At 41.4% G+C, this 144,179-nt stretch overlaps 1 protein-coding gene, 1 long non-coding RNA gene, 1 other non-coding gene and 1 pseudogene across 4 annotated transcripts; 2 read left to right on the top strand and 2 right to left on the bottom strand.

Annotated features, from left to right (window-relative positions):
* Positions 1-7,040: 7,040 nt before the first annotated feature.
* STMN2 (stathmin 2) lies at positions 7,041-65,291 on the top strand. The gene is made up of 5 exons (NM_001034622.3): positions 7,041-7,428; positions 36,764-36,859; positions 41,464-41,636; positions 55,415-55,606; positions 63,934-65,291. Exons 1-5 carry the CDS (start codon positions 7,410-7,412, stop codon positions 63,991-63,993), a joined length of 540 nt encoding a protein of 179 aa, NP_001029794.1. The 5' UTR covers positions 7,041-7,409; the 3' UTR covers positions 63,994-65,291.
* On the bottom strand, positions 55,786-93,902 carry LOC112449518 (uncharacterized). 2 transcript variants are annotated; one of them, XR_003038079.2, is made up of 6 exons: positions 93,788-93,902; positions 92,591-92,644; positions 87,990-88,155; positions 85,958-86,012; positions 56,403-56,574; positions 55,786-55,886 (listed from the first exon to the last, which is right to left on the bottom strand). It is a non-coding gene; the product is annotated as an uncharacterized lncRNA (long non-coding RNA). The 2 variants fall into 2 exon arrangements; XR_009490503.1 differs by lacking the exon at positions 87,990-88,155.
* On the bottom strand, positions 77,159-77,608 carry LOC782666 (ATP synthase subunit g, mitochondrial; annotated as a pseudogene).
* A 10,401-nt stretch (positions 93,903-104,303) lies between the features above and the next one.
* On the top strand, positions 104,304-104,376 carry TRNAG-CCC (transfer RNA glycine (anticodon CCC)). Its single transcript has one exon. It is a non-coding gene; the product is annotated as a tRNA-Gly (tRNA).
* Positions 104,377-144,179: the final 39,803 nt, after the last annotated feature.

The following is a 144,179-nucleotide window of genomic DNA, read 5'->3' on the forward strand; positions in this document are numbered from 1 at the left end:
TACCTGTATGTATAGTGCAATGCTTATGATGAGGTTTCTATTTAAAAAGCAAAATAAAAAATAAGGCCTGTGGGATAAATGCAGTGAGTCATATTTCTCCTAGATTTCTCTTCCAGGCACTTCAATATTTTGTGTCCACGGTGTTCTCACTAGAGTATTGTAAGCTAAAATGCTGAGTGGAATCCCAAGAGGAATCAATTTCCCAGCTTCAGTGGTATCCTACTAATGTTCTCCTTGGACTCAAACTGCAAATCAGCTCACAGAAAGAAGGAAAACAGTACAGTAGCTGCTGTCAAGATAGCAAATGATTTTCAACATTATAAATTTAATGTAAAAATTCAACTTATTAAATTTATATTAAGTCCTTCTTATGATCAAAGTAAATTCATGTCCCAAAAAGTTCAATTATAAAATTATCAATAAGACTTACTAATTTCAATAAGTCACTTTGCTGCTGGGTAAATTATTCTAATTACTAACATGTATAAGTCCCATTCGGACATAAAAAGAAATCATAGGTACAAAAAAGGAGATAATAATTAACTAAGCATTCTTCTTTTTCCCTGTTTTAGCCACACTGTGCAGCATGTGGGATCCTAGTTCCCTAACCAGGGGTCAAGCCCATGCCCCCTGCACTGGAAGCACAGAGTTTTCACCACTGGACTGCCAGGCAAGTCCCAGCATTCTCCATTATTAATAACCAATCTAAGAGGAAAATAATAAGGTATGTTAATTCACCACTGCAGAATCAACTATAACTCACCAAACAATATAGATTTCATTGAATGAAAATATATTTTTTCATTATATTTTCATTCATTAAATATACATTTCCATTAATGAAAAAATATATATTTTCATTAATAAGGAACATAAACTCCCTCCATGGAATGACTTTCCCTTTAAATAAACCATATCGGTGGTTCTTTTAAAGGACATCACTACAAACAATAAATGCTGGAGAGAATGTGGAGAAAAGGGAACCCTCTGACCGTGTTGGTGGGGATGTAAGTTGGTATAGCCTCTATTGAGAATAGTTATGGAGGTCCCTTAAAAAATTAGAAATAGAGCTCCCATATGACCCAGCAATCCCCTTCCTTGGCATATATCTGGAGAAGAATATCATTTGAAAGGATACAAGTACCCCAGTGTTCATTGTGGTACTGTTTACAATAGCGAAGATACAGAAGCAACCTAAATGTCCACTGACAGATAAATGGATAAAGAAGATGTGGTACATGTGTACAATGGAACATTACTCATCCATTGAAAGGAATGGAATAATGCCATTTGCTGCAACATGGATGGATCTAGAGATGATCATAACAGTGTGTTAGAGAAAGACAAACATCATATGATACCACTCATATGCAGAATCTTTAAAAAACTGATACCAATGAAGTTATTTACAAAACAGACTCACAGACTTAGAGAACAAATTTATGGTAACCAGGGGGGAAGGATGGAGGGAGGGACAGACTGGGAGTTGGAAATGACATAAGCACACTGCGATATTTAAACAGAAAATCAACAAGGACTTACTGTATAGCACAGGGAACTTTGCTTAATATTCTGTAATAACCAAATGGGAAAAGAATTTGAAAAGGAATGTGGTGGTGGTTTAGTTGCTAAGTCGTGTCCGACTCTTGCGACCCCATGGACTGTAGCCCACCGGGATCCTCTGTCCATGGGATTTCTCAGGCAAGAATACTGGAGTGGGTTGCCATTTTCTTTTCCAGGGTATCTTCCCGACCCAGAGAATGAACCCAGGTCTCCTACATTGTAGGCAGGTTCTTTACCAACTGAGCCATCAGGGAAGCCTGAAAAAGAATAGATACATGTATACATATAATCGAATCACTTTGCCGTGCCCCTGAAACTAATAAAACATTATAAACCAACTATACTCCACTACAAAATAAAAAATAAGGGACTTTCCTTGGTGGCCCACTGGTTAAGACTCTGGGCTTTCACTATAAGGGACACAGGTTCAATTCATGGCCAGGGAACTGGATCCCACATGCTGCAACTAAGTGTTAGAATGCCTCAACTAAAGAGTCCACAAGCCATAAATAGGACCCAGTATGACCAAATAAATAAATAAAAACATTTTAAAAAAAAATAAATTTAAAAAAAAACAAAAAATAATAAAGGATGTCAAATCCTTTTCATTTTTAATTAATCTACAAGAATATGGCAAAATCATCACAATGTTAGTCAATTAACTTTTTTCATGTGTTACTATTTTAGGTACATCTCTAGATATTTTCAACTTTAACTGAATTTCCAACCACCTAAAAAAATTCTATGATTTTTTTATAAGTTTTCTTTGTGATCAACTGAATTTCAGTCAAAACAATTAATTCAATTCTCACAATATTTTTCCTATCTCACTCACTTTTAATAATTACTTTAAGATTCTTTCCCAGACAGATTATTCTTAGCATAAAATCACCTGAGTATATTAGATGACATCAGTTAAATACTCCAAAGAAACTGTTCTCTTCAGTTTGGAAAGATATCAACACCTCAGGCCTCCTTGAAGAGAGAATACACAATACACCAAAACTCACTGTAATTAAATCTCTGTTAGCACACCTTTGATTTTCACAACTTCCTCTGACTACTGCTAAAGATTTTAAAAATTGCCAAGGATCTTCTATTAACATGAGCTTTATCCCTCTATGACCTTTTGGGAGTGGGGCAGGATATGAATAAAGATACAATAGTAAACAGCTTAGTACCTGCTCCCCAGATGAGCTAAGAAAAGAAAGGTGGTTGAAAATATTGCTATGGCTTCACTGGGTTTAATCGTTTTGATTTATTTTCAACAGCTTTGAAAACTGTTGTTATTTCACAAACATTTATTGACTATCCACCCATGCTGCAGTCTGGGGTCACAAAGAGTCGGACATGACTGAGTGACCAAACTGATCTGACCATGTGAATCGTGTAGCCAAGCACTAAAAGGGATCCAAAGATACACACCACCCAGTATCTAACTTTAAAAGTTTAAATGTGTTGAAAACTAAAACATAGTAGCTATAGCTTATTAAATATCCATGGTGGTTCAGGCAGCTTACACATGGCAGCCCTTCAATTTACTCCAAATGCTGTAACATAAGAATTGTTGTCCTTATCTGCATGGCACAGATCTAGTATTTATTGTTTCCTTTGGTATCCATCCATTCCCATCAAGGGCTTCCCTGGTGGCTCAGTAGTAAAGAACCTGCCTGCCAATGCAGGAGATGCACGTTCAGTCCCTGGGTCAGGAGGATTCCCTGGAGAAGGAAATGGCAACCCACTCCAGTATTCTTGCTTGGGAAATCCCATGGACAGAGTAGCCTGGTGGGCTACAGTTCATGGGGTCACCAAAGAATTGACCATGACTCAGCAACTAACAGAGAAGGCAATGGCACCCCACTCCAGTACTCTTGCTTGTAAAATCCCATGGACAGAGGAGCCTGTTAGGCTGCAGTCCATGGGGTCCTTAAGAGTCGGACACGACTGAGCAACTTCACTTTCACTTTTCACTTTTATGCATTGGAGAAGGAAATGGCAACCCACTCCAGTGTTCTTGCCTGGAGAATCCCAGGGATGGGGGAGCCTGGTGGGCTGCCGTCTATGGGGTCGCACAGAGTTGGACACGACTGAAGCGACTTAGCAGCAGCAGCAGCAGCAACTAAACAACAAAAACATCCCCATCAAAACCATTTGCTTCAAGGAAAGCTGATTCTCATCTTCTGACATCTGGGACCCACTCAATCTCTGTAGTTAGATGAGCCAACCAATCCCCTTTTATTATCAAAGTCAGTTTGCATTTTTTTTCTATTCTTTGCAACCAAAGCATTCTAGCTGATACACAGGATAATAACAATCACCCTCCAAAATTAGTAACATTTTCTTAAAGAGGTGGCAGTTAATTGATTTTATAATTTTTATATTTTATAATTTTTAGACAATAAGGAAAAAATTAGCTGATTTCACAATATAAAAGCCTGAAATTTCATTAAATATTTGCTGAATGAATTAGCAGAACAAAAGAATGAGTAATGACTGAGCTAGTGATTATGAAATAATTTCTCTGTTCCTATTTTGCCCCTATCCTCTCAGGCTATAATGTGTTGAGTTAAAACATTGTTAAGACATTGTTATGCTAAAAGAAAATACAAAACAATAATTGATGCAACTCAGCTCTTTTAACTTAGTTTTTATTAGCCAGTTGATGATGGTCTCCTATCTTTATATTCCACAGTGCTGTGTGCTGTACAGTGCCAAGTCACTTCAGTTGTGTCCGACTCTTTTCAACCCTATGGATTATAGTCTTCCAGGCTCCTCTGTCCATAGGATTCTCTAGGCAAGAATACTGGAGTAGTTGCCATTTCCTTCTCCAGGGGATCTTCCCAACCCAGGGATCTAAAGCACGTCTCCTGCATTAGCAGGTAGATTCTTTACCACTAGTGCCACCTGGGAAGCCCATATTCTATACTAAGTCATATTAACCTACTACCTCCCCTGCTTGACATTATTTGAAAATAATGCATAACTTTAGGTTAAGTAGGTAGCTAGGTAACTAGGTAAGTAGATGCTAGGTAGCATCTGGAAAGTCAGAAATAGAAAAGATTTACACATTTGATACTTGTCCCTGTGTATACTGACCTCCATCTCACATTCCTATCCATCAGTAGGTAAAGTTCACCAGAGATTGAGAGATTAGACCGTAAAATGTGTGTTTTATTTTGTGTTATTGATAGTGATCAAAAGTGCAATAGATCTTGTTCAGCTGCCAGTGGTGGTTGTTAAAGGCATTAACACCATGACTTAGGGACCTTTTCTCCAAGGACGCTAATAATGGGTAGAGATGACACACATTCTAAGGGGAAAGGGTGTGGTGGGAAGAAGAGGAACACTTTAAAGATATTAATCACACAGACCTACTGTAATCCCTTATCTCATGACTAGTAGCTACTTCACTGAGAAGGAATTAGCTCTCACATTTAAAATGGGAGATGACTATAAAGAAGGAGAAAAAGGTTATTTATTTCCAGACACTGCCAACTTCCATATTGCTCTCTTGCTGTGTCATAGTCACAGACCTGTACAATGATAGGAAAAATAACTTCTAATCTTCCTGTTCAAGAAATGATTTTATTGATCTCAACTCTATCTTTTATTTTTCTTATGATTCAGCAGGTCAGAACTGCACGTGCTCCTGTAGCTTTCTATCATTCAGCAAGATATCCATTGAGTTAAAAATGTCTTACAATAGGAAAGGAAGATATTTATTTCAGCACCAAGGAGAGTACCCTGTTCATTTCAAATGGTGTTATGCATTCAAAACTGCATATTATTCATGAGGCTAGAAAGAAATTGAAAGGCGGTTTGACAGAAAGCTGCTAAAAACTTATCTCATAAGATAGCTTATGAGAAAAATTCTAACCATTTCTATAAAATTAAAAACTTGCCAAAGTTTTGTACATGTATCTGATTTCAACAACACACTAATCTTTTAGCTTTAAAATACAACAGGATTAGAGATTATTTGTCTATTTTTCAAATGTCAAAACCACAGACTCTGGATGGACTTAGGTTTAAGGAAGTTTCAGTGAAGTCACAGAAGAGTTAAATTAACCGTAATTAAAAACTCCATGATGCAATGAGAGATTATCATCCTAAGTGAAGTCAGTCAGAAAAACAAAGTAAAAACCATGATAGGAATCCAACGAAACTGTCTATGAAACAGAAACAAAATCAGGGACATAAAGAATAAGACTGGTGGTTGCTGATGGGGAGATGGGTGGGAGAGGGTAGGAGAGGGCGCTTTGGATTAGCAGATGCAAAATGGTGTATATAAGGTGGATAAACAACAAGGTCCTGCTATATAGCACAGGGAACTATATTCAATATGCTGTGATAAACCATAATGGAAATCATATGAAAAAGAATGTATATATATGTGTGTGTGTGTGTACATATATAACTGTATATATATATATATATATATACATATATAACTGAGTTTCTTTGTTGCACAACAGTAATAAGCCCAATATTGCAATTCAAATATACTTAAATAAATAAATAAAAAAAAAAGTCCATGAGGTCCATGTGAACAAGTCCTAAAATCTTGCTCACTGCTGTGTCCTTAGAGCTTGGTACATAGTAAATGCTCAATAAATATTCATGGGAGTCAAGTGAGAAAGAATGAATTAATGAATGGCATTCATTTAGTGAGTAGGAAGGAATTAATGAACAGCTGGCTTATAATGAAAAATCACTTTCTGCAACCGATCTCAGAGGTCCTCATACTGCGCAGCCTGAAACATGGACCCACTTTTCTCTGCCCTGTATCAACAGTGACTCTGGATCTCAGGCCAAAAATCTTGCTCCAGATCACATTTTTCAACTCCACTAAGCTTTCAGTGTAAAGGGTTGTCCTTAGAGCCCTGGAAAGGTCACTGAGGTTTCAATCGGTGTAATCCTATATCTCCAGGGCACCATAGCATCCACCCACCTGTGGCTCCTCCAATGCTCAAGTCAGCCAGTCAATCTGGGTCTGCCCTGTTACCCGTTGGACAGGAGGTTAACTCATCTTCCCAAAGTCCCCAGAGAGACGATAACTACTTGTCCCTATTCCCTAGCAACCCAGCAGCCCCTTCCTTGTGTGCCAAAAGTAGAAAGCAGCAGATCTTGCTCTGCTGAGAGATCCCCAGGAGTCCAGAGACATTTAAGTTCAGCTGTGCTAGGAGACAAATGACAATCGTGCCTTTCTGCTTTTAGTTGTCACCACAGCCAGACATGGGGTCACCCTGAGAGACTAGAATCTACCAAAGATATGGCCAAAGGTGAAAGAGAAAACACGAACAAGTAAAAACAACGTTTAAATAGACGTTTCCAACAGTCAGCAGGTTGTGAAGACTTCTCAGGCCTCTGAAACCCTTTCCTTTTTCCTACGTCTATTTGTGCAATGAAACAAGTGTGAATCAAGTCAAGCCTCCTGGCTCCTAGGTAGGTACAGCCCAGTTCTTAGCTCCTAGAAGGATTCTGGGCTAAGGCTCCACTCTACTTGGACTGTACTATCAGGCCCCCAAAACGGGGGGAGCTGCCTGGGAAGGACTGATTTCCATTTCAAACTGCATTCTGGTACTTTGTACTCCAGCACCATTGGCCGATCAATATTTAATGCTTGGAGATTCTGACTCTGCGGGAGTCATGTCAGGGGACCTTGGGAGCCAATCTGCTTGAGCTTCTGAGTGATAATTATTCATGGGCTCCTGCCTCTTGCTCTTTCTCTCGCACGGTCCCACTCTGCAGACTCAGTGCCTTATTCAGTCTTCTCTCTCGCTCTCTGCGCTGCTGTAGTCGGACCCTCCGCCTTCGCCACCGCTCAGCATCTGCACATCCCTACAATGGCTAAAACAGCAATGGGTAAGGCATCGCGCCTCGTTCTTTCTCGGCTCCACCTGAAGCCCACCTCTTACCTTTTCTCTTAGAGCTTGGTAGGCATTCGGAGATATTTTCTAGAAGAAAAGACATTATTGGTAACATAGGAATCGGGAAGGATGGAGGCAGCTCCGGGGTATGAGGGAGGGCAAAGAGGGGATCTTTGAAAATCTAAAGCTAAGGATTTTTTTTTTTTTAAGGTGGAAGCAGGTAAGTTGCCGTCCCATGGGGAGCCAATTTATTGTTTCCATATTTAAAATTAAGGCTTAGCCATGGGGGGAGGGGGTTACCTTAACTATATGCCTCAAATGGGTTTAAGGGACATTTTGGAAAGTGCTTTGTAACGTCCTTTATTTCTTCTCTAGTTAAAGATTAAGAAAGTAGGAAAATAGGGAAGAGGAAAGAGGATGGGAGAAAGGAAAAAGAAAAATGTAAAGTCAAAGTGGTCCCATCTAGGCTGTTCGGAAGATGGGTGGAGACGAGGAGAGGCGGGTGAAGAACCGGGCAAATTTTATGGTATTGTCTGGTGGCAAAAACCGCTAGTCCTGGGGCGCGGTGTGGGGAGGCAAGGGCGCGGGGCGGGGTTGCAGGGAGACCTACACTCCTTTGTTTTAGGGAGAGGGAGGGGATGGAGAAAGGAAGTCGGGAGGGCACAGAGGGCGCGGGTGGGCAGCTGCAGGGGCGGGGAAGCGCGCGGTTAGGGAGGGACAGCGGTTTCGCAGGCGCTGGGGTGGGGTTTCTTTGTGTGAAGACGACCCGTCCCGGGGTGGGGGGGCGGGTGGAAGGCACCTGCAGCGCGGGGCACACAATGCGGACTGCCCCACCCTGTGCGAGCCGCGCCGGCGCCCTCCCCCCACCGCCCCCCCACCCGGTGCAGCATCTCCCGCGTAAAGGGGGGCACGGGTGCGGAGCGCAGCGCGAAGCCTGGAGCCCGGCCCTGGGTAGACAGCGACGCCACGCCCCGCGCCTCGCGCTCCAGACTCCCAGCCTCGGCTTCCAAGTGAGACCTGACCATTACCCCCGCCTTCCCCACCCTGGCCTCATTGTTCTGTCTATAGAGAGAAGAGGAGAAAAGTGGGTTAAACATTTTTCTTTTCAAAACCACATCACCTAGGGTGATTAGACTTAAACGCGATAAATTCTTCCTTCACTCATTTGATCGGTGCGGGGAAAAGCTTTTGGAAGCTAGATATGAGTACACATAATAATTCAGATACAAAAGAGGTCAAGGTCTTTAACTGAGCCAAGTGATATAACAGTTTTGTAGGTCAAACAGTGCCAAATATCCGCAATTTTCATAGGCTCAGCCGGTATCAAGAGACAGATACCAAACGAGGTTCCGGATCCAAGGCCTCCAACCCCAACCCCTGGGTCTTGCGCCTCCAGGGCCCCTCGGCGGCCCCCGGGGACAGGCAGGGAGGGGCTGGAGCTCGGGCGGCGGCTGGAAGCACCCCTCCCCCGGAGCGGGATGCGTAGAAGGGAAAAGTGGCGAAAGAGGTTTGCTCTGGACCACTCCGCCCTGCCCCACCCTCCCAGGCGGAGCCGGGGAGACCTCCGGCTCAGATTCTTGGGCAAAGGGAAGGGGGCTGGGGAGGGGGGCCCTAGAGCGATCTGCAGTCCTAGTGCCCTCTTTTCCAGCCCCGCGGTCTAGAACAGACAGGACGCCCCTCGATGTGCCCAGACCCCGGACGTTGCTCAAATACGGGCTCGGAGCCGCTCCCAGCCCACCGAGTGGCTCTGCAGAGAGGCCGGCCCGAGCCCTGCCCGGCCACACAAAGGCGCGGCCCCACCCCTGCCGGCCGCCGGGCCGCAGAGGTGACCCCTTCCCAGGAGTGCGAGGGGCGCTTCTCTTGCCCTCCCACAGTCCTGGGAGCCTGGGATTGCTTCCCCCAGCCGAAGCACACGACTCACGCCCTGTTCAGGTGGAGACCCCTTGGGTGGTCTTGGTGCGAGAGACCCTCGCTCCTCGAGCGAGGGCTCGGCCCCACCCTTCCCAGCTGGGGCGCAGACCCGACAGCGGCTGGCCGGATGGGGGCGCACTTGGCGAGCAGGCGCGTGGATCGCAGCCAGCCCTGCAGAGCCCCGCGCCGCGCCCTGCGCGCCCCTCCCCGGAGCTGGGCGCTCGCCCCCCGCGGGTGCAACCCAGGAGACCGGTTTCTACGCAGTGTCCTGAACTACCCCAACTCCCCACAGTCGTGGTTCACCCTCAAGTCGGGAAAGTGTCTGAGAATGGGGGATGGGGGCGATCTGGCTCTGCGCTCTGCACCCCCACCGAGAGGTTTCTGCTGCAGGAGGACTTCTGCAAACTCATCACCATCATCAGTATTACTGCTGTTATTTCAAATTATTATTGTTTGATGACTCAGGTGCCATATTTGTTCAAACGGTTTGAATGATCGCATTTCAATGAGGATTAACCCTTGCTGCGCTAGCTTTTCTTCCTTCTATTCCCAACTCCCCTCTCCCAGAAAAGAATGCATTTCTTCTTTAATTATACTTTATAAAACAAGTATATGTTTGGTTGTTGTAGGGATTTTGTATGTTCATAAGTGAAGGTGCTTGCTAAGGGCAGGGCTTGTGTGCCAAAGATTGCTGGAATATTCTCCGCAGAGAATTGTTTGTGGCTGCAATATGCATATATATATATAATTGAAATATTATGATCTTAGCACTTGTATTCCATAGGCCATATCTATAAACATATCAACGTACTTTATGCACAAAATTTTAATTGTTTCTTTTTTATTTTCGAAACTCAATTTTGCACAGAAATGTGGGTCGTGAAACAGTAGCCATCGTTCCATTAATAAAAATTCCACCCCAAATATGATAAATGCAAGGGCCCTTTCTGCCATGAGTAAGCAAATCAGGAAAAGAAGTACAACCTCTGCATTATTAAAATAATGGATTTTGAAATCATTCCAGTTGCAACGCATAATCAATTAATCACCAGGGCGGATGCTTTCTCCTGATTCATTAAACAATTATTGTATTCAGCATGATTGTACTAGATGCGTATAATACTCTCTGTTATCGTCTCTAATGAAGTGGACACCGTCTAAATGGATATATAAATAACTAGAAGTCGAAAGAGGAGGATTTGGTCAAAATTTCAGGATAAGATGGAAAGAGAAATAGCAGTAGCTTATCATTTAATCTTATATGTATAGTTCATACCAGGTGAGTAAGCTGAGCCTACAGTAAGCATTACTGACCCAGTGTAGCCAAAGGCAAGTAACTGTTTTAATGATATAAATTAATACATTTGCTGGTGGTTGTCTTACCTGAAAGAAAATAATTTTTTCAGTGGTGATTAAGATTGGATGGTTTGTCATATTAAAATCTACAACTTTTAAATTAAAGTTAATTAAAATTAATCATGCCTTTGTGGTGTGACTTACAGATTTGTACTAAATTATTCTAAGGAGAAAAGGAGTGTTTTTATTGTCAGAGGAATTGTCTCTGCCCTTAATCATTAACATTTTTAGCCGAGTTGTATAGTTACATTCAAAATGCATTTGCTTACTTTCCTATTTTTTCATTATTAATGGATAGAACACGGAATAAGCATTTGACACATTGTGTCTTCCATCAAATAATTGGTTCTCAGTGGTGAAATGCTGCAAGAGGTTACATTTTCCTCAGATTCAAGAAATGTCCTCTCCCAGTGTCATAAAGCCGGTTCATGCAATGAAATAGTCTTCCTCCCTGTAATTTAGGATCAAAATAATTACTCAATTCTGTGATTATCTAGTTGTAGCTATCAAGCAGAATTTTTAAGCTAAATTTGTAAAATTAAAAATGAAATGGAAGATAAATCAATTGCATAATGAGGATTTTTGTCATTGATAAAGCCAAACCATTTTTAAGAAAATGCCTGATTTATCAATAACTCTGTTTTTTATTCCAGCCAACTATATATCCACCCCACCCCAGCCCCACTCCCACCAGCTCATTGCTCACATAGGCCACCAGCTCATTGCTCACATAGGCTGGAGGAAGCTGATCTCAGAGCCGAGGGCTACCTTTTTTGGGTGTGGTCACCCCAGGCTGCTGATATTTAACTCCAATTCACTCTAGTTTCCCCTGTGGTCTTAGACAAATACACATTATTCTGTTGTCACACAATCTGTGACCTTGTATAAAAAAAACGCAAGAAATTTTCGGAAAAAAAAAAATTTAATTAGCCAGCGACCCAGATGTTTCCAGAACCAAGGCTCTTTGCTGGTTCTTCGAACTGTGAAACCTTAGTGCCTGCATTAACTTTTCACACCACTAGAGGGCAATCATGTTCTCAAAAAAGTAGATTTGCCTTTTTAAGCAAATTTTACTTGCTTATTTAAGCCCTGTTTCAAATAAGCCCTGTTTCAAATACTTGCTATTTATTATAATAACTTCTTTTGCCTGAAGCATTCACTTGCTTATTGGATAAGTTAATGTCATGCTTAACCTAGTGAATGAAAAGGGTTTGTGCACTTTTTCAAGGAGACATGAAATGAGCCATCTTAACAATCTGAGAGTAGGTGTTCAGTTCAGGAAGTAGGTGTACCTCCTGGTTAATTCTCTGATGATTTTACTTTTCTGGTATCATTACATTGTTATTGTAATGTCATTTATATTATTTGGGGAGTGGATACATAGTAGACAGTGGTCAGTAGTAATATCAAGATTATATAGGTACAGAATGTTTCAACGTTTAAATAAATTAATTAAACAAAAACATTGTTTACTTATTCATTTATTTAAAATGTGCTCATTGTTGTGGACGCATCTGAATGCCACTCTCCACCTTCAGGGATCTTGCAAGTTAGTGGCTAAAGCAGACAGATACAATGTGATACTGAGAGGGCTCCCCCACCCCCCAATTGGCTGTTACTGTTTCCTACTTTTTCAGCTTTTTTCCATTTAAAGGATATCTCTTTTAAATTAAATCCAGTGTGATTTCAGCTCGAATATTTAAATCTAATGTTTTGTCAGCTTTCAATAATTATTGAGTATCCCCTTGTAGTAGTTTTATTAGTTTAGTAGAAAATTGATGTTAATTTTAATGAAATAAGAAGAAACAGATAAGCATAAGCCAATTTTTAGGATTATCGAAATTGGATTTTTTAAATGTTTGCATTGGTAGGGAATTCTTTTTCTCTTATATTTCATGTAACTATAATCCAACCGTAAAATATTTAATCAGTTCATATTACTATGTTCCCCAGATATAATATGCATGTGAATTACCCCCGACTTTCATTAAAATGCAAATTTTAATACTGTAGGTCTGGTTGAAGCCAGATATGCTGCATTCCTAACAAGTTCCCAGAAGATGCTGATTCTAACCACCAAATACATTGATTTAAGAAATATAAAACTGTAATATATACGTACCTTCCACAGTAAGCTCTGACATTATGTCTTAACATTTTCAAGGCTATGGCAATCTTTACAAAATATTTCACCTCCAATCTCATACACTTAGGGATTTTATTCCTCTGGGAGTTATGTGTTCTGTGCCATCCATTCTCTTTTAAATGGACTTTTAAAATATATTCGTATTGCAGGACTCAGCAGAAGACCTTCAGGAGAATGTGGAAATAAGAATTTGTGCATGTGTATGTGCCTGTGTGTGTATGAGAACAGAATGTAACCTGTGGTACAGCTGAGAAGGATCACAGTAATGCTCGTTCCTGTCATTCGCAAAACAACATGCAGAACAAAAAGTTCAATTCAGAACCTTTACTTGTGGAATGTTGTGCAAAAGTCTGTAACCCCATTTACCACATTGACTAATTCATTGCCAGTATTCCACACACTAAAGAAATTAACAAGGAGGATCTAGCAGCACTAAAATTTTCTCTCAATACATCCTGCATTTATCACTTACCAAATTATCTAAGAGCATTTCTTCCTGGATACCATATTAGCAAATTATTAATAATCTACTGAGTATGGATGGATATTTGAAAACAAATTATGTGTGTGTTATCTGCTTATGTAAACTAATAAGGGACTTCTGTTATTCAATGCAGACTTTCTAAAAAGGTGACCTAGAGGTAAAGAAATGTGCCGTCAAGGAATATCATCAAAGATATCCTATGTCAATCCTTCCATGCAGTGGGTTGCTGACCATCCAAACATTACCACATCTCTGGAAATGCTATCCTGATACTATGCATAGAAAAGATACTATGCATGAAATATCTCAAATTATAAATTTACTATTTCCCAAATAGGGCATTAAAAACATGGTCCCAAAATAGAGCTGACCAGAGACAGTACAATACACTGTTTTTCTCCGTGAAATTAGAGTAAGCCTCAAGGTTATCCATTTTTTTGTTCCTCCTGTCCATTTCAGGGTCTCTCAAAAGCTAGGAAACTTTCCATTTTTGCAACTCCTAGTACATTTCAAAAGGAAGAAGACAGCATTATTAAAGTAATACATGTTTTTGAACATTTAATCCTAGCAGTCTTGATAGCTGGATGTGTACTTCATCAGGACATAACAAAAAAATCTAAACTAGTGGTCCTTGAAGACTGAGCCAAAAAAACTTGCTGATTGGTCCTTCAATCAATAGTTTTCCTATGATGCTGGTTGTTTTCAAGAGTCATTCTTCTGGCACAGAAGTAAATTTCAGAGTGTCTATAAGAAATTCCTTTATTGATTTCATCCTTACATAGCATATATAACATGCTAGACACTAAACACTTCACACATTTCATTATCCAGGCCTCCTCAACAGTCAGTACCATTATAGATGAGGAAACTGAGGCCCAGAGAAGAGGAATGGCTTTCCCAAGGTCACATAGTTCCTCAGACCCAGAATTTGAACCCACGTGTCCTGGCTCCAGAATCTTCATCTTTAATGGGTAACCTTACATGTCAGAGGTTTTCTCAGTGGAGTTTGAGCCAGTGATACTGCCATTTTGTTTAACAGGCCCAATGGGCTCATCCTTTCTGAGCACAGATGCACCTTGAAGATGAAACACCTTCAAATTAATGACTCACTATAATAGCTAACCTGGGGCTTATTACAGTAATTGCCATGATTCAGGCTTTTGGAGAAAGAGAGCTATGAGACCTTGGGGGCTGTAATACATGGCACCACCTGGCTTGCTGAAGGCTCAGCTGAGAGCACAGCAGGGACTTCTTATGTGGACACAATGATTTTCTTTCTGGAAAAAAAAAATCTTATCAGTATCATCCCAGTTGACATATTTCAAATGGACTCTCAGCTGTCTCCATAGGCCCTAGATGTATAATTTTAATATTTTGTTTTATAAAATATATCTAGGGCTAAAAGAGATACAGCAGTGGTACCCACATTGAGTATAACCGTTAGACATTACTTGAAGATTTCTCCATCACATTGTCTCAAAAGCAGGCAGGCAGGCAAGATTGATCTGTGAGAAGGTTCTGAATCACCTGTGAAACATTTTAAATTATCTTTTAATAAAGGAATCAGGTCCTGTCATTTGTCAAGGAGACATTTGCAGTAGTAAAATCTGTGTTTATATAGCCCATTTTTATTAGTGGTGATTAAAGATAACAATTTGTGTTCATTTGTTCTTGCAAAACACTTTTATGTGAATATAAAGGTTAATTAATGCATCTCAGCAATCATTTTGCTAGTCATCTGGAAATATAGCTTCTCGAGGAATTGTACTTAAGAAAAGAAGCCACATACTCTACCATAAAACCATAACCAAAATTTTAAGGTTTTTCTCATTTGTAATTTTGTTGACCTCCAGATTAAAATATTTAATACTTTGAAAAATTATAAGATTCCAAAAATTTGTTTTTGTGACCAAACATAGATAATTATAGTTCTTGTATAGTACATTAAATGTAATGCTTTCTGGAATTGATTTTTTAAATTATAAAGTGGTGGCTATAAGAACTCTTATTTAGCAGTTATTCTTCTGGAATAATTGTACTTTAGGTGTCTGATTGTTTATCATTCATTAGCACAAGTACTTAGTATAACAATAAATCCTCAGTGATATGAATCTGTCAATCTCTTGGTTATATGTCTATATCAGTATAAAAAGAAATTGATGACATTCATCTAGACATAGTTCCACAAATACTTGTACAAGAAAATATTTTGAAGTTTAGATTTTCCTTCTACTCCCTATCTTGGAAGATTTTTTTTTCGCCCTTTTAAAAGCAACCATAATGGAGCCAGTTTTGTTCCACTGAACAAAACTGATTACAGTAAGCCTAATAACAGTCTTTCAGTTTGGGCTTTCTAGTAAATAGAAGCCTAACTCACATGATAAAGTTCAATCTATAAAATGCTGTTTCAGAACTGAGACAAGAAGACGAGAATATCATATCAAGATGTTACTTCTTAACAGTTCTAGACTCTAACGGAGAGGAGCACCAATCATGTCAAGCAATTGGAGGGAGGCTATGCAGCCTGCCTTGGAACCCTGCTTCAGAACATTCAGACTTGTCTTTACTACTCCGTGCTTCTTTTCTTTCCTAACACACTAATGTCTATTGTTACTTAAGTCTTAGCTTTATCTGAGCAGTGTCAGTTAGCATCCTTCTCACTGTAGTTGTTCAAACACATGAAATATCACGAGTCGATTCTAGCCTTTTGATGTCCCGGTTACATGATCCAAGACTCCTGTCACTTTAAAAATCATCTGTTCATTCTACTTCTGACCTACTTTTTCCTTTTAGAATTAAAAAAGAAGCACATAAACATAGGAGATTGAAAATGTTCAAAAGAAGAATTAGCATGGGACCTTGTGGTTTTCAGAAAATATTCACAAGCTCCATCCTTTTTAACTTTCAAATACTCCCTATGAAATGATCATAGTATACATGTTACTCTGTTTAAAAATGCTCAAAAAACTTACTTAAGCAAGTTTACATATGGTAAGTTTTAGAGCTAGAGCCAGAACACATTGCATTATATATGTAATAGTATATATAACATATATATGGTATATATAATATATATTTTTATTATACATATTTATATGTGTAATAAAGATATGTATATGTCTTTATTAGACCTTTATATACATATTTCTTTATTAGAACACAGGTCTAGTAAAAATACACATCTTTATTAGGCCTGTATATGACTTTATTGATATATGAAATCTACAAAACAAAATAGAAATTCATAGATAGGTGAGGGGGTGCAGGATTGGGCAAAATAGGTGAGAAACATTAAGTACAAGTTTTCAGTTATAAAAAATAAGCCACAAGGATATAATGTACAGCATAGGTAATATAGTCAATAATATTGTAATAACTTTGTGTTATACATGATGACAGATGGTAACTAAACTTATTGTGGGAATCATTTTATAATGTGTAAAAATATTGAATCAATAGGTTGTTTACCTGACATTAATATAATATTAAAGTGAATTATACTTTGATAAAAAGATGTAGATATCTAATATACATTGTATATCTTAATATTATATGATTAGGTAGAATTAGATTAGATATGATATCTATGATATATATCATAAATATTACACCTGTATTAGATATGTTATGATAATATATAATTAAGTAAGCTAATAAAGCTTAGCACTTTCTCCTGTCCAGTAATGAAATATGCACAAGTGAAGAAAGGCAGGCATTGAGTGGGTTTGCCTTCAGTCTAAAGTTATTAATGGTTAATGGCATTAATTAAAATAGATTCAAGCACCCATTCCATTCTGAAGCCTATGCAAGGTGTTGTGAAAATATAAATAATCATGGTCCGCACCCGTGGAGAATTTAGTTTTTTGAAGAAAACAGGACCCTGAACATACAAAAAAATAATAATAACCAGTAATAATAGCTTATAACTATAAATAGAAGTATCTGCCATTTTAACAATTTTACTATACCACCCTGCAGTATCATCACAAGACGGAACATGATACACTAAGACCATCGATTAGGAAGCACAGAGATGCACCCAAAGGCTGTTAAGGCAACTCTGGTAAATCAGAAGTGGATATGGGGGTTAGATGGACATAGTTTTAAGTCTTGCCCCATCTACTCACTATCTGATAATCCTTGAGTGAATTATCATCTCTATACTGCCATTTTCTCAATTATATCTCACAATATATCTCAGGGAAAAATAATACCACCGAAATTACATGGTTGTTGACAGAAAAAGGCAAATACTGTGTGGTATCACTTATATGTGGAGTCTAAAAAAAGTACAAATGATATTATTTTTGCATACATGCAAAACAGAAACAAACTCACAGACATAGAAGGCAAGTTCATGGTTACCAAAGGAGAAAGGGGAGAGCGGAGGGACAAATTAGGGGTTTGGGATGAACAGATACAGACTACTATGTATAAAATAGGTAAGCAACAAGGAATTACAGCCATTATCCTATAACCTGTAATGGAGTATAATATGAAAAAATACTAAATCCCTATACTGTACACCCGAAACTATTGCAGTGTTGGAAATCAACTATACTTTGATTTTTTAGAAAATCACATGGTTGTTGAGAGGATTAAGTAAACAATTCAATTTTAAGCATTTCATAATCCAAATCCATCACGGCCTTCCCTGGTGGCTCAGACAGTAGAGAATCTGCCTGCAATGCGAGAGACCTGGGTTCGATCCCCTAGAGAAGGGAACAGCTACCCACTCCATTATTCTTGCCTGGAGAATTCCATGGACAGGAGCCTGGCAGGCTACAGTCCATGGGGTTGCAAAGAATCGGACACGACTAAGTGACTTTCACTTCACAATCCAAATAGTAATCCCCTTCCCTGACACCTTCAATAGATGATGAAAACAGTAAACAAAAATATTAATTTAAACAACTAAATTTGTTTACTTTGTAAATTTTACATGTAATAACAAATCTACTAGAATTACTTGGAATTTAGAAAATGATCATTACTCAATAATTCCTTGTGGTAGAGGGAGAACTGATAACACTATTTAAGAAACAGCTGCCAATATCATATATCTCTAAGATAAATCCATTCCAGGAAATGCCAGAATCAAAAGTATTGAGTTGGCCAAAAAGTTCATTCAGGTTTTTCCATAAGATGTTAGAGAAAACCTGAGCAAACTTTTTGGCCAATCCAATACATTTCTTCTGAATTTATTTCTCATCTCATGTTTCCTTGTTGTATTTCATATCTCCTCCTCCCTCAAATAAATAAAACTAACCCTCTTGCCTACCTAGTAAGGCTCATCAACATAAAATATCATATTCAATAGAAATAAAAACTGATTCCAGAAGCATTAAAATGTAAAAGTCTTCACTGAATTTTCTTGGAGAGCAGTCTCTTGTTCTTAAAAAGGTTATTAACCTATCAGTTTGGGGGGAAATTATATCACATTCCACACTCAGAAACACACAGAGAGTCTCTTGTTCTTAAAATCTTATTAGCCCATCAGTTTTATCCAAATTTGACATCACTTGACTATTTCATAATCTCTCTTTCCTGTTTCTTCAATTTGCTCCCTACCTGGAACTCTCCTGCTCTCCTCCATTTTCAACACCCATCCTTCAGCTACATCTTTTCTTTCAGGAATAACTTCAGATATTTATTACCTGGACCATTTTAGCCTTCCTACTCTCCACCCATTAGTAAATAAGCACAACAGAAATAACTAAAGCCAAGCAGTAAAAACAGAATGCTCCTTAGATAACTCTGGTGGGGAAATGGATACAGAAATGTACAGTTTAGTATTGTTCTCCAAGTCATCCGTAAAAATAATACCTTTTCAATCAGTAGTGTTCCAAGTACTGATCAGTAAAACACTGTAAAATATTAATTGAATGTTACTATTTAAATAATTAAGATAAGTAAGATTAGCATTCATCTGACATCTGATGTTACCGAGACTTAAGGGAGCATAATTGACTACTGACTTAAAGGGGCATTATCACTATTTTGATTTGCCTCCAATCCATTAATTCATATAAATATATGGTACATAAACCTGAAATTATATTTATGACATAATTGCAGGCATATTAATAGAAACATGTTTATATTTACAAGTGTAGTGTAGTCCTTTTACAAATTAGATTCTGTTGATGACCAGCATCTACATATAAAAATGCTCCATATTGTTCACATTTATAGGCCATAAAATGCAGATGATAAAATATACTTTCTCATACTTTCTACTTTCTCATAAACAAGAAATAATGACAAAGGAGGAGCTTTATATGAAAGCATCAGTACAATTTAAACACTCACGAGGTCATAATATATTACACTGAGTAGAAAAGTTCAGCTGTAAAGAAAATGTAAAGAACATTCTCTCCCCTTAAAAAGTCAAACAAGGTTCCAAATGCCTAACCAAAACACAAAAGTACAGAGAAAAGACCTACATCTTTCCATTAACAAAACACTTGGTTTTAAAAAGAGCTTAGTAGTAGAACATACAAAAGAAAATGCAATTCAGTATCTAGGATGAACATTTTTTATAAGTTCAGCATTAACATTGAAGAAATATTGAATTAAGCTGCTTTGAAAGAATTGAATTCCATCTGCTGAAATTTTTCTTAAAATGAATTTTTTAAGCATACACAGTAGCAGTCTGTATTGGTTTTGAGTTTCAGGAAGCTATATTCCAACATATGCAAGAGAAGAGTCACAGAAAAATGTAACTTGGGAGAGAAGAATGAATTTTATGACCTGCTTGCAGAGCTGAAAAGAATAAACGCATACCCACTTTTGCTGCTGTGTGTGTTGGGGTTTCCCTGGTGGCTCAGGTGGTAAAGAATCTGCCTGCAATTCAAGAGGCGTGGATTCAATCCCTGGTTCATGTAGATCCCCTGAAGAAGGAAACGGCAGCACATTCCAGTATTCTTACCTGGAGAGTTCATGGACAGATGAGCCTGGCAGGCTACAATCCATAGGGTTGCAAAGAGTTGGACATGACTGAGTGACTAACGCACACACACACTTCATTGTCAGTAAAAGAATTGCAGAAAAATATATAAATTGGGAGAGAGCAATGAATTTTATGGCTTGCTTACATAGCTGAAAAGAATAAATACCTACCCATTTTTGCTGCTACTGACAACAAATAGCCAACATTTTATCACTTTGATAAATTTTAGAAGTGAATACATGGAGTGAGGACCAGTCAGCGAAGTCAAATAAGGTTTCTCAGAACTGCTTCTGAAAGAGTTTGGTCTCCTAGAAACAAAGAGTAAACAGGCTTTGCAAATAAACTTCAAATCTAGCTCTCCTTGATCTTTCTTCCTGTGAACTCTACAGGTTTACCATCTAGCAATGCACTGGGCAATTAGCCACATACTGACTTGTAGCACCTTTTTGTGGTCATCATATTCCCTGTCATTTATTGTCCCCCTACTACGCATGAACCAGTGACATGTATACTCCTCTGTCCTTTTTCCTATTTCATTGTTATGTCAACTCTTAAACAGGTTTCATTATCCCCCCTTGACAAGGAAGGAAGGAAGAAGCCACAGGAAGTTCTGTAACTTTGTCGAAGTCACACACATTGTTCAGGGCAGAGGCAGGTTTCAGGTCTCAAGCTCTCTCTATTCACTCCAACTGCCTTGCCAAGAATGGTTGTTGACTTTGTGTGTTGCTACAGACATTATCTGTCTTATATGCAACTATACCAAGGGTTTCTTTTAGGCCGGAACCACATTTCATGTACCTCATCTCCCCTCATGGCTGGCAGTAATAATACTGTTGGCTAATGTGCATTGAGTATTTAGTGTGCTGAGTGTAGTGAAACTGTGCCAAATACCTTAAGATTATTACCATCCCCATTTCACAGGTGAGCAAGGGAGGGAGGGCAAGCCACCCACAGCTAGTAGGTGCTCGGGCTAGGATTTGAAATAAATCAGTCTGACCCCAGAACCTGCATGGGCAACAGTGACTACAGCCTCCCTTGGATAGAGCAGGGGCTCCATTTGTGTTCAGTAATTTGATGAGATAAGGATGAAACTAAGTCTCAGAATTATAAGAAGAAAAATGCCACAGCATTTCACTATAGCCACACTCTGCAGGACTTCGAAAGTCAAAAAACCAAGAACAAGTTAGAGAGGATTAATCTTTATAACAATATCTTATACTAGTTAACACTTCAGTTTCACAAAACATCATTTAATTCGGTCTCTACAATGATATCGTATCCTACCCTCATTTTTTGGATTAACTCATATTTAGAAGGTTTAATAAATTTGTTAAAGTCGGATAGATCCTAAACTAGAGCGTAAGTCTTGAGTTCTTACTCATGTTTTTTCTATTATGCCAAGGTAATATTTACTCATCTTTAGTCAGTATCATGGGCTTCCCTGGTGGCTCAGCTGGTAAAGAGTCTGCCTGTAATGCAGGAGACCCAGGTTTAATCCCTGGGTTGGGAAGATTCCCTGGAGAAGGAAATGGCAACCCACTCCAGTATTCTTGCCTGGAAAATCCCATGGAGTGGATCCTGGCAGTCAGTTCTCCAGGCCAGAATACTGGAGTGGGTTGCCAGTCTCTTCTCCAGAGGATCTTCCCAACCCGAGGATCAAACCAGGGTCTCCTGCATTGCAGGCGGATTCTTTACCAGCTGAGAAAGCAGGTAAAGCCCAGAAAAGCAACAGAACCTATAAATGAATGCAGAGGAAACATTTACCTGCCTCTTTTTTTCTCCTTACATAGAGGGACGTGATTACCAGCTGTGAAGTTGACCTTATGAAAGACAGGGTGAGCTTAAATTTTGCCTGGAAACTGAGCAGTTATTGTTGTGTTACTAACTAGTACCATTTGAAACTATCGCCATAGTTCCAGCTATGGGATAAGAGCTAAGTGACAGAAGCAGGCCACTGCGAAGCACAGAAATTCCTGTCTGTAGCGCAAAAGGAAGTTAATAAATTTACTGGAGAGAATCAGTGAGCTCAGTCTGGGTCAAACATCTGGGCTCTTAACCCCCCCACTCTTCAGCTATCCTCTGTGGGGAAGCCAGCTGAGCCACAGAGAGATGGGGGGTGGGGGGTGGGGACAGGGGAACAGTGGGGTGGGGGGGCTGGTATCATTTGCAGCTGGTGACACCTCCTCCCTGCTCAGCCACCAAAAGATTAGAATTTATAGAACACTAACTGCCACATCCCTGGAGAAGGAAATGGCAACCTACTCCAGTATTCTTGCCTGGAAAGTCCCACGGACAGAGGGGCCTGGCAGGCTACAGTCCACAGAGTCGCAAAGAGTCGGACACAACTGAGCAACTGAGCGCAACTGCCTCACACAACTCTGTATGCACACGTTAAATGAGACACCTTCTCTCACCCTCAGAACCTTAAATATGGTTGGGAAGAAATGATTAACAGCAAACACAACAGTAGAGGAATAAGGGCTAAGCTTTGTGAAACAAGCTAGGAATATGACTGTGGCTTTTTTTTTTTACCTGCCATTGCAAAGCCCCTTGCAATGGAAACCATCAAGTTTGAGTCCCTTCTGTGTTTTGGAAGTCACAACCATTAGAGACATTTCTGAATTTTCACCTTAACCTAGTATTCAGATCCTCTGTCCTGCTCTATATATTATTACTTGAACACTTCTTTGAACTTGTGAATAATATCCCAAACCACAAGCACACTTTTTTATGAATGTGTTTAGGCTGAACAAATCTAGGCAAAACAGAACATAAAGGAAAACCCATATTGTGCCTGTAAGTATTATGTATTACCAAGCTGTGATTTTAAAATAATATGAGCAATTTATTATGCCAAATTCTAATTCATATTTATCTATACAGGTCAAATACTAGATACCATTTTGCCTTCAGGTTTTTAATTAGGAATGTTTATGAGCAAGTCAAAGGCCACTTGCTACATAAAATAAGATGCATGTTAGTCTGATCTCACTCAACCAGTTATAATGATATGTAATCTTTCTCATATCTTATGAATGAGTATTAAGAACTCAAAAAGAACTCCAGATGGCATTCAAAACCTTACATTTTATGCATCACCTAGTCTGCCTAATTGTGAAAATAGATAAATATTTAAAGCCAAAAATAGATCTTCCATGTAGTATGGGGTAAAGTTGTTTGCTTGAATAGTTAGACAATTTGAAATTCAAACCATAAGTAGCTTTATTAATCACATTATATATAACATTTTATGTCTATCATGTAAATATTTATTATGAAATACAAAGTTTTGGTAAGAGGAAAATTTACAAAGCAAAAATATGAAGAGAAAGTTTTCCTTTTCTTTAAAAATGTAATGGCTTAATTTGTTTAAAAGAAGGTAGATAAAGGAAACAGTGCAGAAAACACAAAAGAATGACTCAGCACATAATGAGAAAGCTAATCCATTTAAAGACAAAATTGCTAAATTTGTAGAATCATAAAATTCCAGAGCTTGGGAATACCAACTATCAATGAGAAGGAAAAAAAAAAGTCCAGAGACATTAAATAGCTTGTTCAAAGTCTTAACATAAAAATCTTAAGTTCTGAGATGCCTTCAAAATTCTGCTCTTCCTTCCAGTTCTGAGATGCTATGGCTAGTGATTCCAATTGCATTAAACAAAATGCAGACCTAATAATATTTATTTTGATGATCTTAGAGTAAGTTTTTGAGAAACAGTGCTCACCAATTCAAGTCAACCAGATTTCGTAGAAGCAGAAAAACAATGCATAACCAGAACATAATAATGTTTTGTTACTTTATTTCCTCAGTAATAATATATTTTCTCAAAGTATGAACAAACTCTCCTGATCACTCAGTTATTTTTATTTGTATCTTATAGGTTAAATGGATTGTGAAATCCACCCTTAAGAGAACATACAGTTACTTTTTAAATATTTCTGGACTTTTTGTGACATATATTGCTTATTTCAAATAAATCAAAACCCAAATTTCAGTATCTTTAGCCTTTCTGTAGCCATTTGCTTTATTACAAAAAAAAAAAAAAAAGAAGGCAAAAGGATATTTTGTCACACAAAGAACAATAACTTAACAAAACTACATTTATCTTAGTACAAGCATATAAAACTTTTGTGCCACTGAAAGTGACGATTTCTTAGAAGAGCTTTTATTTCCAGAAGAAACAAAAAGATGTGAAAGAAAATTTGGAAAACTTCTCTTGGACCAAGTTGCCTTTTATATTTTAATCTTGTGTGTAACAGTCATCACCCAAAATTGGGGAATTCAGAACCTTCTGACATTTTACTTACTTGCTTTTTATATTGCTTTTCATCCCTTGCAGAAAATTATACTTAAGTTCAAGTATATGATGGGAAGAATCTTATTTCAGAAAATGAGTCTTTACATGATAAAGCTTGAGAAAGCAGCATTTGATTTTCAAAACAGAAAGCAATTTCCATGGCATATTTAGGTTAACCTCGAAATTCCTTCCACACTGTCAGCTGCCTCGAAAATGGATGCTGAAGGTAATCCCCCAGTGAAAGCTACACCTTTAAGAGACTTCACATTCATTTCAAATGCTCTGGTACTTTCATCCATTCCCAGAGATATTCAAGAAGAGTATCACTCAATTAGTGTTTTTTAATATTGGTAGGAGTTCTAAATTTTGATAATGTCTATTTTCTGTTTTTCTTTAAATATATATTTGTTCGTTCTATTCTCTGTGACACAGAATGACTGCAGGACATATTACTTAAGTGTGACTAACAAGGTCACAAGATTTGTTTTCATTCAGGGGGAGAAATTTACCTGACTGCTCAGTTTTTGTTCCCTACTCCAGTTACCTAGGCATTTAATACACAGTTTTTGAATGGATGACTAGATTACAACTCTGAGCAACATGCTTTGAAAATCCAGCTTTTAGAGCACCAGTGAGTAAATGTTACAGTCAGACTCTAGCACTCTCCTCAGGTTTTGAGGAACAAACAACATACCGGTTCCTATATGAGGCTTTTGTGGCCTTTTCCTGAAATATTGTCTTTTAATCATTTATATACCATTCATTTCCTAAGAAAAACTTTAGAGAGACTGCTGTAAATACAGCATGTGTACTACCCAGATAGGAATTCTAGTCAATGGAAACTTATGAAGTATTATTTAACAATACCAGTAAGTTAAATACTTCTTTTATTCTCAGTTGCAGCTAGTAACTATTACAAGTAGTAAGGGTTTTTTAAGACCCATTCAGAACTAAAACAACAATATGGAACTCTTCAAATGCATAGAAACATTCCACCATTCCAAGGGAGTAGAGGTTTGCGTGAAAACTTCAAGAACTGTGCTTTCAACTTCTAGCAAATTTTCAGATCGGTAGAGGAATTAAATCAGGATATAACTAACAGGGGACTTCCCAGGTGGCTCATGGCAATCCACTCCAGTATTCTTGCCTGGAGAATCCCATGGAAAGGGGAGCCTAGCAGTCTATAGTCCATAGGGTCACAAAGAGTCAGACATGACTAAAGCGACCAAGCGCACACACACACACACGTAACTAATAGGAATTGTCCCACAAATTATTGCAGAATCCCTGCTTAGTCAGATTGTTTTCTTCTTAATGTTCTGTATAAATTAGCATATTCCATTATCTGAAGATAGGCAACCCCATCTTGTAATGACAGAGAGGACTCCCTTTGAATTCCTTGTATCTTCAGCATCTAAACCATTGATCAATTCAAGGAAAAAGTCAACTGGCCCATTAAGTGAGATAAAGTTATGTGAATCTTATAGATTTTTTTGTTTCTCACTTGTCATAAAAGTCTTGCGTTTTTTATTTCTGAAAGTTCTTGCTTGCGCTGAGAATATAATAGGAAATTCACCATATATGCAGTTTTATACTTCCTTTTTCAATCTTTGGACGGAATGATGCTAAAGCTGAAACTCCAGTACTTCGGCCACCTCATGCGAAGAGTTGACTCATTGGAAAAGACTCTGATGCTGGGAGGGATTGGGGGCAGGAGGAGAAGGGGACGACAGAGGATGAGATGGCTGGATGGCATCACTGACTCGATGGACATGAATCTGAGTGAACTCCGGGAGTTGGTGATGGACAGGGAGGCCTGGCGTGCTGCGATTCATGGGGTCGCAAAGAGTCGGACATGACTGAGCGACTGATCTGATCTTGCAATTCAGAAACATGAATCACAGTCAGACTGAATTCTAAAATCCATGGGAAGGGGAACCCAGGGCTTATTTTCTAGAGAAAGGCTACATATTACAAGAAAAAGAATAAAGAAACCAGTATCCTCCTCATTGATGACCACAACATTTTTGATTCTAGAATTTATATCATAGTCAGTCTGCATAGGAAGTATGAGTTTTGCTGAATTAAGAATGGGTACAAAGTATCTTTCTACTCTCAGTCAAAAGTTAAAAAGTAATAGGACAAGATTTAAATCAGTTGGGTGTCACATTTGGCCATTTTGGAGACACAATTCAAAAAACATCATGGCAGCCCCTGAAGGGCCCTTTCATAGTGTCTCAGATGGTATAGAATCTGCCTGTGATGCAGGAGACCCAGGTTTGATCCCTGGGTCAGGAAGATCCCCCGCTGAGGGGAATGGCAACCCGCTCCAATATTCTTGCCTGGAGAATTCCATGGACAGTGGAGCCTGGTGGGTTACAGTCCATGGGGTTGCAAACAGTCAGACACAGCTGAGCAACTAACACTTTCCACTTCAGGAGACCACAGGGAAGAAGAGAAAAAAAGGGAGAAAAAAAGCCATTGCTCTATGAGAACTTCACTCAGCCAAATGAACAAACTCTGTTCTTCCACTCTGGTTTTCTCTCATTTTAGTCCCAACCAATTTAGCTATCATCCTAGGCTTGTGACTACTGCTGGAGACTTAAGAAAAATATACCCTTTGATTCATTTTGATATTTGGCAAAACTAATACAATTATGTAAAGTTTAAAATAAAATTTAAAAAAAAATGTTACTGTATAAAAAAACAAAAACAAAAAGAAAAATATACCCTTTGATACCTAGAATTAGGCTTGGTAATAAAATCTTGACTTGCAGACAAAATAAAGTGCTTCCATTACTCCTGTGTAAACCATAGTGTAGTTTGGTCTCCATGTAAGACTACAAGAATTTCTTTCATCGCGGGGAAAGATAAAAGAACAGCACTCTGCATGATTAAATTCTCATTAAACTCAACGGATGTTTGACTTGGAAGTAAGAGTAAGGTGAAGTTCCAAGTTGATACAATTTACTGCTTTTATTACAGTTTTGACCACAGGGACTGATTCGGGTCACCCAGTTTCTTTTCCTTGTTACAACTGCTTGACCAATTATCAATGGAATTGAAATTTAAGAGTCTCATATGCTTCTGCAAAATCCAATGATGGGTTGTACAGCTTTGACCTTCTTAAATGTCCCTTGATTTGATTTGATATCTATTCCTACAGAAAAAATATGCTGCTTTGGCTGATCAAAATATTAACCTTTCAAAATCTCCGTGGCTATCATAGCTTAGGAGATCATAATTCTTATGGGGAGATGTGCATGGAATAAATACCAGCTGAATCCATATTTATACTAAGCCAATTAGCATTACATCATCATGGCAGAAATATCTAGAACATTACCTCATATCAAAGAGATCTTCTGGGATGTTAAAATAGATCATGAAAAATCTGAGATTTCTTTTTCATGTAAATGTTAAGTTCTCAATTACGTATTCATCAAGCAAAGTTTTTTTAGAGCCCAGATAGAAGCCAATATAGTATGCAAATGTTTTAAATAAAGTCATTTTCATGCATTTCATCCTTCAAGAGGAAAATCAGTGATGGGGCTCTTGAAAGTATTTCTAAATGGGATGATAGATTTGACTTTTAGAAAATAATCTGACCTGAAGCTCTAGGACCCCAAAACAATCAGACTACCAAACACAACACACACACACACACAATATGGTCAAAATCAAGTTAAAGTGAGCAGCAGGAGCTTAATTTTATGACATGAATAAAGCATCAAAAAAGAGGTTATATGTAACCAATTCTCACCTATTTGAAGACTTAGAAAATAGGAGGGCTACAGAGGACGACAGAGTTAAGAGATCGGTGGTAGAATGTGGGTTCGGTGTTCAATGATTGTGGGTATAAATCTTGAGTCTTTTTAGAACTGATTAGCCTAGGACCCTGTTTCTCCCCTTATGTCATTGAAACCGTGTCACCAGCACCCAAAGGACTACCAAGAATATCCACAACTGTCACCCCCATTGGCCAGATTCTAAAGATGCCCCTACCTGAAAATGCTAGGCCTTTTTTCCCCAAAGAAAGAGGTGCTTTTAATTTACTGTTTATATGTAACAAATTGGAAAACTTCAAATGTTGTCAATGAAATCTCTTAGAAACCAATGCAAATATACTTGCTGTGAACCCAGTGCTAGGGAACTATATCCTACCTTCCGTATATCATCTACCTTGGCCCTTTACTTTCTGCCTAGAGACCTTTCAAAAGAAGAAATTTAGATTGACTCCAAGTTGTGTATTTTAGGACTTGCAAAAAAAAAAAAACCTTTGCTGGACTAAGATGATCACAGGGAAAACATGAGAAAGGAAAGGAAGAAAGGAAGGTGCTAACAGACCCTGAGCATCCTTCACCAGAGCCCCTGAAACACAAGTCCATAGTCAGGTGGTCAGTGCCCTGGATGACTGTTCATACAGATGTTAAGAACACTGTTCTGTGGCGACACAGACAAGCAGCCCATTCAGCGATTATGAAGTATTTCCTCCCAAATGTATATAAATGATATTTCCAGAGCATTCCATAACTGTCATTCATATATTAATAGGAAGTCTAATACATATCACTTTATTTTACACTCAGCATTTGCCAAAACTGAAAAGTCAAATAAAATTTTTCTCAGAATGAGTAACCAAACGATATTTTTGTCCAAGCCAAATAACAAAGTGAGTATGAGAAGTCATATTGATGGCCACTCCCACACAAGCCAAGTGAAATACAAAACAACATTTTTTAAAAACTCATTTTTAATTATTTGGACCTTTCAAAAACAATGCGGTATATTGCCATGAATAATATACATTATTTTCTTGTTGAAACACAATATGTATAAAATTAAGATGTATTTGAAAGTTTAGGCAAAGGGTTGGAGTCTGATATGTATTTAGAAGAATGGGAAAAACAATTTTATACATATATAATATATATGTTATATGTTCCCAACCCAGGGACTGAACCCAGGTCTCCTGCACTGCAGGCAGATTCTTTACTACCTGCTTCCCTGGTGGCTCAGACAGTAAAGAATCTCCCTGCAATGCGTGAGACCCAGGTTCGATCCCTGGGTCAGGAAGATCCCCTGGAGAAGGAAATGGCAACCCATTCCAGTATTCTTGCCTGGGAAATCCCATGGACAGAAGAGTCAGCAGGCTACAGTCCATGGGGTCAGAAAGAGTCAGACATAACTGAAGCAACTTAGCATACACATTGCTATTATTCAGAGTTCATTGTAGCCACTTGGAAAAAATGGAAAAACTATGTGTTCATACACCATTAGGTTAAGTGGATATTGCTATAAAATCATTATACATCATGTGGGTTGAATTTTAAATCAATTTACTAGAGAAATACACTTACTTGAAAACATTAATAGTTAATAGCAAATGCAGCCAACAATGAAAACTATTATATGGAATTACCTACCTCTGCCCACATCCTTACAAGCATGTACACTCTGTTTGGTGTTGAGTGTAGTGAAAAGATTAATATATGCTGACTTCCAAAAACCAATGAAGGAAATGATTGTCAATTCAAAGGGTGAAATTTCAATAGTGAAATCTTAATAACATGTTTCTAATAGCCTTTGCCCTTGCTTGGGATTTGTTTTATTGGTAATAAAAAGTTTATCCAAATTATATATATTTCAGTACTTCAACCCATGGTCTGTTTTCTGCAAAGCCAGCTTATCTTACTGGACTCAGTTTTAGCAACACTTTGTCTGGAGAGCTTCCCTTGGCTACCCAGCCATGAGGCTCTCTCACTCTCTTCCCTCTACCCTTGACTCCAGATTTCTATCAATTCACCTTTCATAAAATCTCTTGCATCTTCTCTTTCCTTTTCCTCTGCATTATCATTTCCCAAAGTCACGCTGCCTTCTCTACTGAACTTTATTCAGTTGTTTCTTAACTTTATTCAGTGTGTCTCCTGGTGTCTTTCCTGAATAAAATGGCCAAATAGATCTAAGAAGAGCCTTTTATCAGGTAATTCCACTTTCAAAATGTTCAACGACTACCTATTGCTAGGATGACTTGTAACAGACAAATTTTCCAACCGTGAAAGAGGATGTCATTAATGGGCTTAAACCAGGGTGACACAGGCAAACCAGAACTTACAGAAAATCAACCCAGTGCCAACTCAGTGCTTCTCAAACTTTCTCATACAAATATTCCTAAGGGTGGGATCAAACTCTCAAGGTCAAATTTCTTTTAAATTTACACATTTAAAATTCTTAAAATACTAACATTGTAGTATATATTCATGTTTGTTTTAATATAAACATAATGTTTTAAGTCCCAACAATCCTTTTACATGAGCAAAAGTGCAAAACATCTTACCCAAAATCCTGGCATACAACTGACCTCAAAGAAGACTTACTATCACGGCACAACTTCTAACATCCCTCTGTGGCATAGTCTTTGAGAAGGCTGTGTACTGAAACACGGAGAACACCATTCACAAAGATTAAGTGAATGATACTCCCTGGAATGAGCTGAGTCATTCATCCTTAAGTGAATTCACTGTTCCACCCATAAAAGTTTTCCATATGGTCTCTTTAGAATACCATTTCCATGTCAACAATAATAAATTTGGGTTGGTCAAAAAGTCCATTTGGGAACTTGTTATGGAAAAACCCAAATAAGCTTTTTGGAACCCAATAAAATACAAGATAATCAGTTAAAGTTGAATATCAGAAAAGCATAGAATGGCTTTCGGTATGTCCCATGCAATATTTGGATTAAAGTTAACTAGATGTTGGTATTTTTATTTGCTTTACATCTGGCAACTCTAACTATAAAGTCATTCCTGACCACCCTCTCCACAAACCCAGGACTTGGAGGTTCTTCTGAATTTCTAGTACGATTCATCTGTACCTCTATTTGACACTTACCTTATTTTGCATGTGTTTCTGTCGCTTTTTAGCTTCCCTGGTGGCTCAGATGGTAAAGAATATACCTGCAGTGAAGGAGACCAGGGTTAGATCCCTGGGTTGGGAAGATCCTCTGGAAAAGGGCATGGCAACCCACTCCAGTATTCTTGCCTAGAGAATTCCATGGACAGAGGAGCCTGGTGGGCTACAGTCCATGGGGTCACAAAAAGTCAGATACAACTGAGCGACTAACATGGTTCAGTTTCACACTATCGCTTTTTACATCTGTATACTTCACTTCCCTGACTTGAAAGCTCCTTAAGAATGAGGACACATATATCATATCTCTTTGTAATTCCATAATGCCTCACAGAAACTGTTGACCATGGATAGTGACCATAAATACTTTTTAATTGAGAGACATTCAAAATCAATGAGCAAAATACCCAACAGTGATTCACAAAGCAACTGCTTTCTGTTCCATTCAGGACTATGCTGTAAATTAGTTTATAAATGAGTAAGATGCAACATTTGCCTTTAAAGAGCTTAGTTTAATAAACAAAAAGTACACATCAAAAACTAGTAATGAAGGAGTCTTGTTGTTCAGTTGCTAAGTCATCTCCGACTCTGTAACCCCATGGACTATAGCCCACCAGGTTCCTCTGTCCATGGGATTCTCCAGGCAAAGATACTGGAGTGGGTTGCCATTTCCTCCTTGACGGGATATCTCTGACCCGGGGATCAAACCCAGTGTCTTTTATGTCTCCTGCACTGGCAGGCAGGTTATTTACCACTAGCACCACCTGGAAAGCCCAGAGTTTGCTCTAATTATGTCCATTGAGTCAGAGATGCTATCTAACCATCTCATTCATTCTATACCATCCCATTCTCCTCCTGCCTCCAATCTTTCCCAGCGTCAGAGTCTTTTCCAGTGAGTTGGTTCTTTGCATCAGGTGGCCAAAGTACTGGGGCTTCAGCTTCAGCATCAGTCCTTCCAGTGAAGGAGCAGTATATAATCAAGTAGAGCAATATAATAAAGATTAGGTATTACAGCCTACTAAGAACAAGAGGAAATGACAACCCACTCCAGTGTTCTTGCCTGGAAAATCCCATGGATGGAGGAGCCTGGTAGGCTGCAGTCCATGGGGTCGCGAAGAGTCGGACACGACTGAGCGACTTCACTTTCGCTTTTCACTTTCATGTGTTGGAGAAGGAAATGGCAACGCACTCCAGTGTTCTTGCCTGGAGAATCCCAGGGACGGGGGAGCCTGGTGGGCTGCCGTCTATGGGGTCGCACAGAATCGGACACGACTGAAGTGACTTAGCAGTAGCAGCAAGAACAATAGGAGATCAATGTGGATAGCAGCCCTAAGAGAGGGAAACAGTGAGGAGCGGGGATCTGAATGGAGATTCAGATCTTGGGAAGGATGTAGATGAGAGGAGAGGATTAGAAAGGGCAGTGCCACCTAGGGGAAAGTGTGGGTAGTGCAACAAGGGAGGAAGAGACCCATCTTCACAGGCTGCCTTTGCTACCTTGCAACTCAGCCGGTAAAGAACCTGCCTGCAGTGCAGGAGACCCGGGTTCGACCCCTGGGTTGGGAAGATCCCCTGGAGAAGGAAATGGCAACCCACTCCAGTATCCTTGCCTGGAAAATCTCATGGACAGAGGAGCCTGGTGGGCTGCAGTCCATGGGGTCGCAAAGAGTCGGGCACGACTGAGCAATTAACATTTAATTACTTACTTACTTTGCTACCTGGCAACAATCAGAATTTCCTTGGGCTGTGGTTTCAACTGGCTTTAAGGGGTTGCCTAGGATTCGGAGCAACTATAGGAGTGAAAATCTACGCCATATCTACTGCTGCTGCTGCTGCTAAGTCGCGTCAGTCGTCAGTCAGGCTCCTCTGTCCCTGGGATTCTCCAGGCAAGAACACTGGAGTGGGTTGCCATTTCCTTCTCCAATGCATGAAAGTGAAAAGTGAAAGTGAAGTCGCTCAGTCATGTCTGACTCTTAGCGACCTCATGGACTGTAGCCTACGAGGCTCCTCCATCCATGGGATTTCCCAGGCAAGAGTACTGGAATGGAGTACCATTGCCTTCTCCATATCTACTGCTGGACAGAGTCAATCATGCCATGTAGAGTCACAGGCCCTGATTTTTAAAAATAACCAAGTGCACTGTCATGTGCAAAGCAGGTAGCTAGTGGGAACCTACTATCTACAGCAGGGAGCTCAGTTCGGTGCTCTGTGATGATCTAGATGGGGTGGGAGGGAGGTCCAAAAGGGCCGGGATATCTGAACAGACATAGCTGACTCACTTAAATTCACAGCAGAAACTAACAACATTGTAAAGCTACTATACCCCAGTGAAAAAGAGGGATGCTATTAAAGAAATCACACACAAGAAAGAAATCATCCACAGATATCAACTGGGGTTGTCCCTAGAGTACCTTAGAGTAGGAAAAACAGCGTTTCTATCAATCAGTTATACATTACACATGGGCGCCGAACGTGCAGGTTCCTGACAACATATACACCCATATCAAGCACAATTAGAGCAGTGAGTGACCTTACTGAAAATTAGTGAGCTGCATTTCCAAGAAACTAAGGACTGATGGTGAAGAGTATTTTCTTTTGCAGAAAATCTTTTTCTTCTACACCTTTAATCTATTACCGCTATAAGAAGGAAAGTCTTTTTTTTTTAATTGAAGTATAGTTGACTTACAATATTGTGTTAGTTTCAGCTGTACAACAAAGTGATTCCGTTATATTTTTTTCAGATTACTTTCCATTATAGGTTATTACAAGATATTGAATATTGTTTCCTGTGCCATACAGTAAAGCCTTGTTGCTTATCTATTTTATGTGTAGTAGTTTGTACCTGTTAATTCCATACTTATCATTTATCCCTGCCCCCAATTCCTCTCCATTTTGGTAACTGTAAGTTTGTTTTCTGTCTATGAGTCTGTTTCTGTTTTGGATATAGATTCATTTGTATTATTTTTTAGGTTCCACATAAAAGTGATATCATGTAATATTTGTGTTTCTCTGTTTGACTGACTTCACTTAGTTTGATATTCTCTAGGTCTATCTATGTTGCTGCAAATGGCAATATATCATTCTCTTATATATATATAATATATTATGGGAATAGTATATAATACATAAATATAGTTGATGGGAACTCGGGTTGTTTCTATGCCTTGGCTATTTGTTGCTATGAACTTTGGGGTGCGTGTATCTTTCCAATTTAGAGTTTTCATCTTTTCTGAATATATGCCCAGGAGAGGGATTGCTGGATCATATGGTAGTTCATTTCCTAGATTTTTTAAAGAAACTCCATACTGTTTTCCATAGTGGCTGCACTTATCCCCACCAACAGTGTAGGAGGGTTCCCTTTCCTATGAGACAAAATATCTTTTATTTTGCTTTTGGATTGTCCTTCCCTAATAAGGTTGATATCTTTAACATGTGTTTCTAATATGTGTTTAATTTTGCAAAGCATTTCAGATACCATATGGCATCCTCTTACTAAAAACCTTACAAGCTACAAAGCCTTGCTGTTTGGTTTTAATCTGTTCATGGAATTATACACATTGAACCACAGAATGTTCTTATGTGATATTGTGATTCACACTGAACATCCATGTGAAGATTGGCTTGAACCTTTATAAGGGACATACTTTTATTAACTAAATAGTCACATAAGACAAAGACACATGGTTTCAGCCTTCTAAAATTCCAGAGGCAATCAATAAAATCTCAGAGAATAGGTATTAGCAGAACTGTTTTGGTGCAAGGCAAATTGTGTTGCTTATTATAAGGAAATTAAATAGGGAAGGAGATTCTTTTAGACAGAGGCTCAGGATGTGTTAGGTTGCACCGTATGCAATATGGCAATATTTGACCTTTGTATGCTGTTCACAGGGCTTCCCTGGTGGCTCAGATGGTAAAGAATCTGCCTACAATGCAGGAGATCCAAGTTCGATCCCTGGTTTGGGGAGATCCCCTGGAGAAGGGAATGGCTACCCACTCCAGTATTCTTGCCTAGACAATTTTACAAGTAGCTAGAAACCTCTTGGCAATCTTAAGACCTTGATTTACTACATTTTCTCAAGACCACAACTTTGTCACTAGCCATATATGGCATCAGCCTCTGTGGTCCATTTCCTTTGAAAATTGATGGTAAGGTGGGTGGACAGTTGACTAAATGATCTCTTAGAACCTTCCCAACTTAAATTTGTGTATCTCTAAAGCATCCAGATATTGAATCTATTTTCTACTGGCTAACTGCAGATGCACCTGGCAATAATCCCCAAACAATCTTCTGTGAGTTCTCACCTTCCCAAGGTACTCCTCTCCCATGGGTTGCATAACCATCAGAAGACCCTGCCAAGAGGCACTAGCTCCCTGTGAGGTTCAATATGTTAGGACCTCACCATCTGTTTATATGTTCTCATAAGTTAGTGAACAAAGTCTCTCTATGATTCTTCTTTCATTTTCCTTAATTTATTATTCTTGAGAATTAAGAATCAACAAAGGTTAGAGAATCCCACCTCCTTATCCCCATCTGTTGTCTCAGTGATGGCCAATAGTGATAAGAGGCCCCCACGGTCACCTAGGCAGGAGGCTTCTTGAGGGGAAAAGGGAAAAATGAAATGGGAGTTGGGGGGGTGGGGTGAAGGAGGAAGGAGGTCCGAATCCCTGCAGCTGCTTGGCATCCAAACTGAGCGTGCAGAGAGGAAGGGAGATCCTTATCAGATCTCTGGTCCAGGTTTGTTTGTGGAAAGAGGGAGATAAATGAAAGTGCACTTGGGCATGAAGAGAAGGCAGCAGCACTGCTCCCTGGAGGATGTATTTGCTTAATAATTGTCCTGATGAGTTCTCTGCCTCTTCCCAAATGAATATGTGGCCATTCAGATTTAACAAAGCACACCTCCTGAAACTGACTTATATACAACAGACCTGCGCACACATGTATAGAATGAACCTATCTCTGTCCATTTTGTCTGTTTCTGTTTCCTCCATATCTTTTCTGTCTCTCCCTCCTACCTTGCTGGATCTCAATTCCTTCTACCTTCCTGTTTTTCTTTAGCTCCCTTCCCCTCACTTCTTATCTAACCTGCAGTAATTTGCCTTTTATGTCCTCTGTAATAAGAAATATGCACCCCAGAGTTCTGTTTCCATCGAATTTGTGAGAGAGAGTCCCTACCAACATTCATTCTACAGGAGGCTATAACAATCATTCAGGTGAAATGAAGCATTCAGAGGAAATTCAGGAAATGAGAGATACTAATCTTGAGCTGTTTGTTTCAGCCTACAAGGAAAAAATGAAGGAACTGTCCATGCTGTCCCTGATCTGCTCTTGCTTCTACCCGGAACCTCGCAACATCAACATCTACACTTACGATGGTGAGTTGCCTACAAAATGCCCCTGCTGGCTAGACCAGCTTAAAAAGCTTGGATGTGGTTGTTTCTCTTTCACAGCTCCTCATATAATGAAATCAATATTTTGTAGATCTTACTATTGACTTGCCGGATCTAGCTAATGGGTCTTATTGATTGCTATTTGCTGAAAACAATATGAGTTTGATGCTAATAACAGCACATTAATGTCTCTTAAGAAAGATGGCTGAGCTGTTATTAGCCATCTTATCCAGCATATCAATATCCACAATATGTTCAAAGCTTCTCTTTGCAAATAACATAATACACTAAGCTATAATTAGAGATCACCGTTTGCAAGAAAATGCTTTATAGTTAGAAAACTCAGGAAAGAAAATCAGCCACCAACAGTTTATGCTTTAATATAGTCTTTATGAGAGTTTCTCAGGTGGCGCTAGCACCAATGCAGGAGACATAAAAGACGCGGGTTTGATTCCTGGGTTGAGAAGATCCCCTGGAGAAGGACATGGCAACTCACTCCAGTATTATTGCCTGGAGTATTATTGCTCCTCTGTCCATAGGACTGGACAGAGGAGCCTTGTAGTCTATAGTCCATGGCATTGCAAAGAGTCGGACACGACAGAAACAACTTAGTACACATGGTCTTTATAAAATCCCCATATTTTCTGTATGCATCTCAACAACCTAATGTTCCAATAATAAAACTGACTTATGACTGAAGTCCAGATAAAGAGGGTAAATGATTGGCATAGCTGTGAACCTTATTTTGCAGTGAAAACCTTTTGGTTTGATTTATCCTTGTTCATTCTGCTTAGTTTGATGACCATCCTGGTTCTGCCACTATCTGCCTGACCTTGGGCAGGTAACTCAGATTCTTTGAGCCTTATTTAACTCTAGTATCTTCCTACCAGCATTTTGGTGGAGTTTAAATGGTTTAACGCAAGTTTGTGGCATTTAAATGGTTTCATGTTTAGCACAGAGCCTGTCTTCTTGTAAGCATTGAGAATGGTAGCTGTCATTATCAACAATACCATCTTCACTTGACGTGATGTATATGTGCTCAATGCACTCATGTCCCACTCTTTGCGACCCCATGGACCATAGCCCGTCAGGCTCCTCTGTCCATGGGATTTCCCAGGCAAGAGTACTGGAGTGGGCTGCCATTTCTTTCTCCAGGGGATCGTCCTGACCCAGGGATCAAACCCACGTCCCTTGCATCTCCTGCATTAGTAGACAAATTCTTTACCACTAGCACCACCTGGGAAGCCCATCTTCACTTATTTCTGTCCACTTATCTAAATGTTTGGTGCTGTTACATGTGTAGTAAAAATGAGGGATGTTTGGCTACCTGTTTGGCTCATGACAATTTTTTCTTTTCTGTGCGTGTAAGGAAATACATTATAGGTAAGGCAAAGGGATGTATGGCAGTTAACGGCTTCTATGCCTTTAAAACACTGCAGGACTCAAAGGAGTTTTTCTTCCAAACTGATTCTATCATGAATATGAATTAACTGTTTCACAAGGGAATGCCTTTCATGCACAAAAGTTTCAGTTTCCAACCAAAATTCTCATTAGCAGGCAGGCCCATGCTTACTTTGCGTAAGTCCATGCAGTCAGCAAATACACTGGACTGCTCTTCTGAGGCACTGATGTATCACCGTGTGTTGTCACTGGGGCTTCAGTGATGACTGTGGCTCAGGAAAGCCAATGACAAGCATGGCTAAGCCCTCTTCCAGGCACTCATGGCCTTGGAGAGGAGAACTACAGCATGCAGATAGCCAGCGAGTGGAGACCAGTGTGGTTAAGACAGAGGTTATACACATTTACTGGTAGGATACAGAAGATAGTGATGGTGTCTGCCTTCTTAGGGATTGGAGAGGGGGAAATGAAAATCAGAAGCTGTATATAAGCTGAGTCTTAGAAGTCAGAAAGACAGTTCACCATGGCTCATGCACTATTTCCTTAAAGAATTGGTAGAGAATTTCAAATTCCCAAAGTCTTTAACCTTGCCTTGTGTTTCTGTACTGGACAATATTTATTGTAGACAACATCACAACAAGCATTTACTGTAGACCAACATTATAATAAGAATTAATAATAATAAGAAGAATTGTTTACATTTATAAAGCCTGTGCTTTACATTTAGTATCCTTTAAAATCTTTTTGGAACTTGTTCACAATTAAATTTTTTTAACTGCTGTATTGAAGTAACATACAAAAGCCTGCACATATTTAATGTATGTAATTTGATTGATTTGGACAAGTATCCTTTATCTTTTAATTTCACCATGGTCTTGTGAGAAAGGTGCTTTTCATCTGCATCTTTTAGATGAGGAAAAGAAAATCTTCCCAGTATCACACGCCTAGTAAGAAGGGCTTACTAGTAGTAGTAGTAGTAGTAGTAGCAGTAGTAGTAGCAGTCGCTCAGTCATGTCTGACTCTTTGCGATTCCATGAACTGTAGCCTGCCAGGCTCCTCTGTCCATGGGATTCTCTAGGCAAGAGTACTGGAGAGGGTAGCCATTCCCTTCTCCAGAGGATCTTCCTGACCCAGGGATCGCTATATGGATGCAAATTCAGGCAGTTCTGATTTTGGAGTTTCTAATTCTATCCATTTAAAATCCCATCACTTTATCAAACAAGTGATTTTTGTTTGCTGCTGTTCTCTTGAAATCCTTTTCCATAAGTTTACATATTTTTTATAGAATTGTACTTAAGGTATAAGTACAAATTTGGATGCCTTCACAAAGATTTTGAATATTTTTATAATTGTGAAAAAACCCACATCATTTTTAATATACTTGTTGAACTGACTGTATGAGCACACTTCCCAGGTGGTACTTGTGGTAGAGACATGCCTGCCAATGCAGAAGATGCAGGAGATGCAGGTTCAATCCCTGGATTGCGTAGATCCCCTGGAGAAGGAAATGGCAACCTACTCCAGTATTCTTGCCTGGAGAATCCCGTGGACAGAGGAGCCTGGTGGGCTACAGTCCATGGGGTCACAAAGAGACATGATTAGCAACTGAGCATACACATATGATCTGTTAACATTCATAGATCTAAATAAGTTCAGTTCCTGTTCACCTGGCATCAGTCTAGACCACAACCTCAAAATACGCTAATCAGATTGCTAAAAGAATTTAATGGAAGCAAATAGTCACATCAAGAGAAGTGATATTTCTTCTTTGCTCTGCTCTAGTGAGAACTTGCCTGGAAACCTGGCCAGCTTGGTTACCACAATTTTCAAGGGACATTAATAAATTAGCAAGCCCTGTGAAGTTAGGGAGTGATGTAGCAGTAAGGATCTAAAAACAGTGTCATTTTGGGGCACTGCCAATGTTTTAACCTGGGGAAAAAATTGAAATGGAAGATTGTAACTATTTTAAAATACTTGAAAGATGGTGATGCACAACAGAGAGTAGCCTAAATTTGGGTGGGTTCAGAGGACAGAACAAGAAACAGGGGGCTGAAATGAGAGGGATGCAGTCTGAGGATGAAAATCAAAAACACTGTTGAGAGTTGTCTAATGAGCTTTTTAAAATCAGCATATTTCACTAAGCTGTAAGATGTGTAATTGCATTAATGTCCTAGCAGATGCTAGCTGTCACTCTATTTTATTTTATAAATTATATTTTTATGTTTTGAATCATATTATGCATTTATTTTCAGGTTTTTTTCCATTGACTTATTATGCAATTATGCAGTTGTTGAATGTAAATATTGTTCAAAAGTACAGAGTGTACAAATTAGATAACCACCACAATGCTTCTTCCCCCCCGGCTCCTGCCTACAGCCGGGGAATAATGAAGCACTCCAAGTAGCAACAAAGTACAAGCAAAGGCATTACCGTGGGACTCTGCCTTACTGTCTTCATTAGACTGTAAGCACCTTGAAGACAGGGGCTCCCATGACAGTGTCCTCCCCAGGGCTGACGTTATGCTGCTTGATGACTCAGATCAACAGCCACACTGAAGGGCAAAACAGAAACCAGTAGGAAACCCTGCACATTAGCCTTGAATGGGTTGAATATCGTGTTGGCCAAAATGTTTGTTTGGCCAACCCAGTATTTCCAACCATTCAAGGCTAATATTGAATGTAATATTGGTTGTAACCCAGCTCCTGTGATTCCCAACCATAGGATTAGGTGTGAGAACTGGAGGACTTTGCTACTTTCCTCGTTAATTAGTTTCCAACTATGTTTCCAAATGTTTCCAACTAAGGTGATTTCCCAAAAAATAAATAAACCTTAATCTGAGCTACTTGATTTTCACATGAGGCTCCTGTTTATTCAAAAGGAAAATAAAGTTTAGTTTAAAACTGAGTCAGGCTAACTTTTTTCTGGGCATGCCTACCATGATTTAACTCCCTATGGACAGTGTTGAATTTCCTAACACTGTAAGTATTTATTCAGTTAAAATAGATCCTTAAATATACTAAAGAAAGAGGTCTTATATGTTCAAAACAAGGTAGAGCAAATGATCACATGTAGCATTTTATTCATCTTCATCAGAATAACAAGGCCACTTTTAACTGCCAGAGTGCAAATTATTTAAGTAAATGCGTGCCTGTGTTCTGTATGCTTAACCTTCTCAAATATTCATCTCTCAGATATGGAAGTGAAGCAAATCAACAAGCGTGCCTCTGGCCAGGCTTTTGAGCTGATCTTAAAACCACCATCTCCCATCTCAGAAGCTCCACGAACTTTAGCTTCTCCCAAGAAGAAAGACCTGTCCCTGGAGGAGATCCAGAAAAAACTGGAGGCTGCAGAGGAAAGAAGAAAGGTAACTTATTCATAGGTTTTTTTGTTTGTTTTTTAAATTATGAAAGCATAATAACACATTTACAGGAGACTTGGGAAATAGAGGGCTTCACTGGTGGCTCAGGCAGTTAAGAATCTCCCTGCAATGCAGGAGACCCAGGTTCAATCCCTGAGTCAAGTAAATCCCCTGGAGAAGGGCATGGCTGCCCACTCCAGTATTCTTGCCTGGGAAATCCCATGGACGGAAGAGCCTGGAGGTTTATAGGCTGTCGGATCACAAAGTATTGGACACGACTGAGTGGACTAACACTTATTTAACACTGGAAAATACAGAACAAAGTTACATATAGTACTGATATCTATTACAGTTACTTTTTAAGTAGATAAATTAAGATTTTAGTTGGAGCTTCAATATCCATAGGTTTTTTAATTCTGCTCTCCCTTCTTACCTTCTCTCTCTACCCCTCTCTCCCTTCCCTGCCCCCTCCTCTTTCACACACACACACACACACACTTCTAGCAGAAGTTCCAAGAGACAATGATGCCTGAACCTGCAGCATTCTAACACATGTAGGTCTTCTAGACATAGATCCAGACTAGTTCAAGTAAAATCTGCTGCTTTGAGGGTAGTTAAAACCAAAGGTCTCAGACACTGAATTTTAATGCTTTAGTGCCCTTTCCCTATCTTGGGTCCCTTTTGATAAAAGCCTCCCTGCCTTAGCCTATCCTCACTGTCAGGAAAGCACAGCCTTAGATAAGGCGCCTCCAGGGGTTGCATGGGGCGAGGGGCCAAAGCGTTGAGTCCTCCCTCTCAGAGTCTGCATCGTGGACGGTTTTCCTCGGAACAAAAAAGCACCAGGTACCCCGCTGAGATGTTTCCTGCCCAGAAATGCTGTTCACCCCCGGGGCTTGCCCCTGTCCCCTAGGCTTCAGTGCCTGTCCTTGAAGTTAGTTCATCCAAGGTCAGTACCCTCTCTGGAATCTATGAGTATCTTCCTGTATTCATATCTAAGCCTTGATGGCATTTTTTTCTCTTTTTTCCATTGTTCTTTATTTGTATCCAAGAGCTTTTCTTACAGAACTAAATCTTTAATTTTCCACAGTCAGCTGAATAAAAAAAGCCAAGGGTATTAAAAGTGGAAGACATTCAGAAACCCCAAGGACTATGTACATAGAGACAGAAATTATGCTTGAATATGGGTGTACCAGTTTTGTGATTATGGAAGTCCATCCCATCAAGATGCTCTTGATTAATTCAAATAAAATTACTATGTTGTACTTTTCACTGACTTTATCATGGTACATTTTTAGAACCACATCACTAAAAATATGCTGCATGCATGATCTTATAACGTGACTGGAAATGGCATTTATAATAATTTTAAATTTCATTTAGATGCTTGTAAAAAGTCAGCCAATAAATTAAACACTTCTGTGTTGGATACCTACAAAGAAAATGAAGATAGCTCTTTTCCTAAAAACTGAATTCTTTAACAGGGAGTGCAGAGCAAACCCAAAAGTGTGTGTGTGTTTATGTGCTTGTATATACCTACATATACACACAATCACACAAATGCACACACTTACCTGTGCGTGTGTGCTAAGTCGCTTCAGTTGTATCCGACCCTTTGAGACTCTATGGACTGTAGTCCTCCAGGCCTTTCTGTCCATGGAGTTCTCCAGGCAGGAGTACTGGAGTGGGTTGCCATATATCATCAAATAACAAGACTTAAAGATCGTAAATCCTAGATTAAATTTTCTGAACCCAAAACTACTTTTTGTCTTAACCTTTATAGTTGGAAAGTCTTCCTATATTGTGTCAATCCTGATCACAATTTCAGTTTTTACTCGTGAAGTTCTCTTAACATCCAATGAGTATTTCTTTAAATATTATTTATCGTATTTGGCCAATTGTTGTTGTTATACAGTTGGATTTCAAAAGGAGGAAACTAAGTGATTAACCCGAAATATATATATAAGAAGTTGTTTTAGAAAAATTTATCAGACTTTTTGCTGTCCTTTATAACTTTGTTCTCATAGTAAAACTGTATTAATGTAATTACTGTCCTTCGAGTCTGTTTCCAACAGATATTAATAACTAACTACAGTAGTAGAGAACATGTTACAGTCAAGGTAATTTAAAGTTCTCCAAAGCATTGGCATCTTACACGTAATAGTTATAGGACATAGGTTGAAATATAGGGATGCTATGACTTGATTAGAATTCAAAGCCACTCACTAACCTGAATTTGAAAATTAGAGATGAAAATTCAACATCATGGTTTAAGGTGTTGCTGGCATATTTAATTAGAAGGAAAATATTAAAAGAACACAGAGATGACCAAAATTAACTGGATATTCTCATAAAATTCCCTGAGTTAACTAATTACTGATTATGGTAAAATTCATGTACCCTGAGGACAATAAATTATCAACACTTTTATGTTTGAACAATTGAATTGAACTAGAAATTGGCTGAGTGACTAAAAGACATCTACAAATGTAATCTTTCAATATTGTGACACCCAGGAAAAATGTTCTTTGGAGCCCTTTAAAAATCAGCATTCCTTCACATTTCTGCTCTTATTAAAATTTGCAAGGCAAAAAATTATTACATAGATTACATCCTGGTAGTGGAAATTAGAAGAAAATGTAACTAATTAACAGAAAGTGCCAACTTAAGAAATCATTAAGTGATTTTTTTTTTCTATTGGGTTGTGCTGACTTAATTAGCACTCATTTGAAGAACTTCTAATTCTCTTCAAAGAGCCTTTAGCAAGTGCATATATCTCAGTAACTGAGGACAAGCATATAAGCAAAACACCAACTCAAAGCAGAAGAGACTATGGGACTAAAACCAGCTTGATCCAGGAGATTGATATTTCTTTTTACATTTTTCTTTTCTTTCTGCAACTAATTGGTTTCAATATCAAGGAATTTTTGTTTCAGTCAGTCCCAAATTATTTTTCTCACAAATCAGCAACTCCAGCAGAAAGAGAGCTTCTCTTTCCTAATAGTTCTAACAAAAGTTATAGAACTGAGTCTCAGTGACCTGTCCTGGATCACATGCCCAGCCCAGTAAGATGGTACTAAATAAAGGAGGACAGAGGGAAATGGTAGTTCTGGGGTGAAAAGTGCTCTTCATATGATGTGGTCAGAAAAGGCCTCTTGGATGTAAGAACATTGGAAAGAAACCATGAAGGGAGTGAGGGAGAACATTTGTAAAAAGGCAGGAAGGTAAGGAGTAAGCCACATGACTCTTCTCTGGGGGCAGAATTTGAAGTAAAGAGAATAGTAAGTGCAAAGGTCCTGAGGTAGCAATCTGCTAGGACTGTTCTGGAAATAACACAGAGGACAGAATGGCAGGGCAGAAGGAGCAGGGGGAGATGGTAGGATTGAGGTCAGAAAGTAGCATTTTTAAAGACCGACTTCAAATGAAAAAGGAGGTCATTAGAAAGATAAAAACCAGTTCATTCCCTGTGAATCACAGCATCTTTACAGAGAAATGTCTACTTTAAAAACCTGAGTGACTAGAAAAATAGTTTCAGATAAATAGAGAAGACATGAAAGCATTCTAGAGTAAAGAATGGTTCCCAGAGATGAGAGTACAGAAAGTCTGTTTTCAGGGCAGTGGGAAGACATAGGAGTTTGAGCTAGTGGACTTGGGTAAGGAGTTGGAGAGGAGTGAGGTGAGATTGTAGAGGGCCTTGAATGCCAAGTTAGGTGTTCAAACTCCATTTTATCTGAGAAATGAGGAGTCACTGAAAGCTTTCAAAAATACACAGATGTCCAACCTAGCTAGTGACCAACAACATTTGTTTTGCCCTAGTTCTTTCCTTTTCTACAAGCTGAAAGTTTGTAAAGATTCCGCCAGCCAAACAGGACATTTAAATAGGTATTAAACAGTTCCTTTTGTCATGGTTATGATCAAAGCAATCTATCAATTCAGTTCAATCACTCAGTCAGTCATGTCCAACTCTTTGCGCCCCCATGAACTGCAGCACGCCAGGCTTCCCTGTCTATCATCAGTTCCCGGAGCTTGCTCAAACTCATGTCCATTGAGTCGGTGATGCCATCCAACCATCTCATCCTCTGTTGTCCCCTTCTCCTCCTGCCTTCAATCTATAACTACCAATTAATATTACTGAATATCATAAAATAAGCATTAACTCACTACACTGACATAATTCTACCTCAAAGTAAATATAGACACAAAGGTGAAATATGATTTTTGATATGGCCTTTAAAACAAAAAGGCTATGAGACCTCTCCCCCTCCATTGGGCTTCCTTGGTGAGTCTTCTGCACTGCAGGCAGATTCTTTACTGTCTGAGCCACCAAGGCCCCTTACCCACTCCAATAATCTTGCCTGGAGAATCCCATGGACAAAGGAGCCTGGCAAGTTATAGTCTATGGGGTCACAAAGAGTTGGACACGACTGACCTATTAACATTGGTACTCATTGGTACTCCCCCTCCATTGGTACTCTTGAAAGATTTGCTCCTGGGACCTGAGTCAAGGGACCACATCTGGGAAGCCGTGACCTAGGCTGTGCTGCTGTAGACTGCTGGATTTAGAACTGGAGGGCTGCCTCTGGGGCATTCCCTGTGGGCTCAAATTCGCTTTGTGTTCAATGCTTTGGCAGTTTCCCCACCTCCCTACTCCATCTGTTGATATGGCAGCACTGACCATCTGGTCACTACATTGAACGCTCCTCCCATCAGGTTCCTCTGAACCAGAATTAATGCTCCATTGGTGAGCTGATAGAAGAGTATTATAAAAGGAAGAAGTCCTTTTCCTGATTTTTTCTTCCTTCTTTGATTATCTCTGAGAATCAGTATTCATCTCCATCAAACCACATTACCTCATGAAGTCAACATAAAGCTCATTATCTGAAGTTAAATATTCCATCCAGCAGCTTACCCACATGGATGCAATGATATGAACACTTCAGTCATCCATCTGTCCATCCATTTATTTATTTACACAGCAAACATTTATTTAGTAAGAGGCAACAGAGCTAAGTCAACCCTAGGTCCCAGTTGGCCCAGGACAACTCCAGCTTATTCCTGCTGTGTAGATATCAGTATTGTCTCAGTTCCATAAGGATCTCAGATTAGACAATAAATTATATGATTATTGTAAGCCAAGCATAGTGTTTAAGAATATCTTTTAAAACATCATGGTTAAGAACACATGGTTAAGAGAATGCCTTTGATCAAAGCCTGGTTTCACCACCTAATGGTTGTGTGACATTGGGCAGGTCACTAATCTCTCTGTTTTATTTTGTCTATCCGTAAAATGAGACTAACAGTAGGACCCACATCCTGGAGTCACTGTGTGATTTAGAAGAGTTACTCCACATAAAGGCATACCATAAGCACTGTGAAAGTGTGAGCTACTTTTGTGTAAAAACATAACTAGTTCCCAGCCTCACAGAGATGACAATCTAGTAAACTCATGATTTTATAAATTTTCTCATTAACACAGATATTGAAATGTTACATACATTTTGTGACTATTTTTAAACATTATAAAATACCAGTTTAAGAACAGTGTGATAAGTAACATATATAAATAGTTCAGCCTAACTAAAAGTAGCTGGAAAAAGATTGATATTATGAAAAAATGATGAAAATTTAAGGAATTGGATGACATTGATAAAATCTCATGACAACATAGATTAAATTACAAAGAATACTACTCACCCACTCCAGTAAGCTATAACTGGCACGCAGACGATATCGGCACGATCAACTCCAAAGTCACTGAACCTCTGAAAGAAAGTCGTGTTGCTTATTCTTAATAATATGGCCTCAAAGTGGATCATTTGTCACCAAATCTGATAGGCTTGCCTCTTCTGTCTGCAGGCATCTCACATTGCAGACAGCAATTCAAGCCGAATTCAGAAAAAGAGGGGGTGCTTTGTATAACAATGGACTGTGAGTCAAAGTGTTAGATTATTCACAATTCAATGCTCAGGAAGCATTCTGCTCCTTAGAGAACATAACATGTGCCCTACAGACTCTTCATGCATGTTATCCCCTCTGTGTAGAGTGCCCCCCCCCCACCTTCTGTGATTCTTTTCCTGGGAGTTAACCGCAGTGAGTGCATTACAGAGTCTGGCAAAGGGCTCATTCTAAAGGTCTTTGGATTTTAATCATTTTAAATTTCGTCTTATACATCTGATTCTTCTACACAAAGTGAATAGTAAACCCTCTATAAAACCCATATTTAACGAGGCTTTATTTGTGACTTTAGCTGGGTTAATACTGTTTTTTCACTGTTAATAGGAAAGCAAATAATGAGATACACATCCTCTAACCTACTACCACAAAAGCACTTAAGAACTAGGATATCTAATGTCTGATAAATGGTTCTAGAAGGCAAGGAATAGTAATATAGCCAAATGATGCAAGGGGACAGGAACATAACAAGTTAGAAATATGCTTACTTCAGAACATACAGAGATAGACACTAGCACTCTCTAAACTATAGTCTTAAATCTGCTCTGTGTACACAAAGTAAAATGAGTTTTATTATACCACTTAGCTCAAATTTATCTTCCATTTCATTTATATAGTAATTAAATGCTTATACTCAGTAATATAAGAAATGGTAATGAACCTCTTTGGAAAATTATATAGTTAAAGTGTTCCTAAATGTACAATAACTCTGCTCACTATCTCATTATTTTTCCCTTCACATACCTCTCTTGTAATTACTCCAGCGGTACCAAGTTCAGCGTGAGGAAGTTTATGCCTTGAATAGGCCGTTCATCATTAACGAGCCTCCACTATCACAATAGCGATATGGAGACCATCCGTCCCTTCATCTCCCAGAACGTCATGCTGGATGTCTTAGTTCTGTAAATACTTTGCCTTGACATTTGCATTATACCAGCTGATCATTATCATGCCCTCAGTTTCTATTTCCAAATTTCTGTGACCTTCAACATTAGGTACGTGCTGTTCAGAAATGTTTCTCCAGGGTCAGATCTTTTTTCCTTAAGCAATTTATTTTTAACAACTTTCAACAAATCCCGCTTCTCCAGCTTCCCCATCAGGCAATCAAGATTCCTTTCTGCTAATGTGCTCAAGTGAGAAATAAAACAAGAATACCCACTCAACCAGGGCTTCCCAGGGGCACCAGTGGTAAAGAGCCCACCTGCCAATGCAGGAGACATGAGGCATGGGTTCGATCCCTGGGTTGGGAAGGTGGCTTGCCATTCCCCATGGAGGAGGGAATGGCAACCCATTCCAGTATTCTTGCATAGTGAATCCCAGAGGAGCCTGGTAGGCTATAGTCCATAGGGTTGCAAAGAGTCGGACTTGACTGAAGCGACCGAGCACGCACACACACACACTCAACGATGTAGCAAAATCTTCACTTCTACTGAAATTAAGGAAAGTGTTTCTTCCACTTTTGTGTACTCGATCCTCACACTCATTTCATGTCATGTTTTAGGGCAGTTCTCTGGACCAAATGCTTATTTGCTCCTTGATAGAAATATGAGAATCAGAACCAGCAAGGCTGTGACTGAGAGATTAAGCTATATTCATGAGAGAAGCAATTTATCCCCAGGAGTAAAGTTAGAGAAGTTATTCTGAATGTCGGGCTTTGTAAGAAGGAAGAATTATGACTTTCTGCAGCAATGCAGTTCCAGAAATCTTAGAAACTGAGCTTGAGGCCCTCAGGTCTGTTAGCTCCATGGAAGAATTTAAGAGTTGAGTATTTATGAGGAAGGATCAAAATGGGGAGGACGACATTTTCTCAGTGAGGAATTCTCTCCATAATCATCTCATCCTATATTTGAAACGTATATAATTGTGAGGTCCTACGAATACCTCTGTGGAGGCACTGGTAGCTATAACAGGTGAGCGGCCCTGAAGGGTCGCCTGGCCCAGCTTGGCAGGCCTGCTTCATTTAGCAGCGGCCTCACATGAGAACACTCTATTCTGCCTTCTGTTTCTGTTTCACCCCATTAATTGAACTAAAGAAATGCACTTGACACCTAGGCTGGGTAATCACATTTAGCCCCAAGGACTGCAAAAGTACTAACGCTGTTAATTGAGGCATTTCAAACTGAGCCAAATGCCACACTCCTCTCAGGGCAATAAGCCTGCCTCCATTGCTGTTCATGGGCCCCATGGGAAAGTGTGTTCACACAGACCAAATGTGTCCCATTCCGGCAACAGAGTTGAAAAGGAATGTGTTGCTCTATTACCCTTTTAATGCCAAAGGCTTCCCTTCTCCATCCTCTTCCCCTGCTGTCTCCTGGCTGCTTTCGACTCTTTCATAAAAGAAAATTAAAAGTGCAACTATAAACCTCAACCTACAATGCAATTTCACAAAGTTCCAAATTTAAGCATCTGAAATTTAAAAATGATGCAATTGCCTCTTGAAAACTATTCAAACTAGAAATGACACAATTGCCTCTTGATAACTGTCTGTGGTAACTCTCTCCATGAGAAAGGGACACAAAAAAGTCCAGGTAGATCCTCTCTGGGCAGCACTGGAAGCTCTGATCTATGGGAGGAGGTGGAGGGGAAAGGGACTTACTAACTCACTGAGGAGAAGGTTCACGTATCTGCTGCCTTCAGCAGCCTTGGCTGATGGACTTTGTTGTCAGATCAGATCAGATCAGTCACTCAGTCATGTCCGACTCTTTGCGACCCCATGAATCGCAGCACACCAGGCCTCCCTGTCCATCACCAACTCCCGGAGTTCACTGACACTTACATCCATCGAGTCAGTGATGCCATCCAGCCATCTCATCCTCTGTCGTCCCCTTCTCCTCCTGCCCCCAATCCCTCCCAGCATCAGAGTCTTCTCCAATGAGTCAACTCTTTGCATGAGGTGGCCAAACTACTGGAGTTTCAGCTTTAGCATCATTCCTTCCAAAGAAATCCCAGGGCTGATCTCCTTCAGAAAGAAATCCCAGGGCTGATCTCCTTCAGAATGGACTGGTTGGATCTCCTTGCAGTCCAAGGGACTCTCAAGAGTCTTCTCCAACACCACAGTTCAAAAGCATCAGTTCTTCGGCGCTCAGCCTTCTTCACAATCCAACTCTCACATCCATGCATGACCACAGGAAAAACCATAGCCTTGACTAGACGAACCTTTGTTGGCAAAGTAATGCTCCGCTTTTGAATATGCTATCTAGGTTGGTCATAACTTTCCTTCCAAGGAGTAAGCGTCTTTTAATTTCATGGCTGCAGTCACCATCTGCAGTGATTTTGGAGCCCAGAAAAATAAAGTCTGACACTGTTTCCACTGTTTCCCCATCTATTTCCCATGAAGTGATGGGACTGGATGCCATGATCTTCATTTTCTGAATGTTGAGCTTTAAGCCAACTTTTTCACTCTCCAGTTTCACTTTCATCAAGAGGCTTTTGAGTTCCTCTTCACTTTCTGCCATAAGGGTGGTGTCATCTGCATATCTGAGGTTATTGATATTTCTCCTGGCAATCTTGATTCCAGCTTGTGCTTCTTCCAGTCCAGCGTTTCTCATGATGTACTCTGCATAGAAGTTAAATAAACAGGGTGACAATATACAGCCTTGACGAACTCCTTTCCCTATTTAGAACCAGTCTGTTGTTCCATGTCCAGTTCTAACTGTTGCTTCCTAATCTGCATACGAATTTCTCAAGAGGCAGGTCAGGTGGTCTGGTATGCCCATCTCTTGAAGAATTTTCCACAGTTTATTGTAATCCACACAGTCAAAGGCTTTGGCATAGTCAATAAAGCAGAAATAGATGCTTTTCTGGAACTCTCTTGCTTTTTCCATGATCCAGTGGATGTTGGCAATTTGATCTCTGGTTCCTCTGCCTTTTCTAAAACCAGCTTGAACATCAGGAAGTTCACGGTTCACATATTGCTGAAGCCTGGCTTGGAGAATTTTGAGCATTACTTTACGAGGGTGTGAGATGAGTGCAATTGTGCAGTAGTTTGAGCATTCTTTGGCATTGCCTTTCTTTGGGATTGGAATGAAAACTGACCTTTTCCAGTCCTGTGGCCACTGCTGAGTTTTCCAAATGTGCTAGCATATTGAGTGCAGCACTTTCACAGCATCATCTTTCAGGATTTGGAATAGCTCAACTGGAATTCCATCACCTCCACTAGCTTTGTTCGTAGTGATGCTTTCTAAAGCCCACTTGACTTCACATTCCAGGATGTCTGGCTCTAGGTCAGTGATCACACCATCGTGATTATCAGTCATGAAGATCTTTTTTGTACAGTTCTTCTGTGTATTCTTGCCACCTCTTCTTAATATCTTGTGCTTCTGTTAGGTCCATACCATTTCTGTCCTTTATCGAGCTCATCTTTGCATGAAATGTTCCTTTGGTATCTCTGATTTTCTTGAAGAGATCCCTAGTCTTTCCCATTCTGTTGTTTTCCTCTATTTCTTTGCATTGATCGCTGAAGAAGGCTTTCTTATCTCTTCTTGCTATTCTTTGGAACTCTGCATTCAGATGTTTATATCTTTCCTTTTCTCCTTTGCTTTTCACTTCTCTTCTTTTCACAGCTATTTGTAAGGCCTCCCCAGACAGCCATTTTGCTTTTTTGCATTTCTTTTCCATGGGGATGGTCTTGATCCCTGTCTCCTGTACAATGTCACAAACCTCATTCCATAGTTCATCAGGCACTCTATCTATCAGATCTAGGCCCTTAAATCTATTTCTCACTTCCACTGTATAATCATAAGGGATTTGATTTAGGTCATACCTGAATGGTCTAGTGGTTTTCCCTACTTTCTTCAATTTAAGTCTGAATTTGACAATAAGGAGTTCACATTGGTCTGAGCCACAGTCAGCTCCTGGTCTTGTTTTTGCTGACTGTATAGAGCTTCTCCATCTTTGGCTGCAAAGAATATAATCAATCTGATTTCGGTGTTGACCATCTGGTGATGTCCATGTGTGTGTGTATATATATATATATATATATATATATATATATACATATGATGTCCATGATATCAGAGGAATACAATCTAAAACTACTGCTGTAGTGGATTTTGAAAAGTTAAGCTTTGTTTTGCTTTATTTTGATTGATTTGGTTTTCTTTGATTTCCTGAAGCTGCCACATGGTTTTCTGCCCAATACAAGAGAAATGTAAGGCCCTAAACTTATCTCTAATTCTTGGATGCATTGCATCCAAGTTTTGTGATAACCCAGACTTCTTTCCCTCTACAAGGTTTTCTGGCTAAGGCTAAGTCACTTCAGTCGTGTCCGACTCTGTGCGACCCCATAGACAGCAGCCCACCAGGCTCCCCCGTCCCTGGGATTCTCAAGGCAAGAACACTGGAGTGGGTTGCCATTTCCTTCTCCAATGCATGAAAGTAAAAAGTGAAAGTGAAGTCGCTCAGTCGCGTCCAACTCTTAGCGACCCCATAGACTGCAGCCCACCAGGCTCCTCCATCCATGAATTTTCCAGGCAAGAGTACTGGAGTGGGATGCCATTGCCTTCTCTGAAGGTTTTCTGGACTGGAGGTTATATAGATTGAATGAACTTTCTGAAATGAAAAATCCAAGTCATTTCCTCTTACTTTTTTGTGGTACTTCCTCAACTGTGACAATTCCTATCAACACAGCCCCATTCAGTGTACTGCAGACAAAGGAGTTAGGGAAGGGCTGGCTGGCACCACGAGGACACCGGAGTCCACTAACTGGTGACAACTAAAGGGATTGGAACAAATATCCTGAACATGTGAGATAACCAAGATTCTACATTTGGGTTTAGTTGTAGCAGGAAGTTCAGTTGCCATCAGCTCCAGTCACAGTGTGTTTTGAGTTTTACTTTCAATAATAATGGCTTCCATTTGCTCAGCACTAACTTACTCGATATGAGACACTGTGCTGAATACTTTGCAAACATTGTTTCATTTGATGCTGGCAAAGAGTCCTATGAAACAGGTACTATCTTTACCAGTATGCAAAAAAATAATAATATAATATAATAATATAATAAATAAATAAAATAATATAATAATACAATAAAATAATAATCCCATGAAGACTTCTCTCAGAGAGAAACTTGAAACACACACACACGTTTAGCCAGTCTCCCATGCCCCGTGTCGCAATTCTGTAATCCTGGTAGCAAGAGATAAGCAAAATCAATGCAGGATGTTTTACCAATAGTCCCACCTAGAGGCAGGAGGATGAATAAACTAGAAAATATTTTTTGTTTCTTCCAGAAGGATTCCAGAAGGGTTCCATTAGATCTTGAATTTCTATTAATATTTATCATTTTTCATATTAGATTTGTGCAAGCTGTAACACAGCAAGAATGAAATTGGGTCTACTGAAGATGTCAGGAAACTACTATGGGGTTAAACCAAAAAGTGGGGCTAGTCCCCAAAACTGTCTGTTTAATGTCCAGTGAGTCACTAGACATATTCCTGGTAAATGTCAAACACATCCGGAAAGACTCTTAAGGTTATATGATTTTACTATTCCTGTAGAATTTTATTTGAAGAGAAGTTTCTTCCCCTCTCAGAATTCATATCTTTTATACATCAAAAGCTCTCCAGTAAGGTCCCACAAGCACTCCCATCAACTGAAATGTCTATTAATGTTTTTAATGGTAATCAATACTTAGCCCATGGAATATTTTTTGATCTACCATTGTTTAGATATTCACATTTACAATTACTCCTATGAAGGTTCACCTCAGAGGACCAACTGATCCCAAGGAATTATCCCAGAATTATGAATGTGTAATAATTTAGTCTTAAACCTGGATAGTTCAGTCTTGGGTAAGGCTTCTCTTAGCTGCTTGATTGTGGAGGAAAAGATGAATGTGGAAAGATATTAATGTATCCAGGGCAACCAACACAGGACTGAAACACAGGCTTGACACCAAAGCCCATTCCAGTGTGTTTTTCAGAAAGTAGTCTGAACTGCCTGCATTACAATCACAGGGGATGCTTATCAAAAATAAAGATTCCTGGGTCTCACCAAGGAACCACAGAGTTAGAATCTTGAGGTGGATACTAGGCCTCTGCATATTTACCAAGCACCCCTGTGATGATTAACATACAGAACCATTCAGCTTCCTGATGCTGCAGGAGAATTACAGTGCACAGAATGTGGGGGCTGTGTGGGAATGGGGTACACAGGGCTCTGATGATTCTTCTGTAATCCCTGAGCAATCTCAGGGTTTCAAAGATGACCCACGTGGCTTTGGCATGTTCAAGACGGGTCCATAAAAGGACTTTCTGTTGTCTGTGGCCACATGGCCATGAAGTTTGCAGTATTCACAAGTCTCCAAAGACAGTTTGGTGCAAGGGAAGAAAGGGTGGAGGTAGGCATGGAATAAAACAAGAAAGTGAATTTGACAATTTTACCGGGGAAAGCTGAAAGGCTCGTTGCAGGGCGGAGCCTACAGCTGATCAAAACAATGAGGCAGGGAAAAGACGGGAACTCGCCCCAGTCCTCACCTAGTTTCCGCAGGCTTCCAGGGATGTTGTCATCCACTGATTGGTTACAGCTTTCCCAGTTACATAGACGCTTAGCAGCAACTCATTAAAACAAAAACAAGAACTCTTTCAGCAGGGTTAAATTCCTTCTTTAAAAGTCTCTTCAAAAGACTCACAGCTGAAAATTCAGCTCACCACTCTTCCCAACTCACTGATTCTATAGAAAACTCAAAGGTGTGAATATGAGAAGGAAATTGACAATAATGCTCAAGGCTAGAAGCACTATTCATTTGAAAAGAATGCTTTTTTGAATCAGTGGTTGTTCGGCCAGGTTTGTGTCTGGGTAATTTTGAGATGGCTGTGTCTCTCTTCCCCAGTCTCAGGAGGCTCAGGTGCTGAAACAACTGGCGGAGAAGCGGGAACACGAGCGAGAGGTCCTCCAGAAGGCTTTGGAGGAGAACAACAACTTCAGCAAGATGGCAGAGGAGAAGCTGATCCTGAAGATGGAACAAATCAAGGAGAACCGTGAGGCGAATCTAGCTGCTATTATTGAACGTCTGCAGGAAAAGGTAATCGTAACATAGAACCGAGCAGATGCACATTCATATGCAACACACAGCGAGTAAATTCTCAAATACCAGGCATCAGAGACTTAAACTCTGCTGCAGGTGCGGAAGGCACCTAACCCCATGGGCAGTGTCTCCCACTCTGCAATGTGGTTGAGGAATATAAGTGTGACTTACAGCTGGAATTCTCTCAGGTTTTCCAGTACTGAATAGACTGAGGGAGGCTGATTCCTGCTTTTCAAATGTATATGAGGCTTCAGTACAAATCTTAGAAACTCACCTACTGGAAAAATATTAAAATTGGAAATGTTAACTATTTTATATAAACAATAATACATATCAATAATATAATGAATATTTTTTAAAATAATATTATTATAAAACAATAATACAAAATAATATATTTAATATTTGGTCTAATGTTAAATTAATATATAATATTAAATATGTAACTTATTGTCAAAATATATTTGGACATGTTTCCATAGGTTTGGAAAAATATATTTGTCAAAAGAGGACAGAATATTTATGAATAGTGGAAAGCCCTTGTAGGAAAATCTACATGGAAAACTGGGCTTTCTTTGTGGCTCAGTCAGTAAAGAATCTTCCTGCAATGTGGAGACCTGGTTCAATCCCTGGGTTGGGAAGATCCCCTGAGGAAGGGAAAGGCTACCCACTCCAGTATTCTGGCCTGGAGAATTCCATGAAATGTATAGTCCATGGGGTCGCAAAGAGTCAGACACGACTGAGCAACTTTCAAACAAAAAACCATGGAAAACTAGTAGAGGAAGTTCATTACCTCCAGATCTGGCACCCTGGTATTTTTCTTCTCATCAGTCTGAATATACGATGGCCATTCCCATCAGTCAGGATGAGCAGTACTGGAGATCCTCTGGAAATTATTCTCTCAGAACTATAATATCTTTTATTCAGGATAATTATGAGTCAACCTTCATCTCTCATCATAGGCCCTAAAAAAATAAAATAAAACGGCGTTGCTAGGAATGGGGCATGCTGATCTTATCCAGGATTGGCAATTAGACCTCTAATCTCAAGTACAAGATTTATATCACTCCACGGCAATCCAGGAGCATTACTGTTTTTTTTTTAATTACACACACTCGAACACACAGCACATCCTTCTTGATTTCAATTGTAAAAGAGGTCATAAAATTTGCATATTTAACTAGTATTTCCAGAAGTGTTGGTTTTTAATGGGCAATTTGTTTTTCTCTGCATATTTATCTTCACCCACCCACACCCTTCCGCCAGCTCCTTTTTCTGTCTTACCACTGTCACCCAGAATCAGGCTCCTCCATACAGACGAACATACATTCATACGTATATGCATGAATACATACAGTTTGTCCTATAAATATTGAGCCCATGGAATTGTTAGTATTCTTCACATCAAGCTGCAGAATCTCCATGGGTGGGACTCAAGCAACCCTATTTTTTTTTAAACTCTCCAGATGATTCCAGTATGCAGCCAAGTCTGAAAACTAGTGGTTTGTAGTCTGTTCTGATATAAATCTCAGCTGACAGCATTCTATCTTGTGCTGAATTATGCAGCTCACATCATATGTAAGGCCACATTTTCCCTTATTCCATGGCTAGTGACACTTGCCGAGGTCTGTTATCTTTTTAGTAAAGTGGAGATACTCCTTACAGAATACCAACTTTACTTCCATTTGATGTATTTTAAATACACTGTTTTTTGTTTGCATATGGTATATGTGTTTGTATATACTAAAACTACTTTCCTTTTTCCTAACATAAGAAAAAGTAAATTTTTTATTATGGCCAATATCTAGCCTTTTGTCTGAATGAAATTACTACAGTGAAGTTAGAACTTAAAAAAAAGGGTCAATAATAATACTGAAAGTGTATGAAACTGCCAATATAACATAAGCTCTTCTGTAGTCTCCCACAAAAGATGATCATTACTGAAATGGTACTTAGTAAGTTGTCATGAGGTGACCACACTAAGTGCCTTTTATACATTTTAATTGCCCACCATTTTGACAGTCTTCCCTGGCCCTACCAATTAGCCAAGAGATGTGATAAAATTCCTCATGAGGTTTTGCAACAATCTGCCTACCACCCAGCCCTCAGCCCCCCTCCTCCTTAGTGAACTGAACTGAGTATTTGAACAGAGCCTGTCCCTCAGTGGTGGCTACAATGGTGTCCTCCGTGTCATTCGCTCATGAATTCCCACAAACCTCTCAGAGTCCCAGGCATGTTAGCTCAAAGCCTTTATGCTCATGTTCAGTTACTCAGTCATGTCCAGCTCTTTGCAGCTCCATGGACTGTAGCCCACCAGGTTCCTCTGTCCATGGAATTTTCCAGGCAAGAATACTGGAATGGGTTTCCATTTCCTTCTCCAGGTGATCTTCCTGAGCCAGGGATCCAACTCACGTCTCTTGCATCTCCTGCATTAGCAGGAGGATTCTTTACCAAGAGGGAAGCCCCTCAAAGCCTTTAGCTGAAAGCCTAAAACAAAAACAATTCCAGTTGCACTTTAGAACTTCCTGATGAGCTCTTTTAAATGAGACCTTCTGATGTAATCATCTGGGGCAGAACCCAGAGATCAGCATTATTTTCAAAGCTTACCAGGAGACACTGGTTGGACACGAACAACTCAATGGACATGAGCAAACTCCGGGAGATAGTGAAAGACAGGGAAGCCTGGCATGCTGCAAAGAGTCAGACATGACTTGGCGTCTGAACAACAAACAGCAACAAAGTAGACACTTGTATTTAGCCCGAGTTAAACTCTGAGTTAAAGACTTCTTAAATGTTTTATTTTCTTGTTATAAGTTATCTCGAAATATTTTCATCTTTGTTCCATGAAAGTGTTCTTTCTTCAAAGAATAATGTTACACTCTTTTTTACATATATGACTATTTGTTTATTGAATAAATGAGCAACTATAAAAATATAAAAGCACCAACATGTAAGTAATATGTAGGGAAATCCTGTGTCTATATGGTTCACCACTGAAAACGCAGCACCTAGAATGTTGCTTGACACAGAGGAAGAACTCCACAAATATTTTTGAATACATACATACACATCAATGCATACATACACAATTTAGCTCATGGTCCTTCTTTTCTCTCTGTTCTTTTCCGAGGATTCCTCCTGCCCCCCACAATTTCTACTATCTCCTGTATGAGAACTTACCCTCATGATTATTAATCATTAGCTTAAGAATTACTAATGATAATAAATGCAGTTGTAATGATGCTACATTTACCAAACATATATTATGACACATATTAGCCTCGTGCTCAGTACAGTTTTGAATGTTACTCTTTCTAAAATTTCCATTTCTCTTTCCTTAGCACTACATTCTTAATGCTCCCACTTATACAGACAAGAATCAAGTGACAAGGGTGTGGACAAAAAGATACCTGAGCCACAAAGACCTACAGTAGGCCGATGTGTTTTTGTCACTCGAATTGATATAAACAGTCACGCCCAGGACACAATAATGTACCTGGGCATTATGACAAACACTGAGGTGAAATTGAAAATGTTTTTATTCTTTGAATTTCTATTTCTCAAAAAGAGGGGGATGGGGAACACCATGCAGAAAGGATAAGAGACTCTTTCTCCCTCACCCAACACTTCTTTCTTCCCCTCATGCACTAGACTATATCCCTCAGAAAGCCCACCGTTTGACACATTAGGCACCATGAGTAGTAGCAGCTTTGTTGTCAAACCCAACCAGGAACTGGAGTGAATAGTTAATCATGAAAAATCAGTTAAGGCAGATCTAATCATTTAAGGCATATATTCATTAAGACTTCCCCTGATGGCTCAGTGGTAAAGAATCTGCCTGTAATGCAGGAGATGTGGGTTCAATCCATGGGTCTGGAAAATCCCCTGGAAAGGAAATAGCAACCCACTCCAGAATTCTTGCCTGGGAAATCCCATGGACAGAGGAGCCTGGCAGGCTACAGTCCATGGGGTTGCAAGAGTCGGACACAATTTAGCAACTAAACAACACAACATAGATGATAGCTAGATTTAGGAGACTGGATAAAGAACATGGAGGGAATGGGGACTACTAACTCACCTAGCAGGTCATTTAAGAAGATTTCTACTGAATCTTGATGAATTCTTCTCTTAATCCAACTTGTAAGACATCTTGGTTTCAAAATTTTACTGAGTCATTCACTAGCCAATGCCAAGACCTCCCAGCCTGAAACTTTGTAACAAATACTGAAGGAGTTTTAGGTGTTTAGGAGTGAAAGAGAAAAAAAGAAAAGAAAACAGACTTCCTTGACAACTACTATAACTTATTCAACCACAAAGTATAGAAATGAGCCTGTTTCGATGTAACTGATACTTTCACCTCTAACAATGGATGAAAGGTCAAGTGAAAGCATAATAGTTACTATCTTAGTGATACTGGTGTTACTAATATGACTTAGTTTAAAAAGATACAAAGATTTTAAGAGAGTAAGATTCTGTGATTCTTTATATCAGAAGTAATTTTGATAACATATAACTAGGTAGAGATTTCAACCATTATCAATTTCCATTTATTGTAACCTTTCATCCTTCTCATCTGATATTTGGGTTTGGGGGGCGTTTTTTGTCATTCTGAGTCATGAGTGACATCTATGTAACTATTTCCTACGCAATATGTCTTATAAATGAATCATGAAAGGAAAAAGAGGATCAAAGCTAACCTTCATTGATTTCTCATTGTAAGCCAGGTATTTGGCGCATACTATGGAATTTAATTCCAGAAGGAAATATTGTAATCATCCCCATTTCACATCTAAGGAACCCAGTCCTTAGAGAAATCAAGCCATTTGGTCAAGATCACAAAGCTAAGGACTTTGGAGTCTGAACAAGTCTCTCTGACTCCGAATGTTCATGCTAAGTTAAAAATGTAACTTGTGCCAACTCTTCACAGTAAGCAGACTGGATTGAATTTGGCAATAAGGTGTCCATGATCTGAGCCACAGTCAACTCCTGGTCTTGTTTTTGCTGACTGTATAGAGCTTCTCCATCTTTGGCTACAAAGAATATAATCAATCTGATTTCGGTACTGAACATCTGGTGTTGTTCATGTGTAGAGTTATCTCTTGTGCTGTTGGAAGAGGGTGTTTGCTACGACCAGTGCATTCTCTCGGCAAAACTCTGTTGGCCTTTGCCCTGCTTCATTCAGTACTCCAAGACCAAATTTGCCTGTTACTTGAGGTATCTCTTGACTTCCTACTTTTGCATTCCAGTGCCCTATGATGAAAAGGACATCTTTTGGGGATGTTAGTTCTAGAAGGTCTTATAGACAATTACCAACATTTTGCTGATTGAAAAAACAGACTGCTGAAAATGACAAGCCCACTGCATATCTCCATTTGATTCTCCCACATTTTTATATGGAATTGCATTACAATTTTAAGTGTATTTGATGATTTGAATATAAAATTTTCAAATAACAGATTTACTAAAATACCTGAAAATAAACAATATTCTCCCTAGGAGCACAGCCTTTAAATTTCCTGTTTTTCTTTTTTCTTCAGTTCACAGATTATATTTGTTCTCTCCTATGGCAAAATCTATTTCTTTACAACTAATTTTTTAAGTTGAGTAATAAGTGTGCTCCAAAGGAGCCTAATAATACTAATTATAATCTTTCCTGTTATATTGTAAATTTGAGTTTATATGAATCTTTAGACTTGAGGCTGGTTTTTTTTTCCTAGCATAGTGATGGTCTGAGCTTTTTCTCAATTTTTGTCAGAACCGAGCTCTTACTAATTAGTTTCTTCCTGCATGAGAAAAAGATTTTACAGCATCTTTTTCCTCATCAGAGCAGAACAAAAAGAAGGAAGAGTCAGCTGCCTCCATGCTAATTCCCCCTTGACATTTCCAAACAGGACATGATTTCTCTATACATGCTTTTTCCCCTTCTCTTCATGGCTTTTGAGTGCAGACAAAAAGCTCATTTAAACCAATTACATAAAATTGCTTTTAAACTCTTTCTCTAGAATCAACTTGCTGCTTACTGTAATTCTGTATTTTTGAAGGAAATGTATGGCTATATATATGCCTTTTTCTCCAAGGACCTACATTTGAAATGACACATTTTTTTCCACACAACTATAAAATTTTCTCTGCTCACTCACACTAAAACTACATAGCAGTGGTTGAGGGGTGGGGTTGGCTGCAGAGCCAGGCTCTCTGAGTTTAAGTCTCAGCTCTGCTACTTGTTGGTTATGTGATCTTGGGCAAATGGCTTAGTCTTTTTGTGCCTCAATTTCTTCATCTGTAAAATGGGAACCATAATAGAGTCTCCATCACAGGATTGTTGTGATGATCAAGGGAATTAATACAGGTAAAATCTGTACTTACGCAGAACTGGTACATGTTAAGTGACAAGTAAATGCTTAGTATTATAAAGAACCTATAAGCAAAGACTTCTTGAGATCAATAGAGCTTAATGATAAAATTTACTTTATGGCTGGTCAAGGTCATTGCCTCTAAAGGAATTTGTAGGGCTACAAGAAATTTCTGGAGCTACAGGGGGGAAATCGCAATATAAATAATATTCTAAATAGAAAATACATAATAATAATAATCATTTTCTATTTTAATTTAATAAACATTTAGACCCTATAATAGGCAAGGGACTGAATTAAAATTGAAAATACTAATATCATTATCAACATTCATTTTTCTATTTAGAATATTAGTTATACCTACCAACACTTATTTAGCCCCTATAATGGACAAGGGGCTTCCCCGTGGCTCAGTGGTAAAGTGGCTCACTGGCTCCTGCCAATGCAGGAGATGTGGGTTCAATCCCTGTTTCCAGAAGATTCCCTGGAGAAGGAAATGGCAATGCACTCCAGTATTCTTGCCTGGAAAATCTCATGGACAGAGGAGCCTGGTAGGATACAGTCCACAGGGTCCCAAAAGAGTCAGACATAACTTAGAAAATAGACAATAATAGGCAAAACCATGTGCTTAGAAGAACGATGTACTAAAAATAGCATTCCACATTGCCTATCAACTCCCTCCTCAGAAAGTTTAGTTCCCAAGTCAAGTTTAGCACCTCAGTTTCTCATGTAAACAAACATTCATTGATCATATACATACACAAAACACTCTTTTGGGCCCTGCAGATGGAACAAAAGTGAAAAAATACAGCCCTGGCCCTCAGGGAACTTCTAAATAAGCACCTGTCAAAGACAGCAGATGAAACAGGAGCAGCAATGCCCAAAGTACAGGTTAGAATAAAATGGCTGCCCCGTGAAAGAGATTTATGCACATTTACAAATGGAAAGTGAGACAGTTTTCAGTCTAATGAAAATCTTCATGAAGAAAGAGACAACCACTACAGGGATTTAAAGAGTCTTCTGACAGATGGCGATGAGAGACTAGGAATCACAACAATTGAATATCTCATGACAATTCCATTAAACCAAGAAATCAAGTAGGTGTAGGAAAAGAGTAGAGGGTGAGGTTGGAGAGGTCATTTGGACGACTCAAGTTTTGAAAGACTTTGATTAAGGAGTTAAGAATTTAGGAAGCATACATAGGGTCTTCTTCCTACATCTCATCCTCCCAAAGTGTCCATTGGCAGTTACAAATCCCTTAAAGTGTTAGAGAAAAGGAAAAAGACCATCAAAAATCATAGAGAAAACAGTGTGCTATTTTATTGCTATTCTGATAATTTATACAGTAGTCCTAATAGTCAAAATTCTCTTAACTATATGATCTATATGATCGTTTTGTCATCATTTTAATCAAATACAGGGACAAATTTTTTAAAAGACAGACGAGACTGTATGGTATTTCATTGCTGTTCGCTAGATTCAGACAGTAGTCCTGAGAGTTAAAATTCTCTCAAAAAAGAAAAAAAATGAAAAAGAAAATTGTCTTAATCATGTGATCTTTTGGTCACTATTTTAATCAAATACAGGGATAGTTTTTTTTTTTATAGACACTATTAGTTTTCCATGGTCTTCTGTGACATGACGCTTATTGGATGCCATGTTTTACTTTCTTGTGAAATGAGAAAGTTGTCTCCTAAAGGAAATGGCAACACACTCCAGTGTTCTTGCCTGGAGAATCCCAGGGACGGTGGAGCCTGATGGGCTGCCGTCTATGGGGTCGCACAGAGTCGGACACGACTGAAGCGACTTAGCAGCAGCAGCAAAGGCAGACACTAAATGCGAAGGAGGTGGGGGTGGGGGAGGAGGAGCTACTTTCTGTCAAGCGCGTAGTATGTAAAGTACTGGGAGGGGCGGGCTCTCCTGCTTCTCTGTGGACGAGGCGCGTGATGTCTCCTCTCTGGTGTTTTTCAGGAGAGGCATGCGGCGGAGGTGCGCAGGAACAAGGAGCTGCAGGTCGAACTGTCTGGCTGAAGCGACAGAGGGTATGGCACGCCCCACCATTAGTAAACCCCCCTGCCTATATTATAATGGATCATGCGATATCAGTATGGGAAATGTATGACATGGTTTAAAAAAGAACTCATTATAAAAAACAAAAAACAGAATCAAAAATAAAAAAAAAAATCAATGCGGTCTCTTTGCAGAATGTTTTGCTTGATGTTTAAAAAATACCTTGGATCTTATTTTGTAAATACTTACATTTTTGTTAAAAAATACAAGTATTGCATTATGCAAGTTATTTCATAATCGTACATGCCCTGTAACAGGCTTTCGATGTTGTGTCTTTCCACTCAAATGAATTTGCTAGGTCTGTTCTTTTGGAAGCTCCCCACGTCTGACTCCATTCCCTGCCCTTTACATTCCAACAGAAAAATGAGGTCAGTAGACAGTCTTTGGTGCTAGAAACCCACCATTGCCTAATGACCTAGACAGCTTGGTAATCTTTGGACTTGACTGAGGCCATACTTCGATCACCGGTATTATAACTCCACACAAACCACCACATTTGTTCGCTCATAATCTACTAACTGCCTAGAAACTACAAAACCAGGCTAAGTAACACCACTACTCATAGCATTTACTTCTGCTTCTACTGGATTATGTGCTACAAATGTGCTTTGGCTTTAGAAAGGGATGGATGAAAAAGACAGATCTGAGATCAATCTGGGTAGAAGCAAAAAGCTGAACCTTTTAAAGTGCTGAACACAGATCCCAACCCAAATGGTTCAAGCAGCCGTGAAATTGCTTTTCATGAAGTGGGCTTAATTCTCTAGTTTAAGTTCTTTTGATGGAATGAATTAATGTGTCAGGTGGCTTATTTGTGGATGCCATGGTTGATGATGTTCATTTTAAGCTCTTACCTATAGTACAAGTACATGATGCTACTGAATATTTTTCCACTTGGAAACTGTGAGCTGGTTGTTGCATTCAAACACACACGCAAACACAATCAAAAACACTGCGGATTTTCACTTAAGCTGGTCTTTCTTCCCCAGTGTGAGGCAATCCTGCCAATTAAAAAAAAAAAATTATTCCATCTGTGAGGGCTGATGCAGTCAAGGGGGCTAGGCAGGGCATTTGTGCCAACTAAGAGAATCACCAAATACCCACCGTGAGTACCTATCGCAGTTTTGAAGTCGTTTCTCCCCCAACTCCCAACTCCTGAAGGTTGCTGCCTGCATATTTACTCTTCATTAGTGCTATTTTCCTGTATGTCATTGTGAGCAAGCTGTGATTAATAAAGAATTGGAGTTCTGTGAACTAATACAGGTTTGGTCTGTTCTCTTGCCCTTCTGTGTGTCTGACCCTGGAGTTCAGATTTTACTAGTGTGGTTGTTGGATTAGACGATCTCAGAAACAGACAATAATTAGAGTTTGAAGGAAACCAGGGCCCCTGCTGATTCACTTCCCTTCTAGAGCAGCAGGAAGCGTCACTTTTCTCTCTCCCTCTGACAGCCCAACACAGCGGGAGAAGTCTTCAATCTGTTCCCCTTGAAAACAGTCAAGATTGAAGGAGACACCACAGTTTCAGACCAGTAAGTCTACAGAAGAGACCCCCTCTCAAAGCACTTGGAAGGTTCCTGGCACAGCCTCACATTCTCCCACGCGGCCACTGGACACCTTCCGCAGCCTGTTAAAATGCGATTTCCCCGCCACACTGCTGAATTTTGCACTGCCAATAAACACACTGCACACATGGACACAGCGGGGGGCCTGTCAGTGACCCAGATGGATCCTGCAGGACCAAAGGAACCACATCCAGTTCTAGCAGAAAATCATAAATAATTGAAACCACACAGACTTATGAATAAGCAAACTGGGCTATCATCCATAGGCGTGCTAACAAGCCAAGTTTAAGGTGGAGGCCACCTGGTCCCTATCTTGAATATCCTTTATTTGTGGGAATCTAATACTGCAAACATCGAAGCACATCCTTAAAAACATGAATTCCATGATCTTCCTTTGGGAAATCAATCAGAGCTTCTGATGAGCAGAAAATAAGCTATTTTTTCACAGTGATACTTTTTCTTTATTTATCTACTATTTTTTTAAATTAAAATCCAGTTTGATCTACAATAGTATGTTAGTTTCAGGTGTACTACATAAGACTTGACATTTGCATACATTATAAAATGATCACCACAGAAAGTCTAGTAACCATCTGTCCCCATACAAAGTTATTACAGTATTATTGATTGTTTTCTTTGTGCTATTTGTTAAATCCTTGTGGTTTATTTTTTGTGTGTGTGATAGCTTTAATAGCACAAAATGTTTGTTGCTACAAGTTATACATGGATTGTAACTGGAGGTTTCTACCTGTTAATCCTCTTTACCTATTTTACACACCCCCAACTTCCTCCCCTCCAGCAACCACTCATTTGTTCTCTGTATCTATGAGTTCTCACAGTAATTTTTATTTCAGTTTGGAAAACATTACTTGAAGGGCTTCCACTGGGGCAGAGCCTATGATTAAGCCCTGGGAATATGCAAACAAATCACTGTGAGAAGCTCATAGTCACATAGCTTGTTTTAGTCCAGAAGTGCTCAGTCCTCAAAATATATTGAGGGAAAGCATAATCCCATCAGTTCTCTGAAACTTTCTGAAATATTAGAAACGATCAACAAACTCCTGGTGTTACTCTGTGGTGCCTAAATTGGAGCTGCCAACCAGCCTGCTGCCTAGTCTCAAAGATGAAGAAACTAAGGCCCTGAGAGGGATAAGTGATTTTGCTCCAGGTCCCAACACCCACTTCTCACAATCTCCTTACTAGTAAGTAGCTCATCAGCAGACCATCCTCAAATCTCACCACGGCGGAGCAGACAGGTTATTTCTGTGTACTTCCCTAGACCAGTGGTCCTTATTTGAGCTTCATTTATGCTTCAGAGTCCTATCTGGAGGGTTTGTTGAAAAAAAAAAAAAAAGTGAGCTTCTGATTCCCGGAATCTGTATAAGCCTGGGGATGTGCACTCTCTCATGGTCCCAGGTGACACTAATGCTACCTGTCTGCACACTCACTTGAGAAGCCCAAGACAATGAAATGGACTTGGTAGTGGAGATTCTTGGTGGCAGCCACACCGAGAGCATCTGTTTCGGTCAGGGTATGTTCCATTGGGGAGTGAGGTGGCCATGAAATGAAACATTCGATCCCATTCAAAAAAGTGGGAGTGGAACATAACAGAATCCAAGAAGAAGAAAAAATGAACAATTACACTTAAAAAATAATAAAATGAGAAAGAAAACACCTAGGGGCTGGAGTAGGGTTAAGAGATGAGTGAGGTCAGGGAACCAATGGTCTTGTGTCTTTCATAGGACATATGGTTTCAGTAGAGTTCCCTGGTGGCTCAGACAGTAAAGAATATGCCTGTAATGCAGGAGACACAGGTTCGATCCCTGGATCGGGAAGATCCCCTGGAGGAGGGCATGGCAATCCACTCTATCTTGCTTGGAGAATTCCCATGGACAGAGGAGCCTGGAAGGCTACAGTCCATGAGGTCACTAAGAGTTGGACATGACTGAGCGACTCACACACGCTGAAACACCTGAAGATGCCCCTGTCCCTTTAAGAGATGAACTAGGAGCTCTTTGTAGAGATGGTGCCATTTTGTGAAATATGCAGTTTATTTGCCTGGTTACACTTGCAGATTTTTTTTTCATGGAGTCTTGATTTCCTCAGGACTACATTTAAATTGTGTATATGACTTTGAAATGTTCTTTAAAGAAAACTCACATAATCCCATTGATTTGAAGGTTCACCCTCCTTGCATCTCTTCTAGTCTCAATAATGTGTGAAACAGTAGAGGACTGATAAATGTGATTCTCCTCCTTGGATCAGGCATCAGACTTCACAACATTTCAGAGAAGGCAAAGGTAAAAGTGTACTGATCACCATACTCCACCCCTGCCACCACTCTTCCCACTGAAGGAGAGAATGAGAAGGGGGAGACGTGACACCCTTGACTTTAGCAATTAAAGGATCATTCTCAGAATAAGATGAAACAATCATCCTTGATTTCTAATCAGGCAATTTGCTGAAAACCACTAAGGCAAACATGGATCCTAAAGCAAAACTAACAACCCCAAGCTCCCCCAGATTATCTCAGATCATCTTCGATTTCTCACTGTCCCCACCACACACCTCCAAATGATCATAATGTAGCACTGACTGACCTCCAGGTTGCCCCTCTTTCCTTGCTCTTTGACTTCCATGGCCACTGCCCTAACCTGGATACTATTAGACTCTTAAAGCAACCAACTAATAAGTCTCTTTTGCTCCAGTCTATAGCCTCCTCTACACTCTGATCAAATCTCTCCCATAATCCACTACGTCCTCCCCTTTATCACCAGGATAAAATCTGTACTTCTGTAAGTGTTATTAAAGTGTTCTCAGCATTCCTTTCTTTTCTCAAGAACATTACTCTCCTAAGACACCAAATTATTCATCCTGGCACCAAATTATTCACCAATGACATGCAATTTCTGGCCTCCATGCATAGACTGTACTCTGTCTAGAATCATCTTCCCTACAACATCAGTCTGCAGAGGCTAGATTGAGCTGTGATTTTAAAAAAATCCTTCAAATCTCAGTGAAATAAAACCACAAAAATTCATTTCCTACTCCAGCTGTACAAGTTCAACGTGGGTCATGGTGGATGCTTCTCTGCTGTATTCCTCACTCTGGGGCCAAAGACCTGTGGGGTGACCCATATCTGGAATGTTACCTAAGCATGTCAACTCACACTGGTTCTCTCAAAGCTTCCACCCAGAAGTAGAACAAGTTATTGATCAAAGTAAGTGATGGCGTGGCGTGTTGTGTGCTCAGTCGTGTCTGACTCTGCGAACCCATGGACTGTAACCCACCAGGCTCCTCTGTTCGTAGAATTTTCCTGGCAAGAAATACTGAAATGGGCTGCCATTTCCTTCTCCGGGGATCTTCCCAACCCAGGGATCAAGCCCTCATCTCTTGTGTCTCCTGCATTGGCAGGTAGACTCTTTACCACTGGCTCTACCAAGTAAGTGACACAACCACATTTAATGCCAAATGAGCAGAAAAGTGTCATTCCATCATAAACTCAGAAGGAAAGCCAGCATCAATGACTATCACCCTACTGGTCACCAAGTAACAGGTTCACTCTCTTCCCCTCATGTAAACACATTCACTCTGTCCCTAAGATGTAAAATCCCTAAGTCACATTTGGCCATGACATCAAGCTCAATGTCCATTGTGATGCACAGTACCCTCTCCAACAGATGTGGACATGAGTTCTCTTGTCCAGAGACAAATAAATTAAAAAGACAGCTTATCTTCCCTAACACAGTCAATATACAATGGTGAAATGGGGACAGATAATCAACAATAAACAAGCTTGTTCAAAGGGGAAGCAATAGGGAACACATGGCATTCACTGATGATAGAAATTCTAGTGTGCTATTGACCAGTCATTGAGAGGCCCCTCTGTCCTTGAGAATAGGGAACACTCCTTGCTTCTATCTTGCTCCCAGAGAGGAGCTTCCCAGTCCATGGCTCTGCTCTGTGACCTAAGCAGATCTTCCTGTTCCTTCATTCTCCTTAGGGCATTGGAGGAAACACCCTCCGTGGAATCTGAGCAGCTCTTAGCCAGCCTGCTGCCCACCAAAACTGTAGATCCAAGAGTCATTACACTTTTACTGATCATATCCCCTGGCAAGAAACAGATAGCATACTATAAAGGGTAAATGACATATATTTAGTGAAGATTCTCTTTTTATGAGGATGTGGACAGATTAAAAGAAATCAGCAAAGGGTGGTAAAGGACATTGGGTGTACCATCAGAGAGAAGCCATTTCCATCCGAGGACTACAGACCCTAGAGACAGTTGTAGCTATAGAAGAAGCCTGTCTGATTAGGGCCTTTGACCTTGAAGAGAAGAATTCAGCCTCTAACAAATGCAGCCCAGCAAGGAAGGATCCGTAGAATAGATATCCTGGCTTCTTTCCTCCCTAACTCTTCAAACTATAGCCAAAGACTTGCAGTGGTCAAATCCAATGAGAAACCAGAGGGCAAGGGAGCCCAGGAGATGCATTACATAAAAGTCAGCCTCTGGAGCTGAGCAGAGTACAGAAAGACGGAAAGAGAATCAGGAGGGGTGAGCAGAGGCCATGGCCACCTGCAGTCCAGACCACAGTCAGAATCAGAGAATAGTGCGATGACAACTGGGATACCTTCTATTTGTTCGTCATTAGTGCTGTTCACTAAATATTTCTGGCTTCTTTCCTTCTGGGATTGATTCTACTTCCCTGACACTTCTAGTGAGGTGTGCTGTGTGACTTTCTCTGCTCAGTGTTATATGTGCTGGAGTATCTTGTGCCTTTTCCAGGCAGAAACCTTAAAAGTAAATTCACAATTCACCATGCCTGGTTTCCCCCTCCTACGGTGACCTGGAAGAAGATAAAGCAGAGCACAGCTCCCATCTGTGACAGACACATATCAGGAATGGGATGAGCTCTTTTTATTTTATGACCCTTTAACTTTGAGATTACCTGTTATTCACTAATAAATATTAATTAATTGAAATTCTTTTCACAATCACATAACTCATCTCCTAGTCAGCCACATCATCCCTGGTCCAGAATTGAATGTTTCAACCACTTTCAAGTCACTCATATATTTTCAATTCATTTGAATCCTAAATGTCAAAGAAACAAATTAAAGCTGTGATATTGGGAAGCAAACCTGACCTAACCAACTGGACTATTTATCTCAAATACTGAAAGGCAAATTGAATTTCTTCATTGGTTTATTCTGAGCTGTAGTCACCTGCATTGTTTTAAAAGATAACAAAGTGAAAGTTCAAAACCTCATATGATACACAACATTGTAAAGCAATTATTCTCCAATAAAAAAATCCTTGTATGAATTCTGGCATGCAAAAAGCTTCACATGCATGCTTATACCAACTACCTCTAAAAGTTATACTTTCCTAACCCACATGGAACAACAGACTTTGTTGTTGTACTTTCCCAAATTGGGAAAGGAGTACGTCAAGACTGTATGTTGTCACCCTACTTATTTAACATATATGCAGAGTACATCATGAGAAACGCTGGGCTGGAAGAAGCACAAGCTGGAATCAAGATTCCTGGGAGAAATATCAATAACCTCAGATATGCAGATGACACCACCCTTATGGCAGAAAGTGAAGAGGAACTAAAAAGCCTCTTGATGAAAGTGAAAGAGGAGAGTGAAAAAGTTGGCTTAAAACTCAATATTCAGAAAACTAAGATCATGGCATCTGGTCCCATTATTTCATGGCAAATAGATGGGGAAACAGGGGAAACAGTGACAGACTTTATTTGGGGGAGCTCCAAAATCATTGCAGATGGTGACTGCAGCCATGAAATCAAAAGATGCTTGCTCCTTAGAAGAAAAGTTATGACCAACCTAGACAGTTTATTAAAAAGCAGAGACATTACTTTGCCAACAAAGGTCCATTTAGTCAAAGCTGTGATTTTTCCAGTAGTCATGTGTGGATGTGAGACTTGGACTATAAAGAAAGCTGAGCACCAAAGAATTAACGCTTTTAAGGTGGTGTTGGAGAAGACTCTTGAGAGTCCCTTGGACTGCAAGGAGATTCAACCAGTCAATCCTAAAGGAAATCAGTCCAGAATATTCATTGGAAGGACTGATGCTGAAGCTGAAACTTCAATACTTTGGCCACTTGATGTGAAGAACTGACTCATTTGAAAAGACCCTGATGCTGGGCAAGATCGAAAGCAAGAGGAGAAGGGGACGACTGAGGATGAGATGGTTGGATGGCATCACCAATGCAATGGACATGAGTTTGAGTAAAACTCCAGGAGTTGGTGATGGACAGGGAGGCCTGGTGTACTGCACTCCATGGGGTCGAAAAGAGTCGAACACAACTGAGCAACGGAAGTGAACTGAACTGAACCCGCATAGTTCCATGACTGAGGCTTCAGCAGACCCTTTTGTATGTGAAAGGATGGAGTAAGTTTTACTAACCTACTATAAGCTTGGAATATTGCGTAGGATTCCATTTCAAGCAATGGGGACATCAAGAAAGTCTTTTCAAACCTGCTTGCACTACATATGTTACCTCATATTTATTGTATCTAATGCCAATTAAATAAATGTATCCATTCAGTTCTGTAGGCTAGAAGACAGACACTGAGGGAGATTACATGTTATATGCAAAAGCACACACACTCATTGAACTCATTCCCTCTCCCTCTTTTTTTGAGTCACATTCAACTCTTCTCTAGAGAAGGCAATGGCAACCCACTCCAGTACTCTTGCCTGGAAAATCCCATGGACGGAGGAGCCTGGTAGGCTGCAGTCCATGGGGCCACTAAGAGTTGGACACGACTGAGTGACTTCAGTTTCACTTTTCACTTTCATGCATTGAAGAAGGAAATGGCAGCCCACTCCAGTGTTCTTGCCTGGAGAATCCCAGGGACAGGGAGGCCTGGTGGGCTGCCGTCTGTGGGGTCACACAGAGTCGGACACGACTGAGGTGACTTAGCAGCAGCAGCAGCAGCAACTCTTCTCTCTCCTCATTTCCCACCATCCAGCAGGACCATCTTGTACAGAAGGGCAAAGATGTGATGGATATTCTAGAGATCAAACCTTAAGGCAACAGGACCTCTCTACTAACTTTCAGGTCTCTGAAGAAAAAATCCCCAGTGCTAATCTTCTATCTTATTCCCATCCTGTTGTTTTATTTTTTCCCTACCCACCTTAGTCAAGCTTCCAGAGCCTGTTTCTCTTTCTACACCTCCCATGCACCATTTAACCAACCCACCTCCCTTCTGCTCTCACCTCTCCAGTGAAACTGCTTTTACCATTACCTATGCCCCCCTCACTGCTAAACCAGACAGAAACTCCCAATCTGGCCAAATCTTACTTCCTTCCTTACCTACAGATCCTGCTTAAACCCTTTATACCCTTATAGGCTGGTAAGCCACCTCCCCTATGTCCTTCCCAAGTAGCCTGTGCAAAATAGTGTAGTGGTCAAGGGCATGGGATCCAGGGATTAAGGTTCCTAGCTCTCTCACCCTGGGCAAGCTGCTTAACTTCTTTAGTTCAAATGTCCTCACCGGCAAGCTGGAGATGACACAATAGTCAGCACCTACGCTTGGTTGAATCACTGTTCTCAGCTCTTCACTCTCATCTTGTAACTGCAGGAACTCTCACTGAAGGAGGCAGAGGACGTCCCCCACCCACTGGTGTTGGGCTTGACCATGCATCAGACCTTGACCAGTGCGGTACTAATGGACTTGCCATGAGTGAGGGCTTTAATATGTCCTGGAGGAACTGCTATAAAACGGAGAGCACGGGGACACATGAGCAGACCTGAATCCAGTCAGAAGCCTGGAGCCAAGTCCAGATGACCAATAGTCTAAAGCAGGAAAAAAAAAAAAAAAACCGCAAGAGAAGTAAATATTTATGGTCACAAGCCACTGAGGTTTGAAATGGTTTGTAACACAGCTTTATTATGAGATGATTAACATGGTGTCTGAGAAGACTGCTGACAAGATTAAATGAACCAATGTAAAGGATCTTTACAGAGTACCTGGTGCTTACTAAATATTTTTCAATTTTTAATTATTAACATATGTCCCATTATATTATAATTTCTATTTGCTTAGCTGTTTCTCTCATTTAACCATAAGTTCCTCCAAGGAGGAGAATCTCTGTCTATTTTATTGCTGAATCCCTAGTATTTAGCAAGGATTCGATACACATACTCACAAACACACACTCACACTTTTGGTATGTTAATGAATGAATGAACAAATGAATCATTCAAATGAGGAAAATATTTACCACAATGCTTGGCATATGTCAGCACTTAATATGAGTTATCTTCTTTCCTTCCTCCATGATCTAACAGTTTCTTCTTGATTTCAAATTATTTGAGCATGAAATTAATCTTTGCTGCTGCTGCTGCTAAGTCACTTCAGTCGTGTCCGACTCTGTGCAACCCCCTAGACAGCAGCCCACCAGGCTCTGCCATCCCTGGGGTTCTCCAGGCAAGAACACTGGAGTGGGTTGCCATTTCCTTCTCCAATGCATGAAAGTGAAAAGTGAAAGTGAAGTCGCTCAGTCATGTCCGACTCTTTGTGACCCCATGGACTGCAGCCCACCAGGCTCCTCCATCCATGGGATTTTCCAGGCAAGAGTACTGGAGTGGGTGGCCATCTTATACAGAAGACCATTTTAGATGATCAGAAAATTAAACCTCTGCAGACAAGGGAAAACTTTTTAACACCAGGTGGCGCTAGTGATAAAGAACCCGCCTGCCAATGCAGGAGACATAAGAGACTTGGGTTTGATCCCTGGGTCTGGAAGATCCCTGGGAGGAGGGCATGGCAACCCACTCCAGTATTCTTGCCTGGAGAATCCCCATAGACAGAGGAACCTGGTGGACTGTAGTCCATAGGGTCGCAAAGAGTCGGACTCGACTGAAGGGACTTAGCACGCACATAGAGGAAAAACAATAAAATTACTCACAGGCAACTCCTTGATAGGAGTTTAATGGTAACACTTTGAGCAACTGGCACCAATGAAACCAACACTGGTCCCAACAGATCACACCACGTAGGCTGTTGATTCTGTTTGCTCATCATGCCACTTCAGTCAGCAGCTCATCCAGGGCTCTGAAGCCTGAAGCTATCATTTGTTCCTGAGGAAATGGAGTCTAACTGAACTAAGCTCTCTTCCAAAATGGGAAAGTCCAGCACCGGCACAGTTCTCAGGGTTTGGTAACAAAAAGAAAAAGAAAAAAAAAACCCTGGCATTTCTGTGCTGAATACTGTACAAGCATTTTCTCTTTTAAGCCTTAAATTCCCCATGTAAACAATGTCTTTCCCAGTGGAAAGTCCCAGTGGAAACAATGTCTTTCCCTCTCTCCCCTGAGGATTCTGCTTCCCCTGTAGGCTTCTCAAGGACTGCGCTCTTATTTTCCACTTTCAGATCATTCTCACTCCTCCCTAAACACCCACACTTGCACCTCATGTACATGCGTACTAAGTCACTTCAGTCGTGTGCGACTCTCTGCGACCCCATGGACTGTGGCCTGCCAGACTCCTTTGTCCATGGAATTCTCCAGGCAAGAATATTGGAGAAGGTTTCCATGCCCTCCACCCAGGGATCAAACCTTGGTCTCTTATGTCTCCTGCACTGCCAGGCGGGTTCTTTACCACTAGCGCCACCTGGGAAGCCCCCTTGCATCTCACGTCACCAGACTATTCAACCTCTTATCTTCATTGCTAGGGTTCACTACTAACCCCCCAGGGGTGTTTCCCTCATTTCCTGGATCACTGTTGCTCTCTTCAACTCTACTTCTGTGTTATGGTAATATCCTTCCAGATGAAGTTCCCACATTCTGCTGAGTTCCTTGACCTCCCCTCCTCTAGTGATCTTGCTCCTCAATCATTCAGTCTACAGGTTATTTCCTAGACCTCATCAATAATCATATTATTATCAGTTATTATCAATAATAATATTCCCCCCATTATTTCCATTCTATCAACCTACTCTTTGATCACCACCTCCTGTCTTTCCAGTCTAATCCCTTTGGTACCTGAACTCCTATCTTTCACTCACTCTGAGACTTCAGCTCCTTGATAGAGCCGTTCCATGTTCCTTACTTTCCTCAGTCATCCCTTCCCTCCTTACCAGCTTATTTTTCATGGACAACTGCAATCTCTACCTTACACCTCCCTACAACTCCCTCCCTTAATATGTTGTTCTCAGCTGGCCAGACTCACATGCCAGCTAAATTAATTCTATCTAGTCCATGCTTGGACCAACGCAGATGAACACAGCTGTAGATACCACAGAGCTACTCTCACTGGTCTTTCTTTAAATTCATGAACATGAACCCCAAGTGAGCCCTTAATTTTCCCCAGAAATCACACTTTATTTCTCCTGCTTTATTCTTTTTTTTTAATTGGAATATAATTGCTTTACAATGTTGTGTTAGTTTCTGGCTTACAACAAACTGAATCAACTATATATATATCTCGGCTTTCCAGGTAGCCCTCAGTTCAGTTAGTTGCTCAGTTGTGTCCGACTTTTTGCAACCCCATGAATTGCAGCACACCAGGCCTCCCTGTCCATCACCAACTCCCAGAGTTCACTCAGACTCACGCCCATCGAGTCAGTGATGCCATCCAGCCATCTCATCCTCTGTCGTCCCCTTCTCCTCCTGCCCCCAATCCCTCCCAGCATCAGAGTCTTTTCCAATGAGTCAACTCTTCGCATGAGGTGGCCAAAGTACTGGAGTTTCAGCTTTAGCATCATTCCTTCCAAAGAAATCCCAGGGCTGATCTCCTTCAGAATGGACTGGTTGGATCTCCTTGCAGTCCAAGGGACTCTCAAGAGCCTTTTCCAACACCACAGTTCAAAAGCATCAGTTCTTCAGCGCTCAGCTTTCTTCACAGTCCAACTCTCACATTCTTTTTTTTTTTTTTTTATACCAATCACTTACATTTATTTCAGGACATAATATACTATTTAGACCCAAGGACAGTGCTAAATCATAACTCTGTTAAATACCTACAGGATATTTCATTTTTGCAAAGATAGGTGCTTAAAAACTAGACAGATTAATAATATAACAAATATCAAAATCAGATGAAAAATACGTTATTGCTCTCATTCACTCTGTCCTAATGTTAAAGATGTTACAAAGATATACAGATTATCATCATGCTGTTCTTTTGGGAGCCTATATTCAAGCTGATAATAAGGTGTTGTCAAAGGGATCTTTCTCTGATTTTTGCAAAGAAAAACAGCCCAAATTGTATTCTTAATGCTACGTGATTTAACTGTATCATGCTTGGCACATGGTATTATTTCGCCTACTGGAGCAAGTTCTCATTTTCTCAAAGCCTTCCCCCCAGCTTTTCTAGAAATAAAGCTTAAATATCATTTATTTCAAGCTTTCAGAATAAAGTTAACCTCATTTATACAGGTACCAGGTTGGTGTACTCATATATATCTTTTCCAATTGCAGGCTAAGCAAAGGCATGCATTTAGAACCGTATTAATATATTAAAGCGAAAGACAAACCAACTTAATGTCAAGAGAAACTGTGACCATCCATGTAGTGTGTGATAGAGAAACACTGATTCTGACACATTGTCTTATTTTATTCAAATAGCAGTCTGCTCACACGTGGTCCAAGAACACTTGAATAATAAAGCAAATATAATCACATGTTAAAAATTGGTCTTCAAACATCATAGCCAATGATGCCACGCTTGCCTATGATCTTGCCAACATAAAACCACATCCACACCTCAGTGGCCACCAAACCATTCAGTAGAGCTTCCTTAACAGTGAGCTGTTTGAAGCTACCTGTTTTAGCGCTGTTGATAATTTTTTTCAAGCTCTGAATTGCTGTAGGGATCTCAGCAGGGGTTGGAGGAACCAGCTCAACCTTGGCATAGTACCAAAACGTGGCCAATCGAGGCTTCGAGTAAGTCACAGCAGCGTTGACCAGCGCCAGGGCCTTTTCCGCGAGGTTACGGACAAACTGGGCCATAGTCCTAGGATGGAGAGCCCGTCACCCCGACTCCAACTCTCACATTCTTACATGACCACTGGAAAAACCATAGCCTTGACTAGATGGACCTTTGTTGACAAAGTAATGTCTCTGCTTTTGAATATGCTATCTAGGTTGGTCATAACTTTTCTTCCAAGGAGTAAGCGTCTTTTAATTTCATGGCTGCAATCACCATCTGCAGTGATTTTGGAGCCCCCAAAAATAAAGTCTGACACTGTTTCCCCATCTATTTCCCATGAAGTGATGGGACCAAATGCCATGATCTTCGTTTAGTGGTAAAGAATCTGCCTGCCAATACAGGAGACACAGGAAAGTCAGGTTCAATCCCTGGGTTGGGAAGATCCCCTGGAAAAGGACATGGAAACCCACTCTAGTATTCTTGCCTGGAGAATTCCATGGACAGAGGGGCCTGCCAGCCTGCAGTTTTTGGGGTCACAAAGAATCAGACATGACTTGAAGCTACTTCTCATGCACACATGCGGATATATATATATCCCCTCCCTCTTGGACCTCCCTCCTACCCATCCTCCCACCATCCCACCCATCTAGGTCAACACAGAGCACTAAGATGAGCAACCTGTGCTATACACCAAGTTCCTACTAGCTATCTGTTTTAAGCACAGTAGTTTACTATTCTTATACTCTCTCAAACCACCTGAAAATTCAAATACCTCCTCTTACCTGTCCTCACACTTAGCTTATGAGTCTCCTTCATCGAGCAGATGAAATAATTGTACGATCATTTCCACACACTCCCACTAACACCTTGCTCCACCTTCCACACTTCCGCTCAGCCGTCCTGTCTGTTACTACAGGTGGGCTGTTCAAAGGCAGCCCTTCCATCTGTGCCCTAGATCCCACCTCTTCTCACCAGCTCAGAGAGATCGCTCCAGGTATTCTTTCCTCTCCCTTCTGGTTCATCATGTTTTTCTTTCTACGGTTTCAATATTCAAACGGCCTATTATTTCTCCCACTATAAAACAGTTTTTATTGATTTTTCCCACTAGCTATTGACATTTCCCTCTTGCAGCAAAATTCCTAAGGGTCCCCTCACTACCCTGTGTCTCCTCTTCTCTCATGAACCCTCTCCAATAAGGCTTTTACCTCCATTCTATTACATGTACGCTGTTCTGGTCAGGTTATCAGTGATTTCCAGGTGCCAGATGCAAATCGGTAAATACTCAACCCTCATCTTATCTGACCTATTATTTGACATAACTCTCTCCTCCATGACATCTTTCTTCACTTGGCACTCACTACCCTAAGTTATTTTGGCTTTCCTTTCATCTCAGTGTTGCTGTTTCTCCATCTCCTTTGCAGAATCCTCTGCTTCTGCCCAACCTCTAGGTGTTGGAGCCCATCAGGGATCTGGACCTGGACCAATCTACTCTCACTCTTACTCCCTTGGTGTTCTGTACCAGTCTCAAAACCTACAACCTATAGCAAGGAGCTTAACCCCTCTCCCTCTGTTTATTCAGGTAAATTTGGGGAATGATAATAGTACCAACCTCATAAAGGTATAAGTTCAGTTCAGTTCAGTCACTCAGCTGTGTCTGACTCTTTGCGACCCCATGAACCAAAGCACACCAGGCCTCTCTGTCCATCACCAACTCCCAGAGTCCACCCAAATCCATGTGCATCGAGTCAGTGATGCCATCCAACCATCTCATCCTCTGTCATCCCCTTCTCCTCCTGCCCTCAGTCTTTCCCAACATCAGGGTCTTTTCCAATGAGTCAATTCTTCACATCAGGTGGCCAAAGTGTTGGAGTTTCAGCTTCAACATCAGTCCTTCCAATGAACACCCAGGACTGATCTCCTTTAGGATGGACTGGTTGGATCTCCTTGCAGTCCAAGGGACTCCCAAGAGTCTTCTCCAACACCACAGTTCAAAAGCATCAATTCTTCAGCTCTCAGCCTTCTTTATAGTCCAACTCTCACATCCATACATGACCACAGAAAAAACCATAGCCTTGACAAGATGGACCTTTGTTGACAAAGTAATGTCTCTGCTTTTTAATATGTCATCTAAGTTGGTCACCTGCCTCTTGAAAAATCTGTATGCAGGTCAGGAAGCAACAGTTAGAACTGGACATGGAACAACAGACTGGTTCCAAATAGGAAAAGGAGTACGTCAAGGCTATATATTATCACCCTGCTTATTTAACTTATATGCAGAGTACATCATGAGAAACACTGGACTGGAAGAAACACAAGCTGGAATCAAGATTGCCGGGAGAAATATCAATAACCTCAGATATGCAGATGATACCACTCTTATGGCAGAAAGTGAAGAGGAACTCAAAAGCCTCTTGATGAAAGTGAAAGTGGAGAGTGAAAAAGTTGGCTTAAAGCTCAACATTCAGAAAACGAAGATCGTGGCATCCGGTCCCATCACTTCATGGGAAATGGATGGGGAAACAGTGGAAACAGTGTCAGACTTTATTTTGGGGGGCTCCGAAATCACTGCAGATGGTGATCGCAGCCATGAAATTAAAAGATGCTTACTCCTTGGAAGGAAAGTTATGACCAACATAGATAGCATATTCAAAAGCAGAGACATTACTTTGCCAACAAAGGTCCGTCTAGTCAAGGCTATGGTTTTTCCTGTGGTCATCTATGGATGTGAGAGTTGGACTGTGAAGAAGGCTGAGCGCTGAAGAATTGATGCTTTTGAACTGTGGTGTTGGAGAAGACTCTTGAGAGTCCCTTGGACTGCAAGGAGATCCAACCAGTCCATTCTGAAGGAGATCAGCCCTGGGATTTCTTTGGAAGGAATGATGCTGAAGCTGAAACTCCAGTATTTTGGGCACCTCATGCGAAGAGTTGACTCATTGGAAAAGACTCTGATGCTGGGAGGGATTGGGGGCAGGAGGAGAAGGGGACGACAGAGGATGAGATGGCTGGATGGCATCACTGACTCAATGGATGTGAGTCTGAGTGAACTCCGGGAGTTGGTGATGGACAGGGAGGCCTGGCGTGCTGTGATTCATGGGGTCACAAAGAGTCGGACATAGCTGAGCGACTAAACTGAACTGAAGTTGGTCATAACTTCCCTTCCAAGGAGTAAGTGTCTTTTAATTTCATGGCTGCAGTGATTTTGGAGCCTAGAAAAATAAAGTCAGCCACTGTTTCCACTGTTTCCCCATCTATTTGCCATGAAGTGATGAAACTAGATGCCATGATCTTAGTTTTTTGAATGTTGAGTTTCAAACCAGCTTTTTCCCTCTCCTCTTTCACCTTCATCAAAAAGCTCTTTAGTTTCTCTTCGATTTCTGCCAAAGGGATAATGTCAACTGCATATCTGAGGTTATCGATATTTCTCCTGGCAATTTTGATTCCAGCTTGTGTTTCATCCAGCCCAGCATTTCTTATGATGTACTCTGCATATAAGTTACATAAGCAGAATGACAATATACAGCCTTGACGTACTCCTTTCCCAATTTTGAACCAGTCCATTGTATAGAATAGGGTATAAATAAATATATTTCCACTCACAATTATTGTGATCACAAAGCCCAAACATGTTAGCAAAATAGATATTCGGCTGAAGGAACACAACATTTAACTCAACAATAAGAACCACTTATAAATTTAAGCAGTTGTCAACAATTTTCTGTCCGTAATTCATTTGTTTATTCATTAACAAGCACTCATGTCACCACAATATTTTGCCTATATACCTTTTTTATTATATACTGGGAGGTGAACCCTTACTAAATTATACACTATTAAAAATAATGAGGAGCAACAAAACGCCTCAAAGATTTCCCCTAGAGTTTAACCTTTAAATAATACCTCTCTGGGAAACTTTTAATGTTGCTGCATTCAGTATGAAATTAATGGTTACAGAAGAAAAAAATCATTTCTAGTCCAGAGCTATAAATCAAGCCTAGTTATATAGTATCACAAAAGGAGTGGGAAATTTATTGTTGTTGTTGTTGTTTGGTTGATGTCATGTCCATGGACTGCAGCCTGCCAGGCTCCTCTGTCCATGGGATTATCCAGGCAAGAATAGTGGAGCAAGTTGCCATTTCCTTCCTCAGGGGATCTTCCCAACCCAGGGGGAGAAACTGTGTCTCCTGCATTGACAACATGAGCAATTATAGAATGCCTATTATGGGAAATAGTTGGGGAAACCGTGGAAACAGTGTCAGACTTTATTTTTCTGGGCTCCAAAATCACTACAGATGGTGACTGCAGCCATGAAATTAAAAGACGCTCACTCCTTGGAAGGAAAGTTATGAGCAACCTAGATAGCATATTCAAAAGCAGAGACATTACTTTGCCAACAAAGGTCCGTCTAGTCAAGGCTATGGTTTTTCTAGTGGCCAAATATGGATGTAAGAGTTGGACTGTGAAGAAGGCTGAGCGCCGAAGAACTGATGCTTGTGAACTGTGGTGTTGGAGAAGACTCTTGAGAGTCCCTTGGACTGCAAGGAGATCCAACCAGTCCATTCTGAAGGAGATCAGCCCTGGGATTTCTTTGGAAGGACTGATGCTAAAGCTGAAACTCCAGTACTTTGGCCACCTCATGTGAAGAGTTGACTCATTGGAAAAGACTCTGATGCTGGGAGGGATTGGGGGCAGGAGGAGAAGGGGACAACAGAGGATGAGATGGCTGGATGGCATCACTGACTCAACGGACATGAGTCTGAGTGAACTCCGGGAGTTGGTGATGGACAGGGAGGCCTGGCGTGCTGCGATTCATGGGGTCGCAAAGAGTCGGACACGACTGAGCAACTGATTTGATCTGATCTGATTATAGAAAGTCTATTACATAATCACATACAACCTTCTTGTTAAACTAGTTTTTATTCTTTTTTCTAGGTTTTCAATTTTGTAAAATGCTGTGTGCGCATGCTCAGTCACTCAATCATGTCCAGCTCTTTATGACCTTATGGATTGTAGATTGCCAGGCTCCTCTGTCCGTGGGGTTTTCCAGGATAGGTTGCCATTTCCTCTTCCAGGGGATCTTCCCTACCCAGGGATCAAACCTGCATCTCCTGCACTACCAGGTGGATTCTTTATTACGGAGCCACCTATGAAAACCTTTGTAAAATGGTCTAAGAGCAAATGCAAGAGAAGAGAAAGGAAAAAAGTGTAAAAATAGGACAGCCTTTGCAAAGAAAAAATCTTACCCACCTCTAATCTGTTCTGTGTACGATAGCCAAGGTGGAAATTCATAAAATTGATACCTGATTGGGTCACTTCTCCACGTAAAATATTTTGGTGGCCTTTCATTGCCTTTAAGTTATTCTAAATGCCCTAATCTAATTTACAAACCTTTGATCTCACTGCTTTCATGTCTTATCATTACAGCCCTATAATCTATATGACAACCTTACTTTCTGTAGTTTCTGGAAAATACCATGACACTCTCTCCCAACATTTAACAGAGTGCCTGGTTTGTAGCAGAAGCCCAAAGAACATTTGTGGAGTGAGAAAAAAATGAAAGAAAATGAATGAAACAAAGGGAATGGTTTGATTCATTTCTTCCTTTCACAGTTCAGTGCAGAAGCCTGACTACTGACATTTTAAATTTTGGAGGGTGAAAAAAAAAACTCAGAAGCAAAAGTAATCTCAAGGGATTAACAAACTGATTTTTCAGACATTGAGCAGATCTGCCCTAAGGACATAGAGGGAAAAAAAAATTTTATATAGGTGAAAGTGGAAATACAGCATACCAAAACTTATCAAATGAAACAAAAGTATTTCTAAGAAATTTACAAAATTGACAAAACTTTACCTAGACTTACCAAGAAAAAAGGGAGGAGGATTCAACTAAATAAAATTATAAACAAAAGAGAAACCATTACAACTGATACACAATAAACATGACAGATCATAAGAGACTATGAATAATTTATATCCTAACAAATTGGACAACCTAGAAAAAATGGATAAATTTTGAGAAACATACCACCTACCAAGTCTGAATCATGAAGAAAAAGAAAATCTGAGCAGATCAATAACAAGTAAGGATAGACTCAGTAATCAAAACCTTCCAACAAAGAAAAGCCTGGGACCAGATGGCTTCACTGGCAAATTCTACCAAACATCTGCTGCTGCTACTGCTAAGTCACGGCAGTCGTGTCCGACTTTGTGCGACCCCATAGACGGCAGCCCACCAGGCTCCCCCGTCCCTGGGATTCTCCAGGCAAGAACACTGGAGTGGGCTGCCATTTCCTTCTCCAATGCGTGAAAGTGAAGTCGCTCAGTCGTGTCTGACTCTTAGCGACCCCATGGACTTCAGCCTACTAGGCTCCTCCATCCATGGGATTTTCCAGGCAAGAGTACTAAAGCAGAACTAATAAGAATTCTACGCAAGCTCTTCCCCCAAAAAAATTAAAGAGGAAGAAACACACTCATCTTACTATCTAAAGCAATCTACCAATTCAATACAGTTCCAATGATATTTTCAATATTCTAATGACAATATTCCAATAACGTTTTCCCAGAAACAGAACAAATACCCCTAAAATTTGCATGGAACCATAAAAGACCCTGAATAGCCAAAGTAATCATGGCAAAGGTAACAAAGCTGGAGGCATCATATTTCCTGATTTCAAGTTATATCACAAAGCTACAATAATCAAAATAATATGCCACTGGCATAAAAACAAATCAGTGGAACAGACAAAGAGTCCAGAAACAACCCCATGTACATATGGTCAGTTAACTTATGACAAAGGAGTCAATAACATAAAATGAGGAAAGCATAGTCTTTTCAACAATGGTTACTGGGGAAACTGGACAACCACATTCAAAAGGTGAAAACGGACCCGTAACTTACACCAAAAATCAACTCAAAATAGATTAAAAACTTGAACATAAAACTACTAGAAGAAAATATTGAAGGTAAGCTAGTTGGCATCAGTCTTGGCAATGTTTTGGTTTTTTTTGTTTTTTTTTTTTGACAACAAAAGAAAGGACAGAAGGAAAATGGATTCAGTTCAGTTCAGTCGCTCAGTCGTGTCCTATTCTTTGCGACCCCGTGAATCGCAGCACGCCAGGCCTCCCTGTCCATCACCATCTCCCGGAGTTTACTCAAACTCACATCCATCAAGTCAGTGATGCCATCCAGCCATCTCATCCTCTGTCCTCCCCTTCTCCTCCTGCCCCCAATCCCTCCCAGCATCAGAGTCTTTCCCAATGAGTCAACTCTTCGCATGAGGTGGCCAAAGTACTGGAGTTTCAGCTTTAGCATCATTCCTTCCAAAGAAATCCCAGGGCTGATCTCCTTCAGAATGGACTGGTTGGATCTCGTGGCAGTCCATGGGACTCTCAAGAGTCTTCTCCAACACCACAGTTCATAAGCATCGATTCTTCGGTGCTCAGCTTTCTTCACAGTCCAACTCTCACATCCATACATGACCACTGGAAAAACCATAGCCTTGACTAGACAGACCTTTGTTGGCAAAGTAATGTCTCTGCTTTTGAATATGCTACCTAGGGTGGTCATAACTTTCCTTCCAAGAAGTAAGTGTCTTTTAATTTCATGGCTGCAATCACCATCTGCAGTGATTTTGGAGCCCAGAAAAATAAAGTCTGACACTGTTTCCACTGTTTCCCATGAAGTGATGGGACCAGATGCCATGATCTTCGTTTTCTGAATATTGAGTTTTAAGCCAACTTTTTCACTCTCCACTTTCACTTTCATCAAGAGGCTTTTGAGTTCCTCTTCACTTTCTGCCATAAGGGTGGTGTCATCTGCATATCTGAGGTTATTGATATTTCTCCCAGCAATCTTGATTCCAGATTGTGCTTCTTCCAGCCCAGCCTTTCTCATGATGTACTCTGCATATAAGTTAAATAAGCAGGGTGACAATATACAGCCTTGACGTACTCCTTTTCCTATTTGGAACCAGTCTCTTCCAAACCATTCTTGGAAAATGGATTGAAGACTCCAAAATTCATCTCAGAGCTCTTCTGGATTTCTTGGATGAGTGATGAGCAGTTTGTATAGGAAATAAGAAAAGAAAAAATAGAAGAAAATTTCCTAGCACTACAGGGCTTCCCACATGGCACTGGTGGTAAAGAATCTGCCTGCCGATGCAAGAGATGTAAGAGACATAGGTTCTATCCCTAGGTCAGGAAGATTCCCCTCAGGGAGAAAATGGCAACCCACTCCAATATTCTTACCTGGGAAATTCCATGGGCAGAGGAGCCTGGTGGGCTACAGTCCATGGGGTTGCAAAGGAGTTGGACGCAACTGAACAACTGAGCACAGAGCAACATGAGTCAAAAGATGGAAAGAACCAAGTGCTGAACAGTAAAGGCAAAAAGACCACACTCACATCAATGCTGGTATTTGTAAACATCCACTCTTTTAAATTGCCAACAGAGTTAAAAATAACTTACCTACAGAGGAATGAAAATCAGATTGCCTCTGACTCCCTGTTGGCAACTCTGAATGCTAAAAGATAAAAGAGAAATATCTATAAAGTATTGAGGAAATAATGTAGGGTTCTATATCTATCAAATGATCAACCAAATGCAAAGGCAATCTAAAGATATTTTCATTCATATAAGAACTCATAAAGGTACTGCCAATTTTTGAGAAAATCATTCAGAGATATACTCTGTCAATATAAGGAGCCTGTAAGGTTTAGCTCTTCTGGATTATTGCTGATGAATATGTTTGGTATCGTCTAACATCGTTTAGCGTCCTTCTCACCCTCTGTGCTTTCCCTAGGAACTACAAGCCTGTGAACTACACTTCTTATCTTCTTTGCCCGCAGAATTCCTGGTATTCTATAGACTCTGCCAATAAGTCCTTGCATTAGATTTGGAAGGTGGAAGGGAAGTAGAAGCCATCCTTTCCCCCTGGAATTGCAGTGGATGTGTGCGCTTCCCTGGCAGCTCAGCAATAAAGAACTTGCCTGCAATGAAGGAGACTTAAGACACGTGGGTTCAATCCCTGGGTCAAGAAGATCCCCTGGAGGAGGAAATGGCAACCCACTCCAGTATTCTTGCCTGGAGAATCCCACGGACAGAGGAGACTGGCAGGCTACAGTCCATGGGGGTCACAAAGAGTTGGACATGACTGAGTGACTTAGCAAGCATGCACATGTGAGCTTAAGCAAATGTGTAGTAATCACATTTTTGTGGCAGTCACACCTGTGACTTCTACAGCAGTCACATTTCTCTGACGATGCCTTTCTTCAGAACAACTGTGACCATGGACACTGGCCTTTCCTGCCATCTTCCGGGTCCTGGGTGATGACAACTACTTCCTAATTTTCTGTTCCACACAGCTAAAGTGCCTCTGACTTTCACTCTTTCAGCACTTCCAAAGTTCTGGAAAACACCAAATTCCCTTAAATCTCTTTCTGTTTGACATAATTAAAATGGTTTATGATTGAATTTTTACCAAAAATGCCCTTTTCAAAAGTAATAACCATTTGGAACTTTTCAGAAAATGCTATCCAAAAAAAGTATTATTTAAAAACAGAAGCTCTCTGGAGTTCAAATCAGGCTTCTTTCCAAGCCTCCTATCAGACTCCTTCCACACTTGGAGGACTCATTCCATATAATTAAAGAATTCACTAAATTTGAGAATATAGGAAACCTCAGTAAAAACAGATGAGTCTTTAAAATTTTACAAAATCTAGAACTCTTGTAAATTGTTGCACTTGACTCTTAAATTTTCAGGTCTTCCAGAAACTGCAATAAATTCTAGAAAGGTCTTGCCATGCAATGGAATTCATTCTCAAGTAATATGTTTATTAGAAGACCCATGAATTTCAGTTAGTTTCTGCAAAGGGAAAAACATTGAAAGAAAACTTCTACAAAATGAATTTTGTTCTGTTTATAAGTGTAAGGTAATATCCTACACTATGAATAACCCAAACCACAATTTTCATGGTGACACATCCAGAGCAAAGCTTCAAAACTTTAAAGTAGGGGTCAACTTCTAGAAGTTAAACCCAGATTTCAGAGGGTTCTCCTCAGTCATCTCACAGTTGAAACCTTACGAAATGTAGGTTGGTGATGCTTTAGTCACTAAGTCATGTCCGATTCTTGCGATCCCAAGGACTGTAGCCTGCCAGGCTCCTCTGTCCATGGGATTTCCCAGGCAAGAATATTGGAGTGGATTGCCTTAAGCAAATCAATGGTCTCAGTCTTTAAATGGCATATACAACAAAGGCACTAGAGAATGAGCAAAACAACACCAAACTGAGAAGTAAGGTAGAACGTGATCAATTCAACTGGCCCAGTGCCCAGCACATGATAAACGTGGAATGAAACTGCACAATCTGTAGAACTTCACTGCAACAGATTCAGCTCACTCTTTCTCTGGTAATGAGCACTACAGTTCACTGATTCATTCAGCAAACGTTCGTTAGGATCCAGCATGGAGTTTACACAATCTGAGAAAACTGTCACTTACATTCTCCTGCTTTTGCTCTTTCTTCTACGCACGGACTTGTGCCCATTCTCTTCGGTTATTTCCTACTTGCTTTAATCATCCTCAGGATTGTCCTTCTCTTACTCCTTGTTCTTACTGATTCGTGTCTGCATCCAATATTTAGAGAGTGATTCCTGCACACCAAGCCCTGTGTATATAAATGAATAGAACCTGGTCCTCGGCTGTAAGACCATCCAGATGCTAATCTGCCTAAAAAACAAATGTAGAGGCTTCCCTGGCGATCCAGTGGTTAAGACTCCACATTTTCATTGCAGGGGATCTAGGTTTGATCCCTGTAGGGAACAAAGATTCCGCACACCTTGTGATCTGGCCAAAATAATAATAATAAAAGTTATTTTAAAAAGTGAAAACAGATGTAGCTATCTCATGATCTGACAATGGCTGTCAGTTGCCCCCCATCCCTGTTGGTCCTATCCATGGTGCCTCTGAAATGACTGAACTAATAATCACAGCTCATAGAGCTGTGGTTCTTCAGCCTTGGGCTTTTGCTTAGGTAGGTCTTCTGCTTGCTTAACGTCCTCCCTCTGCAGCTCACATGTCCACTGTTTCCTTAGGAACCTATCTTGAACACATCTTCATCCTTTCCCACTTCCCCACATTGGCTGGCTCTCCTCTCAGCTTCTGTAACTCCCTATGTTTGCTTCTATCAACAATTATCAGGACTTCCTTGACAGTCCAGTGGTTAAAACTCTGCACTTCCACTGCAGGGGACCTGGTTCTATCCTTGGTAGGGGAACTAAGATCCCACATTCTGCACCATGTAGCCAGAAAGTTAAACAAATAAAAACAACACATTGCAACTAAAATTATTTGTTCCAGTTTTATCCATTCACTCCACTATTGATGGACTATTGATGCCAGATACTTGGCTAGCTGCTAACTGCACAATATTGAGTAAAACAGATGGGATTCTTGTTTCCATGGATCTTACATGATTGTGAGGGGAGACTGACAACAAATAAGTAAAAATGTACATATATAAAATCATACAACTTGGGGAAATGGCCATGAAAAGGATGAGATTCATATTCTGTTAGAATAAAGGGATACGTAAGATAAAGTTGTCCAAAGATTCTTATCAGAGGATAACAAATGCTTGACATGTAGTAGACACTTAATAAATGTTTCCTTAACCTTTAAACCTGTGTTTGGCAAAGTTACACTGGAATTAGAAAAGTTAAAAATGTTTATGTATAAAAATAAAAACTACAATGTGGCAGTTATGATGGTGTAGATAACATGGTGTAGTAGGGAGAACAATAGAGAAAGAAGTTGCAAGTGTGTGACGGGGAGGAGCGACGGGGGGGGGGGCGGGGGGGGGGCGGGGGGGGCGGGGGGGGGGGGCCTCAGATCCCTCAGGCTAGGATGTATTACATGTTTCCCTTCAGGGTGTATGTTTTGCTTTCTGGATAAAATGTGAGATCATTTTAGACCACCAGAGGGCAGTATGTGACCACGTGTGACAACAACTCTTCTGACCCAGACACTCATTTTGTATGGGACCTGCTGCTGTCTGTCTCATATATTAAAAAATAGAGGGAGTAGACATAAAATGCTATTCATTCCTTTCACATTACTAATAAAACATATAATCATCAAAGATGACAAATATTGTAATTGGATTAAATGCATTAAAAAGGAAGGAAAAAAAGATGCATTTCATATTCATAATTCTATAATTATCCTTATCTAATGGAACAAATCTCTACTTCCTAATCATTTATAATTTTCATCACTCCACACTAGGTCACAGCAGGTATTAATATCAGGTGAGAAGGAATGTTCCGGTTTCCATTCCGCATTGATGTTGTTCAAGCACTTCCAAGGCATGCTTCCTTCACGCTGAATAGTCTAGTTTAGCCTCATCATAACTCATTGAGGTAGACTAGAAGCAATTATCATTTTTGCTTGGCATACCAGGAAGCGCAGAGGAGTGCTCTGCTAGTTGAGGCAGAATAGAAAATGGCCACCCAAGTCTGACAGGCTGCCCAGACTTCACTCCACTCACTGCCAGCCAGATGAACAGGCCCTGGAGCGCTGCCATCTCCTGGCAGAAGTCAATGGCCAGGTGCTATCAAGAGTGTGTTGTCTGAGACACCTAGAGATGTTATTCCTGTCAGAGCACATCAGAACCCTTATAAAGAGCTTAGAGCCCCTGCTTGGCCCAATGAAGGTTGTCCCAGAAGTCTCAGCAACTTCTTTACTAAGCAGCATTCATGGGAAAGACCACATACTGTTCCAGGAAATAAAAAGCCATGAGTTGGAAAGAAATAATCCAGGCTTTGCTACCTGGTTATTCAATTAACGGACACCCATTAAACAGCAGGGCTTCCCTGGTGGCTCAGCAGTAAAGAATCCAACCCTGGTTTGACCCCTGAATTGGGACGATCCCCTGGAGAAGGAAATGGCAACCCACACCAGTATTCTTGCCTGGAGAATCCCATGGAAAGAGGAGCCTGGTGAGCTATAGTCCATAGAGTTGCAAAGAGTTGGACACAACTTAGCTACTGAGCACGTTTGCATGTATGTACATTAAACAGCACTGCATGAATCACTGTGGGGATAGCAATGTGTAAAATATTGTCCTTACCCTGAAGGAACTTGATCCAATTATAAGAGCATGGCACATATGCATAAAAACATTTGTTAATAACAATATAAAGGATTCCATTTCTGTATGGTGAAGTTCAAAGAAGATAGTCAGTACATGTTTGTTGGTCACCAGCTAAGATCCAAACATGAATGAGGTACAGGAGTGTATATAAAAGGCACTGTGCGTGCCCTTGCAGACTTTTCACTCTAGGTGTAAAGAGTATGAGTCATTCTATTTATTAATTTAAAAAAAATTTTTTTGGCTGTGCCAGCTCTTCAATCTTCATTGCAGCATGTGGGATCTTTAGTTATGGCATGCAGATTCTTAAAAAGTGAGAGTGAGGAGTCCCATTCACCATTCTTTTTAAAAATATTTTTATTTATTTATCTGGTGGTGCCAGGTCTTAATTGTGGCTTGAGAGATCTAGTTCCCTAACCAGTGACTGAACTCAGACCCCCTGCATTGGGAGCGTAGAGTCTTAGCCACTGGACCACCAGGGAAGTCCCTCTGTTTATTAATTTATTTAATGAAGATTAATGAACCACCTATAACATATGAAGCATTGTGTTGAACAAGAGGAATATGAATAACCAACAGTCCCACTCATGAGGAACTCAGGCTGGTCGGGGATGTAGACCTGGAAACGCACGGTTTACTTTCAGTGTAGTGAATGTGTCTGTGTAGTAATAAATGTTGGAGAAGGAAATGGCAACCCACTTCAGTGTTCTTTGCTTGGAGAATCCCAGGGACAGCGGAGCCTGGTGGGCTGCCGTCTATGGGGTCGCACAGAGTCGGACACGACAAGCGACTTAGCAGCAGCAGCAGTAATAAATGTATTTGTTATTACTTTGAAGATTGAATTACTTGTAGATAGATAAGTATCTACACATACGTATAATTATTGATAAATAAAAAGATAAATTGTAGATAGATTAGACAAATAAATAATGCTTAAGATAAGTGTGAGAACTAGAAGAAACATCACCAAAAAGGTGGCATTTCAGGAGAGTCTTGAAAGTGTTTTCCAAATAGACTCATGAATGAAGGGTCTTCCAGGTAGAAGGAAGTAAGTGTACAAAGGCACAGACTTAGGAAATAGACTTAATGGACTGAGATCAAGGTAAAACTGAGCGATGATGGGATGTGAGAATGGTAGAGGGGGCAGAAGGGAAGGAGAGTTCGGTTTCACACAATAGAAATCCTGGCTTGCAGCCATAAAAGAAAAACTGTAAGAAAATGAATGGGAGGAGTGGAGGATAAAGATTTCAGGTCTAAGTATGTTGAGTTCAAGTTACATGTGAACCAGCTCATGGAGATGCCCCATAAATTGAAAGCTAAGGTGGCCATGGGATACTTCCTGGGAAACGTACTAGATTAATTTATATCCAAAGATCAGTAGATTCTGTGGAAGAGAGGTAGGGAAGAGGGAAGGAGTTGAAAGGGAATGAAAGACCTTCCAGGCAAAGAAATATTCTTAAGGAGAACAAAGCAGTAGGAATAAGACAGTATATGAGACCACCCTGAACAAAACAAAGGGGAGAACAAAGCTGACACTTCACAGATAGAAAGAATCCACTGCTGCTAAGTCGCTTCAGTCATGTCCGACTCTGTGCGACCCCATAGACGGGGTCCCTACCTACCAGGCTCCCCCGTCCCTGGGATTCTCCAGGCAAGAACACTGGAGTGGGTTGCCATTTCCTTCTCCAATGCATGAAAGTGAAAAGTGAAAGTGAAGTTGCTCAGTCGTGTCCGACTTTAGCAACCCCATGGACTGCAGCCTTCCAGGCTCCTCCATCCATGGGATTTTCCAGGCAAGAGTACTGGAGCAAGGTCATGTTAAAATTGAGCCATGAGGAAGAGTATCCTGGTGATAAGGTGCAATACATGGTTTAGAGAATCTGGATCAAAGTGGCAAATGGCAGGTTAGGAAACTTTTCAATGCATAAGAATATGAGAGCATGTCATTTACCTTAAGAAAGTAAAATGTAGAACCTCCAAAACTGAGTACCCAAAGTAGAGTTTCCTGGTGGAAAACAGAGATTGATATAATACTTACTATATGCTAGGCACTGTTCTAAGCACATTACATATATCAATATATTTCATCTTCCCAGCAACCATATTGAGTGTTTATCATTATTGTCATATTATGGATGAGGAAACAGACATAGAAGTTTCTAGTAATTTGATAAAGTTCATACAGCCAGCTAGTGGTGGAACAGGGGTCTGGCTACACAGCCTTTTCACTACATCACCTCCCAAGTACTCTAGGTGATCTGACTTAGGCCCTTGCCTTGAGCCCACCCACTACAACTGGCATGCTGATTCCAGGGGAGCTGGGCTCTATCCCTTTGCAGTGCTCACGCAAGCCAACCCCTATAAAAGTCTTAACTAAATAAGAAGGGAAACTAGAGTGGAAATGCAGAACAAGTACTCAGAAAAGTAATCTCACTTGTGAAACACAAGTCTCCAATCCTTTTCTAACTAGCTTGCCCTCATCTTCATGATTTTCTCTGAATACCACACTCACTCCAAGGACTGATAGCTCTGTGTACCACTCATCTGAGATCCGCGCCTTTTTACTTGCTCTATGGGGTCGCAAAGAGTCGGACATGACTGAGCGACTGAACTGAACTAAACTGAACTGATGTGGTAAAAGCGTCTTTAAAACACATGATACAGATCAACTACCAAGACATTAACTCAGAGTTCTCTGTTAGAGGAGTTCCTTCCTCATTTCCACAGATTGATGTGGTCCACTTGTTCCCCAGGTAATTGACATCACACGGGACTTCATTCAACCAGTAAGATATCTTGCCCGCAACCCCTGTGCCCACAACCTTCACCCTGAAGTCTGTCTTCAGTCTTCTAAGATCATTTTCTGACACACGACACCAAACATTGTGTCCAAATGCGAAGAATAACCTGCCTGTAAAACAGTACTTCCTCACAAAGTGACAGGTGTTAGATGGGGGGAGGGGGGAATTGGGGCATACAGAGGGAAAGATTGGCCTTGACAGGGCTAAGATCGGTGCTTTGCTATAAGACTTGAAGCTGAACCCCAGGGTTCAAGTCCAGATGACAGAGAACTAATTGTACTGAGACATTCAGGGAAGTTGGTGTGAAGAACTGGTTTGGGGAGTTAAAACAAAGAATGTGTTCTTACCCAAGTTGTCTGGGAGGTGAGGGAGAGCAATCCAAGTATGGATGTTTGATGCGCAACTGAACGCCTAAGGCTAGAGATAGAGACAAGAATGTCAACAGTGTAAAGGTGAAAAACAACAAAGAATTAATAGATGTTCCAAATTCTGAAGAAGAGACTTTCAGAATCTCCTGACCTGAGATTCTACCCAAGGGGGCAGAATTCATAGCTAGGGGCAAAATGAAGAAGGAGGAGGAAGAGGAAGAAAGAAGAAGGAAATACGTGGAAAAGTAATCATTCCAGAAAAGGGGGAAAAAAACAGAGATACTGCAGGATCATAGAATCACAGTAGATAAGAGAAAGTGAAAGTGTTAGTCACTGTCATGTCCAACTCTTTGCGACCCCATGGATTGGAGTCAGCCAGGCTCCTCTGTCCATGGGATTCTCCAGGCAAGAATACTGGAGTGGGTTGTCATTTCCTCCTCCAGGGGGCCTTCCTGACCCAGGAATCGAACCAGAGTCTCCTGCATTGCAGGCAAATTCTTCACCATCTGAGCCACCAGGAAGATTCTTTACCCCAGATAAGAGAAAGTTTTCTGAAAACAGAGTGATTACTTTAAAATTGTCTGTGGCAAGAGACACCATAATAAGAGCAGAAGGAAAACAACAGACTATGAGAAAACATCTGAACTACATATGGCAGATGAGTTAACTTCAATACAAAAGGAATCTTCCATAGAAAAAGTGCAAATACATGAATAGCAATTTCACAGAAATGTAACTGAAAGTGTCCAGTTTACATATGAAACAGTATATTCATCAATATACTGGGTGGATGAGGTATATATTCAGCCCGGACAGGGACACCTGGCATGCTACAGTCCATGGGGTCGAAAAGAGTCAGACACAACTGAGCAGCTGAACTGAACTGATTCATCCATAACCAAGAAAATACACAGGAAAGCCCATCAGAAATGCTGATTGTAGAAATTCCCTGATGCTCCAGTGGTTGGGACTCCGTGCTTTCACCACTGAGGGTGCAGGTTTGATTGCTGGTCAACAAACTAAGAGCCCACAAGCTGCAAAGCGTGAACAAAAAAAAACAAAATCAAAAATTAAAAAAAAGAAATGTTGATGGCATCCATACTGGCCAGGAGTTCACCATGGAGTCACGCTTTATCGCTTATTGCAGGTGGAGGTGTGAACTAATACAATCTTTTTGACAAACATCTGACACCATTAATAAATTTTCAAAGGCATTTGAAAATTTGTCATTTATCATTTTGACCCCATGACGCCCCTTTTGAAAACCTATCACAAAAAAGTGAAAGCATTGATATTTTTAAAGATCCTTGTACTTGATTGTGTTTTTTTGCATCATTTTTGGTGAGGGGAGAGACCTGAAAAATTGAATCCAGGTAAACAGGAAAATAACTAAATAAATTATGGCATATTCAGACCATGAAGTATTGTATATCCCATATTCCATCAAAAAGAATATAAACATTTAAATGAATATGCTATATATTAAAGCAAAATGCAAGTTGCAGAGCAATATTTATTGTGTGATCCCCTTTCTGTATACAGGCGGTAAACCTCTATTTATGCATATACAGTTGAATGTATTTGCATATGCATAGTGATTGGAGGGGAAGCATAAACAATAACTTGGTTAATTTTTGGTTACTGGAATGGGATGAGAGCAGAGGGAGGGGAAATTAGTTAACTTTTTCTTTATATGATTTCTGGGTAGAGTTTGATCTGTTACAATGTACATGTATCTTAAGGGTTTGGGGGTTGTTCTTTTTGTAAAATACAAATGAATAATTGTAACCATGAAGACCTGAAAATAACAGAAGCCACATTCTTCTAGAAGACTGAACATGGAGACAAAGCCACTGGACAAGTTCTTTTCGAAAACACTTCACTCAGGAGAGTGAAGGTCAATGGGTGACTCAGAAGAATCTGGAAGAATCCTGATTCCAAGAAATGCGAAGGAGGTGAGTAGTAAATAAATAAATTCCTACAGAATGTTCATGCTCCCAAGGGGGTGACTATTTAATAAGTATATGTTTCTGTTTGTGGGCTTCCCTGGTGGCTCAGACGGTAAAGCATGTGCCTGCAATGCGGGAGATCCAGGTTCGATTGCTGGGTCTGGAAAATCCCCTGGAGGAGGAAATGGCAATCCACTCCAGCACTCTTGCCTGGAAAATCCCATAGACAAAGGAGCCTGATAGGCTACAGTCCATGGGGTTGCAAAGAGTCAGACATGACTGAGCGATTTCACTTTCACTTTCACTTTCTGTTTGTATGACATTTTCCATTTTAAAAATAAACAGTCTTTTTTTTTTTTTTTTTTTTAATGAAAGCACTTTCTGGTGTATTATCCCATTTGGCATTTATGGAAACCCTGTCCTGCATAAAAATTGCATCTCCATTTGACACAGAAGAGCTGAATCTCAGATAGCTAAGAGAATTTTCCAGGATCACACAGTTATTAAGATGCCCCACTAGCTGGGCAATCAGATCTTCTGGATCAAATCCTTTTATTTTATTCAGCAAAAGCCCCAAATTTAAAGGTTCTTCCTGGACTCCAAGAGAAGTAGGCTGGCTAAGGAGAGCTTACTCTCCTTGCCAGATAGAAAATAAGAGGGATATCCAGTCCACATCAAAATCTGTCTTGCTGGACCCAAGCTGGAGACAGGAGGCCAGAACCAAGAAGGCAGCCTGTTGGAAGTGTCTATTCTTGTCACAAGCTCTCCACAACCTTGAGAAAGTAACTTCACCCCTGTGTCTCAGTTTCCCTCCTTTTAAATAGGATACCCCACCTTCCTCCCAAGAAAAGGCATGCTGAGATCAATGGGGCTTTGTCTGCAATTGCTTTGAACTTGTTGGTAGGAATTACTGCGTGCGTTACCATTACCCACTTCCTTAGAGAACTCGCTCAGGAAGGAGATTTATAGTATGGCCTTCCACCCTCACTCACCTCAAGGTGAGAATGAGCCTGCTAAGTGTGTCTAAGGGACTAAATATAAATTGAAACCACACCTGCTGAAAGCTGCGGGGCTGCCAGGAGCTGTGAGGAAAACCCGATATCTTTAGTGGTCACTGTTTGCATGAAAGAATGCGACAGACCTCAGGCAAGGCCAAAGGGGACCCACCCTAACCCAAGAAAACCACGAGTGGGTGTGCACGTGTAAAATTCAGCCACACAGATAGGAATCCAGTTCCACTTGGAAAAACTGAGTTTGCCTTTCACTACTTTGAGAAAACACGTTCTAACACCCTCAACACAGCTTCTTGGGGTTATTGATGAGCTAAGAATGAGTCAACAGCCATATATGCACGGGCAGGTAGTGAGCAGGGATGGATTTGCATGCATTTTATATTCACCCAGCAAGATGGTAAGTTCTAGAAGCCAAAGAGCTGTCTTGTGACGGTCTATCTGGTGTCTGCTCTTCCTCCTGCCCTGGTCACCCTTCACACATGGCATCCGAGCAGGGCTGCACACAGAGCTCGCTCATTGCTGAAGCTCACACGCTAGCTTTTCATGGCTGGAAGATTTCTGGGAGATTCTACAAGGAAATGCCAATAAGCAGCCATCAGTGAATTCTAAAACATGAGATTATAACTAAAATAATACCCACACTAGTCACACCCATTTAGACGGTTACAGCCCAACCTATAACCATCTTGGTGTCCTTTTGTCATTTTTCTAAAATTATAGCAAAATAAACAGAGTATCTAACACTGTGTGTGTGTTCTCAAAAGCACCCAGAGGTCCTCATACAGCTAAAAATCAATTCTTGGGGACTTCCCTGGTGGTCCAATGGTTAAGAATCCTCCTCCCAATGTCGGGTACACGGGTTTGATCCCTGCTGGGAAACTAAGATCCCACATGCCATGGGGCAACTAAACCACAGGTAGGAAGAAGACCACACTGCAACGAAGACTCGGCGCAGCACCACCCCACCCAGATCAGCTCTCTCCTCACTTACTGAGCATAAGCCATGCTATAGTTTAATTATTGCATTATGTCATATCTAGTGTGGGGGACTTGAAGTTTTGGTTTGGGGATTTTTTTAAGGCACAGTTCCTTCCTTCTGAAAAGTCCAAGTAGAGTGAGGGAGACAGCCAGTTGAGACTAATAGCCCCAATTTCCACAAAGTTCAATGAAAGTCACTTACGTGAGACAGTAACCTGGATTCCCCAGGGCAAGAGTGTCAAAGGAAGCCCTCCGCTTCCAGAGACAGACTTATAGTCCCCCTGAATGGCTACATTGAGTTTTAGATGCTTGGTTCCACCACATCTTCCCAGGTTCTATTTCTTGCCTATTAAATGTGGAAGCCAAGGCAGTAGATGGCAGAACTATGAAATGAATAAACGTAAAAGGCAATTTTTCTTAATGCCTGCACCCATAATCTTTGGTAGGCATCATAACACAGCCTAGTTTAACTAGGCTTAACTAGAGCACCCAGGGCATCAAAAAATGTAATGGATAATTTGGGCAGATCCTCCACTTTTCAATGAAGAAATAACTTTCTTGGATTCTTTACCCTGGGAAATATTGGCAAAAGAAAAAAAAGAAAGAAGGGAGGGAGGGAAAAAAGAAGAAGAAAGGAAGATGAAAGAAAAAAGAAAAGAAACAAAAAGAAATCTTTACACTATTTTGAAAATTGAATAAATTCTTAAAAAAAAAAAAAAACAGCAACTCTACAGATTCCCAGCAGAAATGACATCACTGGATCATCCCTCTGATTTGGGAGGTAGTGGGGCAGAACCAATGGTTTCAAAGTCTAAATGCATTGTGCCAGGACAAGAATCACAAGCTCCTTCCTCAGTTCAGAGGAGCCCCAGGTGTCAGATTCACAATTATTCTTCTCAACCTCTGAATTCTCCACAGAAGTCGCTTCCCACTCCTACCCATGACCTCTTAGTTACCCATATCATTGGCTTTTTGTGGTAGCTCGATGGCACCCCACTCCAGTACTCTTGCCTGGAAAATCCCATGGACATAGGAGCCTGGTGGGCTGCAGTCCATGGGGTTGCAAAGAGTCGGACACGACTGAGCAACTTCCCTTTCCCTTTTCACTTTCATGCATGGGAGAAGGAAATGGCGACCCACTCCAGTGTTCTTGCCTGGAGAATCCCAGGGACGGGATAGCCTGGTGGGCTGCCGTCTACGGGGTCACACAGAGTCGGACACGACTGAAGTGACTTAGCAGCAGCAGCAGCAGTGGTAAAGAATCTGCCTGCAATGCAAGAGACCCAAGTTTGATCCCTGGGTCAGGAAGATTCCCTGGAGAAGGGAATGGCAACCCACTCCAATATCCTTGCCTGGAGAATTCCAAGGACAGAGGAACCTGGCAGGCTACAGTTCAGAGGATCCCAAAGAGTTGGACATGACTGAGGACTGAGCGGCAAACACTTTCACTTTAACTACCTATATTATAGACTCAGTGTCAGGTTTCAACTTGGAAACCTGGCCAAAGTTAGAGGCTGTAAGAGTCCTTAAACCAGTTTGAAATTTACCCACTTAATTAAAAATAAGAAACTACATCAGGGGAAAGTAGGAAGACATTGGTAAAAGGTTACAGATTTTCATCTCTAAGATGAATAAAGTTTGAGGCATGCTGACTATAGGAAAGAAAGAGAGAAAGAGAGGGAAGGAAGGAAGAGAGGGAAAGAGGGGACAGGGAAGGAAGAAGGAGGGAAGAAAAAGAATCAGTGAATCTAGATTCTTGGTTGAATGGAGGCCTTGGGGCATTCCTAGTGTCAAAGACAAAACAGAGCTGGGGAAAATGAGGAGCTGCCCTGGCACGTTGCATTTAAAATTTGAAGAACCATGTTGGTGTTGTTCAGTTGCTAAGTCGTGTCTGACTCTTTGCAACCCCATGGACTGTAGCCCACCAGGTTCCTCTGTTCATGGATTCTCCAGGCAAGAATACTGGAATGGGTTGCCATTTCCTTCTCCAGGGGAATCTTCTCAATCCAGGGATCTAACCTGAGTCTCCTGCATTGGCAGGTGGAATCTTCACCACTGAACGACCAGGGGAACCCTGAAAAACCAGAGCTGGGCCTAAAGAACAATCTGGAAATGAGCATAGCAAGCTCTTCAAACAACTTTTGTTAAAATTCAACTGTCCCTGGGCCAGTCCTGGCTCAGGCCACAGATGGGCCATCAATCAGCACTTCACTCTGCCCCCAGGATCCCTGAAAACGTGCATATCCCCTGGTTGACACAGGCTCAGTTTTCCTAAAATGAAAATGTCCAAGTCACATTAAGCCTGTAGAAAAAGAAAGGAAAAAGCAAAAGGACTCAGGCGTAGGACTGAGATCACTGCGGGAAACACTGATCTCAAGACGATTTGATTTTATTGCCAATGTTCAAGTCCTTAGAGCGCTCCTGAAATGCACAAGATCTCCAGAAGAAAACTTGCAGGAATGGAAGCACTTTTAGTGCCAAAATGGAATCCCCTAGCTATTCTGACTCTTCTTACAGAAAGCTCTCATTCAGAGCACCAAGCTTTGCAGTTGCCACTTGAGCATATAAGACATCAAAGCCTTGCTAAATAGCCCAAGGTCACCCCTTCCTCTTTCCACTAGGGGTTAGAGAGTCAGAGTTCTAAAAGTGAGTCAACATTTTACAACTTTCTTTGGAGATACTGATCTCAAATTATTAGCGGTCCAAACAGCAAAAGAGAAGAGATCCCAGTACGTGCTCGGCTGCTGGTAAGCTGTTTCCAAAATAATTTCAGTAGCCCATTGTCTTCATACTGAATTCCTGATTTCACGTCACTTGGCAGGAGGCAAGTCTCTGCTTCCACAACTGTCCCTTCTGTGTTTCTCAGTTCCTGTTAGTATCAAATCTATCCCCTTAGTCATTTAAGAATCTCATATATTTGTTCAAATCACTTTCATTTTATAGAAATTTGAGTTCAAAGGCCCATGAACCTGTGGTACCAATACCACCTTATGTTAGTTTCTCTATATCTTCAGCAGAGAATCTCGAGAGTTCTAATCATGAGAAGGAATCCCAGCCCTTCTTTAGTCAGTTAATTAGCAGATGCTGGGACAGTGGAAAGGAACTGTTCAAGGGTAAGAGCAAGACTGAAACTCAGCCCGCATTCTACCTCATAAGGGTTAAGTGACTTCCTCTGCTCCTGATCATGTGTGCCTTCTTTTTGTCCATCGTTGAAATCACTCTTTAGTGTCTCCTCCACAATCTAACATCTCATGGACCGCAGTGACCTAGACATTCTCCAAGGACTTTCAGACACTGGCCTGGAGTAACCCAGAGCTCCCTCGAGGAAAGGGAACTGGGCTTCAAGGACCATCCTGGCCTTGCCTTTAATCAAACCAGATGACACAAATTCCACTGGTCTTGCCCTCATCCTTGTAATCATCTTGGGAGTTTTCCCAGACTGTTGGGCAGAAATATTCCATCAGAGTTCAGTGTCGGAGCTTTGTTTAAAATACCGTCTGGGTTCCTCCTGAAGTTTCTAGGCAGAAGGAGGATTAGGCACGTGGGAATGTGGTCTGATGGAAGAGTTGCTAGTAGCAAGAGGGTTTATAAGAGACTTTCTGTTACTTGCTGTCTCCCCTTTATCACCATCACTAAGATAATTCTGTCAACTTTTCTGTAACATTCTGTCTCTTTCCAGTAACTCATAGTCACAGAAATTATAAAGATGGGAGAGATGGCAAGAGTGCATTTGCCTAATATGCACCCAGTTCTCTTCTCAGCACTGTAACCTGGTTCTTTTTAAGGAAGAAAGCATAGAAGGAAAGGCGAGAAAGAGGAAGAAATGGAAATGTTTAAGTAAAATGTCCAAAGTTGGAGATATTCTAATGTATAACTTTTAAGGGTTAGGAAGATCATAAAACATCACCTCAAAGAAATGTCTCTTGCACATATGTCTCCCCTACCATTTTTCTGGTAGAGGGCTGGGGGTGTGGGGGGCATAGCCTATGTGTGATGCAGTGCTGCGTGCTAAGTCATTTCAGTTGTATCTGACTCTTTGTGATCCCATGGACTATAGCTCACCAGTTTCCTCTGTCCATGGGATTATCCAGGCAAGAATAGTGGAGTGGGTTGTCATGCCTTTCTCCAGGGGATTTTTCCAACCCAGGGATGGAAACTGAATCTCTTGTCTCCTGCATTGGCAGATGGATTCTTTACAACTAGCACCACCTGGGAAGCCCCTGAGAGATGCCACTGAAGGGAAACAACACCTTCAGACGCTGCCCATTCTATCCATGCTAATACAGTCCAACATTTCACAGCAGCATGACACCGAGGACCCGCTTGGGCTTTCCCACTAGTAGTATAATGCAATCTTCAGGCTGCAGCCTGAGTTCCTTTTATGAAGCACATCACTTCCCCATATTCTAAGGCAAGTACAAGTGACCCTGGTTTGTCTTCAATTATTGCACTGTATTTCTGAATCAACAACTCTGACTTCTTTCTTGATCTTTCTCAACTGAGTTATGCATGATGCTCTCTTTATATTTCTACTCATAACACAATCCCTAGTTCCTTAAAGTATTGGTAGCCACCTCATGGACTTTTTATAAGAACTAAGTTAAAGGACTTACCTGGTAGTCCAGTGGTTAAGACTTCGCTTCCCAATGCAGGAGGTATGGGTTTGATCCCTGGTCTAGAAGCTAAGATCCCACATGCCTCATAACCAAAAAACAAACAAACAAACATAAAGCAGAAGCAATGCTGCAACAAATTCAATAAAGACTTTTAAATGATCCACATCAAAAAAACCCCCACTAAATTAAACATAAGCATAATATCACTATAATACTGCCCAGTACATAGAAAGACCTTGATCAATATGAGCTATTATGAACATTATTATTCACAGACATTTCTCTTTTTATTCCACTCACATGAGTCTCTTTTGAAGATGGGGAATATGGATGTAAAATTTGACCCTGAAATTCGAAATGCACTTGTACCTAAATGATGCTTTGAGGAGGACGGGCCCTTTCTCCTCCGTGAGGCACTGCATTCAGAAGAACCCTGCTCCTTCCCATGGGGAGGTCATGTGACACACATGGGTCTCACTGGCTTTGGGTTTTTTTTTTTTTTTTTTTTTTTGGTTGTGCTGAGTCTCTGTTGCTGTGCTCAGGCTTTTTCTAGTTGCAGTGAGCGGGGGCCACTCTCTAGTTGCAATGCACAGGCTTGTGATTGTGATCATGTTCTTGTTGATGAGCACAGGCTCTAGGCACACGGCCTTCAGTAGTTGTGGCTCTTGGGCTCCAGAGCACAGCTCAGTAGTTGTGGCGGAGGCACTTCGTTGCACCATGGCATGTGAAATCTTCCTGGGTCAGGCATCAAACTAACATGCCCTGCATTGGCAGGGGGATTCTTAACCACTGGACCACCAGGGAAGCCCCTCATTGGCTTCTTCTTATCACAGTGACTACTTTGACACTTGTGACTTTGTCATTGTCCCTAGAACCTGATATATATATTTTGAATTATTTGCCATGAAAATAAACAAAAACCATCTTCACATAGGTTTTATTTATTGGTTCAAGTCCTTTGCTGGTATTTGTTACTCCTTCAATTTAGCATAACCTCAAAGTTGTGAGGTACTGGCTATATCCTTTTTTTTAGGTTCAAAAGGTGTTTGTTGAGGTAAATATACACGAAGGCATATATAGAAATATTGAATTCGAATGTATCCATCAGTGGCAGGTGATTGATTACATGCTGAGTGCACAGCACTGTTGTGGGAAAACACGACTGATACTTAACAAATATTGATTGATTCCTGCCATGGGCAAGTTACTGGGGGGAGGTTTTCTTATGAGGAAAAGAAATGTAATTGTATAGGGAAAGATGCTTTTTTATTGAAAATAAATATATTTAAGGTGCATAATAACAAGATATTTGCTATAAAGAATCATCTGAGGTATTTCTCCATCAATCACCAACAATGGCAAACATCCCCATCATAAGTTCACAGCAGATATCAGTAATTGATCATGGCTCAGCCAAGATGAGGGGCTTCCCTGGTGGCTCAGACTGTAAAGAACCTGCCTGCCAGTGCAGGAGACACAGGAGACTTAGGTTGGATCCCTAGGTTGGGAAGATCCCTTGGAGAAGGGAATGGCAACCCACTCCAGTATCCTTGCCTGGAGAATTTCATGGACAAAGGAGCCTGGCAGGCTACAGTCTGTGGGGTCGCAAAGAGTCAGATATGACTGAGCAACTAACACTTTCACTTTCACTTTCAGCCAAGATGAAGCCCAGGAATCCTCTTCAACATGGCCATTTATATCGATCTATCAGAACTCAACTAGTCATTCATGTATTCAACAAATATTTGTCAAGTACCTCCTAGGTGCCAGACATTGTAATGGGTGCTAGGCTACAACAGTGAACAATACAGTATATGGTCCCTGCCCTCCTGCAAGGTCAGTGTGATGAGGCTGGCATTCAATACCAAAGATTTTTCCATTCTTGACTTAGACTACCCACATGCTGTTATACCTTCTCCCTTGAAAAGATAAGACGATTTCCCTGATGGTCCAGAGGTTAAGGTTCTGTGCTCCCAACGCAGGGGACCCAGGTTCAATCCCTGGTCAGGGAATGAGATTCTGCATCCCACAAGAGTTGGATGCTGCAACTAAAAGAACCTGTATGCCACAACAAAGACCCGGTGCAGCCAAATAAATAAATAGTCGTGTGTGTGTGTGTGTGTGTGTGGGTGTGTGTGTGTGTGTGTGTTAAGATATAAGACAAGAGAAGGGAAACAGACACAAATATTCTTCCTCTGTTGATTCAAGGTCCCCAGGACTTGAACTTCAGGGTAAAACAGACTGATGAAAAAAGAGTATTCTAGATTATACTAATACACTAGAAAGAGGATGTATTAGTCAAGATCTTTTTGGCTATGCGTTAACAGAACATCTGACATAAACTCATTTTAAGCAGTAAAGAAGTTCATTGCCTCACTATGTCAGAGACTGAGCTGTCTCCCAATATCCCTCAGCCATGTAATCCCATGACTGCTTGAGCATCTGGCCACCCAGAATAAAAACTACTTTCCCAGCTTCCCACACACTAAGTTTTAGCCAGCAAGATATAAGCCAAAGTGTTTTTGGCAGCCTCTAAGAATCTTCCCCAAGAGACAGATACTTAGCCTTCTTATGCCTTCCTCCTCCTAGCCTCCTGGAAAATGGATGCCTCTGTCTTAGACCTTAAGGGCAAGGCCCATATCCTGGAGATAGAGGACTGATGACCTGGAAGGACCTGAGCCACTGAGGACTTCAGAGAATGGTGGTTTCCACACCAGCCCTGACCTGCTTTCCTACACTTTTCTGTGACAAAGAAATATCTATCCTGTTTAAGTTATTGTTACTTTAGATCTGCATGACACAGTAAAACTTGACCCTAATGATACACTCCTATAATGGGAAGTCTTGCAGTAGGGTAGGCTTCAGGAATGGTTTGATCTAGTGGTTCTAGCTCTGTTCCTCTGTGATACCCTTGGCCTCTACTCTCCTCCATGATGGAGATTCATCTCAAACTGGTAATGATATAGGTGCAGTGGTTCTGGACCTCACATAGGCACATAATGAAAATCTAGGGAGGGAGAAGGTAGTTTCTAGAAGTTTTCCCAAAAGAGAGAAAAAGAATATACCAAGAAGTCCCTAACAGACCTCTCCTCCTATGAAAGCTAAAGTGTTAGTCACTCAGTAGTGTCTGACTCTTTGCCACCCCATGGACTGTATCCCACCAGGCTCCTCTGTTTATGGATTCTCCAGGCAAGAATACTGGAATGGGTTGTCATGCCCTCCTCCAGGGGATCTTCCCTACCCAGGGATTGAACTCTGGTCTTCTGCATTGCAGGTAGATTCTTCACCATCTGAGCCACCAGGGAAGGCTCCTCTTGTACTTTGGCCTGAACTGAATCCTGAAAGAATCCCTGGAAATTGGCCAAAGGTTCAGATACACTTAGACCAAATAGAGCCACCTGCCCCCAGAACTGGGGTTGTGCCAAGCTTCCTCCAGACTGGGTCCAGGAACAGGTGAGAGAGAGCCGAACAAAGCTGAAACTGGGTTAGGACGGAGGAAAAGCAATGTTCTGGCTACTTATGGCTCTAGCAAACCACCCAAAACTTATGTCTAAAACAATCTTGATTAGCAATCTTATTTAGCTTACAAGTCTACAATTTGGGCAGGACTTGGGGCCAAGGAGGACACTTCTCTGCTCCCTGTGACATCATCTAGGGGAGGAGGCTGCTTACAGATCACTACAGGGTCCTCAGCACCTCCCTCTGTCTCCATATAGTCGCTGTGTGGTCTCCCTGGCAGGGCAGCTTCCAAGTCACTGGATCTCTTCAGAGCAGCTCCAGACTCTGAAGACACATGTCCCAAGATAGAGATACATGTCCCAAGAAAGGAGATGCTGTGTCCCCTTTTCTAACTTAACCTCACTTTTGTCTCATTCTATTTGCACAAGAAGTCACAAAGGCCCACTCAGGTTCAAGACGAAGGAACATAAATTCCACATCTCGATGGTTCCATGGCTAGACTCTGGAAGACTGTACGAGGCTGGAATGATTGTTGTGACTTATTTTGGAGAATGCAGTCTGCTACAAAGTGAATGGGAATTAGGCCACCAATTACAGCCACCACCAGGAGATCTGTCATACCCTCAGACATATACTTGCTTGCTGTGCAAAGGGATTGTGACTTCAGACAAAGCGGGCAAGCGCCACAGCAGTTCAAATGCAGATTACATTTCTGATGGCAGGATGTGCCAAATAAGCATCGCTAGTAGTGGGCCATGAAGAATGGGAATGGCAGGTAAATAGGAAAATGTGGGCAAGGGGGTTCCAGTGAAAGAGCAGTAAGTCAGTCCTGAGACACAGCAAAGTACAAAAGCCAACATGGACCTACTGTACAGCACAGGGACCCATACTCAGTATTTTGTAATAACCTATAAGAGAAAAGAATCTGAAAAACAATATCTATATCTATCTGTGTGTGTGTGTGTGCGCACACATGCATGTGTAAATATGGGCTTCTCAGGTGGCTCAGTGGTAAAGAATCCACCTGCCAAGCTGGAGACACAGGTTTGATCCCTGGGTCAGCAAGATCCCCTGTAGAAGGAAATGTCAATCTACTCCAGTATGCTTGCCTGGGAAATCCCATGGACAGAGGAATCTGGCTGGCTATGGTCCATGTGGTCAAAAAAGAGTCGCACATGATTTAGTGACTAAAGAACAGCAACAAATATGTATGTGTATGTATATATAACCGATTCACTTTGCTGTGCTCCTGAAACACACAACATTGTAAATCAACTTTATTGTTATTATTAAAGTGCACAAGTGAGGAAATTCCAGAATAAGGGATCAGGTAAGTGAACCCAGAGGAACAGGAACCTAAGCAGCCTATCCTTCATGTCTTCTATTTACAAAGATGTATGATAATACTTTCTTAGGGCGCCCCTTTAAAACTTTTGGGAAAATAATTTAAACAAGGAAGTTGAATGACAGGCAGGCAGGCAGACAGAGACACAGCCAGTTGGGTGAGAGAGAAACAGAACACAGACATGGCAGGCGCCCTGTTGGAAGCTGCCAGTTTGCAGGGTTGACCCAAATGGCTGACGACATTCACTGCTGCGGCGTGATGACCTTCATGCCGACTTCCTGTAAATGAAAGGACTGATTTATAAACCACCAGGTGCTCTCAGCTTGTTTCACACAGAAAATGATTCTATTTCTCAGCAACCTAGTTGGGGGAGGTTTAAGGCCAGAGGTGGCCTGCCCTGTCCAGGAGCCCTGGTCACGCTAAGAACTGAGAAGAGCAATAACCATCATACCAACAAGGTGGTTTAGATTCAGAAAGTGGCCTGGCCTGAGCATGATCTCTGCTACAGCAGTGGGTCTCAGCCCTGGCTGCATATTTGGATCCGCTAGAGAAGTTTCACAAAATTACAGAGGCAAAAGTCTCCCCCTAGACTCCATTTAATTGATCTTGGGTTCCAGTCTTCCCAGGTGATACTAATGGTAAAGAACCCCCTGCCAATGCGAGAGACATAAGAGATGCAAGTTCGATCCCTGGCTAGGGAAAATCCCCTGGAAAAGGGTATAGCAACCCACTCCAGTATTCTTGACTGGAGAATCCTATGGACAGAGGAGCCTGCTGAGCTACAGTCCATAGGGTCACAAAGACTCGGACATGACTGAAGCGACTTAGCATGCACACCGCCTGCACAATGGGATCTTTCTTATTCTCCCCATGTGATTAAAAATCATTGTTTTACCACTCAAACTCCCCACCATTGACCCTGAGAAAATGGAGTCTGAAAGGCTTAGGTGCTCAGAGTTCATCTTCACCAGTGGAGTCTCTACCTTGTAGAGCTCATGTTCAGTCACTCTGTCATGTCCAACTCTTTGCGACACCATGGACTGTAGCCCTCGGTACTCCTCTGCCCATGGGATTCTCTAGGCAAGAATACTGGAGTGGGTTGTCATTTCCTCTTCCAGGGGATCTTCCCCACCCAGGGATCTAATCCACATCTTCCGCCTTGGCAGATGGATTCTTTACCTCTGAGTCGCATGGGAAGCCCCTTGTAGTAGTGTTTAAAATTTTTCTACAGGTGAATCAGGAGGGATAATGGTGGTACTTATACATGTATTGTGTGAACCCTCCAACTATATAGAAGCAATTGATGATTTTATTTCCAATCCAGATGTGTGAGACTCCCAGGGGACAACTCTTTGTGGTCTGGCATTTCTAATGGGAAGAGATATCTTTGTTATTAAACACTAAGGAATTTGAGCCTAAAAATCCAGACTTTTCTACAGATTGGCCTCTGCCTGTGACAAAACAGCAAAAATATACTGGCCTTTGGCCTACAATTTCCACTGATTCTGCAATGTACTTTTTATTGTTAATTGAAGGGTTGGCAGGATTTAAGCAATCTTCATAGCAGAAGCACATGGGAACATTTCTACCGTGGATAAGACTCTAGTTCACCAGTTCAATCATATCATGAATTAAGAAATACTGTCTAGGGCCACATCAGCCACTAATCAATCATGAATTCTCCATAGTTACTTCAGCGATGTCCAAATCAACCCTGAGGGACTCAGAAACAATGTCTCAGAGCTGTGGGATCAGAGCTGCTACCTGGGTGACTTGGAGACTTAATGGAAACAGGGTATGTAAAAGCATGAGCCTAAATCTCAGCTGAGGAATGAGGCAGGAATCAGGAAGTACATTCAGGAAACTGTGATCACTATGATCCTTGAGCCTGGCTGGACACAGTTTCTAAGTGGATGTTGTCAATTCTTGACTCACCTGGGCCAGCACCAGATAGCTGGCACCAGATAGCCGGCACCAGACATTTTCCATTGCAGACTGTCAGCCCTGCAGTCCTGGGGCAACAAGCTCATGGCAAACCAGATTCAAACATCATCCAGTGGGTGCCCATCTCTTGCAGACATTGATTCTGATATCTGATCCCACGGTTTCACCTTCCCCCTCACAGTTAGGAGTTGGACTCCATGGACATTTCTGCTTGGAGACCTCTTCCACTTTCAGGCAGCCATCCTGCCTTCTCCTCCACCTTGGAATAACCTGTGTCTAGAAAGTGCTGTTCCCCATGGCTTTTGCTATGGCTACCCTCTGCTATATCCACCTGTCCCGGTTCACCCCTCTGGAAGTGTTGAGAAAAGTAAAGGTGTTAGTCACTCAATCACATTGGACTCTTTGAGACCCCATGGACTGTAGTCCGCCAGGCTCCTCTGTCCATGGAATTCTCCAATCAACAATACTGAAGTAGGTAGCGATTTCCTTCTCCAGGGCATCTTCCAGACCCAAGGGTTAAACCTGGGTCTCCTGCACTGCAGGCAGATAATCTTTAGGGTCTGGGCCCTGATGTGACTATTATTCCATCCCTAACTTGAGCTGCAGGTCTTGCATTTTTTTGTTTGTGCCTTTGCTTACGTTTTTGGTTTTGCGCCATTGTCGTGATTGCCTTTCCAGCTTTTCTTTGTTTCAAATCATGTTGTGCCTGGATCACATGAGCTATCAAAACTTGGGGAATTTGCACTCTCTGCAGTGCCCATGCCTCAAGCAGGAACTGCCCCCAAGCCCACTTGTCCCAGTGAGGAGGCTGTGAACCTCACAGCAAGAGCCAGACATTCAGACTCGCTGAAGCAGAGTTGGCACTCAGCAAACTGAAGGGAGCCAGGCCAGGTCAATAGATTCCAAGTGAAAAGCTCCCTCTGGGGGGAAATGGACTAACCACTGACTCATACCCCCTCCTGGCTGAACATCCTGCACAAAGCCCACTTCATTACTCAAACCCCCCATGAACACTTGACTGCTGTCACACCTGCCAGCCCCACACCTGTCTCCTGGTCCCCAGCACGGCTGCAGAACAGTCCTTTCAAACCTCATGCAGTGGCTAGATTATAGATGAAGCCTGGCAGAGTGGGTGATCTCTCCACAACTAGTTCATGAGTCATGATTGTGTGTTTTATATAAAATTAGATCGACAAAACCACAGATTCTCAACATCGTAAGTCACTTATAATCCAGTAAATTTTGACAACTAAATGTGTGCTGTGATTATAAGCTGGATCCTTTTGTTATAAATGTCATTATGAGGACAGTGGGTGAAGTTTAAATGGGGTCTGAAGATTCAATGTTGGTGATGCTTTGGTGATAATTTCTTGATTTCAATGGTTGCATTATAGCTGTATAGGAAAAGGTCCTTCTTTATAAGGAAGATACATCATAGTATTCCTGGGTAATATGATGTCGGGTTGAGAACTTGTCCTAAAAGATTCAGGAAAATAAAAAGATTCTTGTATTGTTACCTCCAAAAGACAAACAAAAACATCATATTCAAAAAGCCATCAAATTTGGCTCAGATATTAATATTAAGCCAGACTAAAGGCAACATGCCATAGGGTAAAGGGTATGGCCTTCAGAGCCCCCAGACCAGGAATCAAATTCTGGTCTTAAAATGTAAATTTGTCACTGAACCCCTCAAACCTCAATTCTCTACTCTGCAAAATGGAGGATTTGAATGATGCCCAGTTAGAAAGTTAATGGTGAGGTGGGTATTGGGATATGGAGAAAATAACTGGGGCTTTATAGTCAAGTGGCCTTGGATTCAAAAGCTGTATCTTCCTTGACTCCAGATGGGCAATCTAACTGATACAACCCCCTTCAAAACACAACCACATATAAAATAGATAGCCAATGGGAAGCTGCTCAGGGAAGCACAGGGAGCTCAGCTCAGTGCTCTGTGGTGACCTAGAGGGGTAAGTTGGAGGAGGGTGGGAGAGAAGTTCCAGAAGGCGGGGATATATGTATTCATACAGCCAATTCACTTTCTTGTACAGCAGAAATGAACACAACATTGCAGAGCAATTATATTCCAATAAAAATTAAACAATTTTAAAAAGTCACAAATATAAACTCCTAATTGACTAAAATTATTTTAAAAGAAAAATTTTAGTCCATCTCCAGTGTTCCACACAGGTGTCTCTTAAAAAGAGTCCTCAAATCTGGTTTAATCAGCCCCTTTGCAAGTAAGAGGCAGATTGGTGAGCTGAGGAGTGACCACGGGGACACAGTGTTTCTGCTACGCCTCTCAGAGAAGCACTCACACCTTGTGTTCAGTCACTACGTTGTGTCTGACTCTTTGCAGCCCCATGGACTGTAGACTGCCAGGCTCCTCTGTCCTTGGAATTCTCCAGGCAAGAATATTGGAGTGGGTTGCCATTTCCTTCTCCAGGGGATCTTCCTGGACCAGGCATCGAACCCATGTCTCCTGCATTGGCAGGCAGATTCTTCATCAGGCAATTCTTCATTGCCACCAGGGAAGCAAGTCGAAGACAACTTCAGAGCAAGTGTAAATGCACTGGCCTCCAACCAGAAACTATAAGTGCAGATGGCTCATGGCTTCTCCTCCCTAGGTGCCGGGGAGCTCAGTCACGTGTGACTCTGATCCCCTACCCGGCTCCCCAGAAGGCTCCACATTTCCCAAGTGAAGCTCAGCCAGCTGGGTGCTGCCGGCATTTAGTCAGAGCCAAGTTTATCTCTGCTTTTGTCACCGGAAGTTCAAAAGGGATCACGGTCACTGAGGGTGGTAATGAAGGCAGCTGCCTGTTGTTGGAGATACCAGCTCTGAGGGGACACCCTAGGGAGGCTGGGGAAAACAGGACCTCCTGCATTAGTAATTAACAATCGTTATTAATGGTACAGTCCAGAACTTGGGCTGCAAGCTCTTGATGATGCCTTTAAAGTCAGAATCCGTGGGTTGAGTTTCTCGCATAGCCGTTCACTAGTCATTGACACTCTCAGCTCCAGTCTCCTCGTCTGCACGATGCAGTTTTAACATCATTAAGTTTTGTTACGTTAAAATGACAGCAGTTGGAGCATTCTGATTCCAATATTAAGTTAATCTAAGGGCCAAAATGCTGTAGACCAAAGCATGGGAGCTCTGGAACCACAAGATAAGAATAAAGCTCTTAGCCATTCTGAGCATCTGTTTCCTCCTCATTAAAATGGGAGATGGCCAGTCCAGGGGTCCTGAGTCAGCAGTCCTGGGCTCAGAACCCAGGACTTGTACTGACTTGTACTGAACACTGAGATGTGTTCGTGAACAAATCAGGTAGTCTCACTGAGCCTCAGTCTTCTTCACTCTTCAGTGGAACTAATATGACCTATTTTGTCTGTAATTGTAATTTCTAAATGGAATAATGAATGCATGTAAGGAATCTTCTAGGGGATTCCCTGGCAGCCCAGTGATCAGGACTTCTCACATTCACTGCTCAGGGTGCAGGTTCAATCCCTGTTTGGGGAACTAAGATCCCCATAGGCCAAGGGGCACAGCCAAAAAGAAAAGAATCTTCTAGAGTGATGCCTAGCATATAAGAGACACTTAATAAAAAGAATGGGCTTCCAAGATGGCTCAGTAGTAAAGAATCCACCTGCCAATGCAGGAGATGCAGATTTGATCCCTGGGTCAAGAAAATCCCCTAGAGAAAGCAACCCACTCCAGTATTCTTGTGTGGGAAATACCATGAACAGAGGAGCCTGGTGGGCTACAGTCCATGGTGTCACAAAGAGTCAGACATGACTTAGCGACTAAACAACAACAACAATAAAAAGAATAAAATGGAAACTATTATTATCATAATATGTCAATACCTTATAATGTGTGAAAGGTTATACACATATCGCTTATTATTAATTTATCTCTTTTCCTAACAATGTCTAAAGATACATGAGAGGTATCTAAATTATTACCTTAGAAAAGTAACTAAATTTAGCTGTGGTCAGAACACTAAAATTCAAATAAAATATTTGGGTAATCAGGAGCTTGGGCTTAGAGTCAGGTTGCTTGAGCTATATTCCATCTGTGTGACCTCAGACAGGTCACTTAGCCTCCCTGTGCTTCTCTAAAATGGGATGACAATTGCAGCTGTCTCCTGTGGTCATTGTGAGAATTAAATAACTTTAATAAGTTGAAACACAAGAAGTCTTTAGAAATTTTCTGACTCATTAGTAAATGTTCAGTAGATGCCCACTGTTTAATTGCTATGTGCCAATGGCTATGTAATGCTTCGGTAAAATCACACATCACTATGCCCTGCATAATTCTCATGAATGATTCATAATTTACGGAGGAAAACAGGCCTTATAAACCAGCCCTTGGGTTTCCCCAGTGACACATGCAATTTTGAAAAAGCTCTTTCTTGACACTTTCTTGTCATCTGCTAGAAATTTTTCAAAATAAATATGCAGAAATTATTCAAGGAAAGAATGCCCCCAGGTTTGTGCAGTATACAGCCTCCACAACTGTGTATGGGGACTCTATTGTTCCAGACATAAAAAATGTGTGAGTGTGTATATGCAGTGTGTGTGCACAAACACACATTTTATTAGGAACATAATAAAAAACCAGGTGAAAGAGGATGGGCTGGAGGAAGTAAAGGAAGGCTATATGAACAGGAGAGAGTGAGAGGTTGGGCCAGGTAAGAAATGGTGGGAAAGCAGTAAGAAATGTGTGATTATCTCTCAAACTGCAGGTACCTCTCCCAGTAAAGTCACCTGAAGTGTGTTGAAATCAGGTTCTTGGGCCTTACCCCAGAATTCCCGAAGCAGGCTTTCAGGGGATAAATTCTGGGACTCTGTATTTATTTATTTATTTATTTTTTGCACCTCAAACAATCTCTATACTCAATAAAAGTTTGAAAACCACTGCTGCAGATAGGAGGAAGCCATCCTAAATTCTGAACTGGAGGAAGACCCCTGAATAAGTTCATTTTAGCTGACACTTCCCTCCCAGTGGACGGAAGGGAAATTTTACACGACAGGAAGTGAGCTGGTGGGTTCAGGGGGCCCTTCTCCGCATCAAGGAAACAACGAGCAGACCCCAGGAGCCAAGAGGCAGGAGAAATTGGCCAACTCCAGGAGGTCGGAAAGTAAAAGGAGACTGGAAATGACATACCTGTGCATCAAAGACATGAGGGCTGAGTCAACTTTTGTTTGCTACACCAAAGAATATACACAGCAGTTAAAAAGAACAGGCTATATATAAAAGATCTCCAGGAAGTGAACTGAAAATTGCAAGTCACCGAACAAAACCTATAGTCTGATCTTCCTTTTTGTAAAGCAAACACAAATACATACAAAGCAATGTCCCCATAACCCGTATTTGTGTACATAGTTGTTCAGTTGCTCAGTCGTGTCTGACTTTTGCGACCCCGTGGTCTGTAGCCCACCAGTCTCCTCCGTCAATGAGATTTCCCCGGCAAGAATGATGGAGGAGGTTGCCACCTCCTTCTCCAAGGGATCTTCCCAACCCAGGGATCAAAATCTCATCTCCTGAATTGGCAGGTGGGTTTGTTTTTTTTTTAACCACTTAGCCACCAGAGAAGCACACATGCATATAAATGCACATAAATATGTAGCCAATGTTCTTGAATGGCTCCTCAATGCACTGATAATAACAGTGATCTTGGAACAGGTTAGGCTTGAGGAAAGTAGTCAAGGGAGACTCAGTCTCATCATATCATTTTATTTTTATAAGAAGAATGTATTCATATATTACCATGCAATTAATTTTGTGAAGAGATTACAGATTAAAACAGCTGACTTTGAAAACAACACTGTCCCTCTTCCCAATTTTGCTCCCAAGGCAACATTAACCATGCACCCCTATGTGTGTCTCCACCCAACCAGACCCAGGATGGAGACCAGGCAGGACCAAGCTCAGGCCTTCTGCCTCTCAATAAACCACAGAAGGCTGAAGCTACTAATCTGATTAACACATGACATAGAGAATTCCTAACCATTCCATCTGATTCTACACAAGATTGTCCCCATAAGCAGCCTGAAATCACCCTCATTTACCAAGGTTCAGTTGTTGCTGGGCAACCTGGCACAAAGGATTTCCTTGCATCAAAAGCTTCCTGGTTTCGCAAAAAAAAAAAAAAAAAAAGAGTGTGTGACCATTCTACCAAGGTAATAAAGAATGAAAAGCCCAAGTGCACATTTTTTTCATCATATGTTTTATATTCTCTCTCTAGTATGATGGAACTGGGAGCCTGTTCTGCCAGGAACTGTTTGAGAAGTAGGTCTTCCGTTGGGATTTTCACCAAGGGATATAGCAGCTAAATAGCAAGGTAACACTTAATTTTCCGTTCACAGCCATCATTAATTAATGGGCTACTTCTTACAAATGCCTGGAATCCACCCAGGAAAACCTGTTGAAGTCACACACAAGAAACTGCCTACAAGCCAAACCTTATTGCTAAATTGAATTAAGTGTTTTATGTGTCATTTTTTGAAAAATAAGCTGCATGACACATTTACCAAACCGGAAACTGCAGAAATACTTAAAGTTTGGATCTTCAGCTATTGAGACTAGTACACATCTTGATTCTATAGTGGTAGGTTTTCCACTGAGAGATTGCAGAATGCAATATTTAAGGCAATTCTGCATGCTGCAGTCCATGGGGTCGCAAAGAGTTGGACATGACTAAGTGACTGAACTGAACTGGGTTGTTATAAAACGGGTCAGCAAATGGTCTGTAGCCAGTTTTTCTGTGATACCCAAGGCATGGTTGTTATGTCCAACAAGCTCCCAGAGCTGACTCTGAACTCAGCGTGTCACTCATTACTCTTAGAACTGCCAGCATTGTTGTGTCCTCTTCTTTCGCCTCTGTACTAGATTACTTACAACAAAACAGAACAAAATAACCCTTTAAACAAGAAGGTATCTGTGTTTTCCATTTTAAGTGCCCTCAGTCCATAGTTATTATGGGTTTTATACATGAATATCAATCAGCCCAATACTCATGAAATGCAATCCAATGCATTTAAATACACAAACGCGTTTTACAGATGGTACGCTATAATCAAAAAAGTAACAGTGGAAATTGAATTATCCAGGGTTTGGGTTCAGATGCAGAAGAGCTGAGTTCTTTAAAAGCAAGATCCACTTATACGCAATAAAAGTTTTGAACCAACAGTTAAATAATATATGAAAAAAACTCCAGATCAGTTTAAGTAACTGGGTACAAAACAATGTTTGCAAATAGGGCTGTTGAGAGATAAAGTGGACTTCTCCATTCAAGAATTCATGGGAATTGTGATCCTCCTTCCAAAAGGCATTTCTTTAGTAAATTAGCCATAAGGCCGGAGAGTGTAGTTAGAGAGAGGGAGATAGAGAGATGTCCTCTATTCTTATTTTAAAGCCCTTCCTCTAGAAAATATGTTGCTAAACAACGTTTATTAATTTGTATAATAACTATCTGGAGACGGAAATGGCAACCCACTCCAGTATTCTTACCTAGGAAATCCCATGCCCAGAGGAGTCCATGGCATCAAAAAAGAGTCAGACATGGCAGCAAATAAACCACCAGAACCATCATAATAACTATCATAAAGCTTCTACTTTTTACGTGCTGAAGACACAACTGTATGTTAAGTATAACTCCTATCATCAAGGATTTTATGGTATAATAAGACAAAAAGAGATAAGTGGAGTGCTAAGGCAGGAGGAGCACTGCTTACTATAATAGGGTACTATAAGCAGACACCTGAAGAACAGCCCATCAGTTAGTAAGATCCATCAACTGCAAGTATCAGAAAAATCGAGCTTATGGTGATTTTAACACATAGCAAGAAGACTGGAGGTAAGCAGCACCTTATAGCTCTACCTCAAGCCTTGCTTTTCACTAAATGACCACACCTGACTGCAGCTTGAAGAGCCAACTGGTAGCCTATTAAGTGGCCTGGTGTAGAACTCTGCCCACAGAGGCACGTCTACGGGATTAGAGCTGGTCAGCCCAACGAGTCTCACCACGCTGGAGATGTTTAATATGACCCATGCAAAGGAAGGCTTCCCAGGTGGCTCAGTGGGTAAAGAATCTGCCTGCAATGCAGGAGACACAGGAGTTGTGAATTTGATCCCTGGGTCGGGAAGATCCCCTGGAGGAGGAGATGGCAACACAGTCCAGTATTCTTGCCTGGAGAATCCCATGGACAAAGGTACCTGACATGGGGTCACAAAGAGTCAGACATGACTGAAGTGACTGAGCACAGACACATGCTTGTAAAGGGAACCAGCAGACCATAGAGTGGTAAAGTTCTAGGAGGAAAAGTAGTGATATAAAATTTTTGATTGGTATAGAAGAACCTGTTCTTGCACTCTTTTCTTAAGTGGGTCATGATGCCATTTATTTATTACAACAAATGATGAACAAATTTTGTTTTTGTGTCAATATTTATATAAGTCTTGGAACTAAATCCTTGCCAACCATTAGGTGAAATGATGATGATGAAAAACAATGAGATGCCTATTTTTAAATGTTCCAAATTCAGTTAGGGAATATGGAAGTAAAATCTTGAAGATTGGTGTTCAAACTGAAAAGCTATGACCCAAGAAACAATGCAGGGAAGCTGATAAGTGGAACACTCATCAACAGCACACTAACAGTGGAAACCAAAGCAAGCTTTATTCAGTGTGAGAAGGTCACATGTGGCAAAGTTTCAAGTGGTGAAGAAGGGCAGAAAGGCATCAGGACTCTGCAATGCATAGCAATCTGTTTCTGCAGGATTTCCAGGTATCCACCAGCTGCCATCCTTCTTCCCATACTTCTCCGTGAGTGACTGTCCTCACTCAAGGTTTTCAAGACTTTAGTTATCAGCGTATCACCTTAATAAGTGTTTCCCTGTGTGCTGCCACCAGGATAATTACTTACTATTGCTTTGAAAATCAACTCATCTTTAAAATTTTAGATTTATACTAAGGAATTACACCCCTAAATTATATGATGTGATGTGTTAATTCTTCTTTTCCTAATATATAACAAAACTTTTAAAAGTGCCCTATTGTGCCAATTAAGCACATTCAAACCCCAGCTCCAACCAGCTTCAGGGCCCTTAATCCAAGTCATTGAAACTTCTAAGCTTGTTTCCTCCTCCAGAAAAAAATGGGAGTAATGATCCCAATTCCTAGAGTTCTGAGCTACACAAGTCAGGTATCTAGTAGAATGCCCAGTATTCAGCAAATATTTAATATAAGCAATCAATTATACAACTCATACTATGCACAGAATAAAAGTTAAAACCACTTGCTGGGGACCAGATAGCAAATAGCTAACCCAGTAAAATCAGCAGAATGTGAATGAAACTCAAGCAAAGAGAGAATGGAGGTCCTACCCAATTTCTTTAGGAACATGTGAGTTTTGAATCACTCATGGTGAAAAGTAAAATAACTAACACAAGGCCGGAAGTTTGGCAGTGATTTCAGTCTTCAACATAAGGCATCTGGGTTTGCTGAATGTGTGTGTTTGTGTGTGTGTGCACGTGTGTGTGCTGTTAGTTTAGTAATCCCCTGACTGAAAGTAATCCATCCCTTCACAGATTTGCACAGGTGGCTTCAACACCAACCTTCCTTTCTCTGTTTTCCTCAGAAATAACCTGGACTTCCTGGCTCTGCTCTCCTCTCCCTACATCAACAGAGACTGGACAAGCTTCCTCTGACTGAGAAGGCAGGAGAATCCACTGAACCAGAGTAATATCATTGTAATGGATCCACCAGTGCCAAGAGCTAGACGCACTAACTAACAAGATGGTGGACACCCATGCCCCATCTCCCGGGTTGGGGGTGGCAGTGGTTAGACTCCACACACAGCCAGCCCTCTTTAGCTCACCACATCTTTCAGCTCCGGACCTTCTGAGATTCCAGTCAGCAGGCTCCTGTGTCTCATTCTACCCATGAAACCCCCGACGGCTGAGCCATGATGGTTTTTCCACGCCTCGCCCTGGGGTATGTCAGCACATAATGCCAAAGTATCTGAAATCTTCTGGATTCAATAAAATAGTTGTGTTACTAGGATCTCCTCACTCTGCTCCCCAGTGTCCAGTACTCTGGCTCCCCACACCCCACTGTCCCCAGAATTCACAATCCGGATAGATCCCATTAATAAAGTCATGCCCAGCTGTCTCCTGGTGGTCTGGAAACAATAAGATTGTATTTAATTCCCACTTGTGCCTGGTTTTATCTTCAGTAGAGCCATAGCCTTGCTACCTCCCACATTAGCATCCCTCTGAGGCCATAAAAGATGTGATGGAGGCCAAAGTCCTGCTTTCCCACAGGGGCTGAAATTGCCATATTTCTCAGAAAGCTGTATATTTTTATCCAGAACTGATTTAAAACACTCCAAAAAAGAACTTTTTTCAAAAAAAAGTATGATCAGAAAAGTAGAAGTCAGAACAACTAAATGTCCTTTACTTGGTAACTTAGTACTTCTTGGGAAAAAAAATACTGGGTGGGAAAAGAAAAAAAAAAAAAAAAATCTCCGGGCCTCAGAAGACAGCAGCATGAAAGGAATACATTTTTTTTTCAGAGATGTTAGAAGACAGTGAACGCAAGTCTTCCAGCTGATCTTCTGACAAAGAAGCTCAGCACATCAGTCAGCCACTTAAGACTTGAAGGCCTGCCAAGCACTGCTTGTGATCAGACAAGGAAAACAGCATCAGGCTGAAGAGCTTCAGTTCTGGAATCAAGTAGATTCAGAGATCATTTTTCTGGGTTCTTATGGTGAGTGGTCCACCTGGCTCTCCCACATACTAACTATATGACTTGGGATAAATAATATCTTAAATCTCAGTCTCTTTCTCTGTAAAATGAGGCTAATTACATCTGCTGGCTTGCAGTGAATTTAAATACGGTAATATTGTATGAATAATAGGGTAGGGCAACAAACACTTGTAAGTGCCCACTTATGTGGCACTTATGTGGATGAGTGAGTGCCATCTAAAGAGCACTTGAGCTTCCCAGGTGGTTCAGTGGTAAAGAATCTGCCTACAAATGCTGGAGACAGAGATTTGATCCCTGGGTGGGAGACCCCCTGAAGAAGGAACTGGTAACCGACTCTAGTATTCCTGCCTGGGAAATCCCATTGACAGAGAACTTCCTGGCAGGTTACAGTCCATGGGGTCGTGAAAGCATTGGACAGGACTGAGCCACTAACCAACAAGAAGGATCACTTAAAAATGAATGGGTGATTGAAAAGGAAATGGGCACTGCCTTCAAATAGCACACAACCTAATGAAGAAGAAAAAGGGCAAACTGATTACAATATAACACAATACCTACCCTAACTGAGGTTGGATAGACTGTTCCAGGGACAGAGAACAGGGACATTGTCCTGGAAGAGCCAGAACACAGACACTGGCTGTCTGATCCCAAGCCTTCTGTTCTTCATCATCACGTCCAGTGGTGGCAAAATACCATGATCATCAGTCTAGCTCCAACCTTATGACACGAGAAGATTCAGTTGGCCACTTTCTGTAACCCTGGTGGACCCACTGAAACCAGCAAACCTCCCCCCCTCTCACCCCATGCCTATCAGAAAATAGATTCTCCCTCAAAGGACTTTGGCCACTTCATTTATTTTCTCTAGGACCTTTGAGTCCACCCTACATCACCCAGTCGTTCAGCTGTGCACAAAGTCTTCCATCAGAATCTTCTCATAAGGATGGAAATGTCAAAATCAATTTCCTGGAAAAGAAACAAAAATGGATTTTTTTTCCCTTAAATGGTCTTGATAGCAAAATTTATGAGAGTAGAAATACATCCTGAGGGATTGGATGAAAGGCTCATTGAAAGAGTCATTTTCATCTGGACCAGGGAAAGCCCTAGAGAGGAAACTGCCCTGAGACCCAGAGGGCAGACTATATGTTGGAATTTTTCTTTGTTTCTAACAGCTACAGTTGGTTTTTTTGTTTATTTGCAAAGTGCTGGTTGTGTCTCAGGGGTAGTGAGTTGGCAAAGCATTTTACATGGGAAAACCAAAAAAGTCAGTGTCACAGATAGAGGTTGGCATGTCCCACTGCAGATAGCTCAGTGAAAAGTGAGGTGTGTCCAGGGGCCAAGGACATTTGGAGAGACCCTGTACCCTGCTAAGCTGTCTAGAGCTTCCATCTACAAGGACTGCTAAAATCTTATGGGAATATGTCTGAAAGCATGGCCCACTGTACCTCAGATCATCACCCAGACTCACTGCAGGAATGGTCAAAAAGTAAGCTGGTTTCTCTGCCCCAGAAGAGACAAGGCTCTGAAGTAAACGTTAGAAACAGTTCTCTCCCATCCTGGCCCTGTGCCCACAAATGAGCTTTGAGGAGAATTTAAAGATGGTCAGCCTGAAGGGTGCCAAGTCTCTATCCTGCCCCAGTTGGTCCAGAAGCACAGACAACTCTCCCCCGAGTATCCTGATGAAGAGACTGAGCGTACCATGGGGACAGTTCAGGTGATCCCTCAGGTCTTTAAACTGCAGGGATAGCCACAGTGGTGGGGCCCCAGGGCCCACTGATCACCGGAGCCCTGCACCTCAGCGGGCCGTGTGTGGGAGGCTGGTCAGGGCTGCAGCTGAGTGACAGCTCCAAGGATGCAGCAAGGCAAGCCCCAGTCAAAAGCAGGTGATGACTCCGGCTCCGGACTTTTGAGGAAGGGCTCCAGGGCAGCCATTTGGTTGGAAGAAGACTAGAAAAGCTGAGTGTGTAAGCACTTGACCCAAGACTGAGAAAACAGCAGTCACCCACATCCAAAAGTATAAGGGCTGTGGAGATTTGGGAGGATAGCTAGAGCCTCTCGAATCACACACTGCAAGCCACCCGGACACGCAGAATGGAGAAATTTCCTGGAACAGACCCAAAGGTCGCTGCACTAAGGTCCCAAGCAGAATTAGAAACCAGGGTTCACAGTAGGGGGGCAGGATCAGGCTGCCAAAGTCAGCTGCAAGATGTCCTGTCCAGCAGGCTGGAGGCAGAGGAATAGGAGTGAGCCAGGCCTGGGATCTGGGGCCCTTTGCTGCTGCACTGCAATGCTTGCTCAAGCAACAAAATACAAAGAAACTATATGGGACTAAAAATCATTGTGTGCCTGTGCAGTTAGGGGCTTCCCTGATGGCTCAGTGGGTAAAGAATCCACCTACAATGCAGGAAACACAGGAGATGCCGGGTTCAGTTCCTGGGTTGGGAAGATCCCCTGGAGGAGGGCATGGCAACCCACTCCAATATTCTTGCCTGGGGAATCCCATGGACAGAGGAGCCTGGCGGGCTACAGCCCAAAGGGTCACAAAGAGTCGGACATGCTTGAGTGTCTAAGCACCCATAGACGCACACATGTGCAGCTGGAGCAAATTCTGGACAAAAGATACGAAGAGACCAAAAACCCAACTGCCACTTCTGAGGAGCCTGGAGTAAAATCAGGGTGTGGGAAGTAAAAACAGGGTACTTGGGCATGCCCACTGCACACCACACCACCAAAGGGGTAGGCAAATCACCTAAGCCACCCCACTGGCCTGGAAGGGCCCCTACCCTCGCCCCATATAAGGACAAGTTTGGAAAGCAAGCAAGCAAGGGAAGGTGGTGCTTTTTTTCCCTCATTCCTCCTGCTGTAGTAGGAGCCCCAGTAAAGCTTCACCTGAATTTCTTATGTGGCATCTGATCAATTTCTACTGATTAAGGAAGCCAGGAACCCTGGTCTGTAACAGGAGGGCCTGTGGTAACACCCCCATCCAGACAATTCAGGAACCCAGTGGTCAGCAAATGGACAAGCATCCTGGGTGAGGGGGCAGTGAGGATGTCTGGATGGGGTGTGGAGGTGGGGGTGGGGTGGCCTGACCCTGTGGAGAGGCAGTGCTGGGCTCTGCTTAATTGTTTCCTGCCTCCAGCCCACACTGGTCTGGGAAGGAGGCAGGGCCCCGCTGCAGGTGGGAAAGCTGTGCATGTGGCCAGCTGTGGCTGTGACAGAGCTGGAGGAGGCTGAGTCAGGGGAAACGCCAGGGAAGGTTGGGGAGGGGGGTTGGGAACCTGCTGAAAAGAATCTGTGAATGTTCTGGGGAAGGAGACAGAGCTCACTCCGTGTGCAGCAGGAACTTCCTTCCTTCTTTCTTTCTATTCCTTCCTCTCTCTTCCCTTGAAGGCAAGCAGCCAGAGGCAGGATGAGCTGTCTCAAGGAAGAAGAAATAAAAGCAGCTTTTAAGTGACTGGAGGTCACATCCTGTGTGAAACAACAACAAGAAAAGAGAACACAACACTACCTCTCCTGCAGAGACCGGGCTGCAGTCATCTCTGGCCAAAGGAGTAGCCGGAAGACTTGAGGACGTCTTTATAGCCTTGGGCTGAATTGTGACACCGCAAATCTCCCTTCCTCACTTCTTTTTTTTTTTTAATTAAAAAAAGTTTTTAATTGGAGGATAATTGCTTTACAGTGTTGTGTGTGTTTGCCGTGCAACACTGTGACTCAGCCATAGGTATACATATATCCCCTCCGTCTTGAGCCTCCCTCCCACCCTACCCCCCATATCCCACCCTTCTAAGTCATCGCAGAGCACCACGCTAAGCAGCCTCCCCCTAGCTATCTATTTTACACATGTGTGTGCTTAGTCGCTCAGTCGTGTGACCCCATGGACTGTATCCCACCAGGCTCGTCTGTTCATGGGGATTTTCCAGGCAAGAATACTGGAGTGGGTTGCTGTGCCTTTGATCTTCCCAACCCAGGGATCAAACCCAGATCTCCTGCCTTGCAGGCGGATTTTTTACCACCTGAGCCACCAGGGAAGCCTATTTTACACATGGTGATATATATATATTTCAATGCTACTTTCTCAATTTGTCCCACCCTCTCCTTCCCCCGCTGTGTCCATAACTCCATTCTCTCCATCTGAGTCTACCATCTTTCTAGATTCCATATATATGAGTTAATATATAATATTTGTTTTTCTCTTTCTGACTTACTTCACTCTGTATGACTAGGTTCATCCACCTTACTGGAACTGACTCAGTTGTGTTCTTTTTTATGACTCTTCCCTGGTGGCTCAGTCGGTAAAGTGTCTGCCTATAATGCAGGAGACCTGGGTTCAGTCCCTGGGTTGGGAAGATCTCCTCAAGAAGGCAATGGCAACCCACTCCAGTATTCTTGCCTGGAAAATCCCATGGATGGAGGAGCCTGGTAGGCTACAGTCCATGGGGTGGCAAAGAGTCGGACACAACTGAACGACTTCACTTCACTTCACTTCTTCATGGCTGCTTTCTTCACTTCTTTAAAGAAGCTGCTAACCACGTCCACATCACCCCATGATCCTTTCACTTTGGATGTTTCTGCAAGGTCTTCCTTTCCCATGAGCTGAGTATGGCAGCCATAACCCAATAGAACATGTCTGGGGCTCTGTTATCCTTGACTTATGCTCCTACACATTTGGCCTAGAGAGTAAGGAAGGAGACCCTCCCACCACTACCGCCACAGTCACAATCAGACAGGCCCTGAGCAAAGCTATCACAGCTCCCCTTTCCCAACACAGCTAAAAATTGACTAATGACCTGAGAAATAGTCATCCCTTTTTTTTATTTTCAGATGAAAGGTACCTGTCTTCAAGGTGTACATCTTCTGAAGCCTGCCCTTTTCCATCCAGTCTTCAACCTGATGGCAACTATTTGTTAAACACAGGGAGGCAGGAGGCCATGAAGGCAGAGCACATGACTGTCAGTGTTTTGATGCAGGAGTAAGCCTCCCCTAAGAATCTTAGAAAAAAAGAGATAAGATTTTACAAGAGATCTCCAAGAGATGAAATGTAAGATCAGTATCTGGAAAAACAGGCCCAGTCACTTTAAAGCATCAGAACGGCTCCTTGAATACGGCAGACATTTGCAGCGTTGAGTGGGAAAAAAGTAGGGCTAGTCCACCATCCACAGGACCATGGCAAGGCCCGGCCGGCACATCCGGGGAGCCAGGGACCTGAGTTGCTGTGTTGGCTCACGTGGGCCAATGAAGAGCAGAGAGAGCCGCATGAACAGAGGAGTACCAGGCTAGCTGGAGCTCAGGGCATGAAGCAGGAGTTCTTTGACTCACCGAGCAATCTCTGAGGAAAATCAGGATCCACAGAGGCAGAGCTCACCAGTTGAGGGTCAAGAGTACGTTTGAGCCCCCTCAGCACTACTGGTTCTTATAAATTGCCTTAATTACTTAATTCCCAAGTAATTTTGGTTACTGCAAGTCTGCCCTTGAGGGATTGGGTCAGTTGGAAATCTCAGTGCTATGGTAAATTCAATCAACATTTACCGAGTGAACAAATGAGTAAAATTAGACTTCTGTAACTGCAAGATTAAAGATTTCAGTCTGAGCCATAGGCAATCCCTGGTGGCAACACCTCCCTGTGAGCAATTTGGGAGATACCCTGCTGGTCTTTCATGGGCTATGAACCACCTGCCATTGCTCCTTGGTCAAACACGCAACTAACATGTTACTAACACAGACAGAAACAAATAAAACCAGCTCTTTGACCAGGAAGGAAAACACTGATACATCAGAGAAAGCAACAGATGACTACTAGATCATGTGATTCACGTGCAGGAAGGAAGGAATGACTAAGAAGGGACTTATGGAAGAGATGTGCATGAGTTGGCTCTAGATAGGGATTGAAATATGTGGGACCTGCAAAGAAGGTGGGAACATTTAGAGCAGAAAGTTTCGGTGTTGAAGTCTTGGATGTGATGTCAGAGACTTCAGAATCCTGGCCAAATCCTTCGGTGTCAAACTCCAGGCTGCTGCAGGTTCATGCAAGGGAAGCAGACCTAAGAAGACTGAGCTGGTAAGAGTACATAGGCTGAGTTACAGAGGAGAAAGACTGAAAGTAAGGGAAGAGTTAACACATGAGTGCAAGAATACATGGAAAAGGCTTATGAAGTCTATTTTTTTAGAATTTTGTCCCTTCCTTTAACTCTCTACATTTTTCTTCCTATCTTCTATTATGTCAACTCAGCCCACTTTATTTTGCTGTCTTCTGCTCTACCTACATTATCTCATTTAACTCTCCCAACAAATGTAAGGTATATATTCTTTTCCCCAGTGTGTAGATGAAGATCAAAGAGGCTGCTTACAAGTTCAGTAACTTGCCTAAGGTCACACAGCTGACTAGCAAATAGTAGGTCAGAGGCAGAGCCCTGAATCCAAGCTCAGGTCTGCCTGAGCTGAAGGCCAAACATTCTTTGTGTGTTTCAACAGTTTTCCAGCTATTTAGAGACATTAGATAATATAATTTCTTAGCAGAGGCTTTAAAAGTCAAGTTCTATATTTGGCATCTAGCGTTTTTTGTATGCTTTTATAACTACATCACATTTAGTCCAGGAAGACTTGGCTCTCAGCAAGCATTAATTAAGCATTAGGTAAGTGAAATTCTCAAATATATTCAATTCTCATTAATATTAACAGGATCAGCATTAATTAACCCAGTAAATCACATAGGGTTTATGGCTTAAGCCAGATGAAAGTTTATTACTTCCTCACAGTAATGAAGTCCAAGAATAAGCAGTTCTACCCTGGTGACTCAGTGGTAAAAGAATCTACCTGCCAGTGCAGGAGACACAGGAGACTCAGGTTCGATCCCTGGATCAGGAAGATCCCTTGGAGGATGGCATGACAACCCACGCCAGTATTTTTGCTCCTCTCCCATGGTCAGAGGAGCCTGGTGGACTACAGTCCATGGGGTCACAAAGACTCGGACACAACTTAGGAACATAACAACAGCAGTAACAGTGGCACCATAGGGCCATCAAGGCTCCACACTCCTATCTCCCTGCTCCAACATTCTTAACCCAGGAGCTTCCATCTTCAAGGTCAGCTCAAAATCCATTATGATGTGAAGGTCTAGCCATCAGGGCCACGATCCTGGTTGGCACTGAGGAAGTGGGGAAGGGCAAGGAAAAAAATGCCATTCCTCCATGTGTCACTGTCAAAAGGTATACTTTCTAGAAGCCCTTCCTAACAAATTCCACTTGCAACTAATTGGCCATTCCAAGCAGAATGGGGGCTGGAAATGTGTCTTGTTCTAGGCAGTAATGTGCTCAGCTAAAAAAATCTGTCACTCAGGAAGAAGGCAAGAATAGATACTGAGTAGGCAAGTAACAGCCTATATCACTCAGATCACCTGAATCAGCAAGGAAGCCAAAAATTAATTGAAATTCAGACAGTATTCTAGGATTCCATCTGCATGTGAATCATGGAAATCTGAGGCTCTTATAGAACTTTTCTGCAGGTCAAAGAGTGCAAAGATTTGAAAACATATTTGAGAATCAGGCCAAAGAATGCAAATATTTGAAAACATAATTTGAGTACCTTTGGGTATTTTAAAGAAAGAAATTTGCTTCTGTCAAGTAAGCTTCATTTCCTGAAACTTGTCAAGGTGTTCTCTTATTATATTCCTAATATAAGCTTTTAGAATATAAAGGATGAGAAATACAGCTATCGGGGTTGGGAAGGTTGATGCTGGGTCTGTAAAGGATTAAACAGTGAAAAGATGGCCCTTTTACACAACATGAGGTTCTTTTCTGATAGCTCAGCTTATCCACAGAACTAAGTTGTATCTTGAGAATTGTAGGGTGTAAAAATTGTGTAATATTTTTAAAGCCCACCCCAAAAGGGATTATCTTATTTCCCTAGGACCACCGGAAGTGGCCTCTTATTGGTAAAGCAGATTCCTCTGGCCTTTCCTAAATGGCCAGTGTGTTTTAGGATGAAGACTGCCTTGGAAACTTTTCAAGAAAGTCAGAGTCCGGCCATCAGCCAAGCAATTCTGATTTTGGGAACTCATGACAAAAGGACCAGCCATCTCTGTAATTTTCCAGACTTGGCCAATTTAGAATAAATAGATGGAAACACTCTCTTAACCATATTCCAAATCTTCCAATTATGCCAGAAATAAAAATCTGCAGAATTTCCAAGACCTACCATTTTTTGACACTTTAAAAATAACATAAGAGCATTTTCAATTGACGCTAACTTGGGAAAACCATTATAAGATAGTGCTGAGTTGAGATAAACAGCTTTAGTTCACCTTTAAATAAAATAGTAACCATTTTTTAGAGACGAGGAGTTTCGGAGTTTTACCATTCTGGAAGTAAACAGCATCAACGATCCTTCTGTTTCAATGAGCACAGCTGTCTGGGTGGGGACATAAACATCCCCCAGCCGTGTTGGGAATCCAAACACAACAATGTCAGGCGGCTGTGTGAGAACCAGGAAATGAAGCTGACTACAAATGGCACAAAAACTGACGTAGTCTCATCAACCAATCAAAATGAAATAGGACCTACAAAACAATAGACTCGAGCCTCTTTTAGATTAGCCCTTTTGTCAATACATACTTCTCCTAGAAGTGCAAAATACTGATGGAACTCTGTATTAATTTTCTTTCTTTTTTTCCTTATTTCAACCCACCGGGTCCTGACAGAGAAATCAACAGGTGTGTTAGAATGATTTATTTTAATTAGTCAGGGTCTCTAAAGAACAGGAGAGGGGGTTCCCTGACTGGCCAGTGGTTAGGACTTGGCACTTTCACTGCTGGGGGCCTGGGTTCCATCCCTGGTCAGGGAACTAAGATGCTGCAAGCCTTGCAGTGCAGCCAAAAATAAAATAATATAAAGAACAGGGAAATATCTTTTTAAATCTTTTAAATTTTCTTGTTTGGCTGCATTGGGTCTTAGTTGCAACATGTGGGATCTAGTTCCCTGACCAGGGATGGAACCCCGGCCCCTGCATTGGGGTCTTGGAGTCTTAGCCACTGGATGACCAGAGAAGTCCCCAGGGGAGATATCTAAACATGAATTGAGTCTCTGTAAAGATAAGGCATGGGGTAGTGGATGGGGGTCTCTAAAGCACCTGCCACCCAGGTGGGTCCTTAAGGGCACAGGCAAGATGTACTTAATTCAACTCTAGATATGGATATTGGTCAAGCATCTTTGCCACACCGAGTCCCATTGTAGCCCCAGGGACTCAGTGACGATGTGGCCCTGACCTTGAGGAAGCTCACTGTCTCATGAAGAGGAGTGGGCATGCACAGAAAGGCCCCACAGTACTGCGGCAAAAGTACGGCTTAACATAAGGATGACCAGACTGCCTTAGGAACAGAATAAAGATGGTCTAGGAGAGATCACCAGAGAGAGAATATTTGATATTTAAGCATTTTTTACAAATTACTCCTTTATCTTTTTCTTTCTTTTTTTTTTTTTTTTTTGCTGTTGTTTCTTTGGGTACAAAGAAACCTTAACAAACTTTTTAAGATACAGATTTCTACAGTCAATGCTCTGATCATAATCAAATGACATTAAAACAAAAAATAAAAAGGATATTCAAGCTGGGGATGTTCTGTGTCTTGATTGTGGCAATGTTTATCCCAGTAGACACATTTGTCAGAACTCACTGAGCTAGACCCTTAAAATGGGTGCATTTTATTGGAAGAAATTCATTCCCAAATGACTCCTGGATCAAAGCACAAACCAAAACTAAAAAGACATGTGTAGAAAGCAATGAAAAGGAGAAGAGCTCAGAGGATTTTCCTGGTGGTCCAGTGGTGAAGACTCCAGAGCTCCACTGCAGGGAGAATGGGTTCAATCCCTGGTTGGGGAGGTAAGATATCACATGCCATGTGGGACTGCCCCCAAAAAATTTTTTTTAAAAAGAAAATGGAAAGAGTTCATACCCAGGCCTGAGAACATGACTAAGTTGGACTTGGAAGAAAATTCTTGTTCTTAAATGTTTGCCTTCTTCCAGAGAAAAGAACAGTGGTGAAGGCACTTGGCTTTTAGAAATCCTGATGAAACTCTATATTAATTTTATTTTTTTAGTTTCTATATTTTATGATGTTTTGACTTCTTGAGGGGCCTAGCTCGCCAGGGAGAGACTGACCCTCCCAGGGCTAATTCCTAAGATAATAACTTGGGAATTGTCTGTGAACACACTTTTCATACGCAGACCAACCAATCCTGAGTCCATTTCCCCAGCCACCTTCTATATCTAACAGGACCATTCAAACTAGCTGATTCTGAAATGTTTCTCCTGCTCTGCCTTCCATTCCCACAGAAGACACAGTAGAGACCTTAGCCTGTGTGTTCCTATCACTCCTTTCTGTCTGCTGACGGATGCTTACCCACGTGGCCCAGTGTGGTATGGCATGACCTCTCCTTTTGGGAAATGCAAGTAATAAAATTTTTCCTTTGGTGACGATAGATATGCTATCATAAAGTTACCTCTATCACTTAAAATTTCTTGGGTACCAATAGAGATACAAAGCCCCATTCACTAGTGTTTTAGAACATGGTCCTAAATGCAGATGTGAAAGTCTCAGTTCTTTGTCCATTATCCACTCAGCCGAGCCCAGTCTATGCAGTTGGATAAATATGACATCTGGCAGGGGAAAAATACTTTCCCAAGTACGTAAGTGTCAGAAAAATCTCACCTCACAAGACTCCAATACAGTTGTGCCCTGACTTTCCTCTTCCTCCGAGAACAAAAGGGAAGTTCCTTCCACACAACAAAACTCTCCTACCCAGGATGCAGGAGATTCACCCTCTCACCCCCTGCCTGGACCACGTGGTGTCCCAGACTCATGCAGCAGTAACCAATGGCAGCCTGTGGGCCACGTCTAACCCACAGATGGATCTTACTTGGCTGTCATATGATTAAGTAAATTTAAGCCAACATTTTAAAGTCATGAAATTTCATACAAAAATCTAGATTTCCAGCTTCTTTCAAAATCTGAAAGCTTGTGTGGTGCTGGCCTGTTTTCTCACCTGACCACCACCAGCTGCAGCCAAGGTGAGTGTGACACTTACTGGGGCTTGTCCTCTTCAACCCCCGGTGCTCCATTGGTTCAGAATACGGAGAGCAAACGTCAGTGGCCATTTAACCTTGGGCTTGCTCAGTTTATCTCATACTACAGGTATTCTTCTGTACCTTCAAGGGCCTCAAATAAAGGGCTCTGGAACAAGACACTGCCCGGGTCCAAACCCTGGGCCTCACACTGTTGTCATGAGTTTGACCTCAGGCAGTTTTGCTCATCAGCTTATGCTTCAATAACCTCATCACTGAAAGGAAGAATAAGAATAGCACCTACCTGGCAGAGTGGTTGTGAGGATAAAAGATTTAAAAGCACTTAAAATGATGTCAAAGTGGTACAAAATAAGAATACACGATCTTAGCTTTTAAAATCCATGTTTTTATTCAAAATTGAGTCAGGAGGAGCAGGGAGGCGGGGCAGGATGAACTGAGAAGACTCAGTTTAAGACACATATTTAAAAACACTGATAAAAGGTTTCTTGGTAGAATGAATAAAACTAACCCCCCCAGATGTTGAGCAGGGAAACCACCAGCCAGCTTCATTCGGTCACTGCTTGTCTGGACTCTAGGGGCAGTGCCATTTAATGGACCCCAGCTTCAGGCTTTCTAGTCCCTGGTCCAATGTGTGAACTCTTTCCAGAGTATTCTTCCCAGAGAAAGCTCTATTCATTTCCCCCACCTTTAAAGGAGTCGCCTGCCTAGTCTGACAGCAAGGTCCCCTGTGATCACTGCCTCATCACTCCCTTTCTATAGGTTGCATTTCAGCCAGATGACCAACTGACCATCTCCCCAGATAAATCATCAAACATCTCCTGAAGTAACAACAGAACACCTCCCACACCTACAGTGCTTGAGGCCACCTTTGGATCTAGTCCCTGTCATGTTCTTCCTGTCCTTCACACAGATGGGTCAGATCCAATCCATCCTCCAGCTTTGACACAGAGGGCTTCTTCTTTATGAAATTGTCTTAATCTTTCCACTTGAAAATAAGCTTGCTCTCTAAACTCCCTTGGCTTTTTCTGTTACAGCACTTCACACTTTATTCACTGAATTGAAGTTAAAGGTATATGTCTCTTCTTTTTCTCACTAAACTGTAAAATTCCTTTTTTACAGAAATTTTAAAGAATCTACCTGCAATGCAGGAGATGCAAGTTTGATCCCTGAAAATTCCCTGTAAAATAAAGAGCATTCTTTATTTCTCAAAGCATCAATCACAGAAAAATGCATTTAACCTGAAATTAACTAAGAGACTGGAGGACAATTTTTTTTTCCTCTTTTGAAAATGTCTCCTAAGAGATAGTCTTGTTTTGGTACAACACAGAATTCAGCTAACAGTGACAACCTCTTTCGATTTCCCAGAAAAGCAGTGGAAGGTGAGTCATGGGTGGTGGAGATGGGGAAGCTGGTGGGGAGGAAAGGAAAGGAAAGGAAAATACAACGTATTCAAGATTCAAGTGATTGCCAGAACTGGAATGAATTTTCAGGGATGTGAAGACAAGATGGACTGGATGCAGAAACGTAAATCCTGGTGCACAAATGCAAGGCTACTTGAAACAGAGTAAACCCGCCCACCAAGAAGAAAGTGGGAAGCTGTGATGAGAAAATAGAACTAAGGAATTCCCTGGAAGTCCAGTGGTTAGGACTTCAAGATCTCACTGCCTAGAGTCCAAGTTTGATTCCTAGTTGGGGAAATAAAAGTCCTACAAACTGAGCAGTACAGCAAAAAAACAAACAAACAAAACAAAAACCCTACTCTTAAAAGTAAGAACATAAAAAGGATGGACCAACAACCAGGGAATAAATTAAGGAAGCTGTCAGTAAAATAACATTTGCTTCAAAATAAAAGTGAAGATGTAAATATATAGAAAAGCTAAGATTGTTGGGATTATGTCTTTTCCCCCATGCTGATTTGTAATTTATAGCTGTTCTAGGACTGCTTCTATAAAAATTAAAAAATAACTACAATTATTTGTCTTAAAAATTTTATGAAATACAAAATGAAGTGACATTAGATCTCATATTTCCCATTAGAATAGAACTTTTAACTACCTATTTTATTTATAGTTAGCATTTATTAAGCACTTACTATGGCTCAGCAGTAAAGAATCTACCTGCAATGCAGGAGATGCAAGTTTGATCCCTGGCTCAGGAAGATTCCCTGTAGGAGGAAATGGCAACCCACTCCAGTATTCTCGCCTGGAAAATCCCATGGATGGAGAAGCCTGGTGGGCTACAATCCATGGGGTCACAAAGAGTCAGACACGACTGAAAGAATGAGCACATACACATGCATACACACACACACATGCACTGAATAATACCCTGCGATTTATTATCGCCTCAATTTGTCATCATGTCATACAATTTACTTTTAGGAAATGAGATTTGGCAAAACTAAATAACTTGCTTCAGGTCCCACAGGTAGGAAATGGAAGAGACCAGTTTCACCTAGGCACCTTGGATCCAGTCCATGGCTCTAGTTTGAACCACCAGGTATATGCACAAACGGCTCTGCAGGGGGCGCTGGGAGACACGCACATGCTGCTGCAGGAAAAATATATGTTACAATCGTTCCAGAACGTAATTGTGCAGTGAATGTCAAGGGTTTTAAAAATGTTCACATTCTTTGCAAGTAATAACGTTAGGAATATATGCTGAGGAAATAAGCTGAGATTCTCCAAAATTTATGAATAGGGTGTTCACAGCATCATTATTTATTATAGTGAGAAAATGCGAACAGGAATCTGAGTGCTGAAGAATCGATGCTTTTGAACTGTGGTGTTGGAGAAGACTCTTCATAGTCCCTTGGACTTCAAGGAGATCAAACCAGTCAATCCTAAAGGAAATCGTCCTGAATATTCATTGGAAGGACTGATGATGAAGCTGAAGCTCCAACACTTTGGTTACCTGATGCAAAGAACTGACTCACTGGAAAAGACTCTGATGCTGGGAAAGATTAAAGGCAGGAGGAGAAGGGGACGACAGAGGATGACAGGGTTGGATGGCATCTCTGACTCAGTGGACATGGTTTGAGCAAGCTCCAGGAGTTAGTGATGGACAGGGAAGCCTGGCATGCTGCAGCCATGGAGTCACAAAGAGTAAGACACGACTGAGCGACTCAACTGAACTGATACCCTACTCTGTCCCCAAAATCATCATAGATATTTGTTTATGTTAATATGGTTTCCCAGGTGGCTCAGAGGATAAAGAATCCACCTGCAATGCAGGAGACAAGGGTTCAATCCCTGGGTCAGAAAGATCCCCTGGAGGAGGGCATGGCAACCCTCTCCAGTATTCTTGCCTGGAAAATCCCTTGGATAGAGGAGCCTGGTGGTCTACACTCCATGGGGTCACAAAGAGTCGGACAGGACTGAGCAACTGAACTGAACTGATATGTCAAAGAAGTGTGTGTGTGTGTTCAGTTGCTCAGTCGTGTCCAACTCTTTGCAACCCCATGGACTGTAGCCCGCCAGGTTCCTCTGTCCATGGGATTCCCCAGGCAAGAATTTTGGAGTAGGTTGCCAATTCCTCCTCCAGAGGATCTTCCCAACCCAGGGATCAAACTCGCATCTCTTGTGTCTCCTCCACTGGCAGCTGGATTCTTTACCACTGGCACTACCTGAGAGATAAAATGAAAGTTGCCCAGTTTTATCCAACTCTTTTCGACCCCATGGACTGTAGCCCGCCAGGCTATTCTCTCCATGGAATTCTCCAGGCAAGAATACTGGAGTGGGTTGCCATTCCCTTCTCCAGGGGATCTCCCTGACCCAGGGATTGAACCTGGGTCTCCTGCACTGCAGGCAGATTCTTTACTGTCTGAGCTATTAGCGCCACCTGGGAAAATATGTCAAAGAAGGGAAACAGGTAAATAAATGATAGTCTTTCCATTTAAAATGATTTTCAAAGACTTCAATAACATGGAAAAATCTTAAATAAAAGAAGTGAATTATGAAATCTAATTTCATATAATTCTGTTTTGTAAATATACAGAAATCTATTTATGTTTACATGTATAGAAAAAGAACTAGGAGGAACATCACCCAGCTGGCATTCATTGAGATGAAGATTAGAGATTTTTTTTTTTAATTTTCTGTGCTTTTCATATTATGATAAATACATTATTTCATTTTCATAAAAATAAATTTTCTTATACAAGATTCATTCTTTAAAAGCCTGATTTATATTCAACTTTCTGGATTGCACCTGTTGCTTCAAAAACACCTTTATTTAAAAGGAATGTTTTCAGATTTTCCCCTGGAGAAGGAAATGGCAACCCACTTCAGTACTCTTGCTTGGAAAATTCCATGGATGGAGGAGCCTCATAGGCTACAATCCATGGGGTTGCAAAGAGTCAGACATGATTCAGCAACTTCACTTTCCTTTCCTTTTTCAGATTTTAGTTAATCCCCAAAATATTTAAGTAAATTTTAAGCATTCCATATGAACCATGTTAACGTTAACAATGTAATATAATAAATATAATCACGTAGAACCCCCAAATTAAAATGCAATCACTGCTAGACAAAAAAATTAGAAAATTGTTTTTATCTGCTGCGAAGGTCTGTTTATCTTGAATCCAACTGACTGGGAAACTAAGAGAAACATAATTATTCCATGCTGTACCATTGAAGGGTAATTACTGTTCATAATAATAACCCAAAGGCATTGCAAGACCCTAAATGTCGTCTAAGCCCCCAAAGAAATATTGCATTGCAATGCATTGTATTGCCTAGCTTCATCATTAAGACTGTTTTATTGTTCTGGATTCTCAGAAAATTTACTAAAAAATTGACTACATTTGGCAGGTACAGTTACTTTCAGTAAGCTAAAATTATCTATCAATGAGAATGCCCTATTCCTCCATGCTTTTGAATAAACCAGAGTGCACTATATATTCATCAAAATTTGTTGAGAAAAAATGAGGAGTATGAAATGCCTCTGAGCTCTTTAAGTTTACCTTGACGACAGGGGGTAGGGGAGGAGGCTGGGAGTCACAAAAACAGAGACTATATGGGATTGGTAAAAGGAGAAAGAACCCCTGCAGGTGGTTCAAGAGTAGCTGGGAAGATCCCTGTCTAAAGATAATGCGATGTTGGAACTGCCAAGTTCCATTAGCAAAAGCGGGTGAAGGGAAACTTCAGCACAACTGCTAAAAAGAGGTCAGAAGCCAGAAGAATTTTGGCAAACACGAAGCTTGGAGCAAGACCTGCTGTGGGAACTGTAGGATGCACTCGGCAAAGGACAGTGGTAGCAAGAACCTTTCTTCTCAGTTTTCCCTGGTAGGAACGCAGTGCACTGCCGTCCTGAGAACAGAAAACACGACCGCAGGGCTTCAGGTTTGGGGTCAGCGCTCTGAGCAGTGGTCACCCATGTTGTCCTTCCAAAGAGCTTTGGGCTTCCCAAAATCACATGGTGGCTGCCTGGGACCCCGTTGGGGAGGAAAGAACTGTGCTGAACTCAGTTGACACAGAGAAGCTGAAGGCTGGCGAGCAGTACTGGGCAGTGCTGGTGTTTACCAAGAGCCACAGAGAGAATGTCAAGTTAGCTAGCATCACAGCAGCCTTGTGGCTTTTAGATCCACCCATGGACAGACCATGGTTGACCAAAGGCGGCTGTACCTGTCCATGGAAATAATTGCTATTGTACCAGAAAACCCATGAAGCCATTGGCTAAAGTAATGTGTCCATCTAGAGCTGTGCTGCCCAATACGACAGGCACATAGTCTCATGTGGCTATTAAATTAATTAAAATTAAATATAATTAAAAATTCATCTCCTCAGTCACTGCAGCCACATTTTAAATGCTCGGTAGCCACGTGTGACTGGTGGCTACTGTGTTGGACAGTGCAGATATAGAAACACTCCCATCATCAAAGTTCCTCTGAACTTACACTGAAGCCAATGTTAATATATCAACAGAGAGAAATACAAGACGCTTACGAGTTTTCAAGACAAGATTGTTGGTTGTGTGTGCTCAGTCGTGTCTGACTCTTTGCGGCCCCATGGCTTGTAGCCCACCAGGCTCCTCTGTCCATGGGATTCTCCAGACAAGAATACTGGAGTGGGTTGCCATTTCCTCTTCCAGGGGATCTTTCTAACCTGGAATCAAATCCACATCCCTTTCATCTACTGCACTGGCAGGTGGATTCTTCTCCAACTGAGCCGCCTGGGAAGCCCAAGACAAGACATTAATATGAGAACTTAATAAACGTTTGTGCGTGCACCTGGTTACTTTGAGCTAAGCCCCTCGGACCTTCAGGTATACCAATTTATCCTCCTTTTGCTGGGAATGTTTGAGAAGTATCACATAGTGGTCAGTCAGCACCTAGAACACTGCATCCAGCATCCCTTATAGACTGCGTATTGGTTTCATGAACCAGAGGAGAAGCCAGATCTCGAGACTGAGACTATTCTCTTGGACTCCTGCTTCTAAGCAGCTTCTTGTTCAAAAGTAGTAATTAGCTACTCTCAGAAACAGAAAAGTAAGTTCAGTTTTCTTTTTTACCCTCAGGTCTTCAAGACCCAGCAGTCATGCTTCCCCTTCCATCCTTTGGCTGAGCTACACAAACTGGTGGGAGAATCACAGGCAAGATGGCCCAGTTCCCCTCAGCATGAAAACAGGTAAAAAAGGGGGCAAATGTTTGTATTTCAAGGGTTCTTTCCAGAGTAATTTTAGCATTTATTAGTCATTGTGTGCTCTAGAATACATGGGTGTCTCTAAGGACCTCATGCTTCCTGTGGCTGTTTTAACCTCCACCCCACCTTGGTGAGGTTCAAGCAGCTCTAGAAGAATGCTCTCTAGTTCAACAATTGAATATCTTAAGCACAATAAGTCAATCTTTTCAAAAAAAATGAGGCTGAAAGTCAAACCTTGTAAAATAAATCAGACATTTTATAGTGTTGTTCTGATTACATACAATTCCCACAAGAAGGGAAGTACCTTTAAAATAAGGACTATTCAATACTAGTACAGGATTTCCTCTCGTTGTTGATAATTTCCTCCTAACAGAAGACATGACACAGTCCAAACCAAATTCAAAGGAGGTGTCCAGAGACGACAGGGCATCTATGTTCCATGGGGAACATTGTTCAGTCTAATTGATGTTTTCCTTACAAAGCCATAGTCAGTGGAACTATTTTTATCCAGAACAGATAGGTTCCTGCTTAAAGGTATGATTTGCTCACCCCAGCTCTTTTTATATATAGTCAGAATCACAACATGTCCCCTGGAGAAGGAAATGGCAACCCATTCCAGTATTCTTGCCTGGAGAATTCCATGCACAGAGGAGCCTGGGGAGCTACATTCCATGGGGTTGCAAAGAGTCGGACAGGACTGAAGTGACTTAGCATGCATGCACACATGACATGTACCTTTTCAAAGTGAAAGTTTCCATGAAATGTAAGAAACAATAGGCAAATGCACATGCCAAACTATGTTCTCACCCAGCAGGCAAACCTTTACCAGCCACAGAGTTTTGAATTGTGGAAATTCTGGTCCAGTCATTTTACTTTCAATGGATTCTATCTTCTCAGCAGGAGTGATGCTCAGAAAAGGGTCCTCAACTACTGTGAATTTAAAAATCTTCCTCTTTGCTAGCACAATGACACATGTTATCTACAAATCCACTGAAGTTACCTGTAGAGGCTGAGGCCTTTAGTTATATATGGTCAAGTTCTCTAAACAGGCAGTAAACCTTGATTCTTGTATATACAATGGCAGTAAATCAGTAAGCACATTTTGGCAGAACATTTTTCCAATTTCCTCCCCTCAGTCAGAGAGGCACAATCCAGCCTCACAATCTGGCCAGACTTTCTAGAAGTAAATTAAGGTTAGCCTTTTGTCCAATTATGTAAACATACCTAATGAAGAAGGTGGTTCTTACATTAGGATGAATTAGATCAAATGACCCAGATGGTAAAGCGTCTGCCTGCAATACGGGAGACCCAGATTCGATCCCTGGGTTGAGAAGATCTCCTGGAGAAGGAAATGGCAACCCACTCCAGTATTTCTACCTGGAGAATCCCAGGGACGGAGGAGCCTGGTAGGCTACAGTCCATGGGGTCGCAAAGTCGGACACAACTGAGCGACTTCACTTCTTCACTTCATGATTGTGAAAAATGAAACTGCCTAGAAGGGAGAAAATGTAACAAAACAGTAGTAGGAAACTTTTAAGGGCCTTAAGGACTTCTGGAATTTTAGCATGAGAACCTCACACAAGGGGAGGACATGAGTCAGCATAGCCCAGAGCTCACCTACAGGCATTCAAGAAATGCATATATAAAGAATGATTCATTATAATGAATAATCTAATCTAATTAATTGTCACAACAATATTACATGTTTCCCAGGTCACATCAGCAATCTGATGGCTAAAGTGAATTCACAGCAAGAGCAACAATAACACTATTTCTTTGGCTTCATTTTTTCCCTCTACCATGTACATAAAAGGTAAGAAGATGGGCTCATAATTCAGAGAGATCAGGTTAGATTTCCTGTCTCAATACTCACTAGCTGTGTGTGAGTCCTGGGCATGTAATTTACTTTCTCTGGAGACTCTTTCCTCATCGGCAGAGCAATTATAATCACGGAACCTACTTTACTGTGATGTGAACCTTAAATGAGCCTGGGTGTGGATAGCTGAACCTGCTAATCATACACTACTAATAAACGATTGCGTTCAGTCACTTCAGTCATGTCCGACTCTGCAACCCTATGGACTGTAGCCCGCCAGGCTCCTCTGTCTATGGGATTTCCCAGGCAAGAATATTGGAGTGGATTGTCATTTCTTCTCCAGGGGATCTTCCTGACCCAGGGATCAAACCTGTGTCTCCTACATTGTGACAGATTGTTTTTTTTTTTTACTGCTGAGCCACCAAGGAATCCCATTATAAACAATTACATTATCATTAATGTATATAATTAACCTATTGTCATCGTTATCATTATTATACTGTCCTTGTCATCTTGCTCTCATTGTGGCGGTTACTCTCAAGCCCAATTCCCCACGGCTAGCTTCTTTTAGTGGCCCAGGGATAGCTCACAAGTTTTTCTGGCATCAAGATGACATTTTCCTTTTCTCCTATTTAGCAGCTGCTACCAAAGTTGTCCGCACCACCTCAAAGCTGCCAAGACCACAGAAGCATCATGGCTTCCCTACATCCTTTCCAGACCCTTTGTGCTCAGAAGGCTTCCTTCTGGGGCAGAGATAGCTGAAGAGTAGGGAACAGGGAGAGCTTGTTCTATTCTCCATCAGCTTTGACAGTGACCTGTGGAGAAAATACCCTTCATCCCCAATCATGCTGGGCTGTAGCTCAACTTGGAGTTCTCAGTGCCATTACAGCCATTTTAGTGAGATGCCTCTTTAATTTTCAGGACTGTCTTTATTGCAGGTCCTGGCATGGGTCCCTGGAGACTGAGCTGGAAGAAAATCTAGATGACAGACACCATGCTGTCTTCAGACAACCCACCCTCCCACCCCACTCCCCCACCCCTGGCCCTTGCCAGCCGTGTTCCAAGCTGGCTTGTGCTTGTTTTTGTCAGTTCCTTCTTCCTTCGAGTTCTTCCCTCAAATCACCTGAGTCCTTCCTGTAACTACTGTCACCCAGATAAGAACAAACCTGACTCATCCTTGGGCAGAGTTAGCCTGGAGACCCAGACTGAGGATGGTCTCCCCCACCCAGACCTGCTGCAGAAGTAAAGAGTGATGGATCAAACCCTGAATTCTTTGGCCAAAATATTGTGCAGATTTTGTAGGGCCTAAAGTTTATGAATCTGGGGGCCATTTAAAATGGACAAAACAGTGTATCTTCACAAACTTTACCTGAGCGCAGGCAAACACATTGCCACCGCCATCCCAGGCTTCAAAAGGGGCCCGTGCTTGTGGGGGACGTGAAGTCCCCTCTCTGATTTTTCCTGTGGTTCTCACTGCCAAGTGCCTGCGTGTGTTACATGCTTGTGGCAATCCCAGTGTAAACAGACAGAAGTGTAAACAGAAACGCTGGGTCATTCAGGTGACTGTCCTAAAGCTGCAGACAGTCCTGTAAGAAAAGGGAGACGTGTACATACTTCGTCAACTCTGATGATGGGAGGCGGACCATTAACACACCCAAAGGTAACATTCTCGTGCCATTTTAACTTAATTTGGCCCAAGGCTCCTCATTGTTTGGTCAGCTGGGGCTTTTCTTTTTGTTTGTTAATTTTGAATTTAATTCCTTTGCTGTTACATATGCTGAGAAATGATCTTTTTCATCCCATTGCCCTGAGCATCCTTGGAGGTCCCCCCCACCTCCCACTACACCCAAGAGGGGAGGAGTGAAGTATTGTTTTGTTTTGTTCCTAAACTCTGCAAATAATAGAAGAAATGATATTGTTTGCATTGGGTGCACCTGCTTCCCTAAACGGGAGGAGGTTTGGTTTTGGTTTTTTTTTTTTCCTCTCCACCCCCACTCTCCTTTTATCTTGCCTGTGCCTCCTTTGTTGTTTGGTGGGAATGTAAGTGACTCCTGCTTTCTTAGGGAACTTCCTATCCCAGGGAATTCAGAGATTCTCCCCAGGGGCGCCCAGAGACGGTATTGTTTTATTCCCCCACCCCCACCCCACTCCCATTCCACATGAACCTCATGAACAGGCACCCAGACACAGAAGATGCTTGTATAAAGGAGCAAAAGAAATGCAGCCCCAAAAAGTTTCCTGCGTGTGTGCTGTGTGTGTGAGTGAGTTTTTATACACATATGTGCACGTTACAAAAAGAAAAAAAAAAAAAGGAAACCTGTATGATTTTCTACAGGCATTCTCTTTAATCTTGACTACAACAGAATTAAATACAGGATTTTCTTCTCCTGCTTCCTTTGTTTTTCTCCAAGTTACTAGATAGCCCCAGGTGATCAGCAACTCCTCCTCTTTGTCCCATGATCTTCTTTCCCCAGGACACATCTCTGCCCCTAGTTGGGGGTCAGTGGACAGTGCCCATCACAAAGCTCACGGAGGGTGCAGGGAGAAAGGTACTCAAGCCAGCTAGTTGTATTTTGTGAATCTCTGGGTAATGGAGAACATACTCTGCTTCGCCTGTGTACCCCCAGCTTCTGGCAAAGAGCCTCACACATAGCCTCACACATAAATATTTGCAGAATGAATGTTGCATGATGTGACTTTGGGCAAGCCACTTCACAGCTCTGGCTCTGGTTTCCTCTTCCATAAAGAAGACAGTATTCCTGACTGAAAAAGCCCGTGGATCAAGGGACCTGGCAGGCTACATACAGTCCAAAGGGTCGCAGAGTCGGACACAGCTGAGTGACAGGGCACACACTCACATATAAGACGGTCGATGTCTTGAATTTTTTCTAATGCTATTATGATTCTCCCTGTCTAAAATGATTTGGATTTATCGCTTTATAATAGTTAGGATTAAATGCAGGTAATAAAAAAAAATGTTCAGTAGTGTCCTAGATAAGAAATTCTCCTCTCATGTAAAAGAAGTCCAAAGGTGGGCTGCTTGGGGCTCCAAGATGTCACTGGAGACTCAGGCTGCCATCTTTCTGTCTTGTCATCCTCAGTCCAAGAGAGATGCTGTGGTCAGTGGCCACTATGTCCTCCTTCTAGATGAGCAGGAGGAGGAAGTGTGGGAAGACCAAGGGCCCCCTTCGCAGCCAGCCCCAGTCAATCAATGTCCTAGAAATCTCACCCACCATACTGCTTAAATCTCATTGGCCAGAACTGAGTCACATGGCCAACCCTACTTACAAGGATGTACATACATTCTTTCAGCTGGACACAATATTGCCCCAGATAAACACCAGGATTATATTACTAAGGAAGAAAAGAAGAACGGGCATTGGTGTCAAGTAGCAATCTTGCTGTCTTATTCAACATTGTTTGGCCTGATTTCATCCTGAAGTAGCTGTTCCACTTTTAAACTACCTGCCCCTATGTTTTTGAGATCTTCAAGGTTTCCCAAATTCTGATGACATTTTCACTAGTCCTTGAAAAAATGAGCAAGAGAATTGGTATTTTTCAAATGCTAAATTTATAATTAAATGTATTTGGCTAAAAGGACTACCCTTTATTTGGTGATTACTTTCATTTTTTTCTCTCACATGAAAACTGGCTTTTTTTCATGAAATGTTGCATATGGAAGAAGATAGTTTGTTTTTACTTTGAAATATAAAGATTTTGAACTCTATTCAGTCACCTGAGTTTTTGTAAATTGGTTTTTTTATACTGAAGTGTAAGTGATTCAGAATGTTGTATTAATCACTGCTGTACGGCAAAGTGAATCAGTTTTACATATGTGTATATATATTTTATATTCTCTTCCATTATGGTTTATCTCAGGATATTGAATATAGCTCCCTCAGCTATATGTTGGACCTTGTTGTTCATCCATTCTATATGTAATATTTTGCATCTGATAACCCCTAACTCCCAGCCCACCCCTTCCCCATGCCCCCTCTCCCTTGGCAACCACAAGCCTGTTCTCTATGTCCAAGACTGTGTTTCTGTTTTATAGATAGATTCACTTGTGTCGTATTTTAGATTCCACATATGAGTAATATCACATGGTATTTGTCTTTCTCTTTCTGACTTACTTCACTTGGTATGATAATCTCTAGGTCCGTCCATATGGCTGCAAATGGCATTATTTCATTCTTTTTTATGGATGAGTATGAAAATTGGTTTTTTAAATAATGAAAGTTTAGTTCTCTCCCCTAGACTTCCTCATCTAAGGACAGAGGGTTGAGGACAGTAGACTAGAAAAACTTTAGGTAGGACTGTCTGTACCCCATCAATAATAGTACAGAAATGGAGAACAGAGGCATTGTTCATTCAAGAGGAACATAAGGGACTTCCCTGATGGTTCAGTGGTTGGGACTCTGAGCTCTCAAGGCAGGGGCCAGGGTTGGATCCCTGGTCGGAGAACTGGATCCCACATGGTGCAGCTAGGACCCAGTGCAGCCAAATAAATTTGAAAAAAAAGAAAAAGAGGAACATCGGATCAGATCAGTCACTCAGTCGTGTCTGACTCTTTGCAACCCCATGAATCACAGCACGCCAGGCCTCCCTGTCCATCACCAACTCCCGGAGTTCACTCACACTCATGTCCATCGAGTTGGTGATGCCATCCAGCCATCTCATCCTCTATGTCCCCTTCTCCTTCTGCCCCCAATCCCTCCCAGCATCACAGTCTTTTCCAATGAGTCAACTCTTCGCATGAGGTGGCCAAAGTACTG

This window comes from Bos taurus, chromosome 14 (genome assembly GCF_002263795.3).
Source record: "Bos taurus isolate L1 Dominette 01449 registration number 42190680 breed Hereford chromosome 14, ARS-UCD2.0, whole genome shotgun sequence".
Lineage (NCBI taxonomy): Eukaryota > Metazoa > Chordata > Mammalia > Artiodactyla > Bovidae > Bos > Bos taurus.

Coding starts and splice junctions, on each gene's coding strand:
- STMN2 (NM_001034622.3), top strand. Junction 41,637..55,414: donor CTGCAGAGGAAAGAAGAAAG/GTAACTTATTCA, acceptor TCTCTTCCCCAG/TCTCAGGAGGCTCAGGTGCT. Junction 55,607..63,933: donor TTGAACGTCTGCAGGAAAAG/GTAATCGTAACA, acceptor GGTGTTTTTCAG/GAGAGGCATGCGGCGGAGGT.